Source organism: Pelobates fuscus, chromosome 1 (genome assembly GCF_036172605.1).
Source record: "Pelobates fuscus isolate aPelFus1 chromosome 1, aPelFus1.pri, whole genome shotgun sequence".
Lineage (NCBI taxonomy): Eukaryota > Metazoa > Chordata > Amphibia > Anura > Pelobatidae > Pelobates > Pelobates fuscus.
In genome coordinates, this window is record NC_086317.1 from 115,449,300 (window position 1) to 115,593,478 (window position 144,179).

Genomic DNA, 144,179 nt, shown 5'->3' on the forward strand with positions numbered 1-144,179 from the left:
TCGTCATGGCTAGCCCTTCCTCCATGGCTGAGACCATCAATTTTCCATAGCAAAGCATTGGGAGGCTATTACGCTTTCTCTGTAAATGCTGCACTGCACCAATCAGCATCTTCTCATAGAATTTAATTGAATAACTGTATCTCTACGGGGGGCTTCAGCGTCTCCATGCAGAGCGTGGAGATACTGAACTTAGGTGCTGCACTGAGTGGTCGTCTGAGTGACTGACACTAAAGGTGTTACTAGGCAGTAATGTAAACACCGCCTTTTCTCTGCAGGGACATGCTATAGTCTCCAGAACCACTGCATTAAGCTGTAGTGGTTCTGAAGACTATAGTGTCCCTTTAAGATCAAAATAGCCGAAATGAAAAGAAATTCTCTGACAAAGCTATGCTTTCAGTTTGGCTACTCTGGTCTGAAATTTGAAATCCACTTTAAAAATCTAATTTTTGTAAATAACATTGTCAGAATCTCTTCATTAAACTGGCATAGTCAATACTACTACAGCAACAATACTTTACCATTAAAGCTGCTGAGTTTGCAAAGACCTCCGACAGTGACATTACCTTTGGGGGTCTGGTGGCCAGGGGGCGGCAGGTAAAGGTGAGATTTAATTACCTGAATGTGTCACGTGTGGGTGTGGCCGTGGCCATCTTGTTCTGGTGGGTCCTGTTCAGAGTGTACAGCATTGAGAGTACAGCATTGAGGTTTATAGAGGATTCCGTGAGACCACTGGATCCATTATAGACAAACCAATTCTTTGCAGCCGTCGCTGGGGATGGCTGACAGGATTGATACTGTAGCCGAGCCCGCCAAGAGTCAAGCAGTAGAAATATATATAGCCCAAACTTGGTCTCTGTGTATCTCTTGATGGGGTTGCAATTTCACTGAAATTTCAGGGAGAATGGGGGATGGCTGACAGTGCAATGGTTGATTATTTAATGGCTGAAGATAAAGTGTGGAATTTCTAACAACTTATAAGTAGCATATGTTCCTACAATTGATAAATCAAAGTCAAAAACGTTGTTAGCTTTATTTTGTTACTTCTGCTTTATTAGGTTTTTCTTCAGTACTACGTATTTTTATAAACCCAGAGATTAATTTTCTGCTTGTCATAACTCAACCCTGCAATACACTTAAATTGCTCAACAAAAAGATAATAGAAAAAATGAAACACAATAAATAATGCTAATCTACAATGGCGTGTGCCAAGAGTATCCTGACACACCCTGATAGCCCTAACTGAACTTTTGTATCCGTTGATTGATTGTTTTTGTAGCTGAAGATAAAAACAAAACAGACTAAATATGTTTTTCTCTTTATATTTGTATATACCTGGTTACCTGTCCTGCCACAACCCGATTGTTCTATGTATTTTGTACTAAAACAAATTTAAGTCTCATGAAAGAGCCGTAAGGTTTATGAGCTTATAAGGTACTTTGCAAAAAATGCTTGAGCATGCATCTACTTGAATGGCATTTCAGATGTCCAAGAGTATACTTCCCTCAGCATCATGGGTCAATTGCATCACCCTGGATATAGAACTGCAAAAGAAGGTGAGTGTTCCATATTGATGCAAGAAAATCCACCTGTGTAGATGGGTCCAGAAACTAGGATCCGTCACATTGGTGGAAGTACACCTAGTTGGACACTCCAGAAGTGTCCTGGGGCATAACCCCTATCCAAAAGGAGAAAGGCAAAATACTCAAATAGTTGGGAAAAAAATCCGAACTTGAAGAGTATGAACTGGAGTATATTATAAACAAATGTTCTTGAATTCATTCAGTAAATAGTTAGATAGCATGGGTACAAAATAGAATAGTCTATATAGTGCAATCAAGCCTAAATGGCTCACCTCAAATCCCTCTTGAAGAGCGACAGACTAGAGACTTTAATTAACGGTACATAGGGTCAAGTCTAGTAGCTCCGAGAGTATACAGCAGGTTTATATAGCCGAATGAATAGCTAGGAGACTGGTCACTGGACAAAGCTTAGATAGTTGTTATAGTGCCGTGTGACTTGTAGTATCACTTATACAGCTATAAGTCTATAAATTCACAACCTAAGGCACAATAAACAACCATTCGGCTAACATAACAGGCTTTCTGGAAGATATGACTGCTGCTAGCTTGTATATTATAGCTACTCGCACCAATAGGGGATTGGTGATATCCCCCTTACTCGTTGTGCAGCTGACTGTAAAACAAGGTCTAAATAATGATTTTTTAGTAGGTAGTTGTTTATTGCTAGGATTCTTTAGAGGTGAGCCATTTAGGCTTGATTGCACTATATAGACTATTCTATTTTGTGCCCATGCTATCTAACTATTTACTGAATTAATTCAAGAACATTTGTTTATATTATACTCCAGTTCATACTCTTTAAGTTCGGATTTTTTTCCCAACTATTTGCGAGTGTTCCATATTATCTCTTCTGTAATACTCAATCGAGTAAGCACATCCATACAATAAAGAACAACCATTTTGATATAAGCATATAAATAGGCACCATGCAGCAGCACCGGGGCCCGCACACTTGGGGGCCCATCGAGTGGCCCATGCACTTAGGGCAACTTGATGGATATTACTGACCAGAAGCCCAGTCAGGCTTCGTGGCCCTTTAACAGCACCACTGTGCCTCTGTAGTATCGGCAGCCTGGAAGGTAGTGAGTTCACTTCCTCCCAGCTACAAGAACCATCGCGTGGGAGGGAGATGAGGCTCAGGAAGAGTAGAAGGAGGCAGCACAAAAAGAAGGGGAGAAGCAAGGAGAGACCCAGCTTCAACAAACACTCCCAATCAGACCCAGCCAGCAGCAGGATCCCAGGCAAGTCTCCTTACTGCACATAAAAGGTATGTTAACAGGAGGGTGGCTAAACTATAAAAATTCAGCCACAGGGCCGGCCTTAGGCATTTTGACGCCCTGTGCGAAAAATCTTCACAGCGCCCCCCCCTCCCCCCCCGTCATCCATGTATGCTGTAATGTTTGTGTTGTCTGTGTATGTGATAGTAGGTGTGATGAATGTGTGTGATATGTATGCTATGTGTGATATTTGTAATGGGTGTATTAACAGTGTGTGATATGCGTGTATTGGTTGTATGTGACACACACACACACACACACACACAGAGTCAGACGGCCATACACACACACAGGAAGACATCCACACACACACACACACAGGCAGACAGTCATACACACACACACACAGACACACAAAGGCAGACAGTCAGTCATACACACAGACACAGACAGTAATACACACAGACACACACAGAGGCAGACAGTCATACACACAGACACACACAGGCAGACAGTCATACACACAGACACACAGAGGCAGACAGCCATACACACAGACACACACAGGCAGACAGCCATACACACAGACACACACAGGCAGACAGCCATACACACAGACACACAGAGGCAGACAGCCATACACACAGACACACAGAGGCAGACAGCCATACACACAGAGGCAGACAGCCATACACACAGAGGCAGACAGCCATACACACAGAGGCAGACAGCCATACACACAGAGGCAGACAGCCATACACTCAGAGGCAGACAGCCATACACACAGAGGCAGTCATACACACAATCACACACACAGAGGTAGACAGTCATACACACAGAGGCAGACAGTCATACACACAGAGGCAGACAGTCATACACACAGAGGCAGACAGTAATACACACAGACACACACACACAGAGGCAGACAGTAATACACACAGACACACACAGGCAGACAGTCAGTCATACACACAGACACAGACAGTAATACACACAGACACACACAGAGGCAGACAGTAATACACACAGACACACACAGAGGCAGACAGTCATACACACAGACACACACAGAGGCAGACAGTCATACACACACACACAGACACACACAGGCAGACAGTCATACACAGACACACACACACAGGCAGACAGTCATACACAGACACACACACACAGGCAGACAGTCATACACAGACACACACACACAGGCAGACAGTCATACACAGACACACACACACAGGCAGACAGTCATACACAGACACACACACACAGGCAGACAGTCATACACAGACACACACACAGGCAGACAGTCATACACACACAGACAGTAATAAACACAGGCAAAGAGTCACACTCACCTGACAATCCCACAGTTACCTGTGGAGTTCATTGTGGAGGCAGTGCAGCTCCTGGTGACTGTTTGGTGGGGAAGCAGGGACTCCTTCCTGCTTCCCCTGCAGCAGTTTTCCGGCGCTTTTAGCTCCGCCCCCGCCGCACGGTAAGCTCCGCCCCCGCTGCAAATTTAAAAAAATAAAAAAAATAAAAATATATATTTTTTTTTTTTTAAATCCACGGCGCCCCCTGCTCCATGGCGCCCTGTGCGGCCGCACAGCTCGCACACCCCTAAGGCCGGCCCTGTTCAGACATACATGTGTGTATGCATCTATGTGTGTGTATCTTTGTACCAGTGTGTGCATCAGTGCGTGTATCTGTGTGTCAGGGTGATTGTATGTGTCAGTGTGTTTGTGTGTATCAGAGTGTGTATATGTGTGTCAGCGAGTGTGTATGTGTCAGTGCAGTGCTGAACCTTGGGTCACAGATGCCTGGGTGCAGAATTTTTGGGGCACCCCCAGGTTGGTGTGGACCTCTTACTAACTCCTCCCCTTTGCAACAACTCCAACTCTCCATCTAGACACACACTCATTGACAGTCACACACTCTCACTGAGAGACACACAGACTCACTGATTTTACACACGCTCACAGGAACATACTCAGACAGACACATTGACACACACTCTCAATGACAGATACACAATCTCATAGATTTGAAACACTCACGACAAACACTTACAGACACACAAATACACACTTACTGACACATACACACACTGACAGACACTCTCACTGATTTAAAAACACTCACTGGCAGACACACACGCATAGATGCCTAGACATACATTCACATATATATATATACGGACATCACAATAATCGCAAACTGAACACATCAATATCGAATAAAAGGGACTGCATTCCAGTCACAGAATTCCATTTCTTTTGAATGATATAAAATGCAAAACATAAGCAAAGAAAATGTGGTTCACCAAGCTAAGGAGGTGACCACATCTCCAGAAATTCGTGGTACACAAAACAAGGTAGTCCAGCACTCAGCGTTCTAAATCACAAAATACATAAACACACAATTACACACACAGTCACATGCATACCTAGACAGTCACACACAATACAATACACACAAATTCACACAGCCATATGGGCACTGTATTGGTCACATATACACACACAGCCAGTCACATACTCACACAATATAAGTAACAACAGTCACTCACAGTCACATACACACAGTCCTTGATGCCATGAGCCCCGGGAAGTGGAGAGGAGGCCAGTGTTTGGAGAAGCATGCCTTCCTTCCTGCTTCCCCTCTGTGCAGCAGTGGCTCTAGACTTGGCGAGGCCCTCTTAAACAATTATCTCTATAAACTCTTTTGTAGGTATAATTTTTTTATGCAAAGCTTCTATGTAAAATATGCTATTGCTATGTGAGTACACTATTTTATATATTTTTTCATTGTATTTACCTTATCAATACATATTGCACTATTTGGATTCTCTATGTCTCTCCATATGTCATCTGCCTGAGACTGTCAAGACGCCTACTGCTTCATATATATCCTGAGACGGGGATTGTTCCGTCTATGCGAAATAACAGCTAAGCTCTGAGTTAGCTCTGATAAATGTGAGTGTGCATTAATTTAAGCACTCTTTCACATACCCACTATACCTACCTTATTGCACTATTATTCTCTATGTTTTTTACTTTGAGGTCAACTGTATAGAGACCGTCATCATAAGATCTGTGTACGTATATTATTTATATCATACTGTCTAGGGCGCGGTCCCCCCCTCTTTTCTGTTCACACTATTCTGTTACAAGGCTGGGAATCCTTGTATTGGTTACTGCTGCCCAATCTTGTTGTTTAAATTGCTATAGTGAGCACCTAATCCTTTTGTTTTTTTAAACCTGACATTGCAAGACAGCTTGTTATATGTTTTGACAGCCTCAGCCCAAGGCACAAAATCCTGGTAATTGTTTAGCAACTGGTGGTCCAGTCTTGAGGCATTGTATCTTGGATACTTGCCATTTCTTGTCTTAGCTTAGGTTACCATTTATGTTTGATAGTGTATTATTTATTCAGGAATTATGAAACTAAACATGTTTAGGCTTTGCTCTGTATTATTTGGCATATTATTCTGCCCTAGGCTTTTTTCTAAACTTTATAAAGACAGAAGATGCTGATGCAGCAATAGTACTGTAAAAGGTGAATGAAGATGAGCTCTTCCAGTGATTGCAGTGGAACCAATGTATTACAAGAATCTTCTTCCAGTGATAGCAAGAATGCTGACCTTTTACAAGAATATATACATGCCTTCATCATTTCAAAGGTAGGAAAATTATAATATATTAATATATTATTGCTAAATACAGATTAGGGAACAGCACACACACAATATATATATATACAGTTTAAATTTCACAAGGCTACTCAAAATCACCTATCTTTGCATTTCCCATTTTGATTTAGCATTTTTATTTGAAATAGAGCAGATATATGATATGGATTGTGAGTATATGCATCAAAGCACTATCACTTCAATTGTTTAGGTTTGACCCTGTATTTTTTTGTAATTGTGTTTTTATAATATACATTTTGCTTTATATCTATTGTGGCAGGGTCAGAGAGGCTTTCTATGTAAGTAACAGATTGGAGCACTCTCTGTTCCCAGCATGATAGGTTTAATTGGTGGAAGTCAGCCCTTTCAGGTGAATGTAATTAACCTGCACTAGGGGTTTAACGGGTCAGCCTCTGAAGGCATCAGGGAGTCTAACAGCTGGGAGAGAGGAGGCAGTTAAAAGACCACTATAATGCCAGGAAAACAAACTCGTTTTCCTGGCACTATATGTTCATTAGGTTCCCTCCACCCTCAGGGCCCCCCTCCCGCTGTGCTGAAGGGGTTAAAACCACTTAACTTTCTCCAGCACCGGGCTCCCTTGGCGCTGGTGACCTTTCCTCCCCCTGCCAACGTCCGATCTGAATGCGCATGCGCAGCAAGAGCCGCACACGCATTCAAACGACGCACAGGAAAGCATTACTCAATGATTTTTTACGGACGTCCAGTGTTTTCTCACTGTGATTTTCTCTGAAACTGCTATGTTTTCAGCTGCAGGGTTAATACTAAAGGGACCTGGCACCCACACCACTCCATTGAGCTATAGTGGTATAGCAGCCCAGGAATGAAAATTAACCCCATCATGGAATACCATTTGTAAAAGTAGACAACCCACAGTATTCAAAATGGGGTATGTCCAGTCTTTTGTAGTAGCCACTTAGCCACAAACGCTTGCCAAAGTTAGCGTTCAAATTTGTTTTTTTGCATTTTTTTTTTAACATAAAAAAACTGCACTTTTACTGGTGATTTCATCGCCGTGACAAGTTTTACTGTTTTAAACACCCATTTGTGTTCAGCGAAGTCTCCTGAGTATAACAATACCCCCTCAGGTTTTATGGTGTTTTGGAAAGTTACAGGGCCAATATAGAGCTTGCCCAATTCAGTTTTGTCAGATTGGTTTGCTGGGTCTGTGTTGCCTTTTGAGACCATGTGGTAGCCCAGGAATGTGAAATAACCCCATCATGGCATGCCAAAGTTAGCGTTTTCTTTGTGTCCCCCCCCCATTTATAATAACACATATACACACACACACACCTTTATTTTGCTATATATGTAAAATATATTATAATTAATATGAAAATATATATAAATATATATATATGAATAAAAGTAGGTGGAAAAACCTACACATACTAGGAGATCTCTTACCAGACACTGTAAATAGTTCAAATAAATCATATAGAAAATACTCAAAACAGAACCATAAAACAGCTCTAAAATAGCTTTAACAGCCACTTATAAATACATAGAATGGTAGAATAATAAAATACAAAAAATGGGAAATTCAAAAAATCAGTAATTGCAATATAGACTAGAAAAGCTACAATTTCTGGGGAAATTGTGTGAAGTGTTCTTGCCTCCACCAGTAGTCTACAACTGGAGTGGGCGGAGTAACTGTTATTATTTATTTATATAGCACATTTAATTGCAACGTTGTTGCCCAAAGTGCTTCACAGTTACATTAAAACATACAGTTATAAAAACATTAGCAGGTGAAAAAAAGCCCTGTCTATGACATCACTTGCTGCTGCAGCCTTGCACAGGTCAGAGTATTTTTACGGTTGCCATCTTCAAATGGTCGTATTTTAAAAACTATAAATCCTACAGTGAAGAGCTTTATATTGTGAGAATCACAAGACCCAGACCTACATTTTGATGTATAGTATGTCTCTGAGATATTAACAATGAAGGCACAGTCGCAGTTTAGAAATTGCCCTTCAAATGTGAGCTTTGCAGAGTGGAGTTTCAATGAATGTCAATGGACTGCGTGAGTTGCAAACAAATGGTCATATTGTGAAAACTATAAGGACTATGGCTTAGCTGTGGACATTTTTAGTGACAGCAGGGATAGCTGAACGTTTTGATATAAGATTTGTGTAGGTGGACCTGAAAATGAGGGAGTGGTGGCAGTTTAGAAATCATGTCCTGATTTTTCAGCTTTTGCCAGCTCCCACTCTAGCTTTGCCATTCATTCCTATGGGACAAATTTCGCCACAAGAACGACGATATTCCGAGAACCATTCGGTGAAACGTTCCACAAAGTAATAGCAATCCGATCGGGAACAATCTGCACGTTTTGGTAAATTTTCGTCTATGTAGTGTAAAAACTGTGGGAGGAGTTAGGGTGGCAAATTTGGCTATAATAATAATAATAATATATATGTGAGATAACAGTAAGTGGTCTTGCTTTGCAAGAACACTTAATAATAATAATATATATGTGAGATAACATTAAGTGGTCTTGCTATGCAAGAACACTTAATTATATACACTAGGTGGCAGCCTTGTATAAAAAAAAAACCGCTAGGTATAAAGGGAATCTTCCACTAAACAGCGAATAATCTTAATGATTAGAAATGGAAAAAAGACTAAGAATTTGCATAATAGCTGAAAATATAAAAATAGATAAAAATAGAGATGAATAGTCCCATAAAGTCAAAAGCGGTGGAAATATAAAATATTGTCCAATAAAGTCAATGAAGGCGCCTCTGAAGAAGTGACTGTGAATTGTCACGAAACACCAGGTATCAGTGGTCAGATGGACCCTTGCCCCAACACTGTGTGCCAGACATGCCATTACTTCCTTTTGCACAATCGAGTACAGGTTGGGGATTGCCTTTTGTGAAAAGAAATTTCGTCCGGGTACCTTCCACTGCGGTGTCCCAATAGCCACAAATTTTTTGAACGCCTCAGACTCCACCAGCTTGTATGGTAAAAGCTGGCGGGCTAATAGTTCAGACAAGCCAGCTGTCAGACGCTGGGCAAGGGGGTGACTTTCTGACATTGGCATCTTACGCTCAAACATGTCCTTGACAGACACCTGACTGTGGGCAGATGAGCAGGAACTGCTCAAGGCGAGAGACGGAGTGGCGGATGGTTGAGGGGGGCAAGGAGGACAGCAGTGGTTGACGTGGCTGAAGATGCTGGACCAGGCGGCTTTGAGTTTGTGTGCTGCTTGTACTCATGTGTTGATCCCATAGGCGTTTGTGATGTGCGATCATGTGCCTACACAAAGCAGTTGTACCTAGGTGGGTGTTGGACTTCCCACGACTCAGTTTCTTTTGGCACAGGTTGCAAATGGCATCGCTGTTGTGAGAGGCAGACACACATAAAAAAAAGCCACACTGCTGAGCTCTGCAATGACGGCATTCTGGTGGTGGACACAGCATGCGTTGATTGGCGTGCTGTCGGGCTGACCCCGGGTGCCGATGCATGCTGTCTGACTGTGCCACTAGCTCCTTGAGACGACCTTCCCCTGCTTCCAACTCGTCTCCTCCTCCTCTCTGTCTCCCCATCTGAACTTTCGCCCTGTTCTTCTTCTTGCCGAGTGGGCACCCACGTGACATCCATGGACGCATCGTCATCATCAACCGCTTCACTTGTATCTGACAACTCAGCAAAGGAAGCAGCAGCGGGTACAACATCATCATCATCACACCGTACGTCCATGTGTCTAATGCTGCCTGACTGAGACATATCCCTGTTATCTACATCCTCTGGCAATAATGGTTGAGCATCACTCATTTCTTCAAACGGATGTGTAAATAACTCCTCTGACAGATAAAGTGAAGCAGCTGTGGTGCTAGTGTTGGTGGTGGTGGCAGGCAGGTGAGTGGTATCTTGAGAGGTGCCCGAATCTAAGCTGGAGGAGGATGGTGCGTCAAGGTTCCGAGCGGAAGCTGTAGAAGATTGGGTGTCCTGTGTTAGCCAGTCACTATGTCCTCAGAACTTTTCAAGTTCAGGGTACGTGGCCTCTGAAAATTGGGCATTATTCTAGGGCAAAAGGGAATCATAGCACCACGACCACGACGGCCCCTGCTTCTGCCTGTAATTTTTTTTTGGATTAGTGGTACTATGCATGCACGCTACTGTGAGACCAGATATGAGTGGCAATGTGCACTGGCAGAGGTTGGCAGAGTACACGCTGTAGGCCTGACACACCCGCTTGAAGACAAGTAACTGCCATTCAATCTATAACAGTGAAAAAAGGTTTTTGGTTTTAAATGCACGCTATTGTGACACCAGATATGAGTGGCAATGTGCACTTGCAGAGGTTGGCAGAGTACACGCTGTAGGCCTGACACACCCGCTTGAAGATAAGTAACTGCTATTCAATCTATAACAGTGAAAAAAGTGTTTTGGTTTTAAATGCACGCTATTGTGACACCAGATATGAGTGGCAATGTGCACTTGCAGAGGTTGGCAGAGTACACGCTGTAGGCCTGACACCCGCTTGCAGACAAGTAAATGCTATTCAATCTATAACAGTGAAAAAAGTTTTTTGGTTTTAAATGCACGCTATTGTGACACCAGGTATGAGTGGCAATGTGCACTTGAAGAGGTTGGCAGAGTACACGCTGTAGGCCTGACACACCCGCTTGAAGACAACTAACTGCTATTCAATCTATAACAGTGAAAAAAGTTTTTGGTTTTAAATGCACGCTATTGTGACACCAGATATGAATGGCACTGTGCACTGGCAGAGGTTGACAGAGTACACGCTTTTGGCCTGACACACAGACGCTTGCACACAACTAACTGCTATTCAATCTATTACAGTGAAAAAAAAGTTTTTGGGTTTTTAAATGCACGCAATTGTGCCACCAGATATGAGTGGCACTGTGCACTGGCAGAGTACACGCTGTTGGCCTGACACACAGATGCTTGCAGACAACTAACTGCTATTCAATCTATAACAGTGAAATTTTTTGTTTTTGTTTTTAAATGCACGCTATTGTGACACCAGATATGAGTGGCACTGTGCACTGGCAGAGGTTGGCAGAGTACACACTGTAGGTCTGACACACAGACGCTTGCAGACAACTAACTGCTATTCAATCTATTACAGTGAAAAAAATGTTTTTGTTTTAAAATGCAAGCTATGGTGACACCAAATATGAGTGGTGGCACTGGGTAAGTGGGTACAGTATCCACTGTGAGCCTGACACAGAAGCTGGCAGGCAGGCAGGCAACTGCAAAAAAGCAGACTGATGTTCTAGCCCTAAAAAGGCCTTTTTGGAGTGCTGTCCTTACAGCAGAGATCAGATGAGTCCTTCAGGACTGTAGTGGACACTGAATACACTAGCCTAGCTATACATTTCCCTATCAAATGAGCAGCAGCTACACTTTCCCTCCTCTATCTAAGAATGCAGCTTCAGAATGAATCTAAAATGGATGCTGTACAGGAGGTTGGAGGGTCTGGAAGGGAGGGTCTGCTGCTAATTGGCTGGAATGTGTCTGCTGACTGTGAGGCACAGGGTCAAAGTTTAGTCAATGATGATGAACAGGGGGCAGATCGAACCGCGCATGTGTTCGCCCGCCGTGGCGAACGCGAACATGCTATGTTCGCCAGGAACTATTCGCCAGCGAACAGTTCGGTACATCACTATCTACAAAAATAAAAATAGTTCAATAGTTCAGCATAGTTCAGAAAAATAGTACTCTTTCACAGACTATAAAGAAATCAGTTTAGACACCAGACATTTTGTTCCATAAAAATGGCTAAGGGTAGCAATATGGCTGACAACAAGACAATGTCAGCTTCCACATAGTTCTTCTTTTGTTTGCTGGATTTTCACCACAATGCTCTGTGCAACACCCCAATAGTTGAAAGGGTTATTACAGAACCAGCGGTATTAGACAGCACTGCAACTTCAGGACTTTCCAGGTTCTTGCGTGCAAAGTTTATGTCCTCATAAATAAGTATCTCAGTTTCTTCGAACTGCATGGATAATTACCAAACAGATGTAATTGCAAAATACTTATTGCATGGTCAGCCAGAGAGATGGGTGTGTAGTCCCAGAAATCAGGCGGCACAAACACTCCGGACGGTCTCTACAATCATACAAACACAAGGATTAATACAACATTAATTAATTACCTAGGCTAAAACTTAAATTAGAGATTAAGGTTAAACCCTTAAAGGGACACTATAGTCACCTGAACAACTTCAGCTTAATGAGGTTGTTCAGGTGAGTGCTACAGCTACCCGGAGCCTTTTTCTTGTAAGCACTGTATTTTCTGAGAAAATGCAGTGTTTACATTGGAAGCTTGGAACACCTCTTGTTGCAGTCAATCAGACGGCCACCAGAGGGACTTCCGAGTTCAGAGGCCCTAAAAAGGCCTCTCGTCCGATGCATTCTGGGTGAATGCATCAGACGGGCTATCAGCACACAAAGCACTGTGAACGCGCTTTGTGTGCTGATAGCCTGTCAGCACTGCTGCGGGCGTGGCTTCAGCTGACAGCTTCAGCTTCAGCTGACAGCTGAAGCCCGAACCCACAGGGAGCTGACTGTCCACAATAGTGGTTGAAGGGGGGGGGGGGGGGGGGGAGACCTACTCTCCTTCCCCCCCCCGGCCCCCACCGCTGTGCGGCGGGTGGGGGCCCTAAAATTATCAATAAGGGGGGGGACCTACTGTCCCCCCCCCGGCCCCCACCCCTGTGCGGCGGGTGGGGGCCCTAAAATTATCAATAAGGGGGACCTACTGTCCCCCCCCCCCAGCCCCCACCCCTGTGCGGCGGGTGGGGGCCCTAAAATTAAAATTATCAATAAGGGGGGGACCTATTGTCCCCCCCCGGCCCCCACCCCTGAGCGGTGGGTGGGGGCCCTAAAATTATCGATAAGGGGGGGGGCCTACTGTCCCCCCCGGCCCCCACCCCTGTGCGGCGGGTGGGGGCCCTAAAATTATCAATAAGGGGGGGACCTACTGTCCCCCCCGGCCCCCACCCCTGTGCGGCGGGTGGGGGCCCTAAAATTATCAATAAGGGGGGGACCTATTGTCCCCCCCCGGCCCCCACCCCTGAGCGGTGGGTGGGGTCCCTAAAATGATCAATAAGGGGGGGACCTACTGTCCCCCCCGGCCCCCACCCCTGAGCGGTGGGTGGGGGCCCTAAATACAAAGGGGGGGGGGACCCTAGTTAACCCTCCCCCCCCCCCCAAAAAAAAAATTATCTCCCTACCTACCCCCCTCACCCTAAAAATAATGAGGGGGGGAACATTAACTAAAAACCTGTAAAAAAATAAAAAAATAAAAAGAGATAAAAAAAACTTACCATTCGATGTTTTCTTTCTTCTAAAATCTTCTTTCTTCAGCCCAAAAAAGGCCAAATAAAAATCCATAATAACCGACGCAATTAAAAAAAAAATAAAAAAAAAAAAAAAAAACGAGCGCAAAAAAAATAATCCATCTTCACCCATGGAGGGCTCCGCGCAGACTGAGCTCCGCAGGGTGGGGAAGGCTTATAAAGCCTTGCCCCGCCCTGCAATTAGGCTAAGAACACTCTGATTGGTGGGTTTAAACCAATCAGAGTGCTCTTTGTCATTTTACAAGCGTGGGAAAGTTCTTTGGAATTTTCCCACGCTTGTAAAATGACACAGAGCACTGTGATTGGATGGATTTCAAGCCATCCAATCACAGTGCTCTGTGTCATTTTACAAGCGTGGTAAAGTTCTTTGGAATTTTCCCACGCTTGTAAAATGACACAGAGCACTGTGATTGGATGGATTTCAAGCCATCCAATCACAGTGCTCTGTGTCATTTTACAAGCGTGGGAAAGTTCTTTGGAATTTTCCCACGCTTGTAAAATGACACAGAGCACTGTGATTGGATGGCTTGAAACCCATCCAATCACAGTGCTCTGTGTCATTTTACAAGCGTGGGGAAATTCCAAAGAATTTTCCCACGCTTGTAAAATGACAAAGAGCACTGTGATTGGATGGCTTGAAATCCATCCAATCACAGTGCTCTGTGTCATTTTACAAGCGTGGGAAAATTCCAAAGAACTTTCCCACGCTTGTAAAATGACACAGAGCACTGTGATTGGATGGCTTGAAATCCATCCAATCACAGTGCTCTGTGTCATTTTACAAGCGTGGGAAAATTCCAAAAAACTTTCCCACGCTTGTAAAATGACAAAGAGCACTCTGATTGGCTCAAACCCACCAATCAGAGTGTTCTTAGCCTAATTGCAGGGCGGGGCAAGGCTTTATAAGCCTTCCCCACCCTGCGGAGCTCAGTCTGCGCGGAGCCCTCCATGGGTGAAGATGGATTATTTTTTTTTGCGCTCGTTTTTTTTTTTTTTTTTTTTAATTGCGTCGGTTATTATGGATTTTTATTTGGCCTTTTTTGGGGCTGAAGAAAGAAGATTTTAGAAGAAAGAAAACATCGAATGGTAAGTTGATTTTGTCTCATTTTTTCTTTTTTACAGGTTTTTAGTTAATGGTCCCCCCTCATTATTTTTAGGGTGAGGGGGGTAGGTAGGGAGATATTTTTTTTTTGGGGGGGGGAGGGTTAACTAGGGTCCCCCCCCCCTTTGTATTTAGGGCCCCCACCCACCGCTCAGGGGTGGGGGCCGGGGGGGACAGTAGGTCCCCCCCTTATTGATAATTTTAGGGCCCCCACCCGCCGCACAGGGGTGGGGGCCGGGGGGGGACAGTAGGTCCCCCCCCTTATTGATAATTGTAGGGCCCCCACCCGCCGCTCAGGGGTGGGGGCCGGGGGGGGGACAGTAGGTCCCCCCCCTCATTGATAATTTTAGGGCCCCCACCCGCCGCACAGGGGTGGGGGCCGGGGGGGGACAGTAGGTCCCCCCCTTATTGATAATTGTAGGGCCCCCACCCGCCGCTCAGGGGTGGGGGCCGGGGGGGGGACAGTAGGTCCCCCCCCTCATTGATAATTTTAGGGCCCCCACCCGCCGCACAGGGGTGGGGGCCGGGGGGGGACAGTAGGTCCCCCCCTTATTGATAATTTTAGGGCCCCCACCCGCCGCTCAGGGGTGGGGGCCGGGGGGGGCAGTAGGTCCCCCCCCTCATTGATAATTTTAGGGCCCCCACCCGCCGCACAGGGGTGGGGGCCGGGGGGGGACAGTAGGTCCCCCCCTTATTGATAATTTTAGGGCCCCCACCCGCCGCTCAGGGGTGGGGGCCGGGGGGGGCAGTAGGTCCCCCCCCTCATTGATAATTTTAGGGCCCCCACCCGCCGCACAGGGGTGGGGGCCGGGGGGGGACTGTAGGTCCCCCCCTTATTGATAATTTTAGGGCCCCCACCCGCCGCTCAGGGGTGGGGGCCGGGGGGGGCAGTAGGTCCCCCCCCTCATTGATCATTTTAGGGCCCCCACCCGCCGCACAGGGGTGGGGGCCGGGGGGGGACAGTAGGTCCCCCCCCTTATTGATAATTTTAGAAAGCGAGCTGAGCTGTCAGTCAGACAGCTCAGCTCGCGAACGCGCATTCCGCGCACATGCGCGGTAAAGCGCTCAGGTTCTTCATAGGGCGGCATTCAATGCCGCTCTATGAAGAACGCGATTGGTCCAGCGCGAAGCCGTCCCATTGGGCCCGCGATTTCGTCATTTTGACGAAAAAGGGGGCGCGGCCTAGCGGGGAGCTCGGCGCTGGAACGGAGGTAAGTTTTTAATATAAAAACACCGATTTTTTTTTTTTAATTAATGAAAGTTCATATAAAAGCAAGAAGGAAGGCTGGGGGACCTGTCTTTCTTGCTTTTATATGGTGACTATAGAGTCCCTTTAATTTATGTAACATGTACTTCTCTTATATTTGCAATCTGTCTTCTATGAAGTTTTACATAATACCCCTTTGGAATGCCTTTGTATGGACGAGAGAAGCACTCACTCCATAGAAATGCTTGTTAGGATGAATATTAAAACACTAACATATTCATATGGGGATAATTCCCAATAAAACTCTGTTCCTAAACTTGAACCTTGATTTGATATTCAAAATGAATTACTTTAATAATCCCAGATAATTCAATACTTTTGGATTAACACCCCAAACTATATAAAATATTAAAAACATGAACCATCTGTGTATTAGGCTGGGGTTGTTGGGTGTGGGTATAGGTTGGAAGCTATGGTTGGTATTGAGGAATCTGTGGGGGTGGGTTTGGGCACTCATTTTTCCAGTGACCCTGCTATCCACAATTAGAACAGTGTGTTCCACCAATGCTAAAGTTGCTACCTCTACAAAAGTTAGACCCTTTGACCAAATCCTCTACCTCTGCCTTTATTCCATATGCAGGATGGGATTACCTAACTCACACCCCCTCTTTGTGCACCCCTCTTTGTGTACCACACAGATATAATATTAATAAGCTTTTAAAGGTTTAATGGATAGTTAAATTGTGTATATAAAGCAAGGTTGTCTAGGGGTATATATATCGACAATGAAAGCATAGCCTTCATATAGGGCTTGCAATACTGACAGTCTGTGTCATGAGCGTAATGCAGACATGCAGTTAGGTACTTTTCCATTGTTATAATATATTACAAAAAAATAAAGCCTTGCAAATTTTTAAAACGCATATTGCTTCCTGTAGCTGGTGCCGTGCAAGGATGTAGTTGGGACATATTTCAAACTGAGTATCAAAAGTCTAACCACAAAACTAAATGTTATACGCTTATCAAGAAAACAAGTTTTAACCCGTTAGTACATACTTTGGATAGCCTCTTTGCATAATTTGGCACCTAGTGAGGTTATTATATTATTTATTAATCCTCTTCTGGATCTGCAAAATGCTTTCAATTTACCCATACAAATATAATAGATAACAAGCACACGGACACCCGTGAAAAAAAATATATATAATAAAAAAACTTAGCTGATAGGTACACTGCTTCCCAAGGTTATCTCCCAGCTGATAACCGTATAACAGAACTGTGTAGTTGATGGGCTATTTTGGGTATATAATATAATATATATAAATATAATACAGTAGTTTAGGAGATTAAAATTACCTCACTTATAAATTTCAGAAATTGTCTAATCTCTATTAAAAATACCATGTTATTATTACCCCATAATCAATGAGGCATACTAGATAAATCTTACTTTGACACAAACAATGCAATATACTTTAAAAGTAGAGTTATCTCTGAGCTGGACAATACTCTCCTATTAGAACTCCTTTATGAGGGAGAGACATATTGTCCATTCAATCCTTTTTATCAGTAAAAGAATGACTTTCAGGATTAATCAATTTGCAAATGGAAACGTGGACCCACGATTTGAACATGAGAAGTTTGCGGGGCCCCTTTCACGTGGGATGTAACAAGCGCTTTTCTTGCTCCAGGAGCGATAGTACACAATTGTTTCATTCTAGCCAGCTGGACAGCATTTCACCTTTTGTAAAAACACTAAATGCTTACGTTAATGATATGCAAATCACTCTGCTAGTTAAACTCCTACACAATGGATAATAAAATTCATAAAACACATAACACACCAATTAATTTCAAACCATATAACTCACAAAACTCACAAAACAGACATCTCACAAAACAGACGTAGTAGAAACACATAATGGATACCCAGCAGATATGCCAATACAGAAAACACATTCATTGCACGCAACTACACACTCTGTGTCCCTCCTAGGAAACACAGGTAGACACAATATGAAAGCAGTCTTAAACTAACACCTCCAAATCTCCATTCCCATATAGCTATATCAGACCACAACACAGAGCCTCTCTGAGCTGATAGAACTACTCCAACTCCAACTACTCTTGGCCAAACACTAGTATTCAACAGCTAATAAAACAGTTATTTGCTAGGTTATTTGGCTGGCATTCTTATCAGTATCACTAGACTGAGACAAACTGATTCAAATATAATTTAAAACAATACAGCAACATATAAATTAAACCACTTTCCAGTTAAGCTGCACACTTCACACATTATCACAGTCACCATTTACACAGAATAAACAGTTAACAGCTGTATTCAGAACATATTATTGTAAGGTATATAAATTTTAGTTTGTATTAGATTTATTTTAGGGATTCTTATGTATACATGGTTTTTCTTAACTAACGTCATTACTTTAGTATTGTATATAAAGAAAGGATCCATTTATATAGCGCGCTCATAACTCAAATATTTGTATGAACCTTCCATTAACTAATCTGAGATGATACTGCATCAACTTAAATCTTATAGAAATTGAGCAAACATCTGGACCAGATTATACAGACATGGTTTCACCCGAATCTTTCAGAACTCTCAGAGACTTAAAAATGTATACTATACCATGTTGAAAGGCATGGCAAACCTTAGACCGGTCAGTCTCCAAGAGCCTTAGTAACACAGGTAGAAACTTTTGTCCATGATCTCTGATCCAGGCTATATACCACAATTTAAAATAACACATACTGTATAATGTGAGACATAGAAGACACAAAACATTTGCACTGGATTATTTAAAGCATCTGTAGCAATAAAAAGGTTAGCTTACAGCACAAAATGAAGCATGTGTTAGACCACTGAAAATGAAAGTGTCGCTCTCTCATTTACAAACAAAATCATATTTACAGTATGGATCCTTTGCAACAAACACACAGGGCAGAGGAGATGTGCTGATTGGTGTTCTATACAATTAATCCCATATGGGAAGTAACTTTCAAATACTAATAAAGTGACTTTTTGTCTCAGTATTAAAATACTGAGCTTATCATGCAAACAATGCAACACATTTACACTTATTCCACTCTCATAGCAAGTGTAGTGGGCTTATGGTATTAAAGTAACAATCATACCAGGCACGCAGATCCCATGTAAAATAACTTACAATAAAACAGAGTAAAATGCTTATACTTCTATGTGACATAAAGAATAAAGCAAAAAGAGTTTAACTATTTCATATCCTTACAGTCAGCACTAATGATTATAAACCTTATCTAGGCATTAAATTCATACGAACAAGAAAAGTTAACTACTTCATATTCTTACATGGTTATTTCCCATTCCTAGGTCAAATCTTGCAAACACTTATTCACACTCACAACCACCACAAGATTTAACTAATGACAATTAGAGGGTGGACAAGGTGAACCTATTTATCTGTGTACACTTTTTCTTTTATCCTAGTATATTCACTTATATACTAAATCCTTTGTCTATTTACTTATAGACACCTTAGTCTATTACTGTCTAGTTCTCTTACTAGACCTATCTAGTTTACTTACTAGAAATATATATATCCTGTCTAGTTCCCTCACTAGACTATTTAACGGGACCTTACGTAAACTGAGTCACATGAAACACATATACTAAATAACCTTTCCTAAAATTATGTAGGCTAACAAAACCATGGGGATCATAGATTCAGGGCATCAAGATAGACACAAGGAATTACTACTCACTGCAATGGCTTGGCTACAATCCATCTTCTGACACCAAGCTGAAAGGTAAATCTGCTAGTCTAGTGACTCGATCCCTCTCTGTCCACGGTTCTCCAAACCTCGATTGTCAGCTGAATATTCAGGGAATAATTCTGGAAGTGTAATAACGAGACAAGTTGCTTTCCAAAAAGTCTTCTGATCATGTATTCAGAATGTTCTATATTTATACAGTACTTGTCACGAATATTGGTTACAAAAGGTTATAAAAAGGTTACACGAGATACATAAAAGAGGAAGTAGTTTCTGCTGTTATGTTCAATATTCAATAATCTATTCTTACAAAATATCACATGTATATTGGGGTTAAGCGCATCCTTTTAGAAAGAGAGAGGCTGCGCCAAATGACAATAAAAAAATAAATAAATACAAATAAAAAAGTTAAAATACAAATAAAAATTAATACTTAATAGAAATTGTCCCAATAAATATCAGAGGGTAAGTTGGCTTTTCCACAAATTCCGCTGGTAAGGTATATTCTCTGTTTATAGTAGTTCTGACCGTCTCGTGATATGAAAAACACAAGAAGAGAGGACCAATCGTGTGGAGGGTAAAAGCTGAATAATAATAAGTAAATAATAAATATTACACTCACATTTCAATGAGCTATAGCCAGCTCAAGTGTAACAGGCGTACATCGTAATAATCCCCACTTGTAGGATATATGGACGCTCTTTCCGGAAAATTATGATGTCCAACTCTCAGAAGAAGGGGGGAAATAAAACAGCAAATAGTGTTCTCTGCAAAAAAAAACAGCCAAAATTATTTATTATATAAAATACACAATATTTTAAATATTGTGTATTTTATATAATAAATAATTTTGGCTATATTACTGTGCCACTATATATATTTTTATACACATATTTATTTTATTTATCCGTTTCCTGGCATTTTACTTATCTACTTATCCTGAGGTGGGGATTATACCACCAACGCTATATCCAGAGTGCAGCGATATCTGCACTCCACTTGTGAGTATATTTTATCTCATTTTTATCAACTATTCCATCGTATTATCAGAGAACACTATTTGCCGTTTTATTTTCCCCCTTCTTCTGAGAGTTGGACATCATCATTTTCCGGAAACCGCATCCATATATCCTACAAGCGGGGATTATTACGCTGTACGCCTGTTGCACTTGAGCTGGCTATAGCTCATTGAAATGTGAGTGTAATATTTATTATTTACTTATTATTATTCAGCTTTTACCCTCCACACGATTGGTCCTCTCTTCTTGTGTTTTTCATATCACGAGACGGTCAGAACTACTATAAACAGAGAATATACCTTACCAGTGGAATTTGTGGAAAAGCCAACTTACCCTCTGATATTTATTGGGACAATTTCTATTAACTATTAATTTTTATTTGTATTTTAACTTTTTTATTTGTATTTATTTATTGTAATTTGGCACAGCCTTTCTCTTTCTTGTTGTACATTTCTACCATAGAGGGTTAGAGGGTTACTCTCTGTAAGGCCGCTGCCTTTTTTCTGTATTATTAGTGCAAACCAATTTCTTTTATCGCATCCTTTTAGAGCTTGCTACTTCATTTACAATATAATTCAACTTATACAATACTGACAGATTAATTGTTTAAATTCCTTCAACATGCAGATACACAATACACATGCACACAGACGAGAGGAGTCACACTGCCCTATATGGGACAGAGGAGTAAGTTTAGTTATATACATGGCCATAACAGAACTGTCTGCTGCTAGATCTCGAGTGAGGTCCCATACCATGTATCATTTACAATGTTTCCTACACATTTCCTAAAGTGAGAAAGTACAACCATCTCCCTTCAATGTGCATGGTAGGGAGATCCGGGCTGGCTGAGTGTGATAAGATTAGCTGCACTCTGTCAGACCGAATTCCATTCAAAGATGTAACACTACCAGTGTAAAATCACACAGACATATACAAACACTGACAAAAAACAAACTGATACGCATACAGATACATTAACACACAGATGCAAGCAAACAATGACACACTCACACAGATAGATAGAGATACAGATACGCACACTGACACACATGCAGATACATAGATGCACAGACACAAACACTGACACATACAGACACAGTTACAACCAATGACACACATGCAGATCCACACTGACACATGCAAACACTGACACACATATAGTTGCACTGATACACACACATTAATACTGACAAATATAGATGCACAGATACAGATACAAACTTTGACACACATACACGTAGAAACACAGATACACAAATACATACCAACACATACAGCTGTCCAGACACACCAATACAGACATACACACACACTGACAAACATGCAGATACACAATACACATGCAGACACACAGATACACACACCTTCCCACAGATGCAAACACTGCATACACACACAGACATCCAAAACACACATAAATTAACTTGTAGGAGCAGGAGGGTGGCTTCTGCTGACTAGGGCTGGTGGGAGTTGGGGTCTTGATTCTCTCCCGGTCCTCCCGCCCCGCTGCTTCCCCTCCCTGTTTCAGCTGGGAGGATGTGCTCGTTACTCTCTCACTTCCTCCCAGCAGATTAGTAGAGGCCCGGTTTCGCTATTAAAGTACCTCAGTGCACGACTGGACTCCTCATGGAACAAGACCATCGGGTGGCCCTAAGCGCATGATCCACCCTATGGACCCACTCACAATGTGGTTCCTAGACCATGCAGTGCTGCTGTACCACCACCATTACGGTTTTGTTTTTTTGCGTACCCCTGGGGTACGAGTACCATGGGTTGGGAACTCCTGCTGTAGGGGAATGAACTTCTATGTCAGAAACCATTAGTCACTGATATATTGCCTGTAAAACTGCTGAAAATGTAAGCTCACCCCTTTCCAAACAGTTAAGGAAGCTTGTTTGAGCATGCCTTTCTTTATATTCCATTTCTATAACTGGAAAGAGCTACAGAATATGTTGACAGAGCCAGCATAACGCCTGGACATGCTGGGCAGTTGCTCAGGGGTCCCATGAGCATACTTTTCAGTATTTTATTCAGAACCTTCAAACCCTCTTTATGAAAACATTTAGGTAGGTTAATCACTTCAGTATTAAAATTGACTCCATTGACTGAAAAACCATTGACTTCAACAAAATATAAATCAATTCTCCACAATCAAATTTCAGTTTTGTTTCTGTTTAACACTTTATAATAAATCATTCATAGTAATTCTATACCGTGCCTTCTCCTGCTGTATGCTTTACCAACTGAGCACCATTTTAATGCAAAATTGCTTGTTTTTCAACTACAAGGCTCCTGATATATAATCCACACATTTATGTGGTTTAATCTATGCTGTACTGCATGTTATTAAATGTTTAAATACTGATTTTGTTGGAGGTACCAATAAATATAACCTTAATTTTATCAATAATTTACATCTTTATTCCTGGGAGTGGTTGTGCAGGCATATACACAATATATATTTAAATTATATGTGTATATTTATGTAATCTTTTGACATAATTAAGTAATTTTATTAATAACAATTTGAGGGACCTGCCTGACAACCCAGGCAGAATGTCCATATAATTTTATTTTCAAGCCCTATATTTAACCCTGTAACTTTCCAAAACCCCATAAAATCTGTACATGGTGGGTACTGTTGTATTCAGAAGACTTTGCTGAACAAAAATATGAAAGTTTCAAAGTAATGAAACGTATCACAATGGTGATATCATCAGTGAAAGTGCTGTTTGTGTGTGAAAAATGCAAAAAAAAAATAAATAAATACATGAATGCTAAATTTGGCCAGGATTTGTGACTAAGTGGCTAGTAAAAAGAGACCCCATTTTTAATAACCTTTATTGTCTACTTTCACAAAGGCATGTCATGATTCTTATTCGTGGGTTGCCATACGGTTTCAAAGTCAAGCCTTATAATTGGCCCTGTAACTTTCCAAAAACAAAACCGCATAAAACCTTAACATGAGGGAATTGTTCTCATGAGATATCACTGAACACAAATGAGTGTTTCAGAGCAGTAATATGTATAATGCTGATGATATAATCTGTGAAAAAGCATTTGTTTGTAAAAATGCAAAAAACAAATATGAACACCAACTTTGGCCAGTATTTGTTACTAAGTGGCTACTAAAAAGACTTGGCACGAGCTATTTTAATAACCCTGGGTTGTCTACTTTTGTAGATGGTATGTCATGATGGGGTTAATTTGCATTTCTGGGCTGCCATATTGTCTCAAATGAGACATAACTAATCTGGAAAATACCAATGTGTAAAAACAGAAATAGGGAAAGCCCTATATTTGACCATGTACGTTTCCAAAACCCCATAAAGCCTGTACAAAGTGGGTACTGCATTTTATTGAGGGAAAAGCTAATAGTATTACAATATTCACAGTTCAAAAGCCATGCAGGACTGCCTGCAGAATCCCAAAGAGAAAATGATGCCATTTAGAAACAAAATAGCCATGCAGTTTTCACATTGTAAACTGTATTGCTCGCTGTAATATAAGATGAGAATAAGCAAGAGTGTGGATATAAAATGTAAAGATAGTGAAGGTTTTGCCAAGGTAATTAGTTAATGTATACCTTAGAATGTTTATTTCAAAGTACTGGGCAACAAACACCTCTACATATAGATGTTACTGTCCCTGGACCCATGATATGGACCCCTTAAGTGACCTAATCCTGCAAACTCAGTCTGTCTAAATCCTAGATGCTAAGTGAATATATATATATATATACACAGATGGATATGGATATATATATATATATATAGTCATATCCATCTGTGTATATGTATATATATATATATATATATATATATATATATATATATATTCACTTAGCATCTAGGATTATATATATATCCATATCCATCTGTGTATATGTATATATATATATATATATATATATATATATATATATTCACTTAGCATCTAGGATTATATATATATCCATATCCATCTGTGGCAACAACTTGTACCCCTCCCCCCCCCCCTAAATACCTTGGCTCAACAGACTCAAAATGTGGCTAGATATTGAATGCTCTCTCACTCTGAACAGTCAATAGGCATATCATTGATAAAAAGGACTTAAATAAAAAAATATCAGTTAAAAACTGGTAACCCAGTTTTATTGTCCTGTTCATAAACCAAACCCTAAGTGCATGGGCCACCCAATGGGCCCCTCAGTGTGGGGGCCAGTGGCATCCCTAGGATTCATTTTTATGGGGGGCACATGGTGGGCCAGGGACAAAAGTAGGGGGGCACATTTAACCCCGCCCTCGCCGCAGTTTGACCCCGCTCCTGCCGCACGTTAAGCCCCGCTTTTTTTTTTTTATAATCCCTGGTGGAGGATTCATTATTTTCCACCAGGAATTATTAAACACAAACACATTTCCCTTGATACAGTGCCATAGTTGGCACTGTATCCATATACACAGTCCATATACACACACAGACACACAGAATGCTGAGTCCATACACACACAGACTGCTGAGTCCATACACACACAGACTGCTGAGTCCATACACACACAAGCTCATTAACTAGCAGACACACACACACACATACACACACACTGCTGAGTCCATACACACACACACACACACACACACAGACACACACACACTGCTGAGTCCATACACACACACACACTGCTGAGTCCATACACATGCACAGACTGCTGAATTCACACAGACACACAGACTGAGTCCATACACACACAGACACACACACAGACTGCTGCATCCATGCACACTGCTGGATCAACAGCAAAAACATATGTGAGGAAGGCTGAACTTGATGGACGCACGTCTCTTTTCAGCTATGTAACTATGTAACATACACACAAAGACACACACACACAGACTACTGAGTCAACACACACACACACACACACACACACACACACACAGACTACTGAGTCCATACACACACACACACACACACACAGACTGCTGAGTCCATACACAGGCACACACACACACACACACACACACACAGGCACACAGACTGCTAAGTTCATACACACACACAGACACCCAGACACATAGACTACTGAGTCCATACACACACACAGACTGCTGAGTCCATACACACACACAGAGTGCTGAGTCCATACACACACACACACATAGACTGCTGAGTCCATACACACACACAGAGTGCTGAGTCCATACACACACACACACATAGACTGCTGAGTCCATACACACACACAGACTGCTGAGTCCATACACACACACAGAGTGCTGAGTCCATACACACACACATACACATAGACTGCTGAGTCCATACACACACACAAGCTTTCTCACTAGCAGACACACAGACACACAAGCATTTTAATAAAATAAGTAAATCCTGGTAGCCAAAGAGAGTGGCTATCAGAAAATAGATAAGAGGGAACAAGACAGAGAAATAAGTGAAAGCTCAAAAATTGGAAAGAGTAGGGTTTCACCAAATCCCAAGGGTTATCACAAGTAGGAAAATACAATTATCCAGGAGCTTACAGAATGCAGATGAAAATATATCCAGGAGCTTACAGAATGCAGATGAAAATATGTACAATTTTTGTGATTTATACAATTTAGATTTTGTATACCTTTAAATTGTACAGTTGTATGGCTACAATTTTTGTGATTTATACAATTTAGATTTTGTATACATTGACACAAGCATTTCAAGCCTACCTGTCACTGGAGGCTGTTGCTGGGCGGTCAGACAGCCATCTGCTGGCCTTTCCAACAGCAGCAAGGGCTGCTACTTAACAGCGGGGGCGGAGCTTTTTTGCAGGAGGTGTGGCTTGATTTGGGGGCGGGGCCTGTGCCGGGGAGCCTGTCAGTGCTCCAGCATCTCTTCACATACAACACCCAGCACTGCATTCCCTTGGGCTGTAACAGACTGTTACAGTTCGAGGGAATAGAATTTAAGCACATGGTCACAAGTTGCTGGCATTTGGGGGGGCACAACATGATGTAGGGTGGGCCATGGCCCCCTCTGTCCTCCCCTCCCCCAGCGACGCCACTGGTGGGGGCCCCAGTGCAGCCACACCACCAATGTGATTAAACCTAAAGAAATTGTTATTCCACTCTGAAAGCAAAATTGTATTTGTAGTGGATTTCCATGTTCCTAATCAAAGTAGTATCGGGAGTATTAGGATTTCTATTAATTGTCTTCCTTTTATCTGTGTCACAACATTTATAAACCCAACACACAACTTAAGATGCATCTGGCTAAGGTAGGTATAGTAAGGTACAGAGGCTTAGTACCGGACCTTAAAATGGTCAGGTCTAACACTAACTGAATAGTAGAAAACAAGCCAAGGTCAGGGAGACAGAAAGAAACATAATTGAGTAGACAAGCCAAGGGCCAAACAAATGGAATGGAGTTTCATGAAAGTACTAGCCAAGGTTAAAAAGCCAAAATATACAACAGACAAGGCAGTCTTGGATCACCACAAGGGAAACAACAAGCCCTGTGTGCAACTTATGTTTGTATTTGTATGCACTGTTTTTATGATAAGTGCTTCTCTATTAACCCCTTAAGGACGCTGGACAGAAATTTTCTGTCATTGCAGCACTCCCCTTAAGGACGCTGGATGGAAATTTCCGTCCAAAACTAAAATGAACCCCAGATTGCCACAATCGCGGCAATCATGGGGTTAATGTTCCACAGTTTCACATTTACAGTGTTATGGATAGAAATTAATGTTAGTAAAATGTCTATTTACTGTGTATACCTTTAATCAGTAGTTACTTGAAATGGCTGCTGCTAGAGCACCACACTCCCATCCTGTGTTCAACTGCTCAAAATGGCTGCACCCCTCCGATCGTGTGTAAAGAATGTCATGCATAAAGATGGCGTCTGCAGCCAGGGCATCACCTAAAATCTTCTGATGACATCACATCCTTGAGGAAGGGCATTAGATAAGAACTTAACACTTGACCAATTAAAGATGTATTCTATCTATCTTTCTTTTTGCATATGATGTATTTCTGCCTTTATAAGGGACTCTCCACCCCCCTGATTAAACATTCTGAAGTCTTTCATCAACCTGAAATCTGTGTCTCAGTGTGATTTACTTCAGCATGAATGCATTCTATTTTAAACAATTTGAACAGGAGCAGATACTCAAGCAAACACTTGGTTTGATCTAAAACAACAGCCCATGTGATCGCTCTGACTGGGAGTCAGAGCAATTACACGTGTGCAGTGAAATCCGATCTGTCTCCCTGCAGCTCTGTGTGAGCTGTGAAGTGCAGAGAGACAGATCGGTGCTGATCTGTCTCTCCCTGTAATAATAATAATAATAAAAAAAAAGTGTTCGCAATAAAATCCCACCCGCCCTCATCTCTTTCAAATTAAATTTAACCCTTTCCCTGCCCTTTGATCACTGTCTGCAGTGATCAAAATATAGATAACATTATTTCAATGTGATCTGATCTGAACTTTTATTTATTTCATTAATCCTCAGGGGTTAAATTTATTTAGTTAGTTACCGTATATACTCGAGTATAAGTCTACCCGAATATAAGTCGAGACCCCTAATTTTACCCCAAAAAACTGGGAAAACGTATTGAATCGAGTATAAGACTAGGGTGGGAAATGCAGCAGCTACTGGTAAATTTCTAAATAAAATCATATCCCCCCAAAATTATATTAATTTAATATTTATTTACAGTGTGTGTATATAATGAATGCAGTGTGTGTGTGTGTATATAATGCAGTGTGTTTACAAGAATGTGGTGTGTGTGTGTATGAGTGCAGTGTGTGTGTGTGTATTAGTGCAGTGTGTGTGTGAATGAATGCAGTGTGTGTAGTGTGTGTGTATGAATGCAGTGTGTGCAGTGTGTGTGTGTATATAATTCAGTGTGTGTATGAATGCAGTGTGTGTAGTGTGTGAATGAATGCAGTGTGTGTGTATATAATGCAGTGTGTGTATGAGTGTAGTGTGTGTGTGTATGAATGCAGTGTGTGTGTGTGTATGAATGCAGTGTGTGTGAGTGTATGAATGTAGTGTGTGTATGAATGCAGTGTGTGTGTGTGTATGAATGCAGTGTGTGTGTGTGTGTATGTATGAATGCAGTGTGTTTGTGTGTCTGATGCAGAGTGTGTTTGTGTGTCTGATGCAGAGTGTGTTTGTGTGTCTGATGCAGAGCCTTGGTGGGGGGTGGGCATTTTTATTTTGTATTTTTTAATTATTATTTTAATATTATTATTTTTGTATATATTATATTTTTAAATTATTATTATTTTTAATATTATTATATTTTATAAAATTTTGTATTTATTTATATTTTTTCGTCCCCCCTCTCTGCTTGGTAGCTGGCCAGGGAGGGGGGCTCTCCTTCCCTGGTGGTCCAGTGGCATTGGCAGTTCAGTGGAGGGGGCTGGCAGAGAGCTGTTACTTACCTCTCCTGCAGCTCCTGTCAGCTCCCTTCTCTCTCCTCCAGTCGGCTCCCCTGTCAGCAAGTGTCGCGGCCGCGCGGAGCGTTGCCACGGTAACCCGTGGCAACGCTCTGACCCCGCGGCTCTGGCGAGACTTGCAGATGGAGCAGACCGGACGGGAGGTGAGATAAGGGAGCTGACAGGAGCTGCTGTGAAGGTAAGCTACAGCTCTCTGCCAGCCCCCAACAGGACCGCCGGGCTTGTAATGAGCCCGGCGGTCCTGTCTGTATTATGGCAATGTAAGTAAAGATTTGCTGAAAAACTCGACTTATACTCGAGTATATATGGTACTTAAATACTTGTAAAATATTGATTTATTTAGCTAGGGTGGGTAGAAGTTAGTGGGGAAATTGGGGGATTTACCATTAGGCTAGTTGGGGTTAACAGTAAAAAAATATTTAAAAAGTAAAAAAATTATTTTTTGAAAAGTTTTTAAACAAAGTTTTAAAATAGTAAAATAAGTTGTTAAAAGCTAAAAAAAATGTAAGTTACAAAAACTTTAAAAAGTAAAAACAAATGTTTTAAAAAAGTGAAAAAATGCGTATTACCTCTACACTTCGTACAAGATAGTGGAAAAAATGATACCATGCTAAAGTTTAAAATATGCCTTATGAAACACCCTGGGGTGTCTTCTTTAGGAAATCGTATGCCTTTGTGAAGTAATTGGAAAACACAACCTATTAAAAAAATTCCAAAGTGGGGCTTGGACCCAGTGTAAAAGTTAAAACTCAAATTGTCATATACCTGGTAAAGGTACATACGCGTGTATTGCTGTACTCAGATAACATAGCTGATCAACATATGATGTATTATACTGCTGTAACACACATACGGTTTGCAAAATATAGATTACAAACTCATTGTGTGTGTCAAAAAGGCATAAAAAATGCTTATTACCACTACACTTGGTATAAGCTAGCGGAAAAATGATTTCACGCTAAGGTTCAAAATGTGTCTTTTGAATTACTCTACGGTGTCTTCTTTAAGAAATGGCATGCCTTTATGGGATAGCTGGAATAATTAATTAACCTACTAAAAAAACTCCAAAGTGGGGTATGGACACAGTTTAAAAATGTAACGTTTGAAAAAACTTAAATGGCGGTGTCTCAAATGTGCCCCTTCAATGTCCACATATACCTGGCAAAGGTACATATGGGCAGTGGTGTATTTAGGATTTGTGCTGCCCTAGGCAGGACGGTGCTCGGGCACCCCCCCCCCCATTTAAATTTTCCCCACCCCTTCCTGTCAAGGCCGCACTTTGACTGACAGACGCATACACTCACTGACAGATGCATACACTCATTGACAGACAGACACTCTCATGTACACTGACAAACAATGACATACACACACACACACACACTATTACTTAGAAACACACTGGCAGGCACACACACTCACTTACAGACCCACACACACATTCACTTACAGACACACACACACTTACAGACACACACATTCACTTACAGACACAGACACATACACATTTCTCCCAACACTGTTTTCTAAATGTTATTTTAAATCCACCCAGCCTCCCTGGGAGAGCTGGAGTGATTACTTACCTGCAGTCCAGTGTGGCTGCTGGTAGGGCAGGCAGGGGGCGGACAGTTTGAGTAGGCAGCCACTTAATGATGCTGGGAGCCGGTCTGAAGTCATATTCCGGCTCCTGGCTTCATTAAGCAGCGCGGAGGGAGCTAAGCAGGAAGAGCTCAGGTGAGTATGCTCCCTCGCTGCCTGCTGCACGTCTCGGGGGGGTGGGGGAGGGGCTCAAAGGTGGCCAGCTGGACAGCTCTTGAGCCCCCCAGGACATGAGGCAAAAAAGGGATTTGCCTAGGCGTTTGGGGGTGGCCCCCTGAAAAGTGCCGCCCAAGGCAGATGCCTTGTTTGCCTCGCGGAAGACACGTCTCTGCATATGGGGGTACTGCTGTGCTCAGACGACATAGCTGAGCAAAATATGAAGTATTATAGAGCCGTAGCACACATACGGTTTGCAAAATTTACAGTACAAACGTAAAAAGGCATAAAAATTGCTTATTACCACTACACTTGATACAAGCTAACGGAAAAATGACCCCACGCTAAGGTTTAAACTTTGCCTTTTGAAAAACCCTCGGGGGTCTTCTTTAAGAAATAGTATGCCTTTTTGGGTAGTTTGAAAAAGCAGCCTGCTAACATATTTTTTTTTTTTTAACATTTATTAATATTTTATTTTTCATTTTAGATAAAAAATTACATACATATCCATTTAACACGCTTACAAAGAGAAAAATAAAAAGAAGCAGGTTTGATATACTATCAAAAGTTAAATATTATACATACAGTATATACATACACTTCCCTCTTTACTTTCCCTTTTCACTCATTTTACCATCCTTTCTAGTTACATAGTCCACAAAAAGAAAAAAAAAACAAAGAAATACGTTCAAAAGACTCTACATACACTTCCTCTTGTGGTTACTACCTTGCCTTAGTGAGATTGACATTTAGGGGGGAGGGGGGGGTTAATTTTGAGTGTTAAAGTATCCATTCCAAGGGGCCCAGATCTCGTCGTAATTCTCTTTGGAAACTTTATTTGTTACTATGCCAGCTTCCATCCTACCTTGATAGTCCACTTGTATACAAATATCATGCCAATCTAACGGACCCATAGTTCTCCAATTTCTAGCCATTACTAATTTGATTGCCATAAAGATATGTATCATTAGGATTTTAAATTTTATCTGGACCCTTGGCATATCTAAGTGAAACAAGAACATTTGAGCCGTGATAACAGTTTGTGCTTTCAAAATAAAATTTACCAAATCAGACAAAATTATTTTCATAGGTTTCAACTCCTCACAGTTCCACCATATATGAGGGAATGTGCCTAGTTCCCTGCCACATCTCCAACAATCTGGTAGTAGTGTGGGTTGAAATTTGTGAAGACGTGTTGGTACCAGGTACCATCGATATACTAGTTTAAAGTATACTTCCCGTACGTTTACCCCATGTATGTGTCTTTTAACTAATTTTAGGCCCGAAAGCCAGTCTTCGACCGGCATAGAAAAATTGAGTTCTTGCTCCCATTTAATCATTGCTGTCACTTTGTCTATTTGGGTTTGTCTCCTTATGAATTGATTAAATCTGGAGGCAATTTTTTTCCTATAATGAGATAGTGTAAACTGATCTATTGGAGAAGTTTCCGAAAAAGTCTTTCCCATAATAAAAGATTTTATTCTTAAGTAATTAAATATTTCTTTGGGAGGGAGATTATATTTAGACTGTAGTATTGGGAATGACCATATTTTATTGTCCTCCAATAGTTCCGTAAATCTTACAATTCCGCAGTTTTCCCATACTTGAATATTTATATCTTTTATGTAATATTTTAAACAGGTTAATGGGGCATTTCTTGATATATGATTGGTACCATATTTTTTCTTTAGATATTTTACTATGTATATCATTGTGTTGTTCATTGGGTTGTTAGATTTTATATTTTTTACAAATTCGTTATCGCACCACAAAAGAAATAGAGGTTCGATATTACCAAAATCCGATTTTTCAATTTCTAACCAAATTGGTCTTGATGTTATAAGGTTATCACACTTAAATAAGTGTGCAACCATATTATTTATATAGAGTTTTTGTATATCCGGAAAGGATACTCCCCCTTCACTCCAGTGTCTCTGTAAGATTTCCAGTGACACTCTAGGTCGCCTATCCTGCCAGATATAATCTGTTATTTGTTTCTGGAGACCGCGTATCGTCTGGGGGGACACCCTCAGCGGGAGGTTACCAAATAAAAATGTCAATTTAGGAAGTAGGTAAGAATTTATTGCCTCAATTCTCCCCAACCAGGACAATTCTAGCCCCCTCCAATTTTTTAGAGTATTCCTAAATTGGGTTGCAATTTCTGTATAATTAAGTTCTCCGGTTTCTCTGAATTCCAAAGATAGTCTTACCCCTAAATACTTTATATTACTAACTTCCCAGTCACAATTAAATTCCTTTTTAAGCATATTTTCCCCAGGCCTGCTTAGGCCTTTTGTCAGAATTTGGGTTTTCTTTATATTTAGTTTGTAGCCAGAAATTTTTCCATATTCTTTAATGAGACAGAATGTGGCTGGAATAGATCTGATGGGGTCCGTAAGGGACAACAGCACATCATCTGCATAAAGTGTAATTCTATTTTCCTTTGTGTTCACCATTAACCCGCTGATATCCTCACTCTGTCTAATCGCAGCTGCCAAAGGCTCTATAGAAAGAATATATAAAAGGGGTGCCAATGGGCAGCCCTGTCGTGTCCCGTTTCTAATTGGGAACCAATTTGATTGAAACAAAAATCCTGTAACTCTGGCTTGAGGATCTTTATATAGTGCCATTGTACATTCCTTATATAAACCTTCTATGCCGAAGGCCTTCAGAACCTCTTCCAGATATTTCCAATTTACTCGGTCGAAGGCCTTCTCGGCGTCGAGGGTAACCAAGGCAAAAGGGGACGAACTTTGACTTGCATGGTATAAAACATTCAATAACTTCCTGATATTATCAGACGTACCTCTACCTTCTACAAACCCGCTCTGATCTATATGTACAATATCTGGTATAATTCTTTTGAGTCTATCTGCCAAAATTCTTGAATAGACTTTAATGTCTAAGTTAATAAGAGAAATTGGTCTGTAGTTTGACGTATATATTGGGTCCTTATCTGGTTTAGGGATTGGAATTATAGAAGCCTGAAGCATTTCTGCTGGAATAACTTTGAGAGTGGCGAATTCATTAAATGTCTTCAATAGGTATGGGGAAATGATGCCATTGAGTTTTTTATAAAAGATTGATGAAAAGCCGTCTGGGCCTGGGGCTTTACCAGCTATTAATGCATTAATGGTGTTACTAATCTCCTGTATGGAGAATGGCATGTTTAGCTGGTTTAATTTCTCAGTAGTTATTTTTGGCAAATTTAGTTTATCCAAAAAACGCTGTATTTCCCCTTCTGACGGGTCATTATATTTTAAGTTGTATAGACTTTTATAATATTCTTCAAATGCATTAGCTATTTGAGTTGGCGAAATACATTTTTTGTTTCCAGCTATTATAGATTTTATAGATTGAAGTTTATTTTTGTTTTTTAATTTATTTGTGAGATTCTTCCCTGTTTTATTATTTCCATAATACCATCCTTGCTTTAATATTAGCATTGCTTTATTAATTTTCTCTTGATTTTTTACTAGGATTTTTTTTCTAATCTCCTTAATATCCTCCAAGATATTATGATCTAGAGTAGTCTTATGAAGATGTTCCAGTTTTGCCAGATCTATATTAAGCTCATTCAGCTCTCTTCCTTTCTTTTTTTTTATGTTAGCACCCAGTTTAATAAGACATCCTCTCATGTACGATTTAAATGTACACCACAACATAGCATTAGAAACATCCCTGGTATCGTTATTTTCAAAAAACTCTTTAGCCTGAATGCTCAGTTCTTCTACATTGATTTCTGAATTTAATAGAGTTTCGTTTAATCTCCATCTGTCTCTGCTTTTATATTCGGGATTATTTTTTATAACTAAGCATACTGGTGCATGGTCGGACCATGTTATAGGTCCAATCGTCACTTTATTTATTCGTTCCAGAGTGCCTGCCCTAACCAAGAAATAGTCGATTCTAGTGTATGATTGATGGACATTTGAATAGAAAGTGTAATCTCGCTCTTCTGGGTTTAGCGTTCTCCAACAATCATACAAACTATTTTTAGCTAGAAAAGTCTGCATCATTGATGAACCTATTCTATGACTATCATCTTTATTTGCAGGCTTACTTCTGTTCCTATCTACCTTGTGATCTACAATACAATTAAAATCCCCACCGATAATCAAACTACCAGACGATACGCGGTCAACCTTTTGTATTAAGCTATCCAGAAATCTATATGGAAGTTGATTTGGAGCATATACATTTAAAAGAGTATACAGTATATCATTAATTCAAGCTATTACTATTAAAAACCTGCCACCAGGGTCAACCTCCTCATAAACAAGCTCATATTTCAGGTTACTTGAAAAAAAAATTGCTACTCCTCTTTTCTTATTTTTTCCCATCAGGTTAGCTCTATGGACCACTTGAAATTTTTTATAATTCCATAGCTTATTCTCAGAGCTAACCCAATGGGTTTCCTGGACGAAACCAATATCCGTTTTGCTATCCGTCAGTAATTTGTACAGGTATCCTCTTTTCTGTCCTGAGTTTAAACCCCTTGCATTGATGGATAAAATGTTAAGTGACATCTAGCCACTGTTCCCCCCAGTCCCTCCTCCATTCCAACCTCCCCTCAGATAGTAACCATCTCCCAAATCCTTTCATGTCTTCCCCTTTCGGCCGTCTAATATCTGGCCTCCAGAGAAAGCTCCACATCACACAATCTACTTGAGCATTCATTCCATTATATGAAGAACTTCTATGTGAAGTCCTCATATTTAAGCCTGCTGCCGTCGCAGGTCTCCGAACCAGGATAGTGGGCCTTATTTTCCTTTTAACGAAAGACGTTACAGTATTAATTTTCAATAAATATTTTAACCCCGCCACTTATCTGCGAATGGTTCCTTAATTGAACCTTAATTAAACCTTTATACAGTTATCTGATTCTATCTAGGGCATTTTCATTTTCATTTTTGTTGTTATAAACACAATTTCCTCGATTAACTTTCTCGCCTCCTATAGTTCCCATTTTCTCCTCTAAATTGATTCTACTTTAACTATTTTATAAAGTGATTACATATTTTGTATTAATTTTAGTGGTATACTTGTTTTAAGTGGTATTACATATTTTGTGATAATTTTAGTGGTATACATATTTTAAGTGCATTTATAGTACATATTCTCTACATGTTTCTTTCCCTTTTTCTTATTCTTTCTCTTACCCCTTCCTTTTCATTTTCCTTCCCTCCTAAATTGTGCATTTATAATATATGTTTTCAACTTGTGCATATTAATTAATCATTATCATTCTTTATATTGTTACTCATTAAAATACAACCTATCTTGTGAGTTTTCCCTTTTTCTTTTCTTTCTTTTTAACCCTTCCCCTTATTTAGTATAAGTCGTTGTGCTATGTGACAAAAAAAAAAAAAAAAAAAAGGGAGGAGGAAGTACGTTTTCAGTTTAAGGTTGGAGTGAGCTTCCAAGTTGTAAGTTTCTCTTTTAGTGCCGTCTTATCTCTAAAGATATATGGTTGATCCTTGAAGAAGACCATAATTGCTGTCGGAAACAGCCACTTGTATTGTATGTCCATATCTCTAAGAATTGCCGTCTCCTCTGCAAAGGTTCTTCTTGCTTTTCTTGTCTTTTGAGATAAGTCCTGAAAAATTTTAAGATGTCTCCATTCATCGATATCCAGGGTCTTGTTCCTTACTTTCTGCATGATTAGATGTTTTATCCGGAAACTCGAGAAGCAGACTATAACGTCTCTTGGATGGGACTTGTCAATTTCCTTTGGTTTGGGCAGTCTGTGGAATCTTTCCAAGGGTTCAAGACCCAGGGTCTGCGGGGACAATATATATGAGAAGAAGCTATCCAGATAAGAACTTAAATCTTCTTGTTTAATTGATTCTGGTATGCCTCTAATTCTTATATTGTTTCTCCTGGAGCGATCTTCTAGATTTGTGATTTTAGTCTCGATGTCTTGCAATTTCTTCTCTAATTGTGTATTAGATAATTTAATGTGTTCATAATCTTCTTGAACTTTTTGTAATATATTTGCCTGGCTTAAAAGTTGCTCAGAGAGAATGGAAATTTCTGACCTCAGGTCGTTTATATTTTGTTCCATGTCATTTTTAATTTTTTTATGTAGGTTGTCCAGCATTTCAGATAGTAGTTGTTGCGTCATTCCCTGTGGGGTTTTTGGCAGGTGTAGAAAGTCTTCCTCTGATAAATTAGACGTATGGTTGACAGAGAGTTCAGCATTTTCTAAGGGCAAAGATTTACGTTGCTTCTCTCGTTCTGTAGGTGCCGTTTTGGGGGAGTAATAAGTACCAATTGTTGCTTTCTTTTTCTCATTGTTTGGGACTTTCTCTTTCTTGGGAGCCATGTGTGTTGCAGGGTCTGCTACTTCAGTTTCGATACAAAAATTTTGATTGTATTTGCCACTTTGTTAGCCTTTTACGTATTCATTCAGTATGTATAACTTGTTTGTGCGACAGATAGCTGGTACAAATAAATGGCAGTTTGACTAAACAGGTTGATTGAGTATAAGTTATCTGTCTCAGCAGGTAGCAGGTACTTATAGATTGCAAATTTATAGATATCTCTTAGTTTGCTCTCAGGTATTAGTTTTTGTGTTCACTGGACTTATTTGTCTCAACAGGTTACAGGTTACAGGTTACCATTACAGGTTGCTGTTACAGTTTGATAGCAGATAAGTATATCCTTAAATAGATATAAACCATTTGTCTCAGCAGGTAACACAGCAGATGCCAGTAAATTACAGATAAGTGAGTATTTCTCTGTTTCCTTGCAAATACTCTCTGTCTCCAGCTTGCAATCACCTCCTGCCTCTCTTCTTTCCCCCTTTTTTTTTTTAAATGCTTCTTCTCTTTTCCTTTCACTTTAATTACACATTTAATTTTCCTCCCTTGCTCCCGTCCCCAGCACACCTCTCGTGCCCCTCGGATCTCTGCCGAAATGGCTCTTCAAAAGGCCCAGGTACCTGCAGTCAAGAGCTTGTAGCTGGTTCTTGTGACACCTTGTGTCTCGTTATCGTCCCAGTCTGCCTCCCCTTTTCGGCCGCCTCAGTTTTTTATGCCGTCGAGCTCGGCGTCCATGCTGCCTCTCTGCTGCCTCACTTCCTGGTCCCCGAAGCGTGCGGCCGTGCGCACGTGCTTACGTCACGTACCGCCCGCCCATCATCGTCGCATGCAATTAGGAGGACATAAGAAACATATTTCAAAATAGAATACGGACCCATTAAAACCCATGCAAATTTACACTTAAAAACCTGAACTTGTCACATCTCTTTTACAGCACTGTAACTTCACAAAATAGTGTCTAGGTCATACATTGGGCATATTGCTTTACTCAGAAGAGGTAACTGAGCATACTTATCAAATGTACAAAATACCCAGCGAAAATGCAACATTTTTGTAAAAAGATTTAAAAAAAATGTCTCACCACAAAATTTGAAATAAATTGGTAAAAAAAAATGGTTGCAAGTTAAGGTATAATATATGCCTAATGAGATACCCTGGAGTGTCTGCTTTCTCAAATGGAATACCTTTGTTTGGGTTATTTGAACAGTCAAATGGCTATAATGCCACAAAAATCAGACATATGACCATCTATGAAAATTCCAACTATAGAAACTGAAATAGCATGGTCTCCTATATGGCATTGTAGCTTCACAGAATAGGGGCAAATGTATCAGTGTACTCAGCAAATGTAGCTGAACACAATATGGGGTTCTGTACAGGGATAGCACACACTAGCTTTACGAAATACACATTACAAAAACCTTGATATATGTGTATATGTCAAAATAGAGAAAAAAAAAAATTACTACAATATTTAGCGGTGAAATGGCTATGTAAAAAGTGTCACAATAACCTTAGGTAAATAGCCCGTGATGTCTACTTTGTATAAATATATACTTTTGTGTGCCAATTTTGTTTTCTGCAATGGGTATTAAACTTGCAAGACAAACATAAAACTTCTAAAATTGTTTCATATTGAAATTTTATTTTAGACCTTGTAGTTTGTGACCTGTAACTTTCAAAATAAACTGAAATCCTACACATATTATGTACTTTGCAAATCAAGACACATACATTAATTGATTTTGAATTACTTTTCCTAAGCTGGACATATTACCTACGTTATTTTTTCGCTTTTTTTCCCATTATTTTGCAATAAATGAGAATTTATATATGTATAAGTCACATCAAATAAAAAGCCCTTTTTGTTGTCTAAAAAAACGGTATATAATATGTGTTGGTACAATCAATTAGAGAGATGCAAATTGCAGTTGAACATAAGCTGCAAAAAATGCAAAAATTGCTTGTGTCCTTAAGGGTATGTCCAGCTTCTGAAGCTGTGTCCTTAATGGGTTAAGTTCTGCCTTTTTCTAGTATCAGAATCACATTACACATTTTCTGCCTATTTTTGTGGTTTATAACGTTTGATTTGGTGGGGTAACCTAATTTGCCCCATTTAGAAAGTGCATTGGTGGGGGCAGCTGTTAAATGTGTGAGTGGTATTAAAAAGAGAGATTTTTATATTTATTATTGGTCTAGTGCAGACAAATAGTAATTTTAACCCGTTTGCCCACTGAAGCAAGTCTCATGCAATTCTAAGTAGTGGTGTTTGTGACATCAGTCTCACTAGGATCAATTAAAGTATCATTAAAAAGGATATATGTAAGTGGTACTGTATTACTTGCGGGGGCCAGGCTCAGCAGTAACCTAATCAATATCAGACTAGGATCAATGACCCTGACGTACTCAAACCCAGAGTTGTTGTAAGTAACACTGGCAAGGTAGTTACAGCAGTAATCTAAAGCTAGACAATCTTGTTCTAGGATCTATGACACAGGCTACCGCTACCACTCCCACAAAGGCACAACAAGGGAGAAAGCCGTCAATCTCTTAGTAGCAGCAGTCAAAGTGTCTGAAGCAATCATGCTTGGAAGTATATATTTTTTTTTTAAAGAAACCAAACAAGAAAAACCTTCAGGATGAATAGGCTTTAACAAAAAGAACACAAGAAAATAGGTACATAAATATTAAAAACCCTTTGTCTCAATAAAGGGAATCAAATAAGATTAGTATCTATATTAGGAAAAATCCTACAGGAATTGTAAAAGAAAAAAAATACATATAGTTAACGAAAAAAGGGGGGATAATCTAAATAGAGCAATATTAAGCACAAGTAAAGAAAAAGATCTAGAGACTGTCCACTGTGGGCTATATGAGGCAATTACACTTTTCTTATGTTAAGTCTGGCCACTCGAAGGCCCAGTAATATATCTATATAGTACCTCTGTTTGTGGGATTTGACGTTTCCTGTAAGTTGGGGTATAACTTCCCAGTTAGTATCATATTCACTTGATGGGAATTTCTGTTTCAATTGTGCTTCTTTGGTACATAGTCTCAAATCTCTTGTGTGTGATAATTAACAGATTTTACTAATTACATGACGTAAAGTCATGATTTTATAAAGGACACGGAGGCGAGTATTATGCTTATCTCTTTCTTTTATTCCTCAGCAGCAAAGAAAGATATTGGTATTTTAATATAGCAATAACAAAACAAAAAGTACCCTTTAGGGTTAACCATATAACATTCCAGATATATTAGCCAATGGGATCATTCCTTATACTATGTCCCCTCATGTGACCTAAGCCACTCCCTCTTTCTAGCTGACGCCGAAGCTGAACACATCAACAGGACAAAACTTCATAAACTTGGATATTCTCCGGTAGAGGGTTCCGATGAGTCTTCCGGTGTAATTAGGAGCAGGGGATGATCCCGGTCGGTCCATCATAGAGTTAGGCTGTAGGAGACAGAGAAAATATGTGGTAAAATACATTCCAAGATCGTTTTTCATGCATATAAGCCATACCAGATGCTCAAACGTTAATATCTGAAAACTTTTCTTTAAGTCCAGGAAATTCTATTAAAATTTAACATTAGTGGAGTATCGCATTGCATTTGAACATGTAAATCACTCTTACCTGTTTATATTAAGTTGGGTGGGAAGATGCATGTATGTTTGCTTACCTGTCGTCGGGTGGGCTAATACTCGCCTCCGTGTCCTTTATAAAATCATGACTTTACGTCATGTAATTAGTAAAATCTGTTAATTTTATTAAAGGACACGTAGGCTCGTATTATGCTAGTTTAAAGCTGTGAGATGACTATAGAGGAGATATGTTCAGTTGGTCGAAAATAGTAATCTTTAAATGTCGATTCTCGGGACCAATCAGCTGTGCGAAGCAGGTCCTCCAGTTTACAACCCACTGAGAATGCTTTAGAGGCCATAGCGCCTCTTGTAGAATGTGCTCCATAAACTGATATATCGATGCCCGCAGTCGACATTATCCATTTCACCCAGCGTGCCAGCGTTACCGTGGATACCGGGTGGTGTGGTCTCCTCAACGCCAAGAATAGGTCGTGTATTGTAGGGTTCCGAACTAACTGGGTCCTTTCTTCGTATTCTTGCAGGCATGCCACCGGGCAGAGGTTAGCATTGTGAGGAAATGATGGGTAGAAGACTGACGTGGTTTTTGACTTTGTACATCTGGTATTAAACAGGACACCCTGTGGGGTGAAGGACCGCGCATCGAAGTCCAGGGCTCGAACGTCAGACCCCCTTTTGCATGAAATCAAGCACAGGAGCATAGCCAATTTTGCGGACACTTGCTTGAGTGTGAGATCCGAGTTTGGAGGCCATTCATCCAGTAAGCGAAGGACTTTATTAACATCCCATAGGGTTGTATATCGGGGTTGTGGCGGACGTGCAAATTTTATACCTCGTGGGAGGCGACAAACCAAAAGGTGTTTTCCCGCTGGGAAGCCTTCCCATCCACTGTGGCCGGCTGAGATCGCCGATCTGTACACATTTATGGTGCGGTAGGCCAGACTTTGATCGTACAGGGTAGTAAGGAAAGTCAGGACGTTATTTACAGGAGCATGTATGGGATCCACGTGTTGTTCCACGCACCAACTACGCCATGTGTTCCAGGCATGAGTATAAGATCGTCTTGTCCCTGGGGCCCAAGCTCCTGCCAATAATTCCAAAGTTGTTCGTGGAACGTCCGACAGGGTCCAGGTTCCCCAGAGAGGAGCCACGCTAGAAGCCTGAGGTGGCCTTGTATCAAAAGTGGGTGAGAGTTCCCATCCGGGTCTGATAATATGTCCGTGTTTCCCGGAATCAGTCTGGGAAGGTCGATCGACATTTCCATGAGTGAAGGGAACCAAGGCTGTGCTGTCCAGGACGGTGTTATTAGAACTAGCGATGTACAAGAGCGTTGTAGATGTAGGAGAGTCCGTGCTATGAGTGCAAAGGGAGGAAAGGCATAGAGCCGGTCGTTTGGCCAATCTTGTAGGAAGGCGTCCACTGCCAAGGCGTCTGGGTCCGGTCTCCAGCTGAAGAATGAAGGGAGTTGAGCATTCAGCCTGGAGGCAAAGAGGTCGATATGCATCGGGCCCCAGAGTTGTTGGAGGTGTTGGAATATCAAGGGATTCAATCGCCACGCACTGTTGTCTCGTAAATGCCTGGAGTGCCAGTCTGCTACCGTGTTGGAGAGCCCCGGAAGGTATTCCGCTTGTACTGATATGTTGCGGCTCAGACAGAAATGCCAAAATTCCTTTGCCAGGTTCGTGAGTGTTGTCGATCTCGTGCCAACCAAGTGGTTGATGTACCGAACGGCCAAGATGTTGTCCATGCGCAACAGTATGGAACAATTGGTCGTGTGTCCGAGGAGGCTCCGAAGAGCGAATGACCCTGCTAGGAGTTCCAGACCATTGATGTGGAGTTCCTTTTCCTTTGAGGACCATTTTCCACCTGTAGAAGTGGGACCACAACGAGCGCCCCATCCGAGTCTGCTCGCGTCAGATTCTATGATGAGATCCGGGGTGGTTCCGAATATCGCTTTGCCGTTCCATGCTTCCATATGTTGAAGCCACCATGCTAATTCCTCTTTTGCTGCGCAGTCTAGAGGCACAGAATCTGAATAAGATTGATCCAAGCGAAGATGGGTCGTTTTTAGTCTTTGCAGGGATCTGTAATGGAGGGGTCCCGGGAAAATTGCTTGTATTGAAGCGGACAGCAGACCAATTATCCTGGCCAGTTGTCGTAAAGTCAAGACCGGTCGTGATAAGGTCCGCCGGATTTCCTTCTTTATGAGTTTTATTTTCGTGGCAGGTAGGCTGAGCGTTCCGTGAATCGCGTCTATGTCGAAACCTAGGAATTCTATTGATTGTGAAGGTTGTATGACTGACTTGTCCCAGTTGATTATGAAACCCAGGTTTTGCAGAAGGGTCGACGTCCAATGTAGATGTTGGTGCAATAGCAAGGTGTCGTGGGCCATGATCAGCATGTCGTCGAGGTATATGATCATACGTACACCTCTGCTGCGGAGAAGAGCGACTACCGGTTTCAGCAATTTTGTGAAGCACCATGGGGCTGAGGATAGGCCAAAGGGAAGGCATCTGAACCACCACATAGTGTTTTCCCATTGGAATTGGAGTAAATGGTGACACTCTTCTGTGATCGGTATCGTCAGATATGCATCTTGGAGATCCAGTTTCTCCATCCAGTCTCCCAGTCTTAGGAGGTCTCGGAGGCAGTGTATCCCTTCCATCTTGAAGTGATGGTATGTGACAAAGGCGTTGAGAGGCCGCAGGTTTATTACTGGCCTCATGCCTCCACCCTTCTTGGGCACTAAGAAGATATTGCTTAGGAACCCGGGGGTGGTAGTGGGTACTTTGTAGATTGCACCTTTCTCCTGCAATGTGCGAACTTCTTCTGATACTAGGGTTCTGTCTTGTGGTGAAAATATAATCCGATGTGGCACGTAGTGTTGGATTGGGTGTTGTGTGAGTTCTATGCGATAACCTAGAACGGTCTCTAGTACCCAGGCATCTGAGGTTATTTTGTGCCAAACATCGTGAAAATGTAACAGTCTGCCCCCCACCAGTGATAAGGAATGGGTACGTACTGGGAAATGACTCACCATAAGGCTGACGGCCATAGGAGGATCCCCTGGGTCCACGTGGGTGCCATGACCTGCCCCTGGTTGGAAAGAATGGCGACTGTGTCCTGGGTTCGGGAGGGTGGAACCGTGTTGTGGCGGAGCCTCTGTATCCCCGGTATGATAGCCGGGAAGTGCGGCCGGACAGACGGCCCCGCTGTCTGCCGGCCCCACCAAAAACCTTTTGCGAGAACACTCGCTTCATATTATGCTGTGCTTTGTCCAGTGCCGTGAAGGTGCTGACATACGTACCCAGGGTCTTAACAAAGTCATCTCCAAATAGGAGACCTTTTGCCTGTGTGCCAGGCCCTGAGATTGCCAAATGAATCAATTTTGGCTCAATTTTCATTAAAATGGCTTTACGCCGTTCCGTAGCCAATGCAGTATTGGCGTTTCCAACTAGGCAAATGCCTCTCTGGATCCACCCCCTGATGGCCAGCAAATCAATCGGGGTCCCTTCAGTAAGGGCCGTTTCGACCATGTCGAAAATTTTAGCTATAGGCCCGAGGATGTCAAGGACCTTGTCCTGGCAGTGTTTGAGGGAGTAGTCCAATCCCTTCTTGGCCTTCCATCCCGACTTGCCCAAGAACTGGGCGATCTTGGGATCTACCTCGGGAGTTATGCAGGCCATGTCTGGGACCGTGGGGCGTGGGCATTCCGCCCTCAGTTTACTCCTGGTGGCCTTATCAAGGGGTTTTCGCACCCTGGTTGCGCACCCATGAGATGTGGGATACCATTCCGCTGAGCGCGGATTATGCAACGTGTCAGGGTCGAAGAGGGGTTCCCCTTGGGGGTCTAGAACAGCGGATACATCCGCTTCTTGCTCAGCGTCTATCGCTGGATGTGCAGTCTCGCTGCGTTCAGGGGATGAATTATCTGAATACAGCGGGTCGATTGCTTCGGACCCATCTGAAGCCTCCTCTGAGTCCGAATCCGAGTCGGACGAATCAGGTAGGGCTTTTGCCCTCTTCCTACTCCGCACCGTTTTTGCCCGGCGGGGGTCTCTCTTACGTGGGGGCACCACGTCCTCAGATTCAACAGGGCGCAACCTGTCCTTCATATCAGTTTTGGAGGCGACCCCTGTTAGGTGGTGTGACTTGCACGTAGCCTTGCGGCCGCTAGGGACCTTTGGCTTATTGTCAGTGGGTATAGGGGGTGCTGAACCGGGGGTTCTGCCGGATGCCATAATGGCGGTGGAAATTGTATGTGACAGGGTATGAGACATCACTCCCATGGCATTAAATATAGCCTGCGTCACTGACTTATTCATTGTAGCATCCAGAAGCGCCTGGAACTCTTCTGAGTTCACGTGGTCCTGGGATGCTTCCTCACCACCTCTAATGGCCGCAATGCCTGTAGGCAGAGCTGTTAAAATCTGCTTGCTAGGGGTAGCAGAGGTCTTGGGGGCAGAAGTCTGTTTGTCAGTTTGAGACTGCATACTGATTTGAACTACAGAGCTTACTTTGGGAACAAAACCCAGGTACTCCACAGTGTGGTGGGAAAGGCACAGTGTAACTGACACTTTTTAAAATGAGTACTGATTTATGGCACTACTGAACACCAAAAACGCTGTCTGCACATCAACAAAAAGAACTTTGGTAACAGGCAGACTATAAGGCACTCTATAGGCACTGAACAGCAGATATGCACAAATAATATGGCAGCTTACCAAGTGTTCCCTCAGGAATGACACCTGGGGGGCACCGGTAAGCTGCCCAGCAACTCCTTCAACCAATGAGCTCGCGCCCCTCCCTTAACAAGTGACGCGAGCGCCGGGTGAAAAAGGCGGCAAATCCGCCAATCACAAGATGGCCGCCGCGATGCGCGGGAATGCACTGCGCATGCGCGGGCGGCCGAATCACCGGAATTAGTGGCCGCAATCCGTCGGGCGGCTAGCTTGCTCGTTAAGAGCAACGAAGTGGAGGGGAAAGTGGAGGAAGGTGGGGAGGTGAGGGGGAGCTGACAGAGAACCGGGTTATAAACAACCCGTGCGGCAGTGCCGAGTGGAGGCTTGCCCCAGGGGAGGGGCAAGTACTCAGCACTGAATGAACGGATAAAAAACAAACAGTTGAAAATCACAACATAACAAACATCAGAAATAATTACAAAATAAATGCAAAACACTGCAATATATATCAAATTTTTGTCAGAGTAGAAAAATATGGTGGTACTTAGCTGAGGCAGCAGCAAAGAAAGAGGGAGTGGCTTAGGTCACATGAGGGGACATAGTATAAGGAATGATCCCATTGGCTAATATATCTGGAATGTTATATGGTTAACCCTAAAGGGTACTTTTTGTTTTGTTATTGCTATATTAAAATACCAATATCCTTTCTTTGCTGCTGAGGAATAAAAGAAAGAGATAAGCATAATACGAGCCTACGTGTCCTTTAATAAAATTGAGTTTAGATAGATATTCCATTTGGTATTTTCCTCTACCTTCATTGACAAGTACTTTGTGTTACATCCTGATATATACTTGTGCTTTGGAAATATAGAGCCTTTCAGTATAGCTATTTAACAGCTGGGATTTTATGCAACAGTAGGGTGTATTTTCTACCTTTTCTTTGATCTAATTTGTCATTTTTTACTGAGTTTACACACACCGTCACATTTGCATATATGGCATCTCACAATTCAGGGAGATCATATCACATAATAGATTACGTAAGCATTATGTACATACGGTAAAATATAGATTACATCGTGACAGACTAGTTTCAATGACAATACAATAAACAAAGGGTAATTGTGGGAGGTGAGGGAAAGGGGATGCACTAACGTTATGTACAGTTGACTTTTGTTAGGGATGATCCTGTCGGAGATCTAGTTTACTTCTCTCCTTTGGATACTCCATGATCTCTGGATGCAAGAAGTAGGTGTAGTAGAATGGTTGTGTCACTGTGTTTCAGGAGGACTCAATATGTTCCAATTTGCACATTTGTGCAAACTGGAACATATTGCTAGGGCAGTGATGGCTAACCTTGACACCATAAATTATTTCTGGACTACATTTCCCATGATGCTTGTAACGGATCGCCTGGCACCCCGGCTGGGTACCTCCATTGACGGATGCTCCTAGTGCTTCCCGAGGGCTCCAAGCACTCCACTAGATACCATAACTACCGCAGCTTGGTTGGGGTCTCGCCGTCTTCCACCCACTCTGGACCCAAGACCAGAATCCAGCTTCCAGTAGGTAGAGCTCTCTTATAATCCAGAGAGCAGGAACAAGAACAGCTCTTACAAGAGCTTAGTGATTATACTCTGGGGAGTATAGTGATTATAGCAATCCCCAGAGTGTAGGTAGTTCTCCAATCCCCCAAACATGAACCAAGACTTCATGAAGGGTAGAACAAGTCTGAGGCTTTATTGATACAGGTTTGCTTATATACATTTCCTCAGTCCAGAGGCACACCCCCTGGACCTGATGGAACACAGGCACACAAAGGACACAAACCAATCAGAACAATACAACAATGTCCAACACTCCCACTTACAGCACACAATCCCTCCCCTCTGCCTGTCATATAATTAAAATAGCTAATACATTAATTTACTTATCCACAGGCAGAAAAAACACACATTTTATACATTCCCATAAGTTCCCCAAAACATGACAGATCCCCATAAACCTTACATCCCCTGATAGCCCTGATCTGGGTTAACAGCATATCAGGGTTTCAGAAGTTTTATGGAAGTCATATTTTTGCCCAGGCGAACCCAGGATTTCATGCCCAAAACAGTTCCATAGATTTGTGGCTAGGTGCCGCTGGAGGACCGACTGGGAACCACGAGGTTTTCATGCTGAAAATAGTTCCAGGGCATTCGCAGCTAAGTCCCCCTGAAGTCTATTCGTGGTTTTAGCCCATGCGAACAAGATGGCGGCCACTACGTGTTGAATGTAGAATGGCGGCCACTTCATCTGTTCGGGAGTTAGAAAAAAACAATGTTTAAAGTCCCAATAGGCACAATTAGGGTTCTTGAAGGGCAATACACCCCAGGGGCCATAGTCACAGGGCAAGAGGCTGGCAAGCAGGCCTCTCCAAATCCCAGTGACGAAGGTGCTTTCGTCACAATGCTCATCTAGCTTTTAGAGTCTAAAAGCTAGCTGAGCATCATGGGAAATGAATTCCAGAAACAATTTATGGTGTCAAGCATAGCCATCACTGTGCTAGGGAATGAGGTCCCAAGATTGTGATATCTTCTTCAGAAGTAAAAACTGGTTTGCCATGTAAATCTAGCTAACAGATCCCCTTTAATAATTTGGGTATATCCTGTGGTAGAATTAAAAGTAAACACAACTCTTCTGACGACATAAGGGTTATTCCCTACTACAGGATATCAGATGAGTAATGTTTACCCAAAATGTATGTACCAGCTCAAATTGCCACCAAATGTTGTGCATTTTGCCAGTTGCTTTTTCACATCTCCAGCATTTTAGGGAGATGGATCTACCAATATGTGCTTGTCTCACCAGCACAAGATACCACCTGTACAGCACTTTCCTGCTTATCTCTAGATGGGTTGTGCATGCAGTTAGGCCTTTATGCATTATGGTAGCTTGATTCCACTTAACTGGGTCATCACCCATGTCCAATGTCTATTTCCCATACTTTAACAGAGGGCACGTCACTCTCATCTCCTCCCAATGTCAACTCTCTGTATCCCCGTGATATCACTTTACGATTGAATATCCTAACCAGCCATATTTTTTCCATAGCCATCATACCTTGTGAGTTATTAGTACAGAGTATCTGTATTGCTAGAGTTTAAAAGGAAGGATTTAGGTTATAAATATGGCAAGATTAAGGAGTTAGGTAACCTATATTACTCTTGTAAGCACTGGAAGTGTTTACGTTTCATATCTTTAGAGAACATATATACATGTGTGATGCCCAAATCTCTCTATGGTTTATGGGTAAATACCAGTATTAAATAATCTATAACTTGTATAGGAGCAGCCACAGACAGGGGATTCGAGCTGTGTCATGTTCCTCAGTTTGTCTCACTTTCCCAGTGTCAGGATTGTGGTAGGGAGACTGTTTGTTTGGGCCTACTATTCCTAGTGAACTGAAACAATTGAATCAGCTCCTGTCAGGAAGATCAATAGGTTTTGATCGCTACCCATTGAGGGGATCTATAACTCGGATGGGTAGCAACTAAATTTTCCAACCCACTGGCTCGATTATAGGCTGTCAAATCTGGCATTCCCAATCTCCTTTTATTTAGTGTATTTTGTAGGACTTTAAGATTGACTCTTGCCTTCTGTCTGCACAGAAGAACCTCAACAATAGCTTTTGCAGAATTTGTAGGTAGTTTTTTGGAATTGAAATGACCAAGTTCCAATATATATATTACAATTTAGGGAGTATAACCACCTTAACAGCTTCCATTAAACATATCCAGGAAATACATTGGTTTTGTCAGTCTATAAATGTCTGGGAAATCCCCTATCAAGCGATGTAATTGTGTTTAAACAGCCTTGCCATACCTTTAATGAGTCTTATCCCCAGGGACGTCAGGTAATCTAACCTCCAATCATATTGGAAGGATTGCTTAAGTCATTCAATTGTCTCATGTCAATTTTTACCCCATAGTCTGGGTTTTCATGACATCTAGTTTGTAGTATATATAGTCTGAAAAGGTTCAGACACAAAGCCTCTGAGTAATTTAATGGACAGTTTGTGATATAATACTCTAACTATATGTACGAACATCTATGGAAAGGCATATTTCCACAGCATTGCCTACAGAAAGGTCCAATTAAGGTGGTCAAATGCCTTACTGAGAGGGTAGCGGATACATGGAAGAGCCTTCCAGCTGAAGTGGTAGAGGTTAACACAGTGAAGGAGTTTAAGCATGCGTGGGATAGGCATAAGGCTATCCTAGCTATAAGATAAGGCCAGGGACTAATGAAAGTATTTCGAAAATTGGGCAGACTAGATGGGCCAAATGGTTCTTATCGGCCGTCACATTCTATGTTTCTTTCTGGCATCTTTCTTTCTGCTTGTTTGGTTTTGTGCAAAGTGTGCAGCAAGTCTAGGACTTTCCATGTTTTTCCTGCACCTTGTCTCCCCCTCCTTCAAACCCCACTTGATTGAATGAAATATCGTGGTCAGAATGTCTCGAAGTCTACCTGTGTACATTTTAGTTAATAATTTGGCATCAGTATTAATAAGGAAATAGGGTGCTAATCTTGCCATTGAAATGGAGACTTCCCCTGCTTTTGTATAGTCACCACACGTACCAAATATGACCTGGTGGTAGGCCTGTCTCAGATTTTTTTTTTTATGTATCTTTTTATTTTTAAAACATATTGGTTAGGTCAGGTGTTAGTATGTGGGCAAGTTTTTTTTATAGTAAAAAGCCTCTATTGTTTGTAATATACCTTCTACAGTTATTAGGTCTGTTAAGAGTTCTACCCGAGTGTACTCTAAACACAGGAGATTATTTCACCCTAAATACACCATGTGTGAGCATTATACTTGAATGCAGACATACTTGTTTACATTCTGTTGCCATTTCCTGTAAGCTGTACTGCTAATAATGCCATCAGGGTCCCAACAAATAGCAGATTATTGCCCAATAACCATTTTTATTTATCCATTTTGTCACACCCACTACAAGTAAAATATTGAAATGTAAGGGATATGGTGTATATTGTCAAAGGTAAACAGATTCTAACTGTTAAAGATTAAACTGTTAATGTCAATATCTTTATAAGCATATAAGGCAATGATGCTGAACATTTGTGCCTGAGTGCCCAAGCCGCAATACAAACCAACTTTTTTTTCCTCAAAGTGCCAACACGGCAATTAAACTCACATATATACACAGTGACAGACACACAGTGACTGACAGACACACACATTTCCCCCAACACTCACAAATTACTATTATTTATTTATTTTTCTTTTATATTTAACTCCACCCAGCCTCCATAGGAGAACTGGAGTGGATTCCTCATCTGTGGTCCAGTGGGGCTGCAGGACAGGCAGACAGGGGGTGAACGTGCAGAGTAGGCGGAAGGGGAGCTCTGATTTTACTGCTCTGCTCCCTCGCGCCGCTTAGTGATGCTGAGAGATGGTCTGACATCATATTCCGGTTCCCAGGATCACTAAGTGGCGCGTGAGGGAGACGAGCAGTAAGAGCTCTGGCTACACCACTCCCTCTCAGAAGTCTGCAATAGAAGCTGCCCCCCGCCTTGTGACTGCACATATGCTTTCTCTTGGGTCCCCCAGGACATGAGGCTAACAAGGCACCCTACCGGCGGCCTATGGCCACGTGCCCACAGAGAGGGGTCGGCGTGCCAGCTGTGGCACCCGTGCGCCATCGCTGATATAGGGCATAGTGAGTATAAAATAAACTGGGAAAGAAAGATATTAAATGTACTTTCACTACACTGTACATGGTGCGCTCTTAATGTGGTTGGCCACTTTGATTGGTAGATAGCTTGGAATAAATTAGAGCCAGACTGACATGTCTATTCTTCAGTGAACCCACCTCCTTTCTGCATGGGTACCACCTGTAATGTAGGTCGCGTCACTGATCCATTAACCTACATCCCACTTTACTGTGTGCCAATGTTTGGGGTATGCAAAGATTACACAATAACGGAACAGCATACATAAAAAATAAATAAAGAAAGTATACATTTTCCCAAGGCTCCTTAAAATCATATGCCTTAGTGTCAGGACACATGATAAGAAAAAGCCAAGGTCAGGAGCCGACTGGAGAACACTGGATCACAAACACAGGAACCAGAGTCAATGAACTGACACTGCCCTCAGAGGCAGTGTTTTATACCTGTCTGATTAGGCATGTGCTTCAGGAGGACTAAGAGACTGGAGCAGTCACAGTAAAAGTCCAACCCCCTAGTGCTGGAGACAAGGCAAGATTGGACTACAGGCTGATACATGAGCTGAATAGTGGCTCAGATGAGAAACAATAGGCACAGAACCGCAAAGTACTCTGGTTCAAATCCCCTCTTGGGTGACCACATCTGGATGTCACTGTCAGAACTGTGACAGGATCCCCCTTTAAGAAGACCCTCTGGGTATGAACAGGTCCTTTGTAGAGGTCAGAATCACTCTCAAAAACATTCTCTGTCAGGAGGTACGTTCTCCCATAGGCATCCATGCCACATGTACGGCCACGTTCCAGATTTTTGGAGAACACAGCACCCAAAGAGGCCTTAGCTTTAGCAGTTCTAGCAGGGGACGTGTTTGCAGCTTTCAATGCACATCTCAAGATCCTGTTTGCATACAACAGTGCCATTAGAAAGCATATGTGCAGTCAGGTGAAAGAACATTGTTGACAAGGCAGGAAGTGATGATGGCACTTGCTTGAATAGGTGTTTCTTCGGGAAGAGGTAGACGTTTCTGGAGCAGGAGGAGAGACTTTCTCAGGGGTACTGGTTTTGTAGATTGCCATAGTCTGGGTGCCATTTTGTGTCTTGAAATGTGGACAGGTCTGGCAGCAACCTTGGCAGTTTCCAAGCTGTGTTACCGGGATGAGAGGACGCATCCGTAGGGTACCCAATAGAATAGTTTTTGGCCTAGGTAGACGAGTTGGGCCTTCTTTCTTCACAGTACAAACACAGGCCATGGACTCTCCTACGATCTCTTTCCTTAGGAGGCAACCTGATTCGGGTAAATCCGATCTCCATGGGTTCCTCCCTGTCCACTGGAATTTCACACCTACTTGGGTTCTTTCAGGGTGACAAGGCTGGTCGCGGAAGGTAGTTTCACGCTGCAACAGGATGGAGTCATCTTTTTCTCTGGGTACCCAAGATTTGCAGGGTCCTGGAGCAGTCTTGGGAGTAGAATTCTTGGAAGCAAGGCACTGAGAGTCCATAGCGGTTATAAATGACTCCCAGTTGTCCAAGATAGCATTTTCTCCTGCAGCTTCTGGTATGCCCACGTCTTAAGCCGGACACCATATTAACAGCGGAACAGACCTTGACAAAGTCGCTGTAATAGGTCCAGGGCTTATGGCAAACAGGGGCTCACAATCCATCCTGAATGTTCTGAATGAGGAACGGGAACTGTTGAATCTGTCAGGCATAATCACAAAAGGGTTCTGAATGTGCAGGTTCCAGGGTTGGGTGTACTGGTTCTTTAAATGCCAATACATCCTTCTGCACCTCCTGAACAGGTTGGTCACTTGCTGAGCAAGGGAGGTGAGCAGCTAGTATATCTCTGCGGACTCCATGGTCAGTTCATTATGTCAGGATCTTACCTGAAGTGGACATAATGAACTGACCATGAAAGTGTTTGGGAATGGTGATAGTGTATGTGGTGACCGTGTGTGTGCGTGGGGATGATAGTGTGTGGGTGGGGGTGAAAGGGTGTGTGAAGGGGGGCTGTTACAGGGTGTGTGTGCGTGGGGATGTGATAGGGTTTGGCCAGGGGGATGAGACAGGGTTTGTCCAGGGGGATAAGAGGGTGTGGGTGGGGATGACAGGGGGCTAGAGTGGCTGTGACCGGAGTGGCTGTGACTGGGGGTGCGGGGTTGGAGGGGCTGTGACAGGGGGTGTGGAGTGCTGTTACAGGGGTAGATGGGCAGTGAAAGGGGGGGGGTGGAGGAACAGTGACAGTGGGTAGGTGGGGTGGAGAGGCAGTGATGGGGGGTGGAGAGGCAGTGACAGAAGGTAGTGGGTGGAGGGGCAGTGACAGGGGTTAGGGGGGATGGAGGGTGTAGAGGGGCAGTGACAGGGGGTGGGGGGAGTAGAGGGGCAGTGACGGGGGGTGGAGTAGAGGGGCAGTGACGGGGGGTGGAGTAGAGGGGCAGTGACAGGGGTTGGGGTAGAGGGGCAGGGAGGTGGAGGGGCAGTGACAGGGTGTAGAGGTGGTAAATACCTTCCATGCTGGTCCAGTGGGCGCCCTCTCTCTTCAGTCTGCAATTCCACCGGGAGTGAGCTGCAGGCCAAATAGGGAGTCTCGCGATCTCCAGTCAGAGCGTTGCCGTGGTAACCCGCAGCAACGCTCGGACAGGCTGGAGATCACGAGACACCTCAGTCTGCAGCTCACTCCCGGCGGAGCTGCAGACTGAAGGCTGGATCTCCATCAGGGCAGACTGACTGGTGGGGCCTCGTACCCAGCGGCATTGTGGGCAAGCTGCCGGGCCCCCTCCTGTGTCGGGTCCTCGGTCATAGACAAAGCCGCCTAAATCACCAGCAGTGCAGCACCAACACAGGAACCAGAGTCAATGAACTGACACTGACCTCAGAGAGGCAGGGTTTTATACCTGGCTGATTAGGCATCTGCTTCAGGTGTACTGAGAGACTAGAGCAGTCCCAGGAAAAGTCCAACCCCCTAGTGCTGGAGACAAGGCAAGATACATGAGCTGAATAGTGGCTCAGAGGAGAAAGAGCAGTCCCAGAATCTCTACTTAGGTTTAAATCCCCTGTTGGGCACTTCTGTCATGGTCAGAACTGTGACACTTAGTAATACAATATGGCCATACCATACCTGGCAATTAATATATATTTTTATCAAGCAGCAATAGGTCTCTTTTGCCTGCTATTTTTTACTATAGTTAGTGACCTGGCAATTGACTTAAAAAAAAAAAAAAAAAAAAAAAAAAAAAAAGCAGCAATAAGTCTCTTCTGCCGGTTATTTTCATTATAGCCAGTGACCTGTCAATTAACACTTTGTTTTCATCTGTTACAAAGTGTGCTATATGCAAACCCATCCTGTGTAATTTTCCTCTGTAGCATCTCTCAAATGCTACACTATCAAATGGTTAACTATTGATCACTACAGTATACCCTGAATAATGTTTTTTTTTCTCTTTATTGCCACAAGGGATTTAGTGTATTTGATAAATATAGTTATACCATAGCTATACACCCTTCTTAGGGGTTAGCCTGGGGTTATTATAGGGTAAATTGGCTATAAAGCATTCATCTCAATATTTTCTATTGTAGTGGCGCATTCTCTTTATGGCCTTTGAATGCCTTTAATCTTAACCACAAGAGGTCTGAAGCTAACATAGATACATTGCTTTCTCTATTAAACTCAGGCTATTACACAGCTATATGATATCAAATATACTTAACATAATCCATAAGCTGATTTACAAACCCTATTAGGGTAGCTAATTACTACCACTATCACCCTCAGTCCACATCCTATTTAGCCCACCTTGGAGTCTGTCCCCGTTTGTTATTATAAAGCCCTCTTTGTGGCTCTTTTATATGGGTCTATGTTATGTATTGTCTTTTTCTCGAAATATTTAATGAAATGTGTCTAATTGTAATGTCTTTCAAATAATAGTTCTATATTTTGCAAGTAACCTTTTATGTGCCTATTGGATTAGTATCCTCTGGACACTTAAAAGATTACTCTGCATGTATATTGGGCTTTACAGCAGCACTGCGCTTAAGAAATGTATCATTGAGTGTGCACCTCCCAATTACTTTTTTTTGTCATGATATGTAAACAGTAATATGTAATGTAGTGAACAAAGTGTACCTCTTATTTTAATAAAGTTAACAAAATGGTATTTATTTATTATTAATTTCATATATATATAATGAATTTTGGAATGAATAATTGAAAATAATGTTTACTATTCATATACATATGACTTTTCTTGCCTTCCTTAATTACATGTTAGTTTTTAAAGGAACACTGTAATGACTACAACCATTTCATCACTGTGTCCCTCCATTCAGTGTTAAACCATTTTGAAGCAGTTTAACACTAAAAAAGTATCCCTGGCCACCCACAGCCCAGCACCTACTGTAGGTGCTAAGGAAGAGATTACACATTTCCTAGTAGTCATACCCGTTGTTATCAGTAATGGACGCTAAATAGGCTAAAAGCAGCCAGCTGACACTCTCAGCCAATAAGAGCTGCCCATTGCTGCCCAGGCCAATACGTCCTTATTAGCCCAATCAGCATAGAGAGGGATGGGGCTGCTGGGGACTTTTGTTTAGGATTAAAACATAAAACCATTACAAACGTTTCAACATTGAATAAAATAATGGAACCAGGAGCCTGCAGACACTATAACCAGTTAAAAAAAGATGAAGCAGATACAGTGTCTGTAGTGTCCCATTAATACAATATGGAGCACTGTTAATTTGTTTTTAATCTATCTGTCCACTGTTAGTCTAATTGCATTTTATAACTTGTTTTATATGTTGAATCTTTTTATAGGTTGTCTTCTCTGCCTGTGAGCTGAATGTGTTTGATGTTCTGGCAGGGTCTGAGGTACCTCTGCCCCTAACAGCTATATCGGAGCTTTTAGGCACAAGCATCAGAGGAACTGAAATCTTACTTGATGCCTGTGTGGGACTTAAACTATTGAAAGCAGATAATCAAAATGGAGAAGGTAAGGTATATTACAGGGTTATTTATAACTTCACTTGTAAACCGTGTTTAATAAGACATGTTATAAATACACATTATCAAGCATTCTAAAAATTGTCAAATGAAAAATGTATGAACTGTGGGGCAAGGAGCACATTATTTGTGGATGTGATTCCTATGTGCACAGCTACCCTTTAAATTTCCACATATGATCTTGGAGATGGAGGAACATATCTTCAGATAAGTATATACTGTATATTAATTTATACATTTTCAAGTAATTTTAACATAATAAAACATAGATTAAATGTATATAAAGTGCATAAGTGCATACATAAAGCGTACCTGCCCCGCTGAACATTGGCCCTTAATTACATATGAGCCGATCGTCAATTTTACATCTCCCAATAAGCCTTTTATGGGTTTGGATCAATATAAAACCACCATTAACAGCTTATCGATATATAATCCAATAAATATGGAATGTAACTTTTTTTTTTTTTAATATAAAAAAATCAACCATATACTTTTCAATGCAATTATCGGATTCAAAAGCAATTATCAAAAACATAATCCTCCATAAATGGCCTTGAAAATAATGACAGCCAATAGCAATATGCTTTTTTTTTTTTTTTAAAACTTTTTAGATTGCTGTCAGCATTAGCAATAATAAAGTGAGGGAGGAGAGCTAATATCCCAGGAGCCCTCACTCATGGGCAGCGGGTAGGGGCTATTAAATTAATTTAAATGGGGGAAATGAGTGTCCGCTCAAGATAAAGCTTATAGTGTTCCTTTAACTGCATAAAAATAAACTAAAATGGTGACTCCAATCAAATGGAACAGTGCATATAGGCGTGTATTGAGTAGTAACACTTAATCTGCAAAACAAAGGCTAAAAGAGTTGAGTTGGAAGAAACTTCCAATTCAATAAAGCTAAAGATGTTTTTTTAATTCTTCTTTGACCTACAATTTAAAAGTTAATTTTCAAGTTATCATAATTCACTATTTGCTAAATATACCTGAAAGAGTCATACTCCTTGGGCTTGGCATGCAGGATCGTCATATTAATATGTAACAGTTACAAAATATGCTTTTCCAACTTTATAAATAATATCACACCTACAAAGTGTCCCTATATAGTTGAAACAGGCCCTACTTTGGACCCAAATTACTTTGTCCCTCTTTTTTGTACATTTGTCCCTGTTTTCTAGGAGATCCATATTGTTGGTTTGTATGACTAGCAAACAGTGAAATTAGTGTTGGGGTCTCACAATGTAATTTCTAATTTAGAATTAGTCTGCTTAGCCTTTTGAAGATCAACCATTATAAATCCTTTAGGGAATTTGGTGATGCTATCCTGTACATCTAAGGGGGTCTCTACTATTTCTGAGGGTTTTCTATTCAATCAACCATATGCTGCTGCAAAAAAAAAAATATCTCTACACAGGCTCTATTCTGTGACACCTTCTAATTTTACTTTTCCTTACTTTTTTTTTTGTCTCTTGCTAGGTTTTAGAAACATCTGATAATAGAAAGATCTGTTTAAGCTTGGGAAAGCTCTCTAGAACAGGTGACACACCGGGCCCTCTCTGTGGGCACGTGGCTATAGGTCGCCGGGGGTGGGGGCCGCTGGCACCGGTCTGCTGCAATGCAGAGTAGGCACCTGCCTGCCCAAAACGTCAGGTGCCTACTCTGCTTTCGTGTTGGGAGGACCCGGAAGCAGGGAGAGGGATCTGAGAAGCAGCTCTCCTGTCCTCCCGCGAGCAATTTGTGTGTAGCCATGGCAACACTCCACACAGCATTCTGCGTGCAGGAGGACAGGAGAGCTGCAGAACCTGTCATACATACTTACCACCACCGAACCATCAGGGCTGACTGTGTCCCCCCTCCTTCACCAAAGGTAAGAAGAAGGGAGGGGTGTGTAACGGAGCTCCCTGTACCCTGGTTGGGTACCTCCGCCAAGGACCGCTTACTAGCTGGAACAGGGGACAAACCAGTCCGTAAGTCCCATTCGGTCAGAGACAGGCAGCATCACCCGACTTAATAGGCGAGCATAGTCCTGCTCGAGCTCCCACTCACGGTTGGCCAGAAAAGTCTGGATCCGGTTGCATTTCCGCTATCTCTATAAGATCCAAGTTGTCTTCCCGCTCATCTCGTATGCACTAGAAGCGGAAACTGTCTGGGTCACCTAACGCCATACCATCTTCAAAAACCTCCCACAAAAGACCAGGGCCATCGTAGTCCTTTCCCTCGATGCATTGGAGATTGACCCGCCACTCATTATTTGTGGATGTGATTCATATGTGCACAGCTACCCTTTAAATTTCCACATATGATCTTGGAGATGGAGGAACATATCTTCAGATAAGTATATACTGTATATTAATCTTTACATTTTCAAGTAATTTTAACATAATAAAACATAGATTAAATGTATATATAGTGCATTAGTGCATGCATAAACCGTACCTGCCCCGCTGAACATTGGCCCTTTATTACATATGCATCAAAATGTAGGTCTGGGTCTTGTGATTCTCACAATATAAAGCTCTTCGCTGTAGGACTTATAGTTTTTAAAATACGACCATTTGAAAATGGCAACCGCCAAAATACTCTGACCTGTGCAAGGCTGGAGCAGCAAGTGATGTCCAGCAAGACAGGGCCTTTTGCACCTGCTAATGTTTTTATAAATGTATGTTTTAATGCAACTGTGAAGCACTTTGGGCAACAACGTTGCAATTAAATGTGCTATATAAATAAATAATAACAGTTACTCCGCCCACTCCAGTTGTAGACTACTGGTGGAGGCCAGAAATTGTAGCTTTTCTAGTTTTAGTTGCACTGCCCTCTTCGTCACTCTCCTTTCTTGAATGCCAAAGGTATTTAGCCTTCTTTTGTTATGGTACCGTGACCTCACAGGAGATAAACCAAAATAAATTCTGTTTACTTAATAAAGTGATTCAAAGTGAATTTCCAATTGAATGCCAAAGTAGCCGAAATGAAAGCATAAGTCACTGGGATAATTTTTCTGGTTTGGCTAGTTTAATCTTCAGTTTGAAATTCACTTTAAATCCCCTTCAATTCTCACTTTAGTAAATCACACTGAAAATGTTATTAGGTGTTCTTTCCTATTAGAACCACATTAATCCCTTTTTATATTGTTTTTGACTCCATGGACCATTTATATTTGGTGGGAAACTGAATAGATGTTAAACATGGGTATATTTTAGTTATTTTAGATTAATTATAGCATATGGATAGATGTGTTATACAGTGCAATGTATATGCTAGGCACCTGAGGGGCAGATAAAAAAGGCTGCAGTAAATCAATTAATTCAATAAAGAAAAATGAATTAAAAGGTTCTTTTCTAGATATTTCTATTCTATATTTTCCCTGATTCTTCTGGCTTCCTGAGTGAATGATTATACAGACAGTCCTCAGATACCGACCAGGTTCCGTTCTTTTGACTTGGTCATAAAACGTATTGGTCGGTAAGTGAGGATGCACTACAGAGAATGTGCGTCAGAGCAGGGAACCCCTCTAATCTATGTTCGGGGAAAATAGCCCGAACATAGAACAGCTCTCTAACGTTGGGAATTCCTCGACTCCCTGTACTGGTTGTAAGTCCGAGCCTTCGTTAAATAGGTAAGTCATAAAGTTATAACTACCTACATGCGATGGATTGAAACAGTCTATATTTTCAAGTATTATTCAGTTGCCTTCTCAATTGTATATGAAAAGCTGCCTTTTTCAATCATAAACTTGATTTTTAACTTCAACTTTTCTATTTTCTGCACAAGTGTTATTGTTAACTCCAAAAGGATCACTATACCCTCTCACACTATACTGATAGCACGATTGCTAGCTTTTTACTTTACACTATGTTAAATTGCTAGAGTTAAATTACAGACATGTTAAAGGGACACTATAGTCACCAGAACAACTACAGCTTATTGCATTTGTTCTGGTGAGTAGAATCATTACCTTAAGGCTTTTTGCTGTAAACACTGTCTTTTCAGAGAAAATGCAGTGTTTACATTACAGCTTAGTGATAACTTTACTAGCCACTCCTCAGATGGCTGTTAGAAATTCTTCCTGGGTCATGGCTGCCTAAAATGCATCCAAACATTCAGTATCTCCACCCTCTGCATGCAAACACTGAACTTTCCTCATAGAGATTAATTGATTCAATTCATCTCTATAAGGAGATGCTGATTGGCCAGGACTGTGTTTGGCTCTGCCCCTGATCTGCCTATTTGTCAGTATCTGTCAATCCTATGGGGAAGCATTGTGATTGGATCAGGCTACCACTTCTGCTGATGTCAGCAGGCAGTGGGCAGGTCTAAAGGAAACAGAGCTAGCAGCTCCAGACTTGAATACAAGTAAGATTTTGCTATTTGTAGGGAAGCATGAGGGGACCAGGGGGGCTAGATGGTGGTTTTAACCCTATAGGGTCAGGAATACATGTTTGTGTTCCTGACCCTATAGTGCTCCTTTAATCACTGTATCACAGACTGGGCAAAGTCATCCGGAGTATGAGGAACATTGTCCCATGTTCTCACAGATCTTTCAACCCCATCACACTATTGTAGAATATCCCCAAATAGATCGATATAAGTTTTAGCAAAGAAAGGGATTGATATGTCTTAAGTTCATTGTTTATCTGTTATTAAAATGTCTTCTTTTTATTTTGCAGTGTTATATAAAAACACAGAACTTGCTCACCGCTACCTGAGAAAGACCAGTTCTAAGTCCCTGTTTAGTTCAATTATCCATTACTCCCCAAACGTGTTCCGAAAAATGGACTTACTTACAGACAGTGTCAAGTAAGGAAAAAATATGTGAGATGTTGAAGGAACTTTTCCAGTATGTGTATGTGTGTGAACTCAACAATATTTTCCAGATGTCCAAGCGGCAATCATAACAATTGGGGTGTAGTTGCCCATGCCTCACAGGACCGATAGCATTGAAAATGTTAAAAAATAAAATGCAGTTCCCACCACCAGTCCTCAAGAAAGGTCAGGTAGCAGAGTTCTCTGCCTACCCTAGGCAGAATAGGTGAAGCGCCTAACGTTTTTTGTGTTTTGGACAGATGTCGTGAGGGGGCAGCAGCCTCTGGAGGGCTCTGTCTGGCTTTTGTGAAGTATTGCTTGGTCTGTGTGCTTGTTCTGTCAATTATCATAGACTGTGGAACACATGACGGGCTCCTATGTTTCACTCCTTTATCAAATCTGCCCAATCAGTGCCGGGTGATGGAAGGTACATCTGTACGCACTGCTGGGATGCTCTGTATTTGGAAAACACACTGGGGTGTTGTTGCATTCCACTTTTGGATCCCAAAATGCTACACACATGTACAAAGCGATCATGGCACCAACACCAATTTTAATTAAAACCAAGCAGTAACTATCTGGCCTCCGTGCGTATGTTAGATCACTTGTGTGCTCTGACCAGCCCTCCAGCACACCAGAGGCATAATAAGGTGGGACAAGTGGCTGTCAACTTAATAGTTAATTAGCCTCTGTTTGTTCCACGATTTTGCCCTACACACAGGGAGGCAATTAGGCAAGGTACATCAATTCCTTATAGTTTATATTTTTTTGTGTATAGAAGGCGCAAGAACAGTTGAAGTTAGATCTTTAAGGTAAGTACATATTGGTTTATGTTCCAGGAAGCTTGTACACAAATTTTAGGCTATTTCCAAGGCTGGCTTATGTACTGAAGAAAAGGCTTTACTCTGCATATGCTGGTCTGAGTGTTGAATAAAGCCTTTTTTTCCAACAATGCCTGTGAAAGCCAACCTCATTGTGGAACACACGCATGGGTTGCTCTGTCTCCAGTGACCAGAAAAGGAATTTACTCCACCAGCAAATGCATGCGCATTTTATTTATCTTCTGCTTTGTGGGGAATATCCACCTTTGTGCAACCTCACTGCCTGTTTGTTTTGCTTTCTTTTCTTTAAACACACTCTTAGATATTTGGTAGACTTGTTTCCGTTAACCCCTTAAAACCGGAGGCCGTACTATTACGCTGTATTCTAAGCGGCTCTAAACGCCGCAGGGCGTAATAGTACGCCCTCCGGTTTTTCTTACTTACCCGGTCGCCGGCGATCACACGCTGGCGATCGCGGTCGGGGGACTCACCTGGGATCCCAGGGAGTCCCCCGTGGTGGATCCTGTCTCCTACACACCCTCCCCCCCGGCCATGTGAGAGTGAGGTCCTTGCGAGGACCTCACAATCACATGGCCGGGTTAGCTGGCTGCTGCATTGCCAGCAGGGGGACTGCCAGTAATGACAGTTAGTCCCCCTGCTGGCTGGAAATCAAATAAAGTAATGTTAAAATCAGTGTAAAAACTGAGTTACTTTCCTTCCCGTGCAGGCACTACCCTGCACCACCAATGTAATGATGTTCGACCAGCCTACCCAGAGAGCTTCTGGCTCACGGACGGCATCTCCTACACAACCCGTCCCGGCCGCTGGCGGTGGATCGCTGGCAGGGGGCGGTGGATGGTGGGCTGCACCTTCCTGGCGGTGGGCAACCGCCCGGTGGCCTTCCAGGTCTCCCCGCGGCAGGCAGGACAGCAGGGCTGGGTCCAGGGTCTCCAGTGTGTCGGCAGCCTCCTGCAGGTTTGTCTCCCCTGTCCCCCTCCTCTTTCCTTACCCCCCTTTGGTCTTTGGGCTTCCTCTATCTTCTGGGGAGCCAGGTGGGCCCCCTGGTTCCTCTCCTTTTCCCTCCGGTCCCTCTGTCCTCCTCCCCATCTCTTCCGGGTTCCCCACCCCCCTTTTTGCTTCCCCACTCCTGGTCTGCTCTCTGCCTTTTCTGGGTTCCCTCTGTCCTTTATCCTCCCCTCTACTCTCCCTGGGCCCCCTCTCCCCCCTGCTGGTCACTTACCTTGGCCACCTCCTGTTTCTGGCAGCACGCTCAGATACCAGAGTGCCATGGAGCGCTTCCACCGAAAATTGAATAGTAGGGTTTATAGGTTTGTCTTGGGGGTTCGGGGCTTCCGGTTCACCATAGAGCGAGATGCTATTTCGAGGGGATGGAGTGCACTTGACGGGGGTTGGGCTCGACCTCTTTAATATCGCTCTGCAGGAACTGGTGGAACAGGCCATGGGTGGTCTTGGTGGGGTCCCCCGCTGATTTTAGGCAGAAAACAGCGGGGTTGTGGCTGGGAGTATGTCCTTGCCAATTAAGTTTGAGGTGGTTAGGTTAATTATGTGGAATGAAGTGAGCAAGTTTTCAGGTCTCAACCTCCCCTGCTCTAAAGGGTTAACCTTAGGTTACCTGTTATGACGTGCCCACTGAGCGAGGAAAAGGTTGGCTGGTGGTAAGCATTGGAAGAAAAAGGAATTGATACCGAGGGGGGAGGTGAGAGGAGGTGGTACACAGACACATGGTCAGTTTATTGGCAAGGATGGTTGGGTTACACTGTATGACACTATGTGTTAAGTTATATGTTAACTTATGGTTATTTATGTTTTGACATTTTAATTATACCAAAGAAAAGAGAATATTAAAACAAATTATGGATGTGTTATACAGTAATTAAGTGTTCTTGCATGGCAAGACCACTTACTGTTATCTCACATATATATTCTTATTAAGTGTTCTTGCATAGCAAGACCACTTAATATTATCTCACATATATTATTATTATTATTATTATTATTATTATTATTATTATTATAGCCAAATTTAGCACCCTTACTCCTCCCACAGTTTTTACACTACATAGACAGGAATATACCGAAACGTGCGGATTGTTCCCGATTGGATTGCTATTACTTTGTGGAACATTTCGCTGAATGGTTCACAGAATATCGTCGTTCTTGTGGCCCCATAGGAATGAATGGCAAAATGTTGATTTCTAAACTGCCACCACTCCCTCATTTTTAAGCCCACCTACACAAATATTATATCAAAACATTCAGCTATCCCTGCCACTAAAAATGTCCATAGCTAATCCATAGTCCTGATAGTTTTCACAATATGACCATTTGTTTGCAGTCCATTGACATTCATTGAAACTCCACTCTAGCCAGCTCATACTTGAAGGGCATTTTTAATACTTCAGAGACATACTATGCATCAAAATGTAGGTCTGGGTCTTGTGATTCTCACAATATAAAGCTCTTCGCTGTAGGATTTGTAGTGTAGTGATGTCGCGAACATAAAATTTTCCGTTCGCAAACGTGAACTTCCGCAAATGTTCGCAAACGGGCAAACCGGGCGAACGGCCATAAACTTCAATAGGCAGGCGAATTTTAAAACCCACAGGGACTCTTTCTGGCCACAAAAGTGATGGAAAAGTTGTTTCAAGGGGACTAACACCTGGACTGTGGCATGCCGGAGGGGGATCCATGGCAAAACTCCCATGGAAAATTAATAGTTGATGCAGAGTCTGGTTTTAATCCATAAAGGGCATAAATCACCTAACATTCCTAAATTGTTTGGAATAACATGCTTTAAATCATCAGGTATGATGTTGTATCGATCAGGTAGTGTAAGGGTTACGCCCGCTTCACAGTGACAGACCAAACTCCCGTTTAACGCACAGCAAACAACCACAAACAGTCCATTTGCACAACCGCAAACTCCCCATTTGCACAAGGTTGGATACCAAGCTAGCCATGTCCCGTTCCTTGTCCTCACTGATATCATTGAAGGTTTCTTCCTCCACCCAGCCACGTACAACACCAAGGGTCCCCAAAAGGTGACAACAAGCCCCCTGTATTTTTTTTTAAATGTACACTACTGTTACACCACATATGAGTTGCACTGGTGTGACACTGTGCCCTGGAAGGCCCTGAAACGCACACGTGTGAAGGAAACTGACTGCTATTATATTACAGTAAAAAAAATATTATTATTTTTTAAATGCAAGCTATTGTGACACCAGATATGAGTGGTGGCACTGGGCAAGTGGGCACAGTATACGCTGTGAGCCTGACACACATGCTGGCAGGCAGGCAACTGCAATTAGTTTACACAAAAAAAAAAAAAGCAGACTGATGTTCTAGCCCTAAAAAGGGCTTTTTGGGGTGCTGTCCTTACAGCAGAGATCAGATGAGTCCTTCAGGACTGTAGTGGACACTGAATACACTAGCCTAGCTATCGATTTCCCTATTAAATCAGCAGCAGGGACTCCCAGGGTCTGCACCTGGCGCCCAGAAGGAATCGGATGAGCACAAGCAGTAAACAGCAGCCTGCCAAGCATGTCCCACTATAGCTGATCCTCCATACCATGCCTTTGATCACATGAACTGCTCTCTGCACATTAACTAATCGTAAAGTAGCAAGCGTTTAAACATGTCATTATTTCACCTCCTAAAGAGTTTATTGTCGTAGTTCCTTACATGCCTTTACCTTAACAGTTCATGTATTATGTTATTCACTAGTCTCATCTCATGGGGCGACTCACACTTGATTTATAACTAGTGGTGGAGCTGCTGATATAAATACACAGTTGATAACGTGCAAGCTACACCCTAAACATGACAGCCATCTTTCACAACAATGTACTGCTATATACTCATACCCTCAGTGCAACTAGCCATGATATACGCACATTCAGCCTAGCATGCTCAAATATAACACACTTCTGTCTAAAAGAAAAAAAAATACAAAAAAAAAAGAATGCAGCTTCCGAATGAATCTAAAATGGATGCTGTCCAGGAGGTGGGAGGGTCGGGGAGGGAGGGTCTGCTGCTGATTGGCTGGAATGTGTCTGCTGACTGTGAGGTACAGGGCCAAAGTTTACTCAATGATGACGAATAGGGGGCGGACCGAACATCGCATATGTTCGCCATTTGTGGCGAACGCGAACAAGCTATGTTCGCCAGGAACTATTCACCAGGGAACTATTCGGAACATCTCTAGTCAGGATAGATGCCTATGGAATGGGAGGTACGGGTTGAGATGGTACGCATACCAGTGTCTCAGGGGCCAAATAAGCATTTCTGGACAAAAGTGTCTGATGGGCCTTGGCAATCTGGTCCATACGGTGATCCTGTTCTTAAAATCTTGCCTCATAGGAGGCCATTTGCTGTCCTAAACCTGCAGGGCCCATGGTCCTATCATATCATAATGATGTAATACTCCAACACGCAGAGTTTAGGATAGCAAGGGACAAGACTAGGATATAACTTATTACCTGGACTTGGAATGGCCAGACTAAACGTCAGACAGAGATAAAGCGTAATCAGAAATAAGACGAGGTCATGGTAACAGAGAGACTACGAAAACGAGAACAAGCCAGAGTCAGGTAGATGGTAATCAGTCACACGGGCAAACAACACATGAAGGGTTAAAGATAAATTCAGAGTCAAGAACAAAGCCATGGTCAATATTAAAATAAACAAAATAGATCAAGGAACGCACTAAAGGGAACTGACACAGAAACCACGATAGGACAAAGTGGATAGGGCTAGGGAAGTTTAAATATCCTTTAACATTTGATTGGCCCACGTCATGCCTACGCCCCCAAAACGTTTGTGTGTGCGGGTGCTGGAATGACGTGGGCCACTGGGAGCCTGAATCAACTTTTGGCTCCCACTGCCCCTTTAAGAGCGAGCTCGTGACTCGAGCCATGCTCCTAGTGCCAGGCGGGCCACGTGACCGATCACTGCAGTCAGTGCACGTGGCTAAGTCAGAAGAGGAGATCAAGCCGCATGCGGCTCATGTGGAGGCAGGAGTGATCCAGCCACGCGCGGCTCAAGCTTAGGAGCCAGGTCGGTCCCAGGATAAGGTAAATACAGCCACAACCACTTATCCCAATCACACACCTTTCCTAACGTCCTATCCCGTTAAAAGCATACCGCGTATTTAATAAAACAGATAGACCCCCTACTTCATCCAGGTTACCGATCGATGGTTCGATATTCTGAGCCCTCTCTGATTTACTGTACACGACTATTCAATATTCCCACAAATTTTATATAGCATTTTATGTTTGTTTGAGACCACCTTAAAAATATTGGATATCGCTAAAAATCATGATCACGATATACTTTCTCTACAAACCTCTAAAACGAACCAAACTACTCATCCATACGCTATACCACTTTATCCCACCTAGAACTAGTGCCCAGTTAAAATACTTGACTCTTACTTACCCACACTCAGTCATGCCACACACATTTCACCACTACTCTCACTGAATCCCTCTGACTACGGCTAAATTCATCTTCTACATCAGAACACTACTCCTAAGATTGGGTTGTATCCATGTCTCGGGTCTTTCATTTAGAATAGGGGCAGCTTCGGTCTCCTTCAACACTGACACTCCAGTGAATATTTTTAAAAGATTGGGCAGATGGAAATCCTCAATCTACAACCGATATATTCCTCATCCCGAGAAAGAAATGAGTAAAGCTTTTAAAAGTTTGGCTTTGTAAATTTGATGCAATAAGTGTGTTTTTCTTTAATACCTTTTCACCCTCTTTGCATGAACCCGATTTACATATATTACTAATATGTTTCTGAACATATATATTATATTATTCACTCACTCACTCACTCTCTGGGCCGGCCTAAGACATCATGCTGCCTAGGTCCAACGATAAATGACTATGCGGGATAATGTATAATAAACACAGGTTACTGGCTATGGGGGGGGATAATGTAGAATAAACACAGTCAAAGTTTACTCAATGATTACGAATAGGGGGCGGACCAAACATTGCATATGTTCGCCATCTGTGGCAAACGCGAACAAGCTATGTTCGCCAGAAACTATTCGCCAGCGAACCGTTCGGGACATCACTATTGCAGTGTTTAAAACTACGACCACACTCCAACCTTTCCACAGTTACTCCAGCGACTCCAACCACACAACAGTTACTCAAGCCACTCCACCCAGTTACTACACCCACTCCAGTTGTAAACTACTGGTGGAGGCAAGAACTCTTCACACAATTTCCCCAGAAATTTTAGCTTTTCTAGTTATTCTTATTATTATAGCCAAATTTACCACCCTAACTCCTCCCACAGTTTTTACACTACATAGACAGTAATATACCAAAAATGTGCAGATTGTTTTTGTTTGGTGATTTCTGGGGGTGCCTTCCCCTTCCTAGGCGTCGTGCGTCGCCCTACTACTGAGTTGTGTTGAGGTTCCTGGGTGCGTCGAACATTGTGGCTGTATGAGGGTTTGAAGAGGGATGAATAGTTAAGGAGGTGGGTTAGAGAAAGTCAGACAGGGCGGGAGAAAGGATTCAGGGATGTACGGAATAATTGAGTAATCTCCCTCAGTTCTTGACCCGCTAGCCGCGCCCCCTGAATCCCGCCCCGCCATGTACATTATCCAGGATTGTCACCTTTCTACATGTTTTGTGAGATTACCCACTATGGTAGCATGTTGTCTGGATCACTGTATGATCCAGCACGTAGAATTGTGTAACACAGATGACTGATAGGTAACATATACCGGACCTTAGAATGGCCGGACTAACATACCAAGAATAGTCAGGAATAGCCAAGGTCAGGGGATCCAGAAAGGACACCATGATAAAGGAAAGACAGAGGTCAGGGATGCCAGAAAACAGGGAAGTCAAAATCAAGGTCAAAGTCAAATAACCAGAATAACCAGAATCAATAACGCGCTCTCGGACAACCACTAGGGAAACCACGACAGGGCAATGAGTGTCAGGTATGAGGCTTAAGTACCTTCAAGTCCTTTGATTGGTCAAAATCGGTCTTTAATCTCAAAACATGTGTGCGTGACATCACTCGCACGCCGACGTCTTCAATCATGTGAGCGGACTTGGGGGTATATTTTGCCGTGGCCGGTGTCCATTAACATGCCGCAAGTGTCAGTCATGCAGGCGCACGGCCGCTGGGTGCAGAGACCGCAAGGTGAGGAGGAATGTGGGTGCTTGGGTTTGTTTCCAGAGGGTTGGTATTAGTGCTCTGACCACGTCAAGAAGGTGTCGGAGGATTTACTTTTTTTACTTTTTGTATGTTGAGATCGGTTCATGTGTAGAATGGAGTAGCACGTTCTTCACTGATAGCTGTGTTGTGTCTCCCAGTACGTCTTTTTTTTTTTTGCAGTGCATATAACTGATACATACAGGCTTGAGGTGCCCCGAAAGCAGTACTTCGCTTTACATGCGGGACCTGTGAATGGCATGCACAATTTTATATTATAATCAAGCTTAAAGGTAGTCAGGTGTATTGACATACTGATGAGACAGTGACATGGAAAACGTTATATATCAGTGGTTCAGGAACAGGCTTAAACTTCCATTATGTCACATAGAGAAGAAATTAAATCACAGGATTAGGAAACATGCGTGTGTGTAGTTTTAAACGATAATGATTATGATTAATGAACCTCCGTGGGTGTTATGTGAGTGTGTTTGCTCGCTTTTACTGAGGGATCAGGCAAGGGTGGTATGTAGAGCTGGTATAAGCTGCAGCTCAGTTGTTGTGGTGGTAAGCCTGATAGCTTATGTATGTGGGGGGTTGGGAGGGAGGGAGATAGCATAGATATAGTCACCAACAGACATGGAAGAGAAATTATGTCCTGCAGAGTCAGTGGCTGTGGGTGGCCGGGCAGCGTTCAGAAATGAGCATGGGGTTGGCCGCCTGCTTGCTGTGTTGTCACCCCTTTCCTTTGGGTGGGTACCCGTTTGTCTGGTTGCGCCCTCCAGCTCCAGGCCGGTAGCACGGCCGGCATCCTGTGTCCACGGACTCGGGTACCTCTAGGGTCCGGATCCTTCACTATCGGGCCTTGGTGTTGGTGTTGCGTCGCCTTCGGCGGGCCAGTCCGGGACACTAAAATACAATAAAATACATAATGTTACATTTGTCACATAAAATACCATACCATAACCAGAAACCGATAACAGAAATACGGGAAGTCAAGCTATGCCAAGATCAATCAACAGTATCAGGAACGCGCTCTCGGATAACCAGCAGGATGAAAACTACGACAGGGCACTGAACAACTGCAGGTTTGGGTTTAAATAACCCAGTAAACCCTGCTATTTGCTTATTTGGGTCCCATGACCCTAGAACATGTGTGTACGGCGAAAACGACACACCGCATGCACGTTCACGTCACTAGTGACATCATTGTGGGCGGGACTATCATATAGCGCTGCCTTGCAGCAGATGACGTCCTTCCCAATGCTGGACCTGGCCGCTGTATTAGGAGCTGCACGGAGGGAGATAAGGTGGGTAACCTCTCCCTCCTTTAGTGCGACCGCACCAATCAGATGCGGTCACATCGCGGTGCTGATCGGGCACCTTAATGGTGTGACCGCACTGATCTGGTGTGGTCACAATCAGGTGCCGATCGAGCACCGTGACAGAGGCTTTCTGATTGGAGCCTCAGACTGAGTAATCAGGCACCATCTTCCAGAGTTTGGTTTAAACCATTCACTAACAGTTTAACCCCTTAACATAAGCCCAGGACATCCATACACTAGGTTTACTTCATTGAGATAAAGTTGGTATGGTGCCTAAGTGGCACCTAATGCAAGTTCTAATGCTGATATATAAGAACAATTATGTTTTGTTAATTAATCATGTTGCTATTTATGTTCCTAGGCAAGGGATACCGGTCTGTAAGATGCAACATGGAAATCCAGAAGATGCATTTTTCAATCTGTACAGGTAATTGTGATAGTGAAATAAATTCTTCAATTAATGTTTAAAACTTTATGGCTGGCATGTTTTAACTTACAATGCTAGCCTATATTGCTTTGCTTTACATGTAAATTGGAGCTTTCACTTTTAGAAAATATAAATGTTGTGTTTACTGGTTGAATAGTAAAAAAAAAACGTACCTCCACTGCACTTCTGCTTTGGATGGAGGAAGCCTCGCCTGTTGAAGGAACATATTCTCTATTATGGATAATAGATTGAAAGAATAGTTTGTGTTGGTTTGGGACACTAGTATTAAGAGGACAGACAGAACAATCACTAATTGCTTCAGCCAGTTTATTTCTTGTGTGCTAATGACTGACATATTGCTGATCAGGTATAGTAGAAATATTGTTGGGAAGGGATTGATATTACTAACAGCTATTTAGAGAGTAATTTTTATTTTGAATACATAAGAAGTTAGAGAATGTATGAACTTGCTTTGAATAGATCAGATAATATTAAATAGTCATTCTAAACACCATAACCACTACATGTCATGCTGTTAGACAGCTACAGGTATCGCCCCTGGTTCTTTGTCAAACTCTTTTTGCGTGGTTTCACACAAAATGAATGTCCTTCCTTGTCTGGCCTTTCTCTTCCTGTATTGGTAAGAGAGAAAGTACACTTTAACAAGAGCAATATCAGTTTAATCAAATTTAGACAGCATTGATTGGCTGAACATTGACCCTGAGCTTGAGTCAAACCATGGAATGTGGCTTTACAAAGAGCCAGGTGACAGTGCCTGTAGCCTGCTAGCACCTAAGGCTGTAGTGATTACGGTATTAGGAGTGGCCTTTTAATAGTGGTAGTACCAGGGCTGGCCCAATACATTGTGCTACCTGGATCCAAGGATGAACTTCTGCCTCCCCCATACCAAAACTATGTGCACATCAATTATGTTATGCACTCTGTGTAGTGAATGCAGTGTCCGTGTAGTGAATGCAGTGTCTGTGTAGGAGATGCGTGTGTTTAGTGAATGTGCCTGCAGAGTGGATGCAGTTTCTGTGTCGTGTATGCAGAGTATGTGTGTAGTAGATGCATTGTGTGTGTGTATTGCAGTGTTCGTCAAACTGGTCCCTACTGCCCACTAGTGGGCCTTTCAGGATTCAAGGTGGGTGGTAGTGGGTTCCACGGCACAAGCAGAATCCTCCCTCCACCCAGAGAGATGAACACTTTATTCATCTTTTGCGCACTCAGTGGTTAACAGAAAGTGCAGGCGTGCATAAGTGCACACGTACGAACATGTGCGCGCTGGAGGAGTTGGACAAGGGGGATACACGATAGCAGGTAACAGAGTACTTGTAAAAAAGGAGAAAAAAAGGAGCAGAGTACTTGTAGAATAGGAGAAAGAAGGAACAGAGTACTTGTAAAATAGGAGAAAGAAGGAAAATAAAAAATATAGGAAGAAGAAGGCTAGTAATAATAAGTGGGCTACCTAGCTCAGCCTTCCTGCTGGGCATTGCTATAAGGAAGGTAAAAGAAAAGAATAAAGGAAAAGGAGAAAAAAAGGAAGAAAAAATAGAAAAGGGGGGAAAAGGGGAGGGAATTGAGGAGGGAGAGGAGGCGAGCTGATGCACGGATGAGAAATCATTATGAGCAAACAGAGAAACCGTCTGAATATCAATGAAAGAGGAGACCTTAGTTTGTTCCTGACGAAAATCGAACCAGGTATCAAATATTTAGTCTTGCAGCATCAGCCTCATGGATCTCATTAATCTCTAGTTAAAGGTCATTTTGATTTACTTTATTGTTTTCCCATTAAACTTTTATAAATTTAAAAACATTATAAACATGCATAAAGAAGAAATAGAAAGATAAATTTAAGTACATAATTTTTTTTTAAACACCTTCCTTTCTAAAAAAATATTCCACTCTTGCGCAAAAACCAATAATCGAAAACAGGTGGGCGGTAAGGACCTTTTTCCATCAAGAAAGATGCATTATTTGGTGGTAGGTAGAAAAATGTTGACTACCTCTGGTGTATTGGATGCAGTGTCTGTGTAGTGGATGTGGTGTGTGCAGTGGAGTTGGATAGGGGTTGTGAGGGGTGAGCATTTGTTTTTTAAATTTACAATTAGGGTTATTTCCCCCATTCTGCCTCTTACATGTACCAGGGAGAGATTACCTGGTGGTCTGGTGGCACAGCATGCTTATCCTGTGAAGAGGGGGTCCAGAGATCTTCCCCAGCAGCAGCATGTCCTCTCATCAAGCGAGCCATGTGTTGCCATGGCAATGCTCCACATTAACACATAATGCATGCTGGAGAGCTGCCATTGCAACTTGCAGAAATGCTCTTGATGTCCAACGGGACCAATAGATGGGCTGGCCCTGGTTTGTACTGTATGTAATCTCATATAATAAAAGAACTGGACATGTTCCTATAATTGCCATAAAAACTCCAATTTATAACACTGCAATATATTTCCTAATGTATTTACTGCACAAAGATAACCGCTCCCGTTTCTATTACCAGATCAGAAGAACAAATGATTGAATTTTTACAATGTATGGAAAGCTCATGGTTACTCTTTGACAAAGAAGCAGTTATGTCAGCATTTGATCTTTCATCCTTCAAGATCATCTGTGATTTGGGAGGTTTGTAATTTGAGAGCCTTATTTTTCTAATCTTATATCATATTGCCATCTGTGATTTGCGAGGCTTGTGATTAGTGAGTTTTTATTTTTTTACGTCACGGTATAAAGATGGAATCTAAAAACATGTACGTTGCGCATAGAGTTAAATTAAAATATGAAAGGTTGCTGAAGGCCCTGCTCACACAAGCTTATAATCTATGGTAATTGCCATGAAATGTATTAAACATATAGAAAAATGCATACCTCCAAAACTTTCCCATTTAGGAGGGACAGTACTTATTTTGGGCCCAAATCCCTTGTCCCTCTTTTCTATCCTGAAGCTCTTCTTTTCTAGGAGCTCCATATTGTTGGTGTGTCTCTAAAACAGAGCTCCACAGAAATAAACTCACAGTAATGTGTTTTTAAACTAAATGTGTTAGAAATCATACTGTAAAAATAAAATAAATTCTTATTATTAATTCACTTGGATTGGCTTAAATTGTAATTGGTAACTGGGAACTTGCGTAGAGAGGAAGAGTAAAGAGAGGAAGATATTTTTTCTCCTACATTTGCTAATTATCTAGCTTGAAAACACACTGCAGGAATGTGTACAGTTTGCATGCTAAAGAAACACAAACAGGGTTATTCACTAAACATTGAATTTTGTCAGCCGGACAAAACTGTGAAAATGGCCGAATTTGGACCAGAATGGCAATTCTCATATTTACGAAAAACAATTCCTGTCAAAATTTGGTCAACTAGACCAATCCTGTACCAATCAGCTGGATGCATTTGGTGTCTTATTTACAATCAATACCTTTTTTATCCGAACCCTGTATATAGTATAGGATTTACAAGGCACTGATTTTATTTATATTTAGAATCTTTATTCATACAAAAGTTTCCATCCTAAAAAAAAATGTTTCTCACAGATAATGTAAATGTGTCCAAATTGAACATATGAAATTACATCACAACCTTTCAAGACCACATTTATACATAAAGGTCTACATCTTGAAACAGTATGTGTAGTCATAATACACAATACACAATTCACCATAATAAATAATCCCCCCCCCCCCAAAAAAAAAGGAACTACTGTACCAACTTCCTATCCTGAGATTCGACAAGGTGCAATCCAAGATCTAACTAATTATTGTGATGTTTGAAATCTGGAAGTCCAGGGTAGCCACAATTTGGTCAAATTCTTAATACCAGAATTGAGGTTAAAGCCCGTTTCCATCTTATATTGAAACCATATTTGTTCAATTATATTCTGCCTGCCAGAGGGGAGGGAGATTTCCATACCCTAGCAATACAGATTTTTATTGCAAAAAATATATGGGTCAGAAAAATACCTTTGATTCCTGTCCTGTATGGGAAAGTCGATATTAAACAAAAATAATTGTGGACTAATTTCTTTAACGTCATCAAAAATCGATTGTATTAAGTCTAGCATTTGAAATTTGAAACCGGACATTCCCACCAGATATGATAAATTGTACATTCCTCTTTCCCACATCTCCAACATACCCTCGAATGGGAAGGAGATAGTTTATGAAGTCTGACTTGAACCAGATACCATCTGTATATCAGTTTAAGATGAATTTCAATTAAAGATATGTTGTGAATATACAGCTTTACTAATCGAGTGGCTTTAATCCAGTCTGCAAAGGTAAAGGACCTCACAATATCCATCTTCCATTTGATGAACGAGGGGACATGAGAATCTTGATCCAATGAATCCAACAATTTATTAAATCTAGAAATTCCTCCTCTCTTTTGGTTCAGTACTATTTGGGAAACAATATATTGATCTTTAAGTATAACTTTAGATAATAGAAAGTTCTTAATTCTTAGGTATTGGAATAATTCTCTAGAAGGAAGATTATATTTAAATTGTAATTGGGCAAATGTAACTGGTTTATACCCCTCACATAGATCAGCAATTTTCCGTATTCCTAATTGTTTCCAAGAGTTAACATTTAAATCCACCATAGCATGATATAACACCTCAACAGGGGCATCATAGAGCAGTTTACCTACCAGATTTTACTTTTTATTTAGAATTTTCGAGGTAGCTACCATATCATTTAGAATTTTATTAGAAAACTGATCCTTGCCCAATACGCACAGATCCATGAGACCCAGCCACACCAGAGTGGACAATTTATAGGTGGGGCTATATTCCTGTTCTAGCTTGAGCCACAAATGCATATTTTGATTCGAATTTAACCAGAGCAAAAGCTGAGGTGCCTTACATGCTTCGTGAATCTTAACCACGTCCGGAAATGCTATGCCTCCCTTCGAATAAATCTTTCGCAATGTTTCAAACGCTATCCTGGGTGGTCTATCTAGCCAAATATAGTTAGAGAACATATTTTGAAAGCGATTAAGCATCCCTATCTCAATTCTATATGGAATCGCCCTAAATAGATAAAGAAGTTTTGGCATCAAAAAGGCTTTAATCATATTTAGTCTACCTATCCAAGATGAATCTATCCTCTTCCATTTTGTAACCTGATACTGCAGTTCCGTAAATAGATTATCATAATTCATTTGTATTGCACAAGCGATATCAAATGATATTTTAATTAGACATGTGCAATTAATTTCGGTCCGAATATGAATTCGAATGTCCGAAGTGCCGAATTGCCGAGGTCCCGAAGTTCCGAAATTACCAAATTTCCGAAGTGCCGAAGTGTCAAAGTTCCGAAGCACAGTGTTGCCTAAGTACTAATATACTTACCCAGTGAAGAATGTTACATCGTATACAATTTTAAATAAAATGTATGCAAGGATTCAGCTGTAAGCATTTGCAACACTTACAACAATCAAATAACATACATTCATATAAAATGTAAGTTACTTAGCCTGTCAATGTAATGACAGGAATGAATAAGTAGATAACTCCCTAATTCCCACGGTATTAGGGAGCTATCTACTAAAAGGCTGAAAGACCTAAATTGGTCTTTCAGCCAAATTTACTAATACTGAGTAAAGATTACTTAGTATTAGTAAATTATCCCTACTCGCTATACCGCGAGTAGGGGCATGTCTATTAAACAGTGAGCAGCCTGTGGCTGCACACTGTTAAAAAAAAAAAAAGGTACCCCCTCCCGAGCTTTAAAAATAAAGGGGGAACCTATTGCCCACCCCTCCGGCCACCACCCCTGAGCGGCGGTTGGGGGCTCTAATGTAAAGTAATGCAGGGGGACCTATTATCCTCCCCCGAGCCCCCACCCCTGAGCGGCGGGTGGGGGCCCTAAATCAGAATAAGTGGGGGGACCTATAAGGCAATAGGTCCCCCCTTTAGTTTAAATGCCCCCACTCGCGCATCGCGGGTGGGGGCTCGGGAGGGGGTACCCTATTTTTTTTTTTTTAAACAGTGAGCAGCCACAGGCAGTATAGCGAGTAGGGGCAAAATGTACTAATACTAAGTAATTTTTACTTAGTATTAATAAATTTGGCTGAAAGACCAATTTAGGTCTTTCAGCCTTTTGGTAGATAACTCCCTAATACCGTGGGAATTAGGGAGTTATCTACTAAGCGGCTGCAATAGAAGTCCCGAAATTCCGAAATGCTGAAGTTCCGAAGTGCTGAAGATCCAAAGTTCCGAAGTGCTGAAGTTCCGAAGTGTTGAAGTGCCGTAGTCCCGAATCGTGAAAATCCCGAATTTCGGAATGCCAAACCAAACCAAAAATTTTCCCCATGCACGTGCCTAATTTTAATCCCTAAATAGTCAATTTTATCTTTTGCCCAAGCCAAGTGGAAACGTGAAGACAAAAGATCTCTCTGTGTTTTAGTTAAAAAGGAGGATACAATTGGAGACTTTTTCATATTAATTGATAGTATAGCAAAGTGTTCTGTGTTATCAGGCGCTTAACATAAATTGTAACAAGTGCTCTAATGTTACAGCTGCTCCCACACAAAAAACAGGAACTCTCCAATCCTGTCGTGATTCAATATGAAGTTATACACTAATTTACATACACAGTATGAAATAGTGAAAGTGTGTAGCGCTCAATTTTATAGACTTACTCCACAGGAAATCCTTCAGAGTATGAAGGGTTCATAATCTATTTAAAAAAAATAGAGAAAAATATAGTGCACTCTGTGCAGAACGTTGTGATTATACACCACACGATAAAAGACACACTCACGTGGTTTAGAGCCTATTGAGGATTGGCTCTAATCACTTCCGCCTTGTGTCCTTTAGGTGTCACACACACCTTTCACTCCAGGTAAATTTTATTCCTCAAAAGAGAGAGAGAGAAAGCCGGACGGAACCGGCGAAACGCGTTTCGGATTCACCTTATATTGTATGTATCATTTGATTTTAAGTTGATGTAATAAATAGTTATCTTATTTGGAATACATATTTGGTGCATTTTCCATCCTGCTAAAGAGGGAAAGAGTCATCCCTAAAAGGACTCATATGCTGATTCACTTTGAGCCAGGTCACAGGCTCTCTCTCAGGTGAGAAGCAACCTTCACCTATGTGCATAATTTGCTGTCATATTGTATTGAGGATTTCAACACCAGGGCGAGTTTTCCCTGTTTCTCTCTCTCTCTTTTGAGGAATAAAATTTACCTGGAGTGAAAGGTGTGTGACACCTAAAGGACACAAGGCGGAAGTGATTAGAGACAATCCTCAATAGGCTCTAAACCACGTGAGTGTGTCTTTTATTGTGTGGTGTATAATCACAACGTTCTGCATAGAGTGCACTATATTTTTCTCTATTTTTTTTAAATAGATTATGAACCCTTCATACTCTGAAGGATTTCCTGTGGAGTAAGTCTATAAAATTGAGCGCTACACACTTTCACTATTTCATACTGTGTATGTAAATTAGTGTATAACTTCACTTTTTCATATTAGTCTTATAATTAGAAAAGCTACTAAATGTAGAAATATCTTCCAACAAGGATGGAATAGAAACCATAGGGTCGACCAAAGTAAGAAGTACGTCGTCTGCGAAAAGAGATATCTTAACATCTCCACTCTTTGAGTCCACCTCCCTTATATTAGTATCTTGTCTAATCATTATAGCTAAGGGTTCAATTGTAAGAATACAGAGGAGGGGGGCCAAGGGGCAGCCCTGCCTACAAGGCACTGATTTTAAATAAAATGGGGATAGAATTCATATGGTAAGATGCACATTTACAAATTAGCATTGCATATTATTCGTTTTTGCCAGCAAACAATTATAGACCCAAGAGTGCAGGAGTGAGTAATAGCATGTCCACCCAGCTTGCTTAATAAATAGCTATGAATCGATGTCCACTATGAAACTATGTTTTATGGTTTTGGAGCAACCACCAGCGGATCTTTGCTCACTATTTAGAAGATATGTCCCAACTAAAGGCATGGAGGTGAGGGATATAAGAGAAGTTTTGACTCTCATTGGCTTTTTACACTTTTAATTGTTGTGCCACATGGTTGCCAGCGCTGTCAGAGAGAAAATTGTTCAAATTTTTAAAATTAGGGCCCTGATCTAAAACATCTGGCCCTGGATTTTAACAATTCAGGTCCACATTTTTGGTCGTACAGAAACTTTCATTCTGACTTAAATCCAAACTAAATTAAGGCTCATTTAGAGCCTGGTTTTAAAAATGTTGACATTGTTAAAGGCATACTCCGGCACCAATAAATGTGTTGCAGAATGCAGCACCATAAGCCTGCCTTTTTAGCCACACCCCCTCACTCCAGAAAAAAAACTTCCTTGTCACAGTTATACACACAGCTCAACCACTGACAGCAGTGAATGATTTGAACTGAACTGTTACATAGTTGCCAACATTTGAAAAAGAATTCCAGGGACACTTTGCAGCACAGCTATCAATTACCTACTTGAACCCCAAAGCTTTACCCCAAAGTTTTACACACTCTGCCCAACCCACATAATTAATCTCTGCCTAGTTATCATAAGTTTATAGGGCCTACTCAATAAAGAGAGAATTACAGGGAATTAAGATGGGAAATTCAAGCTTAAGGTTAAAGTAGCTGAGTTGGAAACATTCCCCCATTCAGCTGCACTACTTCGGCCTAAAGTTTGAAATTCTCATCTCAATTCCCTTCTCTCTTTATTGAGTAGACCTTTATAACACCAAGTTCCCATTAACAGTGCCATGTACCCTTGGTATGCGATAGATACATTTGCAGTGCAGCATCTACATCAGGTGCATTTTATCACTTTTAGGCGAGTTGGGTATCAGTGGTGACACTGTCAGTGACACTGTCAGTACAAGTAAAAATATAGAAAGACCTTATGCAGATATGCTTCAATAAGAAAGTTGACCTTTGGATTTAGCTGTGATAATGTTGTTAGTAACTTTAATAAGAGTAGTCTCAGTAGAGTGGAGGGGGCAGAAGCCAGACTGAAGAGGGTCAAGGAGAGAGTTGGAATTGAGGAAGCAGGCCAGATGGGTAAAGACTAGTCTTTCTAGAAGTTTTGAGGAAAAAGGGAGCATGGAGACAGGTCGATAGTTAGGAGAGGTTGGTTCAAGAGCTGTGTTTTTTTTGGTTTTTTTTATGATGGGTACTACAGTAGCATGTGTAAGGGCAGCAGGGACAATGCCAGAAGAGAGATCAGTTGAAGATGTGTGTTAAGGAAGGCACGAGATAAGAGGAGAGAGATCTAATAAGATGCGACAAGACTGGATCAAGCGGGCAAGTGGTGGGGCGAGAGGAAAGGTGAAGCACAGCCACCTGTTGTTCAGTAGCCTGGGACAAGGTCTGAAGGATAGGAAAGGCATGATCCAGGTATGGTTAAGAAAGAGAAGGGCAAGGTGGGGAGAATACTTGCCTTAGCTGTTCAATCTTGTTGGTAAAGTAGAATGCAAAGCTATCGGCTGTAAGGTTAGTTTGGGGGTGGTCACAGCAGGGCAAAGACGAGAGTTAAAGGTATCAAAGAGATGCGTGGGATTGCGAGAGCATGAGCTAATAAAATATTAACTGCGCTACGGAATCTGATGGCACTATATAAATAATTAATAATATTAATAATAAAAGTATGTCTGTTTGTCAAGGGCAAGGGTTTAACTGTATGAAGGCAATATAAATTTATAGTGGAGGAGGTCGGACTGGGTGGGAGACTTCCTCCAGCAGCATTCAGCAGAACTGGCGCCTCTCTGCAGGTAGTGTGTTGATTTAATGTGCCATTGTTTGGGGTGTATCCTCCTCGAGGTGCATGTTTGGAGTGGGTCTGCAGCATCCACTGCAGAGGTGAAGGTAGTGTTATATGAGAGCCGGTGAGGGACAGAAGAAAGCAGGTATGGATAATAGTTAGGAATCAATATCAGCTGACAGTTACTGGCGGTTAATAGAACTGAGGTTCCTTCTGAGTTGAGGGGGGTTAGGCTGAGGTTGGGGGAGGGGGCTATTGAGAGCAAATGATGGTGATCTGAGAGAGGAAATGGAGTGTTGCAGATGTTAGCGACTGTACATTCATGAGAGAAAACAAGATCTAGAGTATTGCCCACCACATGGGTAGGGAACCTAGCTCACTGTGATAGCCCAAGGGAGGAGGTAATAGAAAATAGTTTTGATGCTACTGAGGTCAAGGGTGGGTTAATGTGAATGTTGAAGTCCCTGAGAATTAGGGATGGAATATTAGAGGAAAGGAAGTAGGAAAGTCAGGCAGCAAAGTTGGCAAGAAATAGGAGAGGGGAACCAGGGGGACAATAGATACTGGCAATTTTAGCAGAGATGGGTTTGAAAAGGCAAATTTAATAAATCTCAAATGAGGAGAAAGAGAGGGGAGTTTTGAAGGAGCAGTGAGGCAAGAGCAGAAACTCTACACTACCACCTTTACTTACAGAGTGTTTTGCGTTGTGGGAAGATTGAATACCACCAAAAGATAAAGAGGCAGAGGTAGTGGTGTCAGAGAGATACATATTTTGGTTAATGCCAGTAAGTGTAGGGAGAGATGTAAAGGTTGTGCACAGCAGTAAATTTAGTAACACTGCAAACAGAGCGTACATTCCATAGGGCAGTGTGGAAGGAGGATTAAAGGAAGAGTAACATGAGATGGGTATGAGATTGGTGTGATTCCTGGAGTTAACACATGGTGGGTTTGCTAGGGTGGGACCTGCGTTTGGAGGGACATCACCAGCTTCTAGGAGTAGAAGGATAGAAATGAGGATAAGGTGGGAGAAGAATTTAAAAGGTTTGTGTGAGGGTTTATATTTAGATGATTTAGAATGAGTTGGTAGAGATAAGTTGACAATGTATAAACAGAGTGCATGTAATGTATAGAGAGGGGAGGGAAGTAAAGTGGGAGCAATGAAAATGGTGTCAGCAGGGACAGGTGAGCAGAAGCATAATGAGATTTTGCCAATGAGAGAGGTGAGAGTGAAAGTAAAGACTATAAGGGAGATCAATTTCTATAGTGGAGAGAAGTAAAAAGAGAAACTAAGAAATAGATTAATAAAGTAGTTGGTGCAGGTAGTCTTAGGTAGACCGTCCAAAAGACCTACCTTTGCATAAGGCTGTAGCTTGTCTTGGTAGCTGTGAGTCCTGAGAGCTAGTTAAAGGGACACTATAGTCACCAGAACAACTACAGCTTAATGTAGTTGTTCTGGTGAGTATAATAGCTCCCTTCAGGCATTTTCATACAATTTTTTTTTTTAGCAAAATGCAAAAATTTTGAGAATATATGCAAGGAAGACCATGTGGATGTGATGCAGAATTGGTAAAGAGGAGCATAACAACACAAAGTCCACAAGGTAGCCACTGCCCAAGTGAGATGAGCTGTAAACTTGTCCAGTGAAAGCTTGTTAGCCAAGGAATAAGGCCCTGGGGATATAGGGCAGCTAAGCGGACAAGGGCACATGTATGAGTGTGGGGATAGATGTGTGTGATTGATTGTGTATGTATGTGTGGGTGGGACTATGTGGTGTGTGAGTTTAGTGGGGGGTGGTCTTACCTCAGTGCCACTTGGGATCCGGGCCAGCAAACAGCATCCCTCCCGCCCGCCCCATTGGTATATTTAGTCGCAGCTAGCCGGAAGTGTCCTTGCCAATTAAGTTTGAGGTGGTTATGTTAATTATGTGGAATAAGGGGAAAGTTTTCAGGTCTAAACCTCCCCTGCTCTAAAGGGTTAACCTTAGGTTACCTGTCATATCGTGCCCACCGAGCAAGGAAAAGGTCGGCTGGTGGTAAGCATTGGAAGGAAAAGGAGTTTTATGCCGAGGGGGGAGGTTAGAGGAAGGTGCACATAGGCGCATGGTCAGTTTATTGGCAAGGACGGTTGGGTTTCACTGTATGACACTATGTGTTAAGTTTAATGTTAAGTTATGGTTATTTATGTTTTGACGTTTTGGTTATATCAAAGAAAAGATAATATTAAAATAAACTATGGATGTGTTATACAGTAAGTATCATATGTTATAATAAATGCTGTAGCCTGTTTCATCCATACTATGTTGTCTGTCATTATTTGGGTAAATCTGGTTTGTTTATGTTATTATGCTGCATCGCGATTCCCCACTACGTACATACAAGACTTATACATCATGTACTTGGACAAATTGGTGAGACTGATGCCAAAGTCCTTTAATCCAAATGTCCTTAAAAATGAACAAATAAGAGAGGTCACTTCCTAAAGGGACTAATGCCATGAATATAATCCTTGAGGGCATGAATAACAGACAAATTATGAAACACTCTTCATGGCATTTGCAGGTAAGATACAAAAGAAGAGAGAGCAACAGTCTCCTGGTCAATATCAGAGAGAGTTAACAAGGGACATCTCAAAGAAAATAAGGATTAAGATCTGCATGGTTCTTAGGCAGCTTAAAGGTTTGCCCCCTCCCCCTTCATTCTTCACATAGGGATGGTGAATAGGCCCAAGCAAATGAATGGTCCCAGATCCCAAAGCACATTTAAGGTAACCTCATGGTTAATCCTCATCTGGCTGAAAGCTCAGAAACTTTCCTGGCCTGGGAAATTGCCAGAAGAATCAACAGTTTCCCAATAACAGGTGTAAATTCATTGAATGTGTATGCTTAAAAGGAGCATATAGCAACGCCTTGAGCACTCAGATAATACCTTTATATAAGGGAGCGTAAATCAGGGCCGGACTGGCCCACCGGGATACCGGGAATTTTCCCGGTGGGCCGCGGCACCTGGGGGCTGCTCTGAGCAAGTATGTGCCACCGGGTGGCCGGTCCGGTGGCACACACACTGAGGGGGCCGGCCGGCCGGTCGGCGGCCGCATTCCGCGCTGGAGCCGCCGGACCGGGTGGCAGCCTCGCCGGTCCGGCGGCACTCCTGTCAGGATGTCACTCAGGCAGACTCGCTGAAGGCTGTTGGAGGAGGGAGGAGCATGTCTCTGTACCATGCTCCCTCGCGGTTCCTGTGCAGGGAATTGTGGGAACCGCGAGGGAGCATGGTACAGAGTAAAGTGCATTTATTCCTTATTCATGCTCCTCCCTCCTCCAACAGCCTTCAGCGAGTCTGCCTGAGTGACATCCTGACAGGAGTGCCGCCGGACCGGCGAGGCTGCCACCCGGTCCGGCGGCTCCAGCGTGGAGTGCGGCCGGCCCCTTTGAGTCCTTGACTCCTCTCAGGTAAATGGGAGGGGGGAAATAAAACAGAGGGGCACTGGGAAAGGATGGGGGAAGGAGAGAGAGACACAGAGGGAAAAAAGGGGCAATAGAAAGATGGTGGAGGGAGGAAAAAGAGACAGAGAGAGAGAGAGAGAGAGAGACACACACACAGGGAAAGGGGGAGAAAGAGAGACACACAGGGAAAGGGGGAGAAAGAGACAGAGGGGGAGAGAGAGAGGAAGGGGGAGAGAGAGACACACAGGGAAAGGGGGAGAAAGAGACAGGGGAAGAGAGAGGAAGGGGAGAGAGAGAGAGACAGAGGGGAAGAGAGAGGAAGGGGGAGAGAGAGACAGAGGGGAAGAGAGATGAAGGGGGAGAGAGAGACACACAGGGAAAGGGGGAGAAAGAGACAGATGGGGAGAGAGAGGAAGGGGAGAGAGAGAGACAGAGGGGGAGAGAGAGGAAGGGGAGAGAGAGAGACAGAGGGGAAGAGAGAGGAAGGGGGAGAGAGAGACAGCGGGGAAGAGAGCTGAAGGGGGAGAGAGAGACAGAGGGGAAGAGAGAGAAACACAGGGAAGAGAGGGAGAGAGAAACACAGGGAAAGGGGGGGAGAGAGATGTGGGGAAGAGAGAGACAGAGGGGAAGAGAGATGTGGGGGAGAGAGAAACACACAGAGAAAGGGGGAGAAAGAGACAGAAGGGAAGAAAGATGTGGAGGAGAGAGAGACAGAGGGAAGAGAGATGTGGGGGAGAGAGAAACACAGGGAAATGGGGGAGAAAGAGACAGAGGGAGAAAGGAGAGAGACACACAAGGGGAGGGGGAGAAAAAGAGGCAGAGGGGGAAGAGAGAGACTGGGAAGGAGAGGGGAGACTCCCCCCCCCCCCCCCAATGAGGCTCTCCACTGCCAGACGATCTCCCTCCCCGTTCCACAGGCACCATGCGGGCAGCCGGCTCCTCTGCGTCCTTCTCGCAGGAGCACAGAGCATTGCCGCGGTTACCACGGCAATGCTCCGGCTCTCACGAGAGTGAACTCTAGCCCTGGAGCTATGGGCTAGAGTTCAATCTCACCACTGCGACCACCATGAATTCCTGGTGGTCGCAGTGTTGAGTGAACTCTAGCCCCATAGACATACTTCCCCCACACACACACCATACACATTCACACACTGCCCCCATGCACACATTGCCGCCCCCCCCACACACACACATTCACAGCCCTCCCATACACACATTTCCCCACTGAACCTTTCACACACACTGCACCCCTCACACATTGCACCACTGCTCCTATACCCTAATACAGCCCCATATCCCAGCAGACCCCAGGTAAGTTGTCAAACAGTTCTTAAACGGTTTGACTACTTACTCTGTGAGGGGGCCCCGGCACACCTTGCACCATAACCACTACACAGAGCAGTAGTGGTTATTGTGTATGGATTTTTTCTTTAAATAATCTACAAGTGCCCCTCCCGGGATCAGGCTCTGGATCCGCCACTGGTATATGACATGTATATTAGATATTATACATGTATACTAGATTTATATATATATATATATCTAGATAGCCCCTGCACTCCAACCATGACAATAAGAAAAAAATACCTGGTGTTCTGGTGGCTGAATAATACAAAACATGAAAAATACCGGCACTCAAGGATTTTCAGCAAATCAAATCTTCATTTATTTCGAAGAAAAGAATCGACGCTTCAGCTCCTCACAGGAGCTTTCATCTGGACACTGTCCTGATGAAAGCTGTCCTGATGAAAGCTGTCCTGATGAAAGCTCCTGTGAGGAGCTGAAACGTCGATTCTTTTCTTCGAAATAAATGAAGATTTGATTTGCTGAAAATCCTTGAGTGCCGGTATTTTTCGTGTTTTTTATATATATATATATATATATATATATATATATATATGCCTATTATATTTACACATATGTTAATGTACATTTATATATGCATAATACGAGAAATGTCATTAATATGTACCATATGTAATGAGCAGATATTGTCCGAGTCTTGTTGCTAGGTGCATACTCCAGCACAATAACATATTTAACCCCTTAAGGACACATGACATGTGTGACATGTCATAATTCCCTTTTATTCCAGAAGTTTGGTCATTAAGGGGTTAAAGTAAAGAGCGCACCCAAAATAAACAAGATAACGTAAATTTTTTACAGTTGTGCCCTACATACATTCACCATTTCAGTCCCATTACCAAGCTTTTCTTAATATGTCAAGGTAGTTGGACTGAAACATTGATTACATGCAAAGGCACGTCTGCTTAAAATAAATCAGCACTTTTGTTTATTTTGAAGCCTATGAGTGCTTTTTTTTTTTACGTTGGAGTAATCATTTTAAATTTAAGTTCTCTTTTCTAACTCTGTACCTGCACACTATGCTGGCGCGACGCATTATGGGGCTGGTAAATATTTTTTTCCATGGCTGCTTTTAATTCCCAGTCCGGCCCTGGCGTAAATATTGGGTTTTTTTATGTGCCTTGCATTTGCGACATGAGAAATGTCCAAACACCAGGAAAACCCCTAAAATAAGAGATATCTCCCTCATGCACACATAAGATTGGCCAAACTAACAGCTGCATGAAATATATGCACGTTAAAGGGATGTGTAACAATTGCACTGCTCAAATTACAGGCCTAATGGAGGAATATCAATGATAGGGAGGGCAGGGTGGCCAGAGGGGGCAGGCTGACGCTGAATCTGGAACTACCTGAGGTGTTTTGGGCACCTTAAACAAGCCTATGTGTCCACATGCATCAACACGAAGGATCTTTAGAGGCAGCTGTCCATTACAACTTAACTCTCCCTTCCAGATAATAGGTCAGAACAGGCCAGTAAAAGACAAATGTATTGATCCCTAGAGTGGTAAGGCTAAAGTGAGTATCCCAAGGATAAACACATTGGTAAATTAGGCCATAACAGCACACATTAGTCCTGGAACAGCAAGTAAGCAAATCAGATTAAAATCAATAAAGTTATTAATATCAAGAATGTGTTATCAGATAACACAAAAACCTTCATAGAGGGGGTAAAATATAGAATTGTATAAGAAGATTAAGTATGCTGAAGCATTATGGTTGTCTATGTCCTCTAAGTTGGTGGGTCTTTATCCCATATGTCATGACTTGATCATTCACGGAAGGAAATAAGGAGTATATCTGTTTTTTGATTAATCCATACAGATCAATATAAACTTAACATACAAGTGTTTGCCTTTTTCATTAGGAGGCACAGGGACATTGGCAAAAGTTTGTGACGCTATGTATCCAACCTCGTCCGTCATTCTCTATGATCTACCAGAGATAATACAAGTCACACAGGAACATTTTATATCAAAAGGGGACAATCGCATTTCTTTTCAGAAAGGTATGATTTAATATTTTACTGCATATGTAAATTTATGAGCAACAGAGTCTGAACGATACCATGTAAAGGAAAACAATTATTTAAAATGACACTCCATTGCCCTAATACAAAAACGTGTTTGAAAAATCTTTACTAAGAATATATAGCCCCCATGAAATCATGCATGCATCTAATCATGTATTTTTATTCGGGTTATATTTAAAAACAGCTTGCAGATCTTTTGCCTGCAGCTTTGCCAGTCCTCCCCCTTCTTCTCCATCCCAGTCATCATGTGGCTTTGCAATCACATACTTTACAATGCAGTTTATGGAGAAGTTTTTGCAAGACGTGTTCCAGGCAATTGCCTACCTCTTCAGCTTAGCTCCACTAAACTACCAGGAAATAAAAGAACTAGCTGTCTGACAGGCAGAGGGTATAACAAGGTGCAGTAGACATTGCTTACCTAGATTTCAGTAAGACTTTTGACACTGTTGCACATAGAAAGATCATCAATAAACTACAATCTTTAAGTTTAAATTCCAATATTGTTGAATGGGTTAGGCAGTGGCTGAGTGACCGCAACAGAGGGTTGTAGTCAATTGAATATATTCAAAGGAAGCTTTAGTTACTCAGGGATCTGTACCTGGACCCATTCTCTTTATATTAGTGATGTTGCAGAAGGTCTTGATGGTAAGGTATGTCTTTTTGCTGATGATACTAGGGTTGATGTTCCAGGAGGGACAAGCCAAGTGGCAAATGATTTAGGTAAACTAGAAAAATGGTCAGAGTTGTGGCAACTGACATTTAATGTGGAAAAACCCAACTCAACATCTGAGGAGAGGGATTTAGGGGAATTGTTTCAGATCTCTCAAAGGTACACAGACCATGTAATAGAGCAGCAGGAAATGCTTTATTTTATATGGATTGGTATTGGTAGTAGAAAGAGGTAAGTGCTCATGTACCTAACACTTGTGAGACCTCACTTTGAGTATTGTAGGCAGTACTGGAGACCCATCTTCAGAAGGATATTGATACTTTGGAAAGAGTTCAGAGAAGGGCTACTTAGCTGGTTTATGGATTTCAGGATACAATTTACCAGGAAAGGTTAAAGGGACACTATAGTCACGAGAACAACTACAGCTTAATGTAGTTGTTCTGTTGGGTATAATCATTGCCTTCAGGCATTTTCATGCAACACTGCCTTTTCAGAAAAACATTGCTGAAAACATTGCCGTTAGGGACAACTCCAAGTGGCCACTCCGCAGATGGCCACTGGAGGTGCTTCCTGGCTCAGTGCTGCACAGTAGGCAGCACTGCCATTGAGTGTTTCCACGCTCTGCATGGGGACGCCAAATTTTCCTCATAGGCTTGCATGAGGAGTTGCTGATTGGCCAAAACTGCGTTTGGCCCGTCCTGCCTCCTTGCCAATTTTCCAATCTAATTGGCTAAAAATCTGCAATTCTGATGAAGTCAGCAGGGGGGGGGGGGGGGGGGGGCGCAGGAATTATTTTTTATTAACTTTTAAGGGAGCTAAGGGGGGGGGGGCAAGCCACCTAAATGGTGGGTTAAACATTAACCCACCCACAAACATGTTTGTGTTCCTGACCCTATAGTGTTTCTTTAAAATGTATAGCATGGAGTAAAGATGAGACGGGGGAATAGGATAGAAACATTTAAATACATAAAGGGAATCAACACAGTAAAAGAGGAGACTATATTTAAAAGAAGACAAACTACCACAACGAGAGGACATAGTCTTAAATTAGAGGGGCAAAGGTTTAAAAATAATATCAGGAAGTATTACATTACAGAGAGGGTAGTGGACACATGGAATAGCTTTCCATCTGAAGTGGTAGAGGTTAACACAGTTAGGGAATTTAAGCATGTGTATCCTAGACTAAAGATAAGGCCAGGGACTAATGAAAGTATTTAGAAAACTGGGCAGACTAAATGGGCCAAACGGTTCATATCTGCCATCACATTCTATGTTTCTATATATACAATTCATAGTTACATAGGTACATAGCAGAAAAGAGACTTGCGTCCATCAAGTTCAGCCTTCCTCACATTTGTTTTTTGCTGTTGATTAGTGTTGAGCGAACCTGGACTGACCCCGGACCCAAACACATATCACTGTATGTTCGGGTTGGAGTTCGGAGTTCGGCGATTTAATGGCGCGTTTTGAAAGGCTGCAGGGCAGCCAATTGCTGTTGATTAGTGTTGAGCGAACCTGGACTGACCCCGGACCCAAACACATATTGTATGTTCGGGTTGGAGTTCGGCGATTTAATGGCGCGTTTTGAAAGGCTGCAGGGCAGCCAATCAACAAGCGTTTGACTCATGTTCCCTTAGAAGCCATCACAGCCATGACTACTAATGGCATGGCTGTGATAGGCCAGTGCAGCATGTGACACAGACTCAGGGCCGGCCTTAGGGGTGTGCGAGCTGTGCGGCCGCACAGGGCGCCATGGAGCAGGGGGCGCCCTGACAGCCGACACAGCCTGTACATGGACGATGTCAGGGTCTATTTAAAAAAAAAAAAAAAAAAAATTGCGGCAGAGGGGGCGGGGCTTACCGAGCTGCGGGGGCGGGGCTTATCGCGAGGCAGAGGCAGGGCTAATACCTCCCGAAGCCCCTGCTGCACAGGAAGAGGGAAGGAGTCCCTGCTTCCCCATCAGCCAGCTGCATCCACTGGCTAGAGGTAAGTGTGACTGTTTGCCTGTCAGCCCTCTTTTCCAGCCCTCTATGTGTCCCACTATTCCCCCCCTCCCAGCCCTTCATATGCTCCTATACCCCCTCCAGCCCTTCATGTGTCCCTATAGCCCCCCCAGCCCTCCATGTGTCCCTATAGCCCCCCCAGCCCTCCATGTGTCCCTGTACCCCCTCCCAGCCCTTCATGTGTCCTTATAGCCCCATGTGTCCCTATAGCCCCCCCCCACATGTCCCATGTGGCTGTGTGACTGTGTGTGTGTGACTGTCTGTCTGTGTGTGACTGCCTATGTGTGTGTGTGTGTGTGTGTGTGTGACTGTCTGTCTGTGTGACTGCCTGTGTGTGTGACTGTGTGTGACTGCCTGTGTGTGTGTGTGTGACTGTCTGTCTAACTGTCTGTGTGTGACTGCCTGCGTGTGTGACTGCCTGCCTGCGTGTGTGTGTGTGTGACTGCCTGTGTGTGACTGTCTGCCTGCCTGTGTGTGAGACTGTCTGCCTGCCTGTGTATGTCTGTCTGTTTGTAACTGTCTGTGTGTGACTGCCTGTGTGTGTGTATAACTGTCTGTCTGTGTGTGTGACTGTCTGTGTGTGTCGCTGTAGCTGTGCCATTGTGTGTGCCTGTGCCTGTATGTGTGACTGCCTTTAACTGAGTGTGTGTGTGTGTGTGTACATGCCTGTAACCAAGTTTAAATTTCCCCCACCCCTTCCTTTCAAGGCCGCACTTTGACTGACAGACGCTCACTCACTGACAGACGCACACTCTCATATACACTGACAAACAATGACATACACACACACACACACTTACTTGGACACACACTGACAGATGCACACTCTCACTGACAGATGCATGCACTCACTGAAAGACGCACGCCCCCACTGACTGACACATACACACTCACTGACTGACACACACATAAACACTTACACACACACTTACAGACACCTACAGACAGACAGACACACACACACACACACATTCACTTAGACATACACACAGACATTTCCACTAACACTCACAAACTAGTATTTTTTAAATTTTATTTTAAATCCACCCAGCCTCCATGGGAGAGCTGGAGTGGATTTCTTGCCTGCAGTCCAGTGTGGCTGCTGGGCGGGCAGGCAGGGGGCGCATAGAATGAGTAGGCGGCTCTTAGTGATGCCGGGAGCCGGACTGACGTCATATTCCGGCTCCCGGCTTCATTAAGCGGCGCAGAGGGAGCTGAGCAGGAAGAGCTCAGGTGAGTATGCTCCTTCGCTGCCCGCTGCCAGCCTCGGGGGGGGGGGGGGGGCGCTCAAACATGGCCAGCCGTCCATCTCTTGAGCACCCCAGGACGTGAGGCAAGCAAGGGATCTGCCTGGGGGTTTGGGGGCGGCTTTTTTTGCCACCCCCTGCAAAGTGCCACCTAAGGCAGATGCCTTGTTTGCCTTACGATATACACGTCCCTGGTGCCTGTGTGTGTTACTGTATTCAGGCAACTTGGTGGGTGGTGGGGGGGCGCCATGAAGACTTTTCGCACAGGGCGCCTATTTGCCTAAGGCCGGCCCTGCACAGACTCTATATATAAGCTGGAGTCGCATAGCGCCGCACGCACATGAGGTCTTATTAGTGTAGGGAGAGGATGCTGCCGCTGTGAGGGACAGCTTAGGAAAGAATTCTGCAAACTAGTACATTAGTGGGGTGCACTTCATATCTTAGAGTCAAATAGAAGCGTCAAATACTGCAGTTACATCAGAGTTTGAAAAAGTCAATTTTGTTTGGTGCTAAATAGTACATTGGTGGGGTGCACTTCATATCTGAGAGTCAAATAGAATCGTCAAATACTGCTGTCACATTGCAGTTTTAAAACTTAAAAAATTTTCGGTGCTAAAAAGTACATTAGTAGGGTGCACTTCATATCTGAGAGTCAAATAGAAGCATCAAATAGTGCGGTTACATCAGAGTTTGAAAAAGTAAATTTTTTGGGTGCCAAAAAGTACATTAGTTGGGTGCACTTCATATCTGAGAGTCAAATAGAAGTGTCAAATAGTGCGCTTACTGCGCAGTTGTCAACATTCTAATTGTTTTGGTGCTAAACTGCTAAATAGTACATTTTGGGCATGCTCTTCATATCTGAGAGTCAAATAGAAGCGTCTTATAGTGCGCTTACTGCGCAGTTGTAAACATTCTAATTGTTTTGCTGCTAAACTGCTTAATAGTAAATTTGTGGCCTGCACTTCATATCTGAGAGTTAAATAGAAGCGTCAAATAGTGTGCTTACTGCGCAGTTGTAAACATTCTAATTGTTTTGGTGCTAAACTGCTAAATAGTACATTTTGGGGGTGCACTTCATATCTGAGAGTCAAATAGAAGCGTCTAATAGTGCGCTTACTGCGCAGTTGTAAAAATTCGAATTGTTTTGGTGCTAAACTGCTAAATAGTACATTTGCGGCCTTCACTTCATATCTGAGAGTCAAATAGAAGCGTCAAATAGTGCTCTTCCTGCGCAGTTGTAAACATTCTTATTTTCTGGGTGCTAAACTGCTAAATAGTACATTTGTGGCCTGCGGTGAATTTCTTGCAGTCCAATAAACTAAAAAATATATATCTTTTTTTTTTACTATTGGCAGTTACATTGTTGCCTGACATAAACCATCTGTTAGTTTGGTCGGTGAAATCAAAGAATGAGGAGAGCGTCAAATAAGGGACGTGGCCCTGGTCGTGGTGCTGCTGGTGTTGGTGGAGCTCCTGTTGCAAGGAGAGCACAAGTGAAACACCTTCCTCAGGTGCGAATAGGCGACCGAACCTTCAGCGTTATTTGGTAGGCTTGCAGCTCTATGAATAGTGAGGCCAGAACAAGTACAGGCGATAGTAGATTGGATGGCTTACAGTGCCTCCAGTTCCTGCACATTGTCTCCCAGCTGCCCCCCTGCTGAAAGCTCAGAGTTGGCACCTGCAGCCCATGGCCATCTGTCTTTCACCTCACACCCTTGCAAACCAGCAAAGGAGTCTGAGCCACAAATCATGCAGCATCTTGTCTCGTATGCTTTTTGATGACTCTGCTGGCGGGGTTTCCATGGGCCATCCACCTAGCCCTGCCCCAGAAATGGAAGAGATTGAGTGCACTGATGCACAACCACTTATGTGTCAGGATGTGGACATGCAAGGACCACCGCAGCACGTCTCTGATGATGACGAAACACAGGTGCCAACTAATGTGGCTTTCTGCAATGTGCAGACCGGCAAGGAGGGCAGGGTTGAGGAGTGGGTGGAAGATGATGTGGAGGATGATAAGGTCCTAGACCCCACATGGAATGAAGGTCATGAGAGTGACGTGTGCAGTTTGGAGGAAGAGGCGGTGGTCGCCAGAGGCACCAGTGCAGCATAAGAGGGAGCAGGGTGCAAAAGCGGAGCGGCCCTCCCCTAGACGGTACTCCTGTTACTGCCCACCACACCCAGGGGCCGAGCACACCAAAGCCAGCTCCAAGGAGTTCCCTGGCGTGGAAGTTCTTCACACAATGTGCTAACGACAAGACACGAGTGGTTTGCACACTGTGCAATCAGAGCCTGAAGCGAGGCATTAACGTGCAAAACCTGAGCATAACCTGCATGACCAGGCATCTACATGCAAAGCACGAGCTGCAGTGGAGTAAGCACATCAAAAACTAAGAAAGGTCTCAGGCTCCTTCTGCTTCCTCTTCTGCTGCTGTCTCAGCCTCTTCCTCCACCTCTGGAGTGACAGTGGCACCTGCCACCCCTCAAACAGAGGATGTGGCAGCAATGCCACCACATTCGCCACTGTCCCCAAGCATCTCCGCACTGTCCCATGGAAGCGTTCAGCTGTCCATCTCCCAAACACTGGAGAGAAAGAGGAAGTACGTCCCTACCCACCCGCAATCCCTGGCCCTGAATGCCAGCATTTCAAAATTTGTGGCCTTTGAAATGCTGTCATTCCGTCTGGTGGAGACGGACAGTTTTAAAAACCTGATGGCGGTGGCTGTCCCACAGTACGTGGTTCCCAGCTGCCACTACTTTTCCAGGCGAGCCATCCCTTCCCTGCACAACCAATTGGCAGACAAAATCAGGTGTGCACTGCGCAACACCATCTGTGGCAAGGTCCACATGACCACAGATACGTGGACCAGTAAGCACAGGCAGGGACGCTATATCTCCCTAACTGCACACTGGGCAAATGTAGTAGCTGCTGGGCCTGAGGCGGATAACAGTTTGGCGAATGTCTTTCCGCCACCGAGGATTGCAGGGCATTTCTCTTTGCCTCCTGTTGCCTCCTACTTCGCTTCCTCCTCCTCTACCACCACCTCATCCGTGCAGCGTAACACCTTCACCACCAACTTCCGCACAGCCAGGGGGAAAGGATGCAGGCTGTTTTAAAACTAATATGTTTGGGGGGAAACCCCACACCGCGCAGGAGCTGTGGAACAACAGACCGATGAGTGGTTGTTGCCACTAAGCCTCAAGCCCAGCCTGGTGGTGTGCGATAATGGGCGAAATCGCGTAGCAGCTCTGGGCCTATTCGGTTTGCCGCACATTCCTTTCCTGGTGCATGTGCTGAATTTGGTGGTGCAGAAAGTGCGGGCCGTCTGTGCGTGCTTTTGGCGTTCTCACCCTGCTGCTGCTTGCCTGTCTGTGCTGCAGCGTAACTTCGGCCTTCCCGCTCGCCGCCTCATATGCGACGTGCCCACAAGGTGGAACTCCACCTTGCACATGCTGGAGAGACTGTGCGAGCAGCAGCAGGCGATAGTGGAGTTTCAGATGCAGCACGCACAGGTCAGTCGCTCTGCGGAACAGCGCCACTTCACCACCAATGAGTGGGCCCCCATGCGAGACCTGTGTGCCATTTTGCACTGTTTCGAATACTCCACCAACATGGCCAGGGCCGATGACGCCATTCTCAGCCTTACTATCCCGCTTCTATGTCTCCTTGAAAAAACGCTTTGGGCGATGATGGAAGAGGATGTGGCACAGGAGGAAGAGGAGGAGGAAGAGGCGTCATCAGACCAGTCATTCACAAGTGGCTTGGAGGGTGGGTTCCTGCACCAGCATAGGTCAGGTACACAATTGTCCAGCCAGGGCACAGTTCTGGAGGATGATGATGATGAGGAGGAGGAACCGTGTTCACTTCAGGGTGGCACCCAACACAGCTCGTGGGCATCACTGAAGCATGGCTGGGGGGATACGGAGGACAGAGACGATACACCTCCCACAGAGGACAGCTTGTCCTTGCCTCTGGGCAGCCTGGAACACATGAGCAACTACATGCTGCAGTGCCTACGCAACGACTGCTGAGTTGCCCACATTTTAACTTGTGCCGATTACTGGGTGGCCACCCTCCTGGAAAAACATTCATTCTTGACCCCAGAATGGCGGTCAGATTTATCCTTGGATCAACCAGTTATTACCCTACATTGAAAGATTATATCCTTGAATATTCTGTTTTTGTAAGTATGCATCTTGTAGCTGTTTGAACATCTGTATGGACTCTGATAAAACCACTTCTTCAGGCAGAGAATTCCACATCCTTATTGTTCTTACAGTAAAAAAAAAAAAACTTTCCTTTGCCTTAGACGAAATCTTCTTTCTTCCAGGCTAAACGCATGGCCTCGTGTCCTAGAATTCAAGTTGAATTCTAACTTTAGTAAATAATCCAGCATGTTTAAATTTTTCATTATTATTTGCAATGGATGGTTTAACTGTCTGGACAGAATTGGAGTGTGATGTTATTTACTAAATATTTAATATTTTTTTTAATAGAAAACAGAGTTTCACAAGAAATAAAAGCTTTAACACCTTTAGAAGGAGACCAATACAGGAGGACACCCGAGACGGGTTGACTTGCAAGTTTGTCAGTACATCCAGCCCACCAACGCCATCATCAAATCGGTAACCCAAACAACTTGCCCATGCAAGAGTTGCACTCTCCCAGCTGAACTCTGCCTATTCCAAAACATATATCCACCGATTGGGAAAAGTGGCCACTGTGCCTTCTCCGAGGAGTCCTCTCAGCAGCTGAAAAGAAGGCAGGGTAGCTGGGGCACGAGGTTGGGGATCTGGGCCGACTGCCCAGCATCCCTGTGATCTAGGTGTGTAGACCACGATCCCATCCACACCTCCCAGGCCAAAATTATCAGTGGATGTTTTTGTGTAGAGGCCAGCGGTGCTGTGCCTTGCTGACAGCTCTTCTGCTGGAGGAGTGGTGTACTCTGGCTCCACCGTCATTAGAAGGCTGTCCACCCTGCTCTCAAGCTCTTGGGCAGAGCTCAGTGGTCATCTGTCCCAATGCCAGCTTTTCTGCTGATTGAGTGGTGTACTCTGTGACAAACGCTCCTTTCCACGTACATTTGCCATGGACTCCAAGAGGAGTGTGGAAGCTGGCCTCCCTCCCACCAACTATAGTCCACATCTGAGACGCCAATTGGGAGCTACCCCACCATTAGTAGCTTTCCCTGGGTATCCCTGGTTTGGCACTTTCCCTTCTTGCGAATGGAACTAGCTGTGTAGCTCTATTGAACAAGATTCGTCATGAGGACTTTGTGGGCTCTCGGTCATCTCAGCGGGACTTAGCCGCAAATGTTATGGAACTGTTTTCGGCATGAGGCGACCGTGTGGTTCCTGGACAACTTGGTTCGCGTTTTTGAACCACTTTGAAATCTGCCAGGAGAGCAATTTTTGGAGGCAAGGTGCCTGAGACTAAGGGGAACAAACGCTACCTGAGAGCAAGGTGGAGCACCAAATGCCCTGTTCCCTATTTTCCCAAATGTCATAAAGCTGGAACTTCTCAGGACTTCCAAATTAAATTTTATCATCAATGGCCTCCCACAATAGGCTACGGCCATCATAGCCCTCACCCTCTGGAGGGTCATCATCCTCTAGAAATAGGTACTGCAAGACTGCATACCACCTTAAGGCCCAGCAAGAATCATCCAGCCACAATTCTTTTTAGACCAGCTCCTCTAATTGGAAAACCCATTCTGCCAGTGGCTGCTCTCCCAAGTCCTCTATTGTTCCAGAGTTCCCATCGGATCGTGTCCCGCCAGTCCAGTTTACCCTTTGTTAAGAAAGGGTCATCGTACTGGGACAGAGCTGCTTGTAGCGTCCGCTGGAATTCCTCCTCATATGGGGGTACTGCACAGGTGTTGGCTCTATCCATCTCCATGAATTTCAGAAACCACAGTGGGGTCCCAGAAGACGTGTGCCAGTGTCCAGGGACGTTTCCCCAGTTGTTAGGAAGCCATCCCACCACTGTCAACCAATGTAACATAGTTCCATTACTCCATCTGTGTACCTCCGCCAAGTCTGCTTCCTTGTAGCTATCAGGGACCCTGGAGAACTTCAGACCCAGTCGCCAAGGCTTGACTAGGATATCTAAGGACCTTTTCCACCCTGGACCAGGCTGCTGTGTTTATAGCCCTGAATGCACTTTCCATCAGCAAATTTCCCCAAACACCAATTGACACTTGGTGAAGGTTAAAACAGCAACCAACTTTAATATACATAGCACACTTATTTTAAGCCCCCAACAGCCTAATTTACATACAATTTGGTAAATAGAGCACTGTAGTACAAGGAAGTGTAGGGTTAGACAATAGCAAGGGCTGACAGGAGATTGAGGAGGGACAGGGCAGCTAGTTTGTACTGATCTGGCAGTGTCCCTGAGACAACGCCCTGCTGGGGAAACAATAGGACATGAAAAAGGGGGAGGGACAGACAAGCAATACATGCGACATAAAAGAAGCAAGGGTGGAACAGCGCTACAAAAGCTGATCACAAAAAAACTGCACACCTGAAAATAGGGTAACCCTCAAACCCTTCAAGAGAAAGCTAAACAAATTAAACAGAGGATACAGGTAGCGCCAGATAAAACCAATAAATCACTAAAATAACAATAAAAGTATATAAAATATGCAATAAAAACAAAGTTTTTTTACATAAAAAGTCTTCAAGTGTTCAACAGATGTGTATGGTATGACTTCAAACATCAGCAGCATATGTAAAAGAAAACATAGGAAACCAATAATGCAATATTGCAAGTGAGTGGACTGTAGACAACACTCAGGTAAAAATGCCAGCTCACGCCTTAAAGAGCCAGCTCTCAGCAGGGCCGGACTGGCCCACCGGGATACCGGGAAATTTCCCGGTGGGCCGTCGGCACCTGGGGCCGGGGAGACATGTGGATGTCCTGCGGCCGCATGGAGAGCTTGGATGGCGGCCGCAGGGGAAGCTCTCCTTGCGGCCGCAGGGGAAGCTCTTCTGGTGGCCGCTGGGGGAGCAGGCTGTTCTGTCTCTGCTCCCCCTCCCTCGCGCGCTAGAAAGAGACCGGCGCCGGAATATGACGTCATATTCCGGCCCCGGTCTCATTAAGCTGCGCGCGAGGGAGGGGGAGCAGAGACAGAACAGCCTGCTCCCCCAGCGGCCGCCAGAAGAGCTTCCCCTGCGGCCGCGAGAAGAGCTTCAGGAAGGCTGGCTGGGCTGGAAGGTGAGCACAGGAGGGGAGGGGGGGAAGTAACAATGGTCACAGGAAGGGGAGGGTGGGGGGTAACAAAGAGCACAGGAGGGGAGGGGGGGTAACAAAGGGCACAGGAAGGGGAGGGTGGGGGGTAACAAAGAGCACAGGAGGGGGGGGTAACAAAGAGCACAGGAGGAGGGGGGTAACAAAGGGCACAGGAGGGGAGGGGGGGTAACAAAGGGCACAGGAAGGGGAGGGTGGGGGGTAACAAAGAGCACAGGAGGGGAGGGGGGGTAACAAAGAGCACAGGAGGGGAGGGGGGGTAACAAAGGGCACAGGAGGGGAGGGGGGTAACAAAGAGCACAGGAGGGGAGGGGGGGTAACAAAGGGCACAGGAGGGGAGGGGGGGTAACAAAGGGCACAGGAGGGGAGGGGGGGTAACAAAGGGCACAGGAAGGGGAGGGTGGGGGGTAACAAAGGGCACAGGAAGGGGAGGGTGGGGGGTAACAAAGAGCACAGGATGGGAGGGGGGGTAACAAAGAGCACAGGAGGGGAGGGGGGGTAACAAAGGGCACAGGAGGGGAGGGGGGGTAACAAAGAGCACAGGAGGGGAGGGGGGTAACAAAGGGCACAGGAGGGGAGGGGGGTTAACAAAGGGCACAGGAGGGGAGGGGGGGTAACAAATGGCACAGGAGGGGAGGGGGGGGTAACAAATGGCACAGGAGGGGAGGGGGGTAACAAATGGCACAGGAGGGGAGGGGGCTAAGAGGTCACAGGAAGGGGAGGGTGGGGGTAACAAAGGGCACAGGAGGGGAGGGGGGGTAACAAATGGCACAGGAGGGGAGGGGGGGTAACAAATGGCACAGGAGGGGAGGGGGCTAAGAGGTCACAGGAAGGGGAGGGTGGGGGTAACAAAGGGCACAGGAGGGGAGGAGGGTAACAAAGGGCACAGGAGGGGAGGGGGGTAACAAATGGCACAGGAGTGGAGGGGGCTAAGAGGTCACAGGAAGGGGAGGGTGGGGGTAACAAAGGGCACAGGAGGGGAGGGGGGTAACAAAGGGCACAGGAGGGGAGGGGGGTAACAAAGGGCACAGGAGGGGAGGGGGGTAACAAATGGCACAGGAGGGGAGGGGGCTAAGAGGTCACAGGAAGGGGAGGGTGGGGGGTAACAAAGGGCACAGGAGGGGAGGGGGGGTAACAAATGGCACAGGAGGGGAGGGGGGGTAACAAATGGCACAGGAGGGGAGAGGGCTAAGAGGTCACAGGAAGGGGAGGGTGGGGGTAACAAAGGGCACAGGAGGGGGGTAACAAAGGGCACAGGAGGGGAGGGGGGGTAACAAAGGGCACAGGAGGGGAGGGGGCTAAGAGGTCACAGGAAGGGGAGGGGGGGTAACAAATGGCACAGGAGGGGAGGGGGCTAAGAGGTCACAGGAAGGGGAGGGGGGTAACAAAGGGCACAGGAGGGGAGGGGGCTAAGAGTTCACAGGAAGGGGAGGGGGGTAACAAAGGGCACAGGAGGGGAGGGGGGTAACAAAGGGCACAGGAGGGGAGGGGGCTAAGAGGTCACAGGAAGGGGAGAGGGGCCAAAAGATGAGCACAAAAGGGGCTGAAGAGGGTACAAGTCGGAAGGGGGGTTAAAGAGGGCACGGGATGGGGCTAAAGAGGGCACAGGAAGGACGGTGGCTAAAGAGGGCACGGGAGGGGGCTAAAGAGGGCACAGGAAGGGAGGGTGCTACATAAGGGCACAGGAGGGGAAGGGGCTAAAAAGCACACAGGGGGCAAAAGAGGGCACAGAAGGGGAGGGGCACCTATCAGTCTGCCCACCCACCCACACAGGTAGCAACAAGTATGTATGTCAGTGGGAGTGTGTCTGTCTGTGTCATGCTGTGTGTGTGTCTGTCTGTGTCATGCTGTGTGTGTTTCTGTGTCATGCTGTGTGTGTGTGTGTGTGTGTGTGTCATGCTGTGTCTGTGTCTGTGTCATGCTGTGTGTGTGTCTGTGTCATGCTGTGTGTGTCATGCTGTGTGTGTGTGTGTCTCTGTGTCACTGTGTGTCTGTATCATGGTGTGTGTGTGTGTCTGTCTGTGTCATGGTGTGTGTATGTCTGTCATGGTGTGTGTGTGTCAGTCGTAGTGTCTGTGTGTGTTTGTAAAAATAGTGTTTTACTCACTTTTTTTTCCAACGTCATGCCGGTCTCTGCCTCTATGACTGAGATCATCAAGTTTGATGATCTCAGCCAATCCGCACTGACACAGGAAGCGCCTCTAGTGACCGTCTGAGTGTCTGTCACTAGAGGTGTCACTAGGAAGCAATGTAAACACTGCCTTTTCTCTGAAAAGTCAGTGTTTACATTCAAAAGCCTGCAGGGACAGGCTATAGACACCAGAACCACTACATTAAGCTGTGTGTGTGTGTGCGCCTGCTAGTGAGTTTGCTTGCTTGCATGTGTGTGTGTGTCTGCTAGTGAGTGAGCTTGTATTTTTATGTCAATGAGCTTATGTATATTAGTGAAATTGTTTGTCTATGAGGCTGTGTATCAATGAGCTTGTGTGTGTCAGTGAGATTGTCTGTGTCTGCATGTGAGTATGCTTACTGTATAATTAAATGTTTTACTCTGAAAGGACCAATATATTATATTAGAAAAAGCTATATATATATATATATATATATATATATATATATATATATATAATTACTCAATCATCTGGGGTGGCAAGACATAGCCTTACATATTACATGCGACAATATATGGCGCAATGACTTATGGGGCTGGCATAGATTTTTTTTCCCAGGGCTGCTTTGTATCCCCAGTCCGGCCCTGGCTCTCAGTAAAACAACATACGTTGATATTTAAACTCCCCACTTGTAGGTTATCCCTCTGACGGTAGTCGAGGTGTTAGTCTTATGCAATAAAAGAAGGAAACAAGGACCATAGTGCTCTCCATATATGTAAGTTATGTAAGAAGAAGTATACTTACAACTTGAGGAGCAGATGGACCGCTCTATGAATTAGGCGTGGGTGGAACAATCCCCACCTAGGATTCTTTAACTGATGAGCCTGATGTATCAGATGATAAGATGTGCAGGTATGGATAAAATAATAGAAGTATAAAAGACTAACCCATCAAATAGTAAAATCGTTCGTTACTGAATCTATACAAACAGCAAAAAATAAGTAAGTAATACAGCTTTAAACGGGCTGCTTCACAAAACAAAAACGAGCGACTAATAGTTTCTAAAATGAATAAAACATATGTATATGTGAGCGCTTCAAAAAACTCAAGATCAGTTCCAGCCAAAAAGAGATCGAAAATCTCAAAAGAAATACATCACTTTAAAAAATATTTAAATTCGCAGTGTCTATTATTATCTGATAATTAGTCTGTGTACAAAAAAGCAAATGTATCAACTAGACTGTATGATCAAAGTATACAGTGTGACACCTAAATATTTGCAATAAGAGGCTATAAAGTATATCGCTAGGGGGTCAATAAAAACAATACCCAGCTCAATTATAATGGAAAAATATATTAGACCAACAGTTTAAATATATTTAGCAAAATACATTTATTAAATAAAGAGATAGTGATAATAGAACACAATGTCTTAAATATTCCAGTTCCAAAGAAAATATTGGTGTATCTCCAGTGAGGGGCCCCTTCACTGGAGTGGAACTGAGTAAGTCATCAAAAAACCTATTAGAATAAAAATAATAATAGCCTTGTATAAAATTTAATTTTTAGAGTTGGAAGGTTAAAAGTGAATGCATGCTCAATTCAAACGGGTGGATGGGACATGGAGCTCCAAATCCTCCCAGCTTTCGTGGCACTGCTAAGGGTGTACCGAGTACGTTCCCAAGCCTGAAAAAGCTCTGGGAGTATCCCAGTGAGACTTACCCTGTTCGCCGCGCCAGAAGCCGGGTAGAGAAGCACGCTGGTCCACAACCACCCGATGTATGATAGATTTGATCAGTTTCCGGCAGGGAATCAGTCAAGATGCCGTAATCCAGATCACAATAAATAAAAGCTGGAACTTTGAGAGAGATGATTGGATAAGTCTACGCGTTTCGTCTTGCTAGAAGACTTTGTCAAGACTTCAATCCTACAAGGTTCTAATAGGTATATATACCGGTACTCAGATGTAACCATAGAATGAATTCATGACGTCATCTTCGACGGAACGGCTGTTCTTAAAGTGATAACACAATTAAATAAGTATACACTGGTTATTAGTAATAGTCATCATAGACATAAGGGCTAATGGATCATTGGGATCAGAACCCAAATGATAAAATTATACTTTAACCCCTTAAGGACCAAACTTCTGTAATAAAAGGGAATCAAGACATGTCACACATGTCATGTGTCCTTAAGGGGTTAAGCCACCCAAAAACAGGACTAATGTTGATCCTGTCCTGGATTTATGACAAGGATAATGAAGTTATAGCCCAAACCATGCCCTATGATAACATAAAAACAAGCTCTGAATCCCTCTTTCGCCCTACCAAGGGGGGATACACATCCTAAAATACATTTGATAAAAAATATTTTAAATCTCCTGCGGCCATAGTATCTCCCCAGCTCCTTACTATCATGTATGGGGTCCCTGTGCAGCTAATAGGGATCTGAACATTAAAAATCAAATAGCGGAATTAATAGTCTAACGAGGATTTCCCCTTAATCCATGTCTATTATGGACCAACAACAGGTGAATTACAGAATGTAGACAGTCATCAGACATAATTTGGTAAATAATGGACAAAAACCTAAAGGAAGAAAGGGGGACCATGTGATCTGTTCTACGTCTTCATTTAGTCCATATGGGCTGAGGCTGTTTAATCTAAAGATCCAGTTAGTTTCTGCCATGATAAGGGCTATTTTCCTATTTACAGTAGTGTTCTTATCAGAGATAAGTTGTATCCCCATCACCCCATTACTGTGATGAACTGCCAGGAAATGTCTCGCTACTGGGGATTTTTTGTCATTGTATAAAATTGCACGCCTATGCTCTCTGAACCTCATTTTAAGTGTTCTTCTTGTCTGTCCCACATATAATAAACCACAAGAACAAGTGAGTAGGTAGACGACAAAAGATGAATTACATGAAATCTTTGAATTGATTATGTATGTCCGATCACTAGAGGGGGGGCCAAATTCTGATTTCCCATGACAAATATATTGACACGTGAGACAACGGGTGGCACCACATCTAAAGTTGCCTGTTATATGATGGGAAATTGGGTTAGGGGATTCAACAGTTGCTAATTTGGAGGGAGCTAGAATATTTTCCAAGTTCATGTTTTTCCTAAAAGTTACCCTAAGTTCCATGGAAATACTAAAATTCAACCACGGATTAAGGCGAAGAATGGGCCAGTGTTTCTGTAAAATTTGAATAATTTGGTCATTTGCATTATTGAATGTTGTGGTAAAAATAGGACTCTTGACCATGGTAACATCCTTGGTACTGATGGTAAAATTGTGAAACTTCTTCTTTGGTTTGGATGGTTGGTTCGTCAAAAGGAGTGTAATCGACTGTTGTAGATCTGGAGGATTAGGATGAATGGGTGGGGTGGACAGGGAATCTCCCTGGGTGGGTCGATAGACTAGTGTATTCCTATTCAAATTTCTAGGTTTATTATATGCACGAAGAATTGTAAGTGGATCAAACTCCTTTTCTAAGAAACGTTGACATAGGTCAAAAGCTTCTTCCTCAAAATTCCGGCGTAACCTAATTGTCCAAAAGGTATATTATTGATCCACGTGGGGTGATGACCACTTGTCGAATGCAGGTATCCATTAACATCTACTGGCTTTTTATAGGTTCTGGTTATTATACGTCCAGTATCTCCACGTAAGATGAGATCCAGGAATTCTATTTTTACTTTATTCTTAGTACGGGTAAAAGAAAGCCCCCATTGGTTAGTGTTGAGATCCATAATAAAATTGTCAATGTCATTGTTGTCGCCCCTCCAGATGACAAGGATATCATCAATAAAACGTTTATAAAATACTAAATTATCCCTCCATCGTGGCTTATCTAAAACATGCATATGTTCCCAGAAGCCCATAAAAAGGTTGGCATAAGCGGGGGCAAAAACTTGCCCCCATTGCAATAACCCTTAGTTTAAAGATAAAATTGTCCATTGAAACAGAAATAATTATGGGTTAAAATAAAGGAGACACTCCTTAGTAGGGCCTCAGCCTGACTTCGAGGGAGCAGGGGATCTGAGAATAAAAAATATTCCAGAGCCTTATGCCCTACATTGTGATCAATGTTGGTATATAGTGCTGTGACGTCAATAGTAATCCAACAGTAATGCTCTTCCCAGCCAATCTCCTGAATCAAAGATAATACAGGGCTGGCATCTTTGATATATGAGGATAAGTTGATCACAAATTTTTGAAGGTGGGTATCAACCCTTTTGGACAGGGGGGCGTTGAGTGAATCTATCGAATAAATAATTGGTCTACCAGGGGGGTTTGTAATGGACTTGTGGATCTTAGGTAAGTAATAAAATATAGGTATATTGCCAATACTAGATAAAATAAATCCTCTTTCCTTTTTCTCAATGCATCCCCTATAAAACATGATATCGATTAGTATGTGGAGCTCTTTGGTGAATTGAGCTGTTGGGTTGTTGGTAAGAGTTTTATCACCCAAATGTGGTAGGCTTCCTTCAGGTAATCATCTCTATTGAGGATGATGATCACCCCACCTTTATCAGCTCCTTTAATTACTATATTGCAATTTCTTTTAAGCTCTTTTAGGGCTTTCATTTCCTCTTGAGTCAGATTATTATGAGGGATGACTAACTTGTGTTTAGTATTCCTATGATGCTCTAGTTTCTTAAAATCCTTTATTACCAATTCATAAAAAATGGGTATGAAATTGCCCCTGTCAGCTATTGGATAATAAGTGGACCAGGGTTTTAAACCGGTCGTTATATTAGCATTCACGATTTCCATGGCATCAATCTCAGTATTTATTTCTAATTGTTCATCCAGGAGAGACATTAGGTTCTTAACCCCTTAAGGACCAAACTTCTGGAATAAAAGGGAGTCATGACATGTCACACATGTCATGTGTCCTTAAGGGGTTAAATATGATTTTGTCTTGAGGGTTATTCACGAAACCAGGACAATGAACCGCACTTCTGGCTTCCTTAATATAAAAAGACCATGTCAGTGTTAGTTTTCTAATAAACTGATTCATATCTTTAAATAAATCAATGATATTAGGGAATCTCATAGGGGCAAAACTCAGACCTTTATTGAGTAACAGGATTTCTGATGGTTTTAATATATGTGTAGAGAGATTAAAGATGCCTTTTAAAGGAGGCATCTTACTTTGTTTAGGTTGGGATCCACTACCCCTTTTCCTCTGTGGCGGCATCTCTTTTTCTGCCACCCACTTTCGTAAAAAGGGGAAATGTACGGGGGGCATGATGTGTACCTTATCCTAAAAAAAGGTATTTTTTGTGTCAATCAATTTTTATTTAGTTTTCCAAGGTAACAAAAGAGATACAGTAATTACATTGCATGTTCTGTACAATGGTCATATTTGCAAACAGTTAAATATGAGGTTGGCAAACCGTAAACATTAGTGGGGTAAGTTTAGTGATGTTAAGGTTCACTTGGTAATTCGTTTCTGAAGGTAGGTCGAGCTCTGGCAAGCAAGTACACGGTACATTGAAGAGTAACCACCCAGACCTGGTTTCAACCCACTTTCCCATGCTTCAGGCTTTGTGTGTGAGCTCAAAGATTAGAAACTGGAGAGGTATAAGTGTTCCTATGCTGATGTTTTAGTGAGTGTGTGTGGCACAATTTAAGGTAGGATTCTCCTAAAGTGACTGTCGGTTTAGCTCTGGTAATGGTTTGTTCATACATGTGGACAAGCGCCTGAGATTATTATCCAGTGTTCTGCCCAATCTCCGTCCCTTTGGTAAATAGGTTAAGTTTCACCTCGGTCTGGGTATTTTGTCTCTTGGTTTATCCGTGTCCGGTGTCTATGGGGGATAGCCTGACGTCTATCAGGACCGAGTCTCGACCTCCCTCCCCCATGGGGCCTTTCGAACCTATCGGAACATTAAGTGTCAGGGTCAGTCCTGTCGGTGGGAGGTGGTAGCTTTGGCGTTTCCTGCTGTGGTCGTGTCCATCTCCCTGGTTGGATCCCAACCTGTCAGGGTTGTTCCGTCTCTCGTCTGGTATGTCGGGGAGTGGGGGGGTGTCCAGTAGGAGGTGGTTGTGGAGGGGTAGGGGGTTGGGGGGGAAGGGCAGGTGTCGGCGTGGCCTTGGGCCAACAGTCCGGGTGAGGTCCCCATGGGCGTGCACTAGTCTCATGTTCGGACAGCGTACGGTCGTGGCCACACGTCTATTCGTACTGGGCCCAGTCCCCCGAGTCCGGCATGCCCCTGTGCCCTTATGCTCTTCCCGTAGAAATGTAAAGCCTCCACGGGTACCACTGTAGGGCGCACTTGTCCGAGCACCCCTGCAGGGAAGCAGTCAGTATTTCCATATCATAAATTGATTCTACTTTATCAACCCATTGGCTGAAGGTGGGTACCGAAGCCCTATTCCAATGCAAGGGGATCAGCGCTTTTGCGGCATTCAGCATATGGATGGTCAGTGAGTGTTTATATTTCTTTGTGGGGACTGATGTGTGGTGTAGGAGCATCGTCATGGGTAGTAGGGGAAGGTCGCTTCCAGTGATTTCCTTAATTTTCGAGTTGATCTGCAGCCAGTATGGCGCTATTCGGGGACATGACCACCATATGTGCAAGGTCGTTCCCATAGCCGAGTTGCATCTCCAGCATGAGCCCGTGTTGTTGTTGTCGAAGTGTCTCAGGATATCGGGCGTGCGGTACCAATGGGACAACAATTTATAGCCGGTCTCCTGGAACTTCGAACTAATGGAGCATTTATGGGTGAGTAGTACTATCTTGTCCCATTCTTGTTCTGTGAGTTGCGTACCGGTTTCCCGTTCCCATTTGCCTCTGTATCCTACGGGGCTGTTGTCTATGGTCCCCCGAAGAGTCCTGTATAGGAGTGATACCCCGTGGTCTATGTGAGCTCGGTTTGTGCATAACCGCTCGAAGCTTGTGAGTTGTCTGTGAAGGTGGTTCTGACCCGCCATTCTAGCAACATACGTCCGCACCTGGTGATAGCGGAATTCGTCCAGCTGTGTGGGTCGTGTATGTCCCAGTAAGTCGGGCAGTGGTCTGAGTGTTCTCCCTGAGCACCACCGACCCACGTAAATCCAATCGGGTTGCTGGAAGCCCTGGAAAGCTGCTGGGGGTAAACCCCCTGCCAAATCCGGGTTGTGGGTGATGGGGGTCAGTGGGTTCGGTGAGGTCGTTAATTGCTGCGTGTGGCGGGTTTTGCACCAGGTCTTAAGGGTCGCATCAATCATGGGGTTGTCTGTGCGTAGCTCCGGGATGGTGGCTCGTCCCAACCACAGTCTAGAGGGAAACTGGCCTTGTGTTTGCTGGAGTTCCATGGCTACCCATTGTTTTGGACTGTCACTGACATGCCAGTCCACTATTCTGTGCAGATGTGTGGCTTGGTAGTATGACTGAGCCGACGGTAGTCCCAGCCCGCCGGCCAACTTAGGACGTTCCATGACTGTCCTACGGATGCGTGAGGCTCTGTGATTCCATACAAACCCGCGAATGGTCGAGTCCGCTTCCTTGAAGAACGAATGTGGTATAGATATCGGCAGGGTGGCGAAGAGGTAAAGCAGCCGTGGCATCACATTCATTTTGACCGCGTTAATACGGCCAAACCAAGTGATGTAGCTTGTCGTCCAACGCTGAAGGTCTTGCTTTATGCACTTGAGGAGGGGAAGGAAGTTCAGTTGGTAGACCTGCGATAGGTTTTTCGGTAGCCAGGTACCTAGGTAGCGCAGTTTCACCGCGCACCAGGAGAAGGAGAATTGGGCACTAAGTCTGCGGACGTCTTCTTCGTTCCGCATTATTGGCATAGCTTCCGACTTATCCAGGTTGAGTTTCAGATTGGACACCTGTCCAAACCTGCGGAATGCCTGTAGAAGATTGGGAACGGAGATCAAGGGTTGTTCAAGGAAGAACAGCATATCGTCGGCATATGCCGCCACTCTGTGTTCCACCGTACCTATGCGAACCCCCGTTATGCCCCCATCCCGTCTGACCGCCTCCAGGAATGGCTCCAGGGAGAGGGCAAACAGGAGGGGGGACAGGGGACATCCCTGGCGGGTCCCGTTACGTATGGGGAACGGTTGTGACAGGCCTCCGTTCACACGAATCCTGGCGGTCGGCGTCGAGTACAGGGCGGAGATCCAGGTGCGCATATGCGTCCCAAAGCCGAAATGTCGTAGTGTTTCATTTAAGTATATCCAGTCTACTCGGTCGAACGCCTTTTCGACGTTCGTCGAGAGTAGGACAGTGTCCCGGTCTTTGGATCTCGTATAGTGGATAATGTTTAATGGCGGATAGTATCATCTCTAGCTTCCCGCCCTGGAATGAAGCCGACCTGATCCGGGTGTATGAGGTCCGGCAGAAGCCGGGACATTCTCAAGGAGAGAGCCTTTGTGAACAGCTTCAGGTCGGCATTAAGCAGTGAGATCGGCCTGTAGCTGGAGCAGAGTGAGGGGTCCTTCCCTTCCTTGGGGATCACTGTGATCGTCGCCGCCAGGGTGTCTGAGGGGAAGGCTCCGCCGTCTCGTATGGCATTGAGGCTCGTCAGAAGCCTGGGCAGAAGAACCTCCTGGAATGTCCGCAGGTACGTCAGAGGGAGGCCGTCTGGGCCCGGCGCTCGATGTGGTTTTGAGTGTTTCAGGGCTGCCGTAAGTTCTACCAGGGTCAAGGGTCCATCCAACTCCTCTGCGAGGTCCGGCGTGAGTTTACGTGTGACGGTTTGCGATAGGTAGTCCGATACCCTCCGGCGGTGTAGTCTTGCCGTGTCCCCTGTTTGAGCCTGGGACTGGTGGTAAAGGTCCCTGTAGTACTCCCTGAAGGCTTCCATAATTCCCTCCGGCATCCTTGTGGATTGTCCCTGTTGAGTGCGGATTTTGTGTATGTGCTGGGATCTCCTCTTCTCCTGAAGCATTTTCGCTAAAAGTCTGCCGCTCTTATTGGAATGCTCATAGAAAAATCTCGCAGATATTCACAGGGTGTGTAGCAGGCCCTGAGACAGGAGATCCGCTAGTGACCTGCGGGCTTCTGTGAGTTGTAGGTATACATTGTCGTCTGCAGAATTTTTGTGAGAGTCCTCTAGGCTGGCTATCTTTTTGATGAGGTCAGAGATGTCCCTGTTCCTGTTTTTCCGACGCTGTGAGCCAAGGGCTATGAAATGTCCTCGGATGACACACTTATGTGCCTCCCACAGCGTTAGGGGGGACACGTCCTCCGTGGAGTTCACGTCGAAGTAGTCGGTGAGTGTCCGGCAGGCTGATGTCCTGGCCTCCAGATCATCTAGAAGGGTCTCGTTGAGTTTCCAGTGGCGCTCCGCAGGTCTATACAGCGGGGACCTCATCCGGATCAGGATAGGCGCATGGTCGGATTGATGCATTATTCCAATCTTTGCGTCTTGGAGGTGGGTCAGTCGTTCTTGAGGCAAAAATACATAATCGATTCTGCTATAGCGCTTGTGGACCGCGGAATAGTACGAAAAGTCCTTGTCATCTGGGTGTGCGACTCTCCAGCAATCTTGGAGCCCTGATCTGGCTAAGGTGCGTCGCATTGAGCGCAGGCAGTGTTCTGGGATCGCGCTTGTGCCGGTTGAAGAGTCCACGCTTGGATCAAGCGGAGCGTTAAGATCACCAGCCATGACCAGCAGGCCTTCCCTGAATCTCTCAAGTTTGGCCAGGGTTTTAGCTAGGAAGACGTGCTGCCTACGGTTAGGGCTATATACGCATGCAAAAGTATAGGGGGTGTCAGCAATGGTACCCTTAAGGAAGATATAGCGACCACCTGGGTCCTTGCATGTTTCTTTGAGATTAAACGGTATCGTGTGTGCGAATAAAATCGCCACCCCTGTCTTTCGTGCGTCTGGGTGATTTGCAAAGTAGCCCTGAGAAAAGCGTCTGTTTGTCAGGGTCGGCGCATCTCTCTCTCTCTGAAGTGCGTCTCCTGCAGGAACGCAACGGACACTCTCTCTGCCCAGAGCCTACGGAGGAGTTGCGCGCGCTTCTCGGGTATGTTGAGCCCACGAACATTGTGCGACCACAGTGTAAGCTGCGCCGGTCGAAACTGTGCCATGCCCGATTGATGCAGGGCCCTCACTCAGGTGTAGCGTAGGCCGGGGGGAGAGGGAGGGTTAGTCTGGGAAAGTGTAAACGTCCGGGGTTGGGTAGTCCGTGAACGTGGTAATAGCAACGTCGAACCTCGGTCAGGTAAGGTTGTTCGGGGGCCGTCTTTGGGTCGTCTCTCCGAACTCTGGCCGGTATTTACAAAGTAGGTCAGTTGCGTGGGGTGCGTGGAAGGCTCCCTACGGGGTATGTCGTCCCTCTGTGTAGGTTGTGTAGTCAGCAGCCTCCATCGGCTCCCTCCCCGCCGGTAGTATCAGCTGTAGGGTAAAATTTTTCTGTCCCGTGGGTCCCTCCGTCTCGGGTCGCATGGGGAACAGTCGCCCAACCCAGACCCCGCTCGCGTAGTGCGCTAAAGTCGGTGTTCATCTACTTTGTGGGGTTCTCCAACTCATCGGGCCTAGTTCATTTTAGTCGTGTTATCTGTCTAAGCCTTCAGTCAGCTGACAGTGTGTCGGACCTCTATCCAGCTCCCTCCCTTCCGGTGGCCCGTATAGAAGCATAGCTAACGAGGGTCATAACTTCCTCCGCTTCCCTCCATGTGGTGTCTCATACATAGGGCCCTTAACGTACATTGCTAGGTAAAATGATAGCTTAACAAATAACCAGCGCCTATTCGGTGCAACGTTAACAATACAGGAACATATTAAACAGTGTCATTCCGTGATCCCCCCCAGAAACGCCGTCACCCCGCGCCCTGCCCAGCCAGGTTGCCGCAGACTGTTGGTAGGTGGCAGAGTCTGGGTTGGGCAACCGGGGCGGGTGGGTGCGTGTCCTGCCCCCATAAACCCCCTTCCCCGACTGCAGCCCTCCCCCTCCCGGTCCCCGTGCGGTTTCCCTTGTGGCCTTTTTTTCTCGGATAGGACAATCAAGCCTCTATGCAAGCCTGGGGAACCTGCCGTCCCCACTCCGGAGAGTCCCAGGGTTTTGTGATAGACAGCAGTCCGCAATCGCTTAAGTCTTTCAAGGGACTGTCTCATAAACACCAATCCTCAGGGGTATCCCTTCCCAAGTCCCAGTCCCCCCGCCCAAACCTCTCTATCTTCCCGGGGGTAGAGATAAGACCCGAGGTGCGTGATTCCTGGGTGACCTGGCTTGTGCTGCTTATTCCCCTACTTTACCCCTCCCAAACCTTCTAATGATACCCTCGGGGCTTCGGGGAGGCAATGGCCTGGTGAGGTGGGGAGGGTGGTACATACCCTGGCGGGATTGTCTCTGCGTCCCTTGGCCGAAGTGTGTCCTTCGGGTTCATGGGGGGGGGGGGGTCGCCTGGGTCCTTCCCACTGATCATCCGGTAAGGCGTCAAAAAAAAAATTGGCAGGTCAGCGCTGCGGGGTTCCTACGTCCCCGGGGGGGGGTCTTGCTCCATTCACTCTTCCGGTGTCACAGGGCCGCCTCTGCGTTGGATCGGCCTCGAAGTTGCCCCTTCTCGGAGGATATCTGCCGGTGTAATCGGGCCTGTGGGTCTAGCTGGTGGGTAGTCCAAGATCCAGTTTGGCACAGGTATGTCAGGCAGGTCCAGGGCCCGCAGGAAGTGTGGGATCTCATTCGGCCACCTCAGGACATGCCAGCGGTTCCCTACCCTGGCCTGAAGACTGAATGGGAATCCCCACTTGTATGGGATCCTCTTCTCTTGCAGTATGGAGGTGATTGGCTTCAGGGCTCGCCTAGCATCCAAGGTGAGAGTGGATAGGTCGTGGTACAGCGCTATTTGTGAGTCCAAGTATCGGAGTGAGCGTTGTGTCCGAGCCACTCTCATGACAGTCTCCTTCAGTTGGAATGACCGGAGACAGCAAATCAGGTATCTGGGCTGGCCGTCGGGGCGCGGTGCTCTGAGCGCCCGGTGGGCCCTTTCAATGCCAAAGTCCGGCGGTGCTTCGGCGCCAAGGATTTGGGTGAACAGGCCTTCCAGCAGTTCCTTAGGTGTCTCACCTTCCGACTCCGGAACTCCCCTGACCCGGATATTGCAGCGACGGCTTCTGTTCTCCAGGTCTTCAACCTGGCGCCTCAGGTCCAGTAATATGTTGCCCTGTCTCGTGGCTGCTAGTTCCGCTGTCGTTGCGTGGCTTGTAATTGGTGCACCTCCAGGATGTCCACTCTTTGTTCCAGCAGTGTGAGGTCTTGCCTGACCGCGGTGATTTCTTCCCGGATGGCGGTTCGGAGTTCTGCCACGAGTTCCGTTTTGTCCCTGCGTGTCAGCATGTTAGCAGCTATCGCGGCCAGATCAGCGGAGAGCTGTGTAAGTGCATCTTCGGGGGATCCATGGGTCGGGGATCCTCGTGCAGAGCCTGCGTAGCTGCTTGTGCCCGGGGAAGCGGGCGCCATCTTGCCTGGGCCACGTGTTACAGCCAGCGGAATCGGCGTGGACAGATATTCATCCATTGGACCCGCGGGAGGTCCCGTAGAAGGGTTCGCCGGACCGGGGGAGGCCCCACGCTTAATTTTCCCCTTCTGTGCGGGGGGAGATAAGGCTTATTTTATGTGCTTCGGCGGGTCGGGGCCTAGGAGCTCAGTGTGTCTGCGTCCTACTTCATGCTCAGCCGAGCCACGCCCCCCCTAAAAAAAGGTTTTGTTCTTCCATCTAGAGCTCGAGATGTTGAGGCCTTTAGTTGTGCCCTTAGATAATTGGAAGTAGTGGGTTTGTGTGATTTAGGGAAAGAGAGAGCAAGCAACTTTATGATTTCATATGTTGAAATTTGCATCTTTAAATGTGAGAGGACTAAATTCTCCTCAGAAAAGAGTAATACTTTTAAACTTTAAAAAAAAGAAAGATTAGGTGTATGTGGAGTGCAAGAAACCCACTAGAGAGCAGGGGGAAAAGCATTATTTAAATCTAAGGATTACCCCTGCATATTCTCCTTCTCTATGCCCAATAAGAAAAAAAGAGGAGTGTTGACAATTATAGCTGCTAAGGTTGCATTTAGGTCGATTTACCAAGAAATAGATAAAGAGGGGAGGTATCATATTCTTATTGGGGAAATTAATAGCCACATATACACAATTGTCAATGTATATGCTCCCAACCAATCCCCTAATAGGTACGTGCAAAAACTATTTAACAGAGTCGAGAGAATTGGGCAGGGTCGGATTATATATCTTTGAGACTTTAACACACTGGTAGATCCAGAAATGGATAGGAATAGCCTGAGAGGAAAAGGAGCTACAAGCTTTAGGGGTAATCCAGGTGGAAACTTTGGCGATATTCTTAGAAAAAACTGCCTGTTAGTCTTTGGCAGGTTTGGCACCCTCAAGAAAGGTATTTTACTTGTTTTTCTAATTCACATCAGGTCTACTCAAGGATTGATTATTTTAATGCAGAAGCAGATACAACAAGAAGATTTTTATCATTAATATATCTTGGTCTGACATAGTGCTCTGATAATGATAATTAAGGAAGATTACAATAGAGATAGAACAAGTTGGAGACTTAATGATAGACTTCTCTCTAAGGAACAAAACTTACTTATAATTAAAGAGTTAACAGAGCATTTTTTTTAAGGAGAACTTGAGTGGGGAAATCTCCATTGATACAATCTGGTGTGCAAACAAATGCACGATAAGAGGCCATTTAATTAAATTAGGCTATCAAGAGAAATAATTGGAGAAGTTAAATAAAATTAACCTTTCTATTGATACGGGCCAAAAACTGAAAAAGGTTAAAGAGGAAATAAATGGCGCCTTGATCCAACAGTCAAATTTCTATTTGGAGAAGCTAAAAAGTACTTGGTACTACAAGGGAAACAAGTTGAACAAACTATTGACCAGTAGACTAAAAAATGATAAAGCGAAGAAGACAGTTTTTTTTTAAGATTCTCCAGGGCAATGATTCCATTTTAGTTCCATCCAAGATGGGTCAAGCATTCCAAGAATTTTATTCTAAATTATACAATCTGCCAGAAAGATATGCCCCGATAAATATCGAAGAATTCTTAAATAGATATCAGATACCTAAAGAACAGGGGGTAAGAGATTGTGTCCTGTGAGCGTAGCTCTCAGCGGGTATAATAGGTTACACAGTATCAGCAAATGGATACATTTGTCAGCAAAAGGTTGATACAAAGTCTCTAGTCCCTAAACGAAAAAAAGAGAACAGAGTTCCCATAACCCTGCTCACCGGAAAAAACAAATAGTCTCTTAACTCCCTGTTCTTTGGTCTAGGATTCCCTTCAACCCCTCCCCCATACCATAATACTATCTGTTTATATCAGAGGCACCTACCCTCTTACTTTATAACCTTTAGGCTATGCATCAAAGGTATTAAAGGCTCCTCCGATACAGGACACTTTTGAGATTTATATTCCCAGCTTTTAAAATGTATTTTTGTCATTTTTACTTTATACACCACTAGGGTTTGCACTTCTCACTTAGTTTATTAGTTTTTTATTTTTTTCTGTGTATACCTGTCGGGCATACATATACCACTAAAGGCTAAGACCACATATATGGAATTTTATTCTGTGGAGGTTCTCATTTTGGAAAAGAGACCACCTGCTATTCATGTGAGCGGTTCCTTTACTCCTATTTATTATTTACCTTTATTGACATTTAAGGTTATGCCCTGGAGTTCCTCTGTAACCTGCTAGGGGATACCAGCTCTGACTAGCTCATCTCTGTACCCCTAAATCTTTTTGTATATTAACTTATTATTTCTCTTTACACAGGAAATTTTTTCAAAGATCCTCTTCCAGATGCTGACCTTTTTATTCTCTCTCGTATACTTCATGACTGGGATGACGACACGTGTTTGAAGCTCTTAAAAAAAATTTACATGGCTTGCAAACCAGGTACTATATGCAACTGTGCTTGTTTAGTGTGAACATAACATATATGATACTTTAAAGTAAAGTTAAAATTTATGAACACTTTTGAGGCACTTTTAATGTTGATAAAATTCCTTTATCCTGCAACATGGGGAGATCAGAATCTGGGGTATAGTCAATTGCAGTGGCACAAATATTGATTACTATCATCAATAGACACTAATCCCTCTAATATAACAAATTAATTACCTAATAAGAACTTGACACAGAGCCCCAATCTACTTCTTGTCCACTTGATCCTTTAGAATGATGAGCAATGACAGGTCTTGGTTTCACATGGGAGTCGAAAGTCGAAACCATTCGGTTTGCCTTGTATACAAGGCTTTCGACTCCCATGTGAAACCAAGACCTGTCATTGCTCATTATATCATAATTGGGTATATGTTCACTAACTAATATATGGATACACACATAATTTACAGTGTTTTATACTTGAACACATTTGCCACATCTAAAATTATAGCAACCAGTGTCAAATGAGTTATTGTAAATCTGATAATCATTAAAAGACTGTGGTAAGAAAGCAATGCTTTGTCAAACCTATAATTAGCAATCTTAGGTTCTAATAATAAAAGTTGCCAAAGTTGTTTGATTCCCTTCCTACATGGGCTTGTTGTAAAAATTGAGAAATTGTTCATGTGACGTGTTTTATCTGTCTCCTTAATAATAAAAATATTTCATATTGATTAGTTCAAGGTAACCTTTGTATAACAATCTACAATCAGGGCTTTCCAAACTGTTACGGTCCGAGACCCACTTTTGAAAACAATAATTTTTCGAGACCCATTCGCTTATAATGCATATTTTCAAAATGAATGAACTTTGCACACCATGGCAGCTTTAGAGGCAAAAAATTGACACACTATGGCAATCGGATTTAGAGGCATAAATTGACACCATGGCAATCCATTTTAGATGCATACAACTGGCACACTATGAAAATCAGCTTTAGAGGCATAAAATGGCACACCATGACAATCCGCTTTAGAGGCATACAATTGGCATACCATGGCAATCCGCTTTAGATGGATACAATTGTCACACTATCAGTTTTAGATGCATAACATTGGCACACTATGGCAATCAGCTTTAGAGGCATACAATTGGCATACCATGGCAAGCAGTTTTAGAGGCATAACATTGGCACACCATGGCGATCAGTTTTAGAGGCATACAATTGGCACACCATGGCAATCCGCTTTAGATGCATAACATTGGCACACCATGGCAATCAGCTTTAGATGGATAAAATCGTCACACCATGGCAATCGGTTTTAGAGGCATAAAATTGGCACATCAAGGCAGTTTTAGATGCATAAATGTGGCATATCATGGCAGTTTTAGAGGCATAATTTTGGCATATCACGGCAGTTTTAGAGGTATAATTCTGGGATCTCACGGTAGTTTTAGAGGAATATTTTTTGCATATAATGACAATCAGTTTATAAGGCATAAAACCTGAGGGTGACAGGTGACAGTGTGGGGGGAGGATGACAGTGTAGTTACAGACTCAGAAGTGCTGTGTCCCTCTCTTTCTCACGTTGAGTATCCCAGTGGTAGATCCTCATCTGTCGGAGAACTCCAACAATGCTATGCCAGCTGGGGCTCTACCATTTGATCATCGTTGCAGGGTTGTATTTGTGAGCAGTGTTTGAGCGTTTGAGTGTAAGCATGTTTTTGTATGAAGTATGTGTGTAAATGTTGGTGTTTGGATGTAGGTGTGCATTTGTGTGTAGTGTATGTAGGTGTACATGCAGGTTTAGTGCATTTCTGTGTAGTGTAGTGTATGCACACACTGAAACACAAACACACGTGATGGATGCAATTCTCTTTTCAGCTATGTAACTATGTCACTATGTAACACATACAGAGACAGGTGTGCTTTTGTGTGTAGTGTATGCAGTAGTGCATTTGTGTGTAGTGTAGTGCATACACACACTGAAACACAAATGCACTTGATGGACGCAAGTCTCTTTTCAGCTATGTAACTATGTCACTATGTAACACATACAGAGACACACATACAAATACACAGACACTCAAATACTCAGACTGACACAGCAATACACATGCAGACACAGACAATGACATGTTACACACACTGACACAGATACACAGAGACTCAGATACACACAATACACACACACATGCAAAATCCCAGATACACAGACACACACACTGACACAAAGGGACATACAGATACACAGACATACAGAGACAGGAGCTGAGGGTGATAGTGTGTGTGAGGTAGGTGAGGGTGACGGTGTGGGGGAAGTGAGGGTGATGGTGTGGGGGAAGTGAGGGTGATGGTGTGGGAGGGGAGGGTGACCATGTGGGGGGCTGAGTAGGGGGTGGTGAGGGTGACAGTGTGGGGGGAGGTGAGGGTGACAGTGAAGGGAGGTTAAGGTGACAATGTGGGGAAGGTTAGGGTGACAGTGTGGGGTGGAGGTTAGGGTGACAGTGTGGAGTGGAGGTGTGGGTGACAGTGTGTGGGGAGGTGAGGGTGACAGTGTGGCGGGGGTGAAGGTGCGCGCTCATTCAGCCAGTCTCATAGGAAAGCATTATCAATGCTTTCCTATGGACGCTTGCGTGCTCTCACTGTGATTTTCACAGTGAGAATCACGCAAGCGCCTCTAGCGGCTGTCAGTGAGACAGCCACTAGAGTATTTGAGGGCTGGATTAACCCATTTATAAACATAGCAGTTTCTCTGAAACTGCTATGTTTATAAAAAAAAATGGGTTAACCCTAGCTGGACCTGGCACCCAGACCACTTCATTAAGCTGAAGTGGTCTGGGTGCCTATAGTGGTCCTTTAACAATATCCAGTTATTAACGCAAAATAGCAAACTCTTTAGGCTTTAGATACCATGCCAGCAGCGAAATAGCAAATGTCTCAAAGGAGCAGCTGTACTCATAACACCATTAATTTATATTTAAATTGCAAGGCTGGGCAACTCACAAATGTATATAGTTCCATATATTTGTAAACACTTGTAATTTTATGTTTTTATTTTTTTTAATCCAGGTGATGGGGTACTTATCATTGAAATGCTCTTAAATGAAGATCGGACTGGCCCATTAATAGCCCAATTGACTAGCATTTTGATGTTAGTAGTAACAGATGGAAAAGAGAGAACACTGTCTGCATTTAAGACTCTTCTTGAAACTGCTGGATTTAAAGATATTCAATTGGGTGCAAATGGAAAAATAATGGAAGTCATCCTTGCTAGAAAGTGAAATGTGAAATTGTATCAAATATTTGCAAAATGAATTTAACACTCATTATTTAGTTTATGGTATCTGCAATCCTGTATGGGTGAAATGGAAAATATTCAGAAAACACAATGTAAAGCAATTCTTTTTTTTATAAAATGATTATAAAGAATCGTTATGAAAATGTATAGATCATAATATGGTTTATTGTTAGACAATTTGGACCTGAAACAGACATTTTGCATGCTAGGAAGCTATATTTATAATTCTACCACTCTAAGAACATTAACAAACACGAATACGTTTTTACGTGAAATTACTAAATGTTAAATCCTGTATTTTAATTGACTTTGCACACTACATACCCTTATATAACTTCAGATAAATTCATTTTATGCCGTTTGTCTTATACCCATCTGCCACAACATTTAACTACTACAGTGAATCATAATATTAAGGCTTACGATTAGTCATAACCAAATTATAAGAATAAACTGTAAATTAAGTGATATTTCATAGATACAATTAACATAGATATATCTTAAGATGGAGCATGTTTGCAGTGCAGTGTGATACGTTTGCAGTGATAAAATAATAAAGTATTAAGAGTTTATCCAGTGATCAGCAATTAAGGGGTTAAGCATTATACAGCATCCATAATTTGGCAACAATAACATATGGTATATGTCAGAACTTTGAAAGATAATTTACTAACAAATGAATTGTTAGTATTATTTTGATTATCTGTCACTCATAGAGATCTGTTGAAACTATACCTTTTTAAACCCTGTGCTTTTATCAATAAATTGTCAAATTGCAACAGAAACTGTTTGTCAGTTTGATTATTCTTCCAAAGGTCTGATCAGGAAAGAATCTATAACACATTTTTTTTATCATCATTTAACCATGTGAAGACTGTTACCATTTCATACCATCACCACAACCTGGCTCCTAACATTCCTGTGCTAGTATGGAATATGTATAATTTGCAAATCCACAAATTCTGTCATGGCTAAATGCGTGTGTGGTTCCAATTTGATATAGGATCTTTAAAGGAGCACTATAGGGTCAGGAGCACAAACATGTATTCCTGACCCTATAGCATTAAAAACCACCATCTAGCCCTCCTGGCCCCCCTAAATATAGTAAAATCTTACTTTTATTCAAGTCTGGAGCTGCAGGCTTTCTCCCTGTTTCCTTTTGACCTGCCCACTGCCTGCTGACATCATCAGAAGTGGTAGCCTGATCCAATCACAATGCTTCCCCATCAGATTGGCTGAGACTGACAAAAAGGCAGATCAGGGGCAGAGCCAGCAGAATTCAAACACAGCCCTGGCCAATCAGCATCTCCTCATAGAGATTAATTGAATCAATGAATATCTATGAGGAAGGTTCAGTGTCTGCATGCAGATGGAGGAGACACTGAATGTTTGGATGCATTTTAGGCAGCCATGACCCAGGAAGGATCTCCAACAGACATCTGAGGAGTGCCCAGTAAAGTTATCAATAGGCTGTAATGTAAACACTGCATTTTCTCTGAAAAGACGGTGTTTACAGCAAAAAGCCTGAAGGTAATGATTTCCCTCACCAGAACAAATTCAATAAGCTGTAGTTGTTCTGGTGACTATAGTGTCCCTTTAAAGACTGGCCTTTTAAGATGGAATTATTGTGTAACATCCTTAATCATTTAACTTCCTTACAATATTACATGTTATCCTAATGATAGAAAGCTTTAAATCCTGCATTTTTGGTGTGAGCAGATTTAAATACCTGCTCAACTGATATCCGGGTTCCCCTTTGCTAGAACTTGTGGGCCCAAGCACAACTCTTAGGTATGAGTGATGTCACATCTAAATAAAATAATGTATACAAATGTCTGCACATTCAATGTTACACACACATACACACACATATTGATACAGACACACACATATACATACTGGTATACACTCACAGTATACATGTTACAGTTAAATTGAGAAATAGGTTACTGTGCACATTACCGAGTTAATCTGCAGATTAACTGATTTGCTCATTTGCTCAAGAGTTTTCCCGCACTTTACCTAGGTAATGTGCACATTAACTGCTTCCCTCTAGTTGAAGTGCAAAATGTTTGTTTCTTTCCTCGGTAAAAGAGGAAATTATTTATTACAAAAAACAACATCCTCGCAGAACCTGTTTCCCCCTTTCAGTGCAAAATGTTTGTTTCTTTTCCCACGGTAAAAGAGGAAATTATTTATTACAAAAACGTCCTCACAGAACCTGTTTCACCCTTTCAGTGCAGTCTCTGCAGAGTCGTTCACTTCTCGTCTGAAGCCAGAAAGATACTGTGTGAACCTGTCTCGATTCTTTTTGTGAGCAAGTTCCTTTCAATGCCCTCCACCATCAAATTCTCAAAGCATAGACGCAGATGGATATGTTTGGATTAGGGTGAATGTGTTGATGGGACTGTGTAGGAATTAATTGTGGTGGGTTGTATGTATGGGGTATTGCTTGTAGTCCTGACGTGAAGCGTTTTTGGCAAGGCTGTGTTGAGGGTGACTGTGTGTGTGTGCATGAAAGTAACTGTGTATTTGGGTGACTGTGTGCATGGAGGTGGTTGCAAACATGGAGGTAACTCTGTGTGTGAATGGTTGTTTGTGGGGGTGACTGTGAAGGAGATGATTGTGGTGGGTGTCTGTGGGGTTGAAAATGTATATATAAATTTTATTTTTTAAATATTTTGCCAGGGTAGATACATTGAGATTTCTCTAATTTTCAAGCATGTCCTGGGTCCACAAAACATTGCATTGCTACAATAGGGTACAATGAAATACAAAAACGATTTTAATACACAACATATATAAAACATTTTCACATAGAACAGGTAAGAAATATTCTATAATCCTTTGCAAATATTATCATGTATGTGTTTCCCCGTGTATTGTATTTGTATGTATAGAATATATATGTTGCTTGCCATATATTTACCTTTGCATCACCCTAACATAGACACAAAAACTAATATATGCACACACATATTCACTCTAATACACAAACACATATACACACTGATACATGCACATGCATACACACACACAAACACAGTGAAGCACGGAGACACAAATATTGACTAAGATAGACATACCGTCACAAAGTGTATTTGTCAGGCTGTGTGTATTTCTGAGTGTGTCTCACATTGTCTACCTGTGTATGTGCCTGAAAGTATGTGTTTGACAGTGAGTATCATTGTATGTGAATGCATGTTTCTTTGTGCATGTGTATATTTGTGTTTGCGCCCGTATGTTTGTGGGGTAGATGCTTGCCATGTTTTCTGTATATAAAAGGCTGCCTGTGGCCTTAGTGCACTGTGTTTATGGCAAAGTTATGTTTGATGAATGTCCTCAGTAGGTGACTGACAGGTTGAATAAAGGCATTAAGTGTATCAGGGTAAGTGTGACAGGGTGAGGGGGTGAATGAGACAGGGCTGGGAGGTGAGTGTGACAGAAAGAGAGAGTGAGTGTGACATGGTTGGAGGAGGGTGGGTGGGAGGAGTTAAGTGTGACAGGATTAGGGGGTTAATATGATAGGATGAATGTGGCAAGGTTGGGGTGAATGTTGCATGGCTGGAGGAGTGAGTATGACAGGGCAAGTTAAATGAATGTGACCGGATTAAATGGGGTTAATTGACAGCGTGCGTGTGGCAGAATAAAGGGATGGGGGGGGGGGGGGTATGAGTGTGACAGGATTAGAGGTGATATTGTGACAGTTTGAGTGCCTAAGGGCTGAGGTGGCGAGGTTAGTGTGACCAGGATTGTGTGGGAATTCAGGGGTGTACCTAGAGCATTTGGCACCCGGGGCAGATTCTGTGTTTTGACATGGGCAGTGGGGCATGACGGGGGGGATGAGTGTGACAGGACTGGAGGGCTTGAAGTGACAGGGTGTTAGATGCATTAATGTGACAGGGTGAGTGTGGCAGGGTGACAAGATTGAGGGTGAGTGAGGCATGGTTGGAGGAGGGAGTGTGACAGAACGAGAGGAGGGGAGTGTGAGCAGGATTAGAGGGCTTTATTTGACAAGGTGTGTGTTGCATGAAGTTGGGGATGAGTGTGACAGGATTGGAGGGTGAAAGGGGATGAGTGTAACAAGTCTGGGAGGTAAATGTGACAGGATTAGTGTGGTTAATGTGATGGGGTGAGTGTGGCAAAGAGAGTGTAGGGGAATGCGGCATGGTTGGAGGGGTGAGTGTGACAAGATCAGGAGAGTTTAGTGTGTTAGTGTGGCAAGGTGAATTTGGGGACAGTGTGTGGGAGGGATAACAGAGTGTGTGGAGGGGGTGATAATGTGTGTGGAGGGGGGCAGAGTGTGTAGAGGTGATGACAGAGTGTGGAGGAGGTGACAGAGTATAAATGGGGTGACAGTGTGTGGGGAGGGTGACAGTGTGTGTGGAGGGGGCATGAAAGTGAGTGTGGAGTGGGATGACAGAGTGTGTGGAGGGGGTTATAATGTGTGTGGAGGATGTGAGTGTGTGGGGGTGATAGTGTAAATGAGGTGACAGCATGTGAGGGGTGTTGGCTTTGTGTGGAGGTAGGTAACAGTGTGTGTGGAGAGGGGTGACAATGTCTGAGAAGGGGATGAAAATGTATGTGGAGGGGACAACAGAGTGATATTAGGTGTAGATGGGTAAGAGTATGTGTGTGGGGGTGACAGATTATGGAGGAGGTGAAAGTGTGTATGGAGGATGTGAGTGTGTGAATGGGGGTGACAATATGTGTTGGGGAATGACAGTGTGTGTGGAGGAGGTGACAGAGTGAAGGGGATGACAGAACACGTGGAGGGGGTGACAGCGTGTATAGAGACAGTGGGTGACATTGTATGTGTAGGTGGTGACAGAGTGTGTGGGGGGGTGACAGATTGAGGAAAAGGGTGACAGATTGAGGAAGAGGGTGACAGAGTATGGAGGAGGGTGACAGAGTGAGGACGGGAGTGACAGCTTATTTTTCTTAATCGATTTCCTGGTGGTCCAGTGGGCTGGCTCTCCGATCTGCAGCTGCGCTGGGAGCTGCAGACCATATGACAGGAGTTTTCCAATCTCTGCAAATATCAGAGTGTTGCCCTGGTAACTCGCAACAATGCTCAGATTGGCTGGAGATCGGAAGATACGTCAGTCTGCAACTCTGCACTCGGCAGAGCTGAAGACTCGAGGTGATGGGCACTTACCCCCAGGGCAGAATATGCCACCGGACCCCTCTCTGTTTCAGGTCCCCGGTCATGGGCCTAAGACCCAGCAGGTCTGTCTGCCCTATGGTGATTTAAGCGGCCACAAGGCCCAAGTCAGCACGAGGCCTTAGGCAGCAGCCAAAAGTCACCTAATTAGAGAGCCGCCTCTGAATATAGCACTCTAGTATCCAGTGGTGTATCTACCACGGTCACAGTGGTTGCAGCTCCTGCAACCGTGGGATGCCGGCTTCGGTTTAGGGCCGGTGCACAGCCGCCCCAGCCTGGGGCCCACAAATGGCCAGCAGGAGGGGAGCACTGTGCTGTCAGATGGGTACCGCAGCAGCCAAGAACAGGTACAGGAGGGGGGGGAGGTAATGGGACAAATGGAAAGTCTGGGAGGGCTAGGGGAGAGAGAGAGAGAGACATAGGGAGGGGCTGGGGGGGGCTAGGGGAGAGAGACACCTGTGGGGACCAAGGGAGATACACATGGAGGGGCTGAGGGGCTAAGGAAGAAAGACAAATGGAGGGTCTCGGGAGACTAGGGAAGAAACACATGGAGGGACTGGGGAAGCTAGGGGAGAGAGACACATGGAGGAGCTAGGGGAGAGATACACTTGGAGGGGCTGGGGGGGGCTAGAGGAGAGAGACACCTGTGGAGACCAAGGGAGATACACATGGAGGGGCTGAGGGGCTAAGGAAGAAAGACAAATGGAGGGTCTCGGGAGACTAGGGAAGAAACACATGGAGGGACTGGGGAAGCTAGGGGAGAGAGACACATGGAGGAGCTAGGGGAGAGATACACTTGGGTGGGCTAGGGGAGAGAGACACATAGAAGGTCTGGGGGGACTAGGGGAGAGAGACATATGGAGGAGCTAGGGGAGAGATACACATGGGGCAAAGGGAGAGATACACATGTGGGAGAGCTAGGGGAGAGAGACAAGTAGGAGGTTGTGGAGGTAGAGACACATGGAGGGGCTGGGGGTCTAGGGGAGAGAGACATACGGAGGGGCTGGGGGGCTAGGGGAGAGAGACACATGGAAGGACTGGGGGGTTGGGGGGCTAGGGGTGAGAGACACATGGAAGGGTTGGGGCTAGGGGAGAGAGGCACACAGAGGGGCTGGGGGTAGAGAATGAAACACACGGAGGGGCTGGGGGGAGGGAATGAGACACATGGAGGGGCTGGGGGGAGGGAATGAGACACACAGAGGGGCTGAATGAGACACATGGGGGGGCCCAAGGGCAATATTCGAACCAGGGCCTGGTATTTAAGCCTCTGCTAGTATCCTCAGTTTGATAGTTTCTTACATTACTAGTTTATGCATATGATGTTTAATAACCTCAATCTGTTTTCACCAAATACCTCATTATGTTGTGCCTTTCATAATGTTTAAAAAAAATTAAGGGGATATTTTGTAAACAAATCACCTGTTATAAATGCAAGCTTCATTATTATTAGTAGTATTATTATTGGCATTTTTATAGCGCCGACAGATTCCATAGCGCTTTACAATATTATAAGGTATTTGAGGTATAGGTTACTCTGGGAGGCCCTAAGCTTTCCTAAAGAGATGGGTTTTTAGACACTACTTAAAGGGACACTATAGTCACCCAGACCACTTTAGCTCAATGAAGTGGTCTGGGTGCAATGTCCCTCAGGTTTTAACCCTTCACATGTAAACATAGCAGTTTCAGAGAAACTGCTTTTGTTTACATAGCAGGGTTAATCCAACCTCTAGCATTGACAAATGCTTTTCTATGGACTGTTAGAATTCATTCTTTATCTAAACATTTTTTAATTCATAATAAAGATCCCAAAATGCTAAAATATATGGGAATAAAAAAATGCTCCTTACCTTGGAGAGGAGGAGATATAAAAAACATATTAGGTAAAACTGAGATGGAATGGGTCTATAAATTACAGACCCTAACACCAAATGGAGTTAATGCAGATTTTGACCTGCACAATTTTTTATGATATGCTTAATTAATAACCCTCATCACATAACAAACTTTTTATTTTGTAAAATTATACCACTTGTCAATTTTTTTTATTATTTTTATTTTCTCTGTAGAGTATTTTCAATCACATAATTATATCAATGTTCTTATTCATAAAATATCCTGACATCCTTTGTTTCTATAAAAACCCTTATGTATAAATAGCCTGTATTTCAACATATGGTTTTATATTCTAGTTATGTCTCCTTTAAAATGTAAAACTAGATTCCCAGCATGTATTTTACTATAGGAGCGCCCAGTGACCGGCAGGACTTCATTTCCCATAGAGCATTGTGTTCCTGGCCGACCACTGAGCACTCCGCCTATACCAGGAAGTATTTTCGCCCATTAGACGATCTGAGCATGTGCACTGTGTCCCGATCATGTGATCGGGTTTAAATGTAATTAAATCCCTTCAAAGGCTTCGTTTTAATTAAATTTAAATTCCTTAAGCCTAATTAGGCTTATACAAATGTACCTATATGGTTTTAATGTTGTTTTGAGATGTATCACATGATCGGGTCCAAAAGTAATGAGATCCTTTTAAAATCCTTTTAATACCTTTTTTAAAGCTTCGTTTTAGCAATATTTCAATCTCTTAAGCCTAATTAGGCTCATATAAATGTACCTATATGGTTTTAATGTTATTTTAAAATGTATTGAAAGTTTCGTTTTTAATACTCGTTTGTGATTGGTGCACTCAAATTTTGGCGCCATATTCAATCTCTGTAAACTTATATATTCAGTTCCTTGCCAGGTGTACTGTTCTTTTACCATTTTGAGAAAACCCCAAAGGTGAAACGCGTAAATGGTTTTAATAAGTGTATTTTAATCAATAAAAGTTATTTTTGGTTACCTTTTATACTAGGACCAATTGTATACTTATTTTTATTGTATTTTATACACTTTTTCTACTCCTGGCATTTTTTATATATTTTTTATATAATTTTTATATATATTTTTATATTATCATACTATAGTTTTATTATTACTTTTTATCCTTCTATTTTTTATTTTTTATTCGGAGTGTATCCCGTCAAAAGAAATCCTTAGGTGGGGATAATTCCACCAGCGCTGTGGCAATAGAGCAGTACCTGTCTGCTCTATTCTTGTAAGTATAACTCTTTTAAATATATTACCTTGTTGTTCACACTGAGAGCACTATTTGCTGTTTTATATATATTCCGTGGACATCTACCATCCAATACCGGAAAGGCGGACCTATCTCTCCAGCATTAAAGAACAACGCATATCTGAGTAGGTCCTAGCCTACACTGCAGGAATCCCAAGCCGGATAGACGGACCAACCATCTAAGTACATCCGATAGTGGGGATCAAACCACTAAGTGTCTTTTCTGCTAGAGCTGGCTAAAGCTCCAACAAATGTGAGTGAAATACATTTCCTTTGAATATATACCACATCTGGACATACAATATTTCACCATTGGCAGCTTTTTCTTTTCTCTTTTATTTTCACATATATGGACTACCTACCATACGGACGGAGCAACACTTGAGGATTATTACCGTATCATTACACACCAGTGAGACTGTTTCAATTTCATTTATATTTATTTTTCTATACATCCGGATGAACTTTACTTGATTTTATTATTATTGCTTATTTTATCTATATATATTTTTATACACTTTTTACTTCTTTTGTTCAAGCGCAGCCCTTGACCCCAATTCTTGCGCATGCGCGCGGCTCCACTCAGCATTCTGCGCCAGCTCGGCCCATTCATCCCCGACCTCCGTACACACAGACGTCAATGCCCCAGCCGTGACTTCAGACCTCCCCTCTACCGACTGCGCCGACTTGGGAACCGCTGCACCTGAAACCCCAGAACCTGGCTCCCAGACTCGCCCAAAACTCCCTGGCTGTTGCTGCCCAGAGCTCCAACTATCTAAAAATGACTTGAGACCCTGTAAAAGATCACCAGAACTATAAGTGATAGAAGACTCACCAGCTGAGCCCCTGGCCGGTAACGTGGAAGGAGCTGCCATATTACCACCGTCCAAGGACCCAGGATTTCCTGCCAACATTCTGGGCCCCGGACCCGCGCCCAGTCCGTGGAGGGATGCTCCAGCAATCTGTAAGGAGAAGAAGACATGGGTAGGGAGTCTGCCTGGCTCCCCACCTGCCCACCTTCCCACTGCGCCCCCCGTGCGGGACCTGCACGCTGCGTCTGACATCCTGGCAGCCGTCAAGGTTAGCCAAGTCGCTGTCAGGAGAGCTCCCGCTAGCAGACCTGGAATCACTCCCACAAGCAAGCGCCCGATCCGCTGACTGAGATGGCCGTGTAACCCCTGACCTCTCCCTACTGTAACGCCTGACAGCGCTGCTCCTTCTGCTAGCAGACCTTTATTGTGAACGCCGACCACTCCTAGATCTGCGCTTAGCATGCCTGCCAGCCTCCTCTGGGGAACTCCTGGGAGCAGCACGATCCACCCTCCCATGTACGGTCAGCCCTATGGGGCCTTACCGTGTTGCCCCTGTAGGGGACTCACTGCCACTGCCACAGGCCCCAGTATCCTGCCTACCTGGACTCCTCCACGGCATCACCATATGTTACGGTTGCCTCCAGGCTGGCTGGAAGTTGGACCGTAGAAAGGATGCTCCTAGCGCTCACCAAAGGATCATCAGCACCGTAGACACCATAACTACTGCGTAGACACCATAAGTACTGAAGTACAAACCGCCGCTGCTGGGCTAGGATCTCAACGTCTGCTATTCGCCCTGAACCTACGACCAGGCTCCAGGTTCCAGTAGGTGAACCTCTTCCTTCCGTAGAGCGAAGCAGGATCAGGAACAAGAGCTCTTACAAGAGCTCAGTAGCTAAGGGAGTATGAAGAGCATAGCAATCCCTTTAGTGATTATAGCTGTCCCCTACAAACATGAGTCGAGGCTGCAAGTTAGAGGGACAAGTCATTCTGTTTATTGGCACCCAAAGGGCTTTCTTTTATGCAGGTTTCCCTTAGATAGGACCACCCACAGGGTTTTACAAAACAACCAATCATACACGTACATTACAGAAAACACTCCCAGCAATTACATACAAAATCCTCCCCTTCTGCCTGTGATATAATCATGGTACACAATACATAACATAATTATCACAGGCAGGAAAAATACAGTTTTTACACATACACTGTAACTTTTAAACCATACATCCAATCTTCATAAAAATTACATATTTAAAATCAGCACACTTTAAATATAAATTGTAACGGCGAGCATAGAGGGGTTAAACCGCCGTTTAAAGATCTTCCCCTTCCAGAAATACAGGCACAGCTACTGCAGAACACCAAACTCCTGAATTGAATACAAGGGAATGCTCCAAACTCCCGAACTGCATACAAAATAGCACTCCAAACTCCCGAACCGGAACCTCACGAATAGCTGCTAGCAGACGAACAGGAAAAGCACCCAAGCGGCTTATACTCCTGGCAATCAGTCTCTATCAACATACAGTAAATCCCCCCCAAAGACTAAACAGAGCTCCGTGTTGTGGGTCAAGCAGTGGTCTGGTTTATTGAGGGCTACCTGCCCAGTATTTATGCAGGTCTTCCACCTGGTGGACACTCCCCTAGGGGACCAGATGGAAGACTGTGACAAAGGACAGACATGAACCAATGACAGACACAGAGAGATAAAACATCCCCACAATGCATCCTAATGTCCCTCCCTCTGTCCTGGAGATAATTGGGAAGTAATCCAATTATCTCCCAGGACAGAGGCAAAACTCCATTAACCTCATGGCAGTAAAAGACAGTAAAAGACATAAAAAATGTATAAAGTTACAACTGTTGCACAAAACATATACATTCTACCTATCCCCAGATAGCTTATAGCTGAGCGCACATTATTACCAAATGGCGCTCAGAACACATACATACATTTCGATCTCCATGGAGCCAAAGTCTTTCCCATAGTCTTTCGTTACACGAATAGGCTCCATGGCATGGCTATCTGGGGTAATGCTGTTTGTGGTGACATTCTGTCATCAAACTAGCATGGTGGCCAGGGGTCATGTGATCAAGTTCATGTAGATCTTTCTTACAGGGGGGTAAGCTTTACTTTGATATGGTAATTGATATGGTAATTTACAAGTCAGGAAAGAGATAACCACTCCCCCTCTATCCTCATTCCTCTCTGTTCCTTCTTGGCTGTGCTGCAGAGCAGATGTGCAGACGCCATGTGCTAGCATGGGGAACCATGTTACACTCTGTTGCTTCCTTTTCTTCCTTGGTGGATGTGATGTTGGACTTGCAGCAGTGAGCCATTACTAGATGTGAAGGCCTAACCGTGGGTGAGATCAAACGTATGGGGAAGGGGATTACTATATAGATAGATAGATTTAGAAGGGTTGTTGCTCCGTGGGTCTGGGCTGTGTGTTTGTGATACATTTATAGTATTGTGTTGTTGCCTTCTAAATAAATACCTTTTAATGTAGACGAACCTTGTGTAATAAAAAGATTAGTCTACATTTTAATAATCCTTCTATTCTTCCAAGGTATCCGGAACAACAGCGGCAGTGGTTTAGGCAAAGCAGGGAGTCAGGAAAAACTGGACATATTTGCAGCCCTTCTGGGAGGAGTCGGAACTGGATTAAGAATATGGAATTCCGCAAATATCACATCCAGTCCTACACACTCTACAAACTCTGCCACTAGTACTCATTCTCATAATTACACTATACTTTTGTGTGGCAATGATATAGATGAGGAAGAAACTTGAAAAGGGGGATATAAAACATTTTTTGTTTTGTTTTTGTTTCTCTCTCTCTCATACATTTTACATTGCACATACATACATATTTAACACACACACACACACACACACACACACACTCACCTACATTTCTGGGTTTTTTTGTGACAAATTTGTATAAAATGTGAATTGACAGCCATAGGAAAGTACAGGAGAACTTATGTCGCTGAGGGAACTATTCCGGAGGGACGGTGGGTTGAATTTCTCCTGTATATCAGGTTTTTGCTCCCACTAGGTTCTCTTGTACTAGAGGGATAACTAGATAATGGAGCAACATATATGAATAACAAGTGGGGGAATGTGGGGTGATGCAACCCCTATTCGACTGTTTTCTTTTACCTTACTCATCTCACTCACACTAATTCCTGTGCTCCCCTTTCCTACTTCAAATCTCATAGTTTACATAGATAAGAGGGATATATTATTATTTTTAAATGTGCTCAACATAAGAGAAGAAAAAGTGAGGGAATGTGGTGACATTCTGTCATCAAACTAGCATGGTGACCAGGGGTCATGTGATCAAGTTCATGTAGATCTTTCCTACAGGGGGATAAGCTTTACTTTGATATGGTAATTGATATGGTAATTTACAAGTCAGGAAAGAGAGAACCACTCCCCCTCTATCCTCATTCCTCTCTGTTCCTTCTTGGCTGTGCTGCAGAGCAGATGTGCAGACGCCATGTGCTAGCATGGGGAACCATGTTACACTCTGTTGCTTCCTTTTCTTCCTTGGTGGATGTGATGTTGGACTTGCAGCAGTGAGCCATTACTAGATGTGAAGGCCTAACCGTGGGTGCGATCAAACGTGTGGGGAAGGGGATTGCTATATAGATAGATAGATTTAGAAGGGTTGTTGCTCTGTGGGTCTGGGCTGTGTGTTTGTGATACATTTATAGTATTGTGTTGTTGCCTTCTAAATAAATACCTTTTAATGTAGACGAACCTTGTGTAATATATATATTAATTTGGTGATACACCACACTGTTCATACGGTTTAAACTACCAAATGAACAGGCATCCGGTTAAATGGCCGAATGCAGAAGCAAGGAGGCTGAGGTGGTGTACGTGCAAATAAGTGTCCGTTTCCAGTTCCATAGTTTGAGCGCTGAACAACGCTGGCCGTTCAGGACTTTAAAATGGCCGCTGCCACGTGTTCGGCAAACGAACAAAGGCCACCCAGCATTTTTCAATGAAGCTGCGGTTAACCACAGCTTCTGAGAGGTAAATTGCCGACACACTCCCTATACAGGTGGTCCAGTTATTCGGTTGTTTATTCGGTAGATTGAATCTACCGACCGCCGGACAGAAAAGCACGAACAAGCATTTTCTGCAGGGGAAAAGGAGGCTTTTTAACATGGGGCCATAGTCCAGAGGCAACAGGCGGGCAACCAGGCTTCTCCAATGCAATGTGGCGAGATTGGTCTCGTCACATAAACATAACCACAAATCATGCAAATCCCTCCAATGGCTAAAAGTCCTTTATGACCGACCGCAAGCACATTTTCCTGCCCAAAACAGTTCCATAGATTTGGGCTGTGCGGTCGGTCAATTTTATGCAGAAAAATGACTAAGTCCCATTCGAAAGTGCGTTCGAATCTTCGAACGGGACTTAGTCTCTGCAGCTGAAAGTTCAGTGTAGGAGAAGCTAAGGGTCAGCAGCAGGGCCGGACTGGGAAAAAAATTAGGCCCGGGCATTTTTCAATCAGAGCGGCCCCCTAAGAAGGGGGCGGGGCCAGAGAGGGTGTGTTTTGTCATCACTAATGACAAGCACGCCCCCCTTTAAAGTGAGCATGTTGGTTCAATGCGCAGAGCCCCGCTGAAGAGCTTTAGCATTAGAAAAAGGCCCTGAATTTGTTCTGCGCAGCACAAGCAAATTTAAAAACATGCTTGCACTGAGTTTGCTTTTAAATTGTCTCTGGTGTCTCCACAAGTGGGATACCAGAGGACAAAAGGGCCAGGAAAGTGTATGGTGCATGTGTTTGGAGCCTGCTTGTGGGATTGCGTGTGTGTAGAGTGTGGTGTGGTATTGTGTAAATAGGTAAATTTCATTTGTGTTTGTGGTGTAATATGTGTGGCTAGGGGCTGTACAGAGTGTGTGTATAGGGGGCATAGTGTTATAGGGGATGTAGCGAATGTGTACATACGGGCTGTAGTGTTTGTGTATAGGTGACGTAGTGTGTGTTGGGGTTGTAGAGAGGGTGTGTTTAAAGAATGTTGTATGTGTTTGCTGACAAGGGATGTAGTGTGTGTAGGTGGTGCAGTGTGTGTTTGTAGGAGATCTAGTGTGTAAAGGACCCAGAGTGTGTATAGGAGATTGTGTGTGTGTGTATGTGTAGAGGATTAAGAGTGCATATAGGGTAAGGGATCCAGCGTGGATCTGGAGTGTAATGTGTATAGTGGTGCTGTGTGAGGGGTGCTGTAGTGTGTGTGTATATATATATATATATATATATATATATATATATATATATGGACCTATTGGGCGCAGTGTGTGTCTATGTAAGAGGGGTGCTGTGTGTGAGGGTGTTTTTATCTGCCGTCACATTCTAGGTTTCTAATTTTCTTTGTCTGTTAGGGTTATTTTATATATATATGTGTGTGTGTGTGTGTGCTGTGTGTGTGAGCAAGGGTGCTGTCTGTCTGAGGGTGCTGTGTGTGAGTGCGGGTGCGCTGTGTGTCTGAGGGTGCTGTGTGTGTCTGTGCGTGCTGTGTGTGTCTGGGTGCTGTGTGTGAGGGTGCTGTGTGTGTCTGGGTCTGTGTGTGTCTGAGGGTGCTGTGTGTGTCTGGGTGTGCTGTGTGTGAGGGTGCTGTGTGTGTCTGGGGGTGCTGTGTGTGTCTGGGTGCTGTGTGTGAGGGTGCTGTGTGTGAGGGTGCTGTGTGTGTCTGGGTGCTGTGTGTGTCTGAGGGTGCTGTGTGTGTCTGGGTGTGCTGTGTGTGAGGGTGCTGTGTGTGTCTGGGGGTGCTGTGTGTGTCTGGGTGCTGTGTGTGTCTGGGTGCTGTGTGTGTCTGGGCTGATGTGTGTGTGTCTGGGCTGCTGTGTGTGTCTGGGGTCTGCTGTGTGTCTGGGTGCTGTGTGTGTCTGGGGGTGCTGTGTGTGTCTGGGGGTGCTGTGTGTGTCTGGGGGTGCTGTGTGTGTCTGGGGGTGCTGTGTGTGTCTGGGGGTGCTGTGTGTGTCTGGGGGTGCTGTGTGTGTCTGGGGGTGCTGTGTGTGTCTGGGGGTGCTGTGTGTGTCTAGGGGTGCTGTGTGTGTCATGGGGTGCTGTGTGTGTCTGGGTGCTGTGTGTGTCTAGGGGTGCTGTGTGTCTAGGGGTGCTGTGTGTGAGGGTGCTGTGTGTGTCTGGGTGCTGTGTGTGTCTGGGTGTGATGTGTGTGTCTGAGGGTGCTGTGTGTGTCTGGGGGTGCTGTGTGTGTCTGGGGGTGCTGTGTGTGTCTGGGGGTGCTGTGTGTGTCTGGGTGCTGTGTGTGTCTGGTTGCTCTGTGTGTCTGGGGGTGCTGTGCGTGTCTGGGGGTGCTGTGCGTGTCTGGGGTGCTGTGCGTGTCTGGGGTGCTGTGCGTGTCGGGGTGCTGTGTGTGAGGGTGATGTGTGTGTCTGGGTGCTTTGTGTGTCTGAGGGTGCTGTGTGTGTCTGGGTGTGCTGTGTGTGTCTGAGGGTGCTGTGTGTGTCTGGGTGCTGTGTGTGTCTGGGGGTGCTGTGTGTGTCTGGGTGCTGTGTGTGTCTGGGAGTGCTGTGCGTGTCTGGGGGTGCTGTGTGTGTCTGGGGGTGCTGTGTGTGTGAGTGTGAATGTATTTATTTAAATTTAAATATGTTTTTTATGATAAAAAAAAAAGTTATATCCCCCCCCTCCCTTCTTACCTTTAGCCTGGGTGGGGGCGGGAAGCCGGGTTTCAATGGAGGGGAGCCGTTCTGCCATGAGGGGGGAGCCCCTGCTGGCTAGAGCTCCGACGGTCTTCTCCTCACTCCCACACTCCTCACCCGGCCGCTTATAACTGCCTCTGGGCCGGTGAGGGAGATCTTTGATCTCCCCACCGGCCCCCCATGGAGGCACAAAGCGGGGCCGGCGCTTGGATAGTGCTGGCCCTGCAGTGGCTGGCAGGGGAGATCCTGTGATCTCCCCTGCCGGCCTCGGCCCCACAGCCATCGCGGCCCACTGGGCATTTGCCCGGTATGCCCGATGGCCAGTCCGGGCCTGGTCAGCGGTGTTTGGTGAAATGTGTAGCCGATTTCAGTTCCATGGATTTGGCTACACATACCGCTGACCTCGTTCGAATGAACAAAGATGGCCGCCGCCACGTGTTCGTTTGCACGAACTGCAGCCACCCAGCGGTCGGCAATTTACCTACAGCAGGCTCCCAGCCTGGGAGGTAAATTGCCTGCACAATTCTTGCCTGCACCACTTCTGGGTGGTCCGCCTGTGTGGTACTTGGTTCAGTAAGCCCCATTTACTGAACCAAGTGGGAGAAAGCCAGGAACACAGCATATTAAAGGTTTGGGGACACGGTCTGTGACGGAACCAGCCTCGCCACTGGGCATTGGAGAAGACTGATTGCCAGCCTCCTGCCATGTGACTATGGCCCCTGGGATGTATTGCCTGCTCTCCTGTACTGCTGAGGATTGCTACCAACTAGGTGGATTTGGCTATGAAACTTGTGTAGTGCCCTCTGTTGGTAGCAACAGTAATATGCACTACCTGAATAGCAAGACTGGTAATTTGGATATTTGGGTAGATTTGCATATCGCTAATTCTTCATGCAGGAGAGACATTTTGTGTAAATTATGGTCTTCCCCACCCATTTATAAATATGTAATTATGTTAAAATAAGTCACTGTATGTTGCCTGCTATGATTTGACTGTTGGTAATTTTATTGAGTTTTCACAGCAATGTTAATGTAATGACCATATGGGCTAGTCCCAAGTAAAATAAAGTTTTACACAGTTCTACTTCACCCACTCGGGGTGCCAGGTGATCCGTTACATGTGCAGTGCCCCTGGGAGCAGAGGTATCCAACGACTTGGAGCAGACAAGTATGGAAGGCTCTGGTGATGATTGGCTGGCCGAGGTGAGGCAGCGAGTGGCCCAGTATGGTGATAATGTGCCCATGGATATATTCTAGGCAATCTGGAACCAGGTCACAGCCGAGCGAAACGAAAAGCTGGACCAATAATTCCGGCTGGCGAAAGAGAGAGAATATGCTCAGCGGAAGGAGTGTTACAGCAGCCAAAGAGGCTGCATTCAAGGAGGTTAACCGTTTCCCCCTGAGGCGGTCTCCCCCTGAGGCGGTTAGAGGAACAGGCAGGTGGAGATGGGCCCAACGGGATGCTGGGCAGATCCCCAGCAGCAGCCGGAGTTACCGGGCGCGGAAGCCAGTGGTCCTTACTCGCAAATGTTGAGGGACCTCACAGACTGGTCCTGGGAAGACCCACAGATGGCAGGTGGAGATGGGACCGAGGTCTCTTTACCGGCCCTACAGGGATGCTGGGCAGCCAACCCAGATCTCTAGCGACAGTGTGTGTTACAGGGAGCTGAAGGTGTCGTCCTTCATCCCCAGCGGAAGTGTGTGTCTTTAGGAGAGGAGACAGTTGGTCCCTCTCCCCAGCAGTCCAGTGAGTCCCAGGGAGCTGAAGGTACCGTCCTTCCTCCCCAGCGGCAGTGTGTGTCCTTAGGAGAGGAGACAGTTGGTCTCTCTCCCCAGCAGTCCAGTGAATTACAGGGAGACAAAGGTGCCGTCCTTCCTCCCCAGCGGCAGTGTGAGTACTTGGCTCACAGCTGCGCTGTTCCATGGGCTACATTACTCCCTGTTTTTAATATTCACCTTCATGTCTCCACATGCTACTCTGTTCCCAATCACACATGGCCACCCCCAGCCACTCAGACCCAGTTGCTCTCACAGACTGTTGCAGCTATTTACAAAGTGTGCCATGTACTATTTAAGGAAATCTGCATTTACCTCTAGGGATATGTACACTCTTCACTTTTACCAGGAAGGTAAACTTTCTACAGGATGAAGACACTGTCTTGTCTCAAGAAAACCATATTCATGTGTTCTGATGTATCCTCGTGTGGCCTTTTAATATTCATGTGGACTTGCTTATGCTTGCTAACGGCAATTCAAATGTTGACATATCCTGCAATCAGTAATAATAAGACAACAGTGGGTGACCTGTTGGTTTTGAAATGCATTAAAAGTCTAAATAATCACAAAATGCTAAATAAATGGTGTGGTGTTCTACAATTACATGTGTGAGGATCACCAATGAGATAATATACATACACTGGTTATCGGTCTCCCAAAATATACTGGTAGTACTATTTTCCAGCTTTTAATCACTTAAAAACATAAACATAAAACAAAACATAGTGTAAAACTGTTAAATACAATGATAAAAGATAAGGTGATTAACGCACTCACAAGTGGTCTGCCACTAACAGCAGGGCCGGATTAAGAGCACAGTGGGCCTGGGGCTGACATGACATGCGCACAGTCGATTATTCGGCAGGTGCGCTGTTTACCCCAAACCCCCCAATAACTTACAGACACCGTATTTCTGTTGGAATAAAAAAGTCCACAGCTTTATTTATTATTACAAACAAGGTAACAAATTGGGGTCATTGCCACAAAAGTAAATATATCTCCACCCCCCACCGTACATAAATTACCCCCGGCAATGACCCCGCCAATAACAATAAATAACATTATAAATAACCAATAACACATAACATATGGCCTACCAAAGAGGCCCCATATCCATAACTTTTTAAACTGTAGGGGTGTACCGAGACCCCCCTACACCACCTGGTTCGGAGCCACCGATGAGCTCGAACCCACAAACCATTTCACACTCCAGTTTAATCCAGCCTAACCAATTTATACTCCTCCTACCTTCCAATTACCCAAGCCCTATCCCGCCGCTGTGACCAAACGGGAACTCCAAAACAACAGGGAGGGTGGGAGGGACAATTACCAGGTAAGTGTCAGTTTAGTTAAAATGTCCCTTAGTCATAAAATGGCCGCTTAATATACTCCTATAGTCCAACCCCCATTTACCAATAACCACACCCCTTTAACTGGTTACTCCCCTGCCTACTCCTGGCTCTGTCAAGGCCCACTCCCCTGACTGCGCTGTTCCATGGGCTACAATTATGATGGGCCTAATTACGGACTCTTATCGACCAAAATCACTAAAACAATCATACCTCCCAAGCGTGATGTATCTGAAGGAGATGGTGCCCGAGGGAAACTCATAGGATGCAGCTATAAGAAAACATATACTCTATGCTAATCTCTCTCCAATTTATGCTTTCATCTTTCAAGTAAATCCATAACCCCTAACAGCAGTGTCCAGTGAAGCAAGAAGTCAATGGGCGGGGTAAAATGGTGTGCCACTGGCGCAAATCACGTGACAAGACCTGCCAAAAGGGGTGAACATGCCCAAAAAGGGGGCATGTTTGTCCAAAGAATTGGAAGGTCAGCCTGGCATGAATACATGTCAGGCTTCCTGCCAATCCTGCAGGCTGCCCAACTAAGGACATACTATGCAGGCAGCACCTTGAGCTTGACATAAATGCGTCTAATAATGCGCTCACTCCATGCTTTTCAAGGACTGTCCCCTAGCACTCGCTGGTCCACTTGTCTCCTTACCTTCTTGCTAGCAGGCAGAAGTTCCTGGTATATAGTCTGAGACAGAGAAAATGTGTATGTAGTGAGTGTAGAAGAAAGGGGACATGCCACAGTGTTAGAGAGACCAACGTCTGCATTACCTAAACTAATTTTAATGTCAGCCAGTCCACACAAGTTTTGTTCCCATACATCCCTCTTAAGCTTCCAAACTTAAAGGGACACTATAGTCACCAGAACAACTACAGCTTATTGTATTTGTTCTGGTAAGTAGAATCATTCCATTCAGGCTTTTTGCAGTAAACACTGTCTTTTCAGAGAAAATAACTCCACTGGCCGCTCCTTAGATGGCTGCTTCCTGGGACAGTACTGCCTAGTGTGCAGCACTGCCATTCAGTGTCTCCACCCTCTGCATGCAGACACTGAACTTTCCTCATAGAGCTGCATTGATCCAATTTATCTTTATGAGGAGATGCTGATTGGCCAGGGCTATGTTGGACTTGTGCTGGCTCTGCCCCTGATCTGCCTAGTTGACAGTCTCAGCCAATCCTATGGGGAAGTATTGTAATTTGCTCAGACCACCACTTCTGAGCCAGCAGCTGCAGAATTAAATACAAGTAATATTTTACTATATTTAGGGAGGCAAGAAGGGGCCAGGTTGGTGGTTTTAACATAATAGGGTCAGAAATACATGATTGTGTTCCTGACCCTATAGTGCTCCTTTAAGCAAGAGTATGTGAAGAGTAGTTAAGGTTGCCACCATTCTTGGAAAAAAAAAATACCAGCCTTAATCATTTGTATAATTAATTAGTTATGCGAGACATCACATGATGTAAATCACAAGGAGTGACATCAGAGAAAATTCAGTAAAATCACCAACAAACTACTCACAGTTTGATTCTGCTGTATAGATGGATTGCTCCCAGTGTCTCCCTGTCTCCCAGTGTCTCAGTGTCCCTATGTATTACAGTGTCAGTGTCCCCATGTCACCCAGTCCCCTAGTCTGCCAGTGTCTGTGTCCCCATTTCTCCCAGTGTCCCAATGTCTCAGTGTGTCTCCATGTCACTAGGATACTGGGGACACTGAGAGACATGGGGACACTGAGAATCCCGGGGACACAAAGACATGGGGACACTGAAACATTTGGGGACACTAAGACACTAGGGACACAGAGACATGGGAACACAGACACTGGGAGACTAGGGAACACTGGCTGGGAGACAGACACTTGGGGACAGTTGTGGACATAGACATGTGGACACTGGGACATATAGGGGCACTGGGAGACATGGGGACACCAGACACACTGAGACACTAGGAACACAGACACTGGGAGACATGGAGACACTGAAACATTTGGGGACACTAAGACACTAGGGACACAGACACTGGGAGACTAGGGGACACTGGGAGACTAGGGGATACTGGGAGACTAGGGGACACTGACTGGGAGACAGACACTTGGGAACAGTTGTGGACATAGACATGGGGACACTGGGACATATAGGGACACTGGGACACATGGGGACACTAGGCACACTGAGAGACATGGGACACAGACACTGGGGGACACTGAGACACTAGGGACACTGGCTGCTGGACATGGGAACATAGTGTCTCCGTGTCCCAATGTCTCACTGTCTCCCAATGTCCCTATGTCTCACAGCGTCCCCATCTGTCTCAGCATCCCTATGTGTCCCAGTGTCCCCTAGTGTATCAGTGTCCCCAAGTGTCTCAGTGTCCCCAGGTCTCCCAGTGTCTGTATCCCCATGTGTCCTAGTGTCTCAGTGTCCCCTAGTGTCTGTGTCCCCATGTGTCCCCTAGCGTCTGTGTCCCCTAGTGTCTCAGTGTCCACATGTTTTCCAGTGTCCCCAAGTGCCTCAGTGTTCCCAGTGTCTCAGTGTCCCCTAGTGTCTGTGTCCCCATGTGTCTGTGTCCCCTAGTGTCTCAGTGTCCCCATATGTCCCCTAGTGTCTGTGTCCCCAAGTGTCTCAGTGTCCCCATGTGTCCCTGCTGCCTTTCCCCCCATTCCTCACTTACCTGAGCTGTAGAGCTGCTGTCTGGATTCTCTGTGTTGTGTAGCTGCTCCCTCACGGATCAGTGAGTAGTAGAGAAAGGCAGGGAGGGATTTTCTGTAACTTCCTAGCCCTGCCTCTCTCCACACGCAGTGGACGGTGCTGGTATTGCAGAGTAATTTCCATTTATTCTGAGAAAATTACTTGCATTTGTATTGCCGGTATTACTGCAATACTGGCACTGGCCAGGCAGCTTGAAATACCAGCTGTGCCCGTAAAATACCAGTCAAGTGGCAAACCTAAGAGTAGTGTGTAAAAAAAAAAAAAAATTTTTAATGGGCCTATTCCATGGGCCTGGGCCTGGAGCTGCAGCTCCATCAGCCCCTATGTTAATCCGGCCCTGACTAACAGTGGCTAGAAAGGCACATCGATAGGTCAAAAGGCCTGCCACAAAGGGACTCCAAGATGTTCTGAGTCAGCTCCTGAATGCACCAAGGTTCTGGATCCCAAGGGGTAATAAAGGAGTGGGTTCTGGATAAGGATGTACCAAATAGAGAATTTATGGAGGCTCTGTATGCGTCCGACTGGTTTCGTCCTTAGGACTTTTTCAAGGAAGAGCTTAGATGTAGTCCATACTTATAAACCCCACCAATCTGTGTGCCCCTGGGTTCCCTAAATGGGTTGAACCAAATCAGGTGTGTGCAAAAAACTCCCACCTAAAACATGGCCACCGAGATTGTATATGGAGACCAATTTGGTAGCCATTAGGTTGTCTTCTGGATATATAATACAGTGACTATACATTGTACTCCTTTCCCGGACTGGCCATCATGTGGGTAGTGATGTACTGTTCGCCGGTGAATAGTTCCTGGCGAACATAGCGTGTTCGCATTCGCCACGGCGGGCGAACACATGCGCGGTTTGATCCGCCCCCTATTCGACATAATTGAGTAAACTTTGACCCTGTGCCTCACGGTCAGCAGACACATTCCAGCAAATTAGCAGCAGACCCTCCCTTCCAGACCCTCCCACCTCCTGTACAGCATCCATCTTAGATTCATTCTGAAGCTGCATTCTTAGATAGAGGAGGGAAAGTGTAGCTGCTGCTCATTTGATAGGGAAATGGATAACTAGGCTAGGGTATTCAGTGTCCACTACAGTCCTGAAGGACTCATCTGATCTCTGCTGTAAGGACAGCACCCCAAAAAGCCCTTTTTAGGGCTAGAACCTCAGTCTGCTTTTTTTTTCAGTTGCCTGCCTGCCAGCTTCTGTGTCAGGCTCACAGTGGATACTGTGCCCACTTGCCCAGTGCCACCACTCATATATAGCTTGCATTTAAAAACAAACAAAAAAATTCACTGTAATAGATTGAATAGCAGTTAGTTGTCTGCAAGCGTCTGGGTGTCAGGCCTTCAGCGTGTACTCTGCCAACTTCTGCCAGTCCACTTTGCCACTCATATCTGGTGTCACAATAGCGTGCCTTTAAAAAGAAAAAACGTTTTTCACTGTAAGCTAATAGCAGTCAGTGTCCTTCAAGCGGGTGTCAGGCCTTCAGCGTGTACTCTGCCAACCTCTGCCAGTGTACTTTGCCACTCATATTGATACCAGAGAAACTGACGGAAGCCAAGCACAGAGAGATGGACACAGGTTTCTTCAGGAAGGAAGAGATTCTTTATTCGGTTCACCGATCGGGACTCAGAGGGACTAATGTCACCAAAATACAACAAGTTCTGAGCCCCGGACAATAGTGTAGGCTCCTTATATAAGCATGTAACTCCACCCATAAGTAGCTCCACCCACACATTCTCTTACCCAATCAAACGAACAAAAACTAACTTCCTGGGGAAAACAATAACTATCCCTTACTGAGATAGTGAGTGATATACTAAAGTGCCTGAATAAAAGCAGCTCAACACAAAAAGTGGAATACCTTAATCCACAATAAAGTGCAAAATATAAGAATAAAAAGGTATAAACAATATACCAGCAAGTGGAGCGCTATAATGAATATTAATATAAATAATGAGGGGGTATACTCACCCCTCCAACATAGTGATACAATGTGTCCAAATGTACATACAAAGTAAAACAACAAAAAGAGAGAATATAGTGCAGATGGTTTACAAAAATAAAAAATTAATAATAGTAGCAATTGGTTGAAACCACTCACGTGGGTTGGAGCCTATAAGCTATTGGCTCCGTAAGTGACTCCTTTTTGCTCTTGAGGCAGCAACACACCCCTTTATCCCAAACGATGTTCTCCCGAAGATATGGAACAAGCAGAGAGAGAGAACCTCATAGGTGGTATTGTACAGATAGTGTATACAAAATAGTGAGATAGTAATTGTTATGCTCACCTTAGACAGAGCCTTGAATTCCTGGCTCTGAGGTTTGTTGGCAATATGCTAATTTATTGGGATAGCATTCCCCACATAGTGTTCCTGGAGGCTAGAAAGGACTATATGGACTGATATAAAAAAATAACGATTTATTGTAGAGATAAAAAATAATAAAAACAATATTAAGACTTCTCAAAAGCATATAAGCTAAAAGGTAGAAAGTCCAAGTATAAAAGTCCAAAACTCCAGCTAAACGCGTTTCACTCTTGTATGAGCTTCCTCAGTAGCTGTCAGCTACTGAGGAAGCTCATACAAGAGTGAAACGCGTTTAGCTGGAGTTTTGGACTTTGGACTTCCCACATACACCTCCCTCTACTGCCAATAGATAATACAAAGCTAATCTATTTTGGTAAACGGCTGTCCTTGATGTAGAATTATTAAAAAATCTTTATTGTACTTGTATTGAATTATTGCACTAACTCCATTTTAACCTGATGCTGTGACAAATCCTCCATTTTGTCCTCATAACCTGACTTCTCCATATGAAAACTACATTACATGACAGAATTGCTCAGCACATCTAACACAATAGACAAAGACTGTATTTTTCCATAAAGATATGACTAACCCAGGAACTGCTGAATTTCCCCTAACTCGCAACATAGTATGAATTGAAGGCCATGAGAACACTGTAGTAATGAAATGTTCTATTCATAAGAGACCTTGCACCTGACCACGAGATCTGACATCACCGACCGTGTAAAATGACGCATAAGACCCCCGTGTCCAAAATAATACCACCTCTTGGTGGGTGGACACGAAGCTAACCACTTAGTTTTTGATCCAATTAATAATATTGATGGGTGGACACTGATATAGTCACATAACATTTAATCCAATTAATGATGTTTATTTGTTATTATCTGATATTCAATGATGATGTCATTTTGCCTTTAAAAAGGTCTGCATAACTGTTTTCCAACTAGATTGCATTAAATTTTCTGAAGTGCTTTTAACCTGAACTCCATGTGTCAGTGTGAGCTTACTTCTGCGTATACGCAATTTAATCATCTCAGATTTGGACAGGAACAGATAGACATTTAAACATATTTGTTTATTTCTAAATTAACCTACATCATCCTCATCCTAGTATTATGCTTCGCTAGGAGATTGAGCGCT

General features: G+C 43.8%; 1 protein-coding gene across 1 annotated transcript; it reads left to right on the plus strand.

Moving 5' to 3' along the window:
- Window positions 1-6,361: 6,361 nt before the first annotated feature.
- LOC134607285 (acetylserotonin O-methyltransferase-like) lies at window positions 6,362-119,794 on the plus strand. The gene is made up of 8 exons (XM_063450178.1): window positions 6,362-6,479; window positions 56,292-56,466; window positions 61,142-61,271; window positions 71,001-71,066; window positions 73,573-73,694; window positions 87,475-87,615; window positions 115,689-115,811; window positions 118,873-119,794. The coding sequence occupies exons 1-8, from the start codon at window positions 6,366-6,368 to the stop codon at window positions 119,082-119,084; spliced, it is 1,083 nt and encodes a 360-aa protein (XP_063306248.1). The 5' UTR covers window positions 6,362-6,365; the 3' UTR covers window positions 119,085-119,794.
- The last annotated feature ends 24,385 nt before the right edge of the window (window positions 119,795-144,179 follow it).

Excerpts from the sequence above, each read along its gene's own strand:
- LOC134607285 (XM_063450178.1), top strand. The coding sequence starts at position 6,366 with ATGAGCTCTTCCAGTGATTGCAGTGGAACCAATGTATTACAAGAATCT. Across the intron at positions 56,467-61,141 it reads AGATAATCAAAATGGAGAAG|TGTTATATAAAAACACAGAA; the intron begins GTAAGGTATATT and ends TTTATTTTGCAG. Across the intron at positions 71,067-73,572 it reads GCATTTTTCAATCTGTACAG|ATCAGAAGAACAAATGATTG; the intron begins GTAATTGTGATA and ends TTCTATTACCAG.